This window comes from Ornithorhynchus anatinus, chromosome 4, assembly GCF_004115215.2.
Source record: "Ornithorhynchus anatinus isolate Pmale09 chromosome 4, mOrnAna1.pri.v4, whole genome shotgun sequence".
NCBI lineage: Eukaryota > Metazoa > Chordata > Mammalia > Monotremata > Ornithorhynchidae > Ornithorhynchus > Ornithorhynchus anatinus.
This window is the reverse complement of record NC_041731.1, coordinates 127,608,509-127,730,404: the sequence shown is the minus strand read 5'-3', so window position 1 is coordinate 127,730,404 and position 121,896 is coordinate 127,608,509. Positions and strand designations below refer to the sequence as shown.

Here is a 121,896-nt window from a genome sequence, read left to right as displayed (position 1 = left end):
GGAGGCCTCAGTCTGGGAAGGCCTCCTGGAGGAGGTGAGCTCTCGGTAGGGCATTGCAGGGGGGAAGAGAGCTAGTTTGGCAGCTGTGAGGAGGGAGGGCGTTCCAGGCCAGAGGTAGGACGTGGGCCAGGGGTCGACGGCGGGACAGGGAAGAACGAGGTCCGGTGAGGAGGTTATCGACAGGGTACAGTAGAACAGAGTTGGCAGACATCTTTCCCTGCCCTCAGATATATTTCTCCTTCTAAGGTCTCCAGTCTGTGGACAAGGAACATGTCACTCTTTTGGTTTGTAGGTCCCGCAGCGTGGCTCAGTGGAAAGAGCCTGGGCTTCGGGCTCAGAGGTCATGAGTTCGACTCCCGGCTCTGCCACTTGTCAGCTGTGTGACTGTGGGCAAGTCACTTCACTTCTCTGGGCCGCAGTTCCCTCATCTGTAAAATAGGGATTAAAAGTGTGTGAGCCCCACGTGGGACAACCTGATTACGCTGTATCTCCCCCAGCGCTTAGAACAGTGCTCGGCACCTAGTAAGCGCTTAACAAATACCAACATTATTATTATTAATGCAGCGCCTTGTATTCAGAGGGTGCTCAGGAAATATTTTTCTACTACTACAACTATTCCTAGATTGTGAAGCCCCTTGAGGGACAAGGTTCCTAACTAATTCCCATCTGTATCTGTATCCCATCTCTTTCCCTCCACTTAGTTCAGTGCTCAGCATAAAATAAGCACCTAATAAATACTATAACTACGACTACTATATAGCTGTCCTTTGTATCTGAAGAATACATATAACGTGCTGCTTCATATTAATATCTGTCTTCCCCTCTAGACTGTCAACTTGTTGTAGGCAGGGAACGTGTCTGCTTATTCTGTTGTTCTGTATTCTCCCAAGTGCTTGGTACAGAGCTCCGCACATAGTAGGATTTATTGAGTGCTTATTGTATGCAGAGCACAGTGCTAAGAGCTTGGTAATAATAATAATGGTATTTGTTAAGCACTTACTATGTGCCAAGCACTGTTCTAAGCATTAGAGTAGATAGAAGGTAATCAGATTGTTCCACGTGGGGCTCACAGTCTTAATCGCCATTTTACAGATGAGGGAAATGAGACCCAGAGAAGTTAAGTGACTTGCCCAAGGTCACACAGCAGACAAGTGGCGGAGCAGGGATTAGAACCCAAAGAGCAACGTAAAAGACACATCCAAGCACTCAATATTCATTATTTTATTCATTCAATCAGTCATACTTATTGAGTGCTGACTGTTTGCAACGCCCTGTACTAATCCTGGTCCTGGGAGACAGAAGGGCCTGGGTTCTAATCCCGGCTCTGTCACTTGTCTACAGTGGCACCTCAGGCAGGTCACATCACTTCTCTGTTCCTCAGTTCCTCAGTTCCCTCATCTGTAAAATGGGGATTAAAACTGTGAGTTCCATGTGGGAAATAGACTGTGTCTAACCTGATTAGCTTATATCTAGCCCAGCATTTAGGACAGTGCCTGGCGCATAGTAAGAGCTAAACAAATTCCGTAGAAAAAAGACTCAGGCCTTGAGAGTACAATGCTCTGCTCACAGTACTCAATAAATATGATCAAACGAGCAGATAATTGACCATGCCCAAGGTCACCGAGTAAGCTGGAACTCAGGTGTCCTGACTCATTCATTCAATCGTATTTATTGAGCGCTCACTGTGTGCCGAGCACTGTACTAGCGCTTGGGAAGTACAATTCGGCAATAAATAGAGACGATCCCTGCCCACAACGGGCTCACAGTCTAGAATGCCTGACTCCCAGTTCTATATTCTTTCCACTAGGCTATGCTGTTTATGTTTCAGTTATTTTCCTCTCTTCCTCCTGTCTGATCTTATAACCACAGTTTATTAAAATCAACTTTGGTTTCTGTAGTTTAGTGACCAAATTTATTACTGAATAGAAACGTAGGCAGTTTCCGATCTATGCGTTAGAATAAAAAGATCCAAATATGTATATCTTTCTGGGAAAGGGAAACTTTCCTTGGGGTGACTGCCCAAGGTAGACAAAAGTGAAAAGTTAAAAACTTAAGATTCGAAATACATAGTAATGTTGGTATAATAATGTTGGTATTTGTTAAGCGCTTACTATGTGCAGAGCACTGCTCTAAGCGCTGGGGTAGTTACAGGGTAATCAGGTTGTCCACGTGGGGCTCCCGGTCTTCATCCCCATTTTACAGATGAGGTAACTGAGGCCCAGAGAAGTGAAGCGACTCGCCCACAGTCACACAGCTGACAAGTGGCAGAGCCGGGATTCGTAACCATGATCTCTGACTCCCAAGCCCCGGCTCTTGCCACTGAGCCACGCTGCTACTCTAATACATCAAAATTCACCACTCACTCATTCACTCAATGGAATTTATCGAGCGCTTACTGAGTACAGAGCACTGTACTGAGCGTTTGGAATGAGATATACATCACCTTGATTCTATTTATCTGCTATTGTTTTAATGAGAGGTTCATCCCCTTGATTCTATTTATTGCTATTGTTTTTGTCTTTCCGTCTCCCCCGATTAGACCGTAAGCCCGTCAAAGGGCAGGGACCGTCTCTATCTGTTACCGATTTGTACATTCCAAGCGCTTAGTACAGTGCTCTGCATATAGTAAGCGCTCAATAAATACTATTGAATGAATGCAGTGTAACAGTAAACCGACACATTCCCTACCCACAACGTATCCATTCAGCACCACTGTGGTAAAGCTGACTTTTCTGTAATTGAAAATTGCATCCTGGTGCAAATCTCATTTAATAATAATGATAACTAGGTTAAGCGCTTACTGTGTGCCAGGCACTGTATATAATAAGCGTTGGAGTGGAGACAAGCAAATCGGCTTGGACACAGTCCCTGTCCCCCATGGGGCTCACACTCTCAATCCCCGTTTTACGGATGAGGGAACCGAGGCCCAGAGGAGCAAAGGGACTTGCTCAAGGTCCCACAGCAGACAAGTGGTGGAGCCGGGATTAGAACCCATGACCCTCTGACTCCCAGGCCTGTGCCCTAGCCGCTAGGCCGTGCTGCTTCTCTCTTTGGGGTTTTGCCAACATGCAACATGCATTTTGGGAAGCAGCGTGGCTCAGTGGAAAGAGCCTGGGCTTCGGAGTCAGAGGTCATGGGTTCGACTCCCGGCTCCGCCACCTGTCAGCTGTGTGACTGTGGGCAAGTCACTTGACTTCTCTGTGCCACAGTTACCTCATCTGTAAAATGGGGATTAACTGTGAGCCTCAGGTGGGACAACCTGATTTCCCTGTATCTACCCCAGCGCTTAGAACAGTGCTCTGCACATAGTAAGCGCTTAACAAATACCAACATTATTTTTTTTTTCATTCATTCAATAGCATTTATTGAGCGCTAACTATGTGCAGAGCACTGTACTAAGCGCTTGGAATGAACAAGTCGGCAACAGATAGAGACAGTCCCTGCCGTTTGACGGGCTTACGGTCTCATCGGGGGAGACGGACAGACGAGAACGATGGCAGTAAATAGAGTCGAGGGGAAGAACATCTCGTAAAAACAGTTTAAAAACATAATAATTTTTTTGTTTGTTGGGGCAGGAGGGGGGAGGTTAATGGCATAGGAAATGCACCGAGTTGCCCACCGTCCCTCCCTAGTCTACCTTGCTAAACGAAGGCCTTGTCGACTCACCCTCTCTGCAGCCCGTAAGGTGTGAGAGGGAGGAAAGAGGGGGTGTTGTGGGTGGGGAGTGGGTGACCTCTAAGAGGAGGAGTTCGGGGGGAATCTCCCTGGAGAGGAGGAGGAGGGAAGCTATGCTTCCAAATTGCTGAAGGAAAATAATAATATTAATAATGGTATTTAAGTGCTTACTATGTGCCAGGCACTGTTCTAAGCACTGGGGGAGATACAAGGCTATGAGGTTATCAGTCTTAATTCCCATTTTGCAGATGAGGTAACTGAGGCACAGAGATTTTAAGTGACTTGCCCAACGTCACACAGCTGACAAGTGGGATTAGAACCCACGCCCTCTGACTCCCAAGCCTGTGCTCTTTCCACCGAGTCACGCGGCTTCTCCAATAATAATGACATTTGTTAAACGCTTACTATGTGCCAAGCACTGTTCTAAGCGCTGAGGTAGATACAAGGATATCAGGTTGTCCCACATGGGACTCACAGTCTTCATCCCCATTTTACCAGCGAGGTAACCGAGGCACAGAGAAGTGAAGTGACTTGCTCAAAGTCACACAGCTGACAAGTGGCAGATCTGGGATTCGAACCCACTACCTCTGACTCCCAAGACCGTGATCTTGCCACTAAGCCACGCTGCTTCTTTGAAAATGCCTTAGGGTTTGGTGGTGGGCTTCTCTGGCGCAGAGGAAAATTACCAACAATAGTGAGGGGCTTCTACGGTGCAGAGGAAAACTCCCTAGGGTGGGAGTGGAGGTGGGGAGGGGGCTTCTAAGGTGCAGAAGAAAACTACCTTCGGTAGAGGTGGGCTTCTATGGGGCAGAGATAATAATAATGTTGGTATTTGTTAAGCGCTTACTATGTGCAGAGCACTGTTCTAAGCGCTGGGGTAGATACAGGGGAATCAGAGTTAATCCTCATTTTACAGTTGAGGTAACTGAGGCACAGAGAAGTTAAGTGACTTACCCACAGTCACACAGCTGACAAGTGGCAGAGCGGGGATTCGAATCCATGACCTCCGACTCCCAAGCCCGTGCTCTTTCCACTGAGCCACGCTGCTGACTAGGTGTCAAACACTGTCCTGAGCGCTGGGGTAGATACAAACTAATCAGGTTGGACAGTCCCGGTCCCACATGGAGCTCACGGTCTTAATCCCCATTTTACAGTCGAGAGAACTGAGGCGCGGAAGAGTTGACTTGCCTGAGGTCAAACAGCGGGCAAGTGGTGGAGTCAGAATTAGAATCCATGACCTTCTGACCCTCAGGACCGTGCTCTATCTAGTACACCATGCGAGCTAAACTCCTTAGGGTGGGGAGGGGGCTACTAAAGTGCAAAAGAAACTTCCTTTGATAGTGGAGGGTTTCTATACTGCAGAAGAAAACTCTCTGGGGTGGGGGGCTTCTAAGGTGCAGAGAAAAACTACTTTTGGTAGTGGTGGGCTTCTATGGTGCAGCAGAAAACTCCCTGGGGTCCGGAGGTGGGGAGGGGGCTTCTAAGGTGCAGAAAAAATCTACTTTCGGTAGTGGAGGGCTTCTGTGGTGCAGAGGAAAACTCCCTGGGGTCTGGAGGTGGGGAGGGGGCTTCTGAGGTGCAGAGGAAAACTACCTTTAGTGGTGGTGGGTTTCTATGGTGCAGAAAAAAACTTCTTGGGGTCGAGGGTGGGGAGGGGGCTTTTAATGTGCAGAAGAAAACTACCTTTGGTTGTGGAGGGCTTCTATGGGGCAGAAGAAAACTCCCTGGAGTGGGGAGGGGGCTTCTAAAGTGCAGAGGAAAACTCCCTAGGGCGGGGGGGGTGTGGAGGGGCCTTCTAAGATGCAGCGGAAAACTCCCTAGGGTGGAGGGGGGTGTGGGTGGGAAGGGGGCTTCTAAGCATCAGAGAAAAACTCCCGGGTGGAGGGGTGTCAGCTCGTTGTGGCAGGGAATTCATTCATTCGATTCTATTTAATAATAATAATAATAATGTTGGTATTTGTTAAGCGCTTACTATGTGCAGAGCACTGTTCTAAACGCTGGGGGAGATACAGGGTCATCAGGTCGTCCCACGAGAGACTCGCAGGTAATCCCCATTTTCCAGATGAGATCACTGAGGCCCAGAGAAGTGAAGTGACTCACCCACAGTCACACAGCTGACAAGTGGCAGAGCCGGGAGTCGAACTCGTGACCTCTGACTCCGAAGCCCGGGCTCTTTCCACTGAGCCGAGCTGATTTATTGAGCGCTTATTGTGTGAAAAGCGCTGTACTAGGCGCTTGGAAAGTACAATTTGGCAACGGATAGAGACCGTCCCTACCCAACGACGGGCTCACGGGCTAGAAGGGATGCGTCCGTTTATTGTCCTTGCGCACTAAGTGCTTAGTACAGTGCTCTGCGCGTAGTAAGTCCTCAGTAAATACTATAGAATGAATGGGTGCATGGATGAGTGAGGGGCGGTGGGGCAGGGGGCTTCTAAGGTACAGAGGAAAATCACCTCTGGTAGTGGGGGGCTTCTGTGGTGCAGAGAGAAACTCCCGAGGGGAGTGGGGAGGGGGCTTCTAAGATGCAGAGGAAAACTCCCTAAATTGGGGGTGAGGAGGGGGCTTCTGTGGTGCAGAGGTAAACTCCCTAGGGTTGGGGGGTGGGGAAGGAGGTCTAAGGTGCAGAGGAAAACTCCCTAGGGTGGAGGGAGGTGTGGGTGGGGAGGGGGCTTCTAAGCAACAGAGCAAAACTCCCACGGCTGGAGGGGTGTCGAGGAGGAGGCTTCTAAAGTGCAGAGCAAAAAATTCCCACGGAATTTTGGTGCCAGCTCCTTGTGGGCAAGGAATTTGTCCGTTTATTGTTGCAGTGCACTCTCCTAAGCGCTTAGTCTAGTGCTCTGCGCGCAGGAATGGATGGATGGATGGATGGATGGATGGATGGATGGATGGATGGATGGATGGATGGATGGATGGATGGATGGAGAAAGGGAGGGAAGGAGGGATGGAGGGATGGGGGAGGGGGCTTCTCAGCTGCAGAAGGGAAAGCTCTGCAGCTTCCTTCCCCGGGGGAGGGGGCGGCTGGAGAGATGCCGGCCTGATGGAGGGGGGGTGGGGAGAGGGGATGGGGAGGGGGCTCCCTAGGCGATTACTTCCGTGTCAGGAGCCCACCTCCCCCCGCCGCCCGCCTTCGCCCCGCCCCCCCAAAACTCCCCCTCCCTTCCCCCCCCCCCCACTCCAGCTGCCGCGGGGGCGCCCGGGACGAAGAAGGAGCTTTATTGGGTCGGGGGGCGTCGGGGAGGGAGGGATCCGGCCCTCCGGACTGAAAGGAAAGGGAGGGAAAAAAAGGATGAAATAAAAAGGCCCTTCGGTGGAAACCGACCGCGTTTGGCCAAAGGAGGAAAAGCCCAGAAGCCCCCGCGGCGGGAAGGACCGGGGAGGACCAGAAAGGACCGGGACGGACCGGGAAGGACCGGGAAGGACCGGGAAGGGCCGGGAAGGACCGGGAAGGGGCCTCTCTCCCGGGAGAGGGGCTTCTCGGCCAGTTTGGTGGGGACTCCGGACCCCCTCCAGGCCCTGCTCACTCCCTTCTCCCTTTGTGCATCACTTGGGGGGCGAGCTTCTTTCCTCCGGGGGGCTGGGGGCTAGGGTCGGGGGGTCTTCTCCAACCCCTTCGGGGCTCCGTTGCCCCTCTCCCCGCCTCCCGCAGCACCGCCGCATCCCCTCTCCCTCCTCCGTGCTCCTCCCACCGTGCTCCCCCCCCCCCCCCACCGTCCCGCAGTGCTCCTCCTTCTCCGGGAGCTCCCTCCCGCTTATCCATAGTGCTCCTCCTTCCCCGGCTGCTCACCTCCCGCCCTTCGACAGTGCTCCTCTTTCTCCGGGAGCTCCCTCCAGCTCATCCATAGTGCTCCTCCTGCCCGGGGTGCCCCTTCCCGCCCTTCCACGGTGCTCCTCCTTCCCCGGGTGCTCCCTCCCGCCCATCCACAGTGCTCCCGGGTCGTGCGGGTGGAGGCGTCGGTCCTCGGGGCCATGGGCGAGGGGCAGAGGCGTGGGAGGGGGCCGGGGCCGGAGGAGGTGGTCCCGGTGTACCTGGCCCGCCCGGGGCGGTGGTCGCAGACCCCCCGCCAGAAGCAGGGCGGCATGTTCGCCTCGGTGGAAGGCGCCTACGAGAACAAAACCATCGACTTCGCCGCCTACAGCGTGGGCAGGAAGGGGGCGCGGACCCCCGGGACCCCCGGGACCCCCGGGACCCCCGCCTCCCCTGCCACCCCCGGGACCCCCGCCTCCCTCCCGGACGGGCCCGGGACAGACCCCCCGGACCTCGACGGCCGCCGCCCGGCCGGGAAGGACCCGCTGCACCAACACCACAATGGCAAGGTAAAGCTTCGGGGTGGGGGGCGGGGGGCGAGTGGGGACCCCCACCCACCTTGCAGAGGAATTGGGGGAAAGGAGAAACCCCCCCCCCCACCCCCCTAGCGTGAGAGGCTCAGCCGACCGGTCCTTGCGGGTCACCTGGGGGGCTGGGGGGGGGGAGGGGCAAGGAAGAGGGGGACCCCCCCACCCCCAAACCTTGCAGAAGAATTTGGGGAAGGGATACCCCCCCCCCCCGGTGTGAGATGCTCAACCTACCGGTCCTTGCGGGTCACCTGGGGGGCTGGGGGAGGGAGAAGGGGGAAGCCCCCCACCCCCAAACCTTGCAGAAGAATTTGGGGGAAGGGAGACCACCACCCCCCGCCCCCGGCGTGAGATGCTCAACCGACCGGTCCTTGCGGGTCACCTGGGGGCTGGGGGGGGGGGGGGTGGAGGGAGAGAGGAGGGTCCCCCCCACCCCCAACCTCGCAAGAGAATTTGGGGAAGAAAGACCCTCCCCCCCCCCCCCCCAACCCGGCGTGAGATGCTCAGCCGACTGGTCCTTGTGGGCCATCTGGGGGGGGCTAGGAGGGGGGAGAGGAGGAGGGACCCCCCCCCACCCTCCTTGCAGAAGGATTTGGGGAAGAAAGACCCCCCCCCCAACCCGTCGTGAGATGCTCAGACGACCGGTCCTTGCAGGTCACCTGGGGGCCTGGGTGGGGGGAGGGGAGACAGGAGGGAGGGGACGAGGGGGGGACCCTCCCCCCCACCTTTGCAGACCAATTTGGGGAATGAGACCCCCCCGCACCGAACACCCCCCCCCCCCGGCGGGAGAGGCTCAGCCGACCGGTCCTTGCGGGTCACCTGGGAAGCTGGGGGGGGGGGAGGGGGCAAGGAGCAGGGGGGACCCCCCACCCCCAAACCTTGCAGAAGAATTTGGGGAAGGGAGGCCCCCCACCCCCCGACCCCGGCGTGAGATGCTCAACCGACCCGTCCCTGTGGGTCACCTGGGAGGGGACGAGGAGAGCCCCCCCAACCCCAACGTTGCAGACGAATTGGGGGGAAGAAAGCCCCTCCCCTCCCCCCACCCGGCCTGACATGCGCAGCCGGCCGGTCCTTGCGGGTCACCTGGGGGGGCTGGGCAGGGGAGGGGGTCCCCTCCAGGCCAACGACCCCCCTCCCCTCCCCCAAAGGGTCCGGTCCAGAGAACAGACAAGTGTGACGCTTCAGGCGAGATCAGAGGAGTTCCATCCATCCATCCAGCCGTAGTATTTATTGAGCACCTACTGTGGACAGGGCACTGTACTGAGCGCTCGGGAGAGGACGACGCGGTGCGAAAGAGCCGCTCCCCGCCCTCGGGGAGTCTGCGGTGGCCTCGTTGACCGTGGAGGGGCGGGGGGGTCCAGGAGATGGAGGTGGGGGAAGCGGGGGGCGGGGGTCTCCCTTGGAGTGGAGGGGGGGTTCACGGGTGGGAGGGCGCGGGTTGAGGTCGTCCCCAGTCCGAATCCCTGGCCAAAACCCACTGGGTCAGTCGAGCCTACTTATTGAGCGATTACTGTGCGCAGGGCACTGTACTGAGCGCTTGGGAGAGTGCCGTGCAACCCTAAACGGACACATCCCTCTCCCACATCGAGGGGGAGGCCGACATGACTAGAAATCAATAAACGACAGATCTGGACACGACTGCTTTAGGGGGTGGAGGAGGGAGAGGCCTAGTCAGGGAAGGCCTCTGGGAGGAGGTGGGCCTTCAATAAGGCTTCGAAGTTGTTTTTTGTTTGTTTCCTGGAAAGGCCAGCGTCAGGCTGAGGGCACCTCTTATTTGGGAAGCGCATTGTGCCAAGCATTGTTCTAAGAGCTGGGGAGGATAAGAAGGTCATCAGGTCGGATGCAGTCCCTCGTTGGCCCGGTGGTAGCCGATTCTGGCATCCTTCTAGACCCTGAGCCCTTTCTGGGCCGGGATTGTCTCTCTTGATTGATGAATTGTACTTTCCAAGCGCTTAGTACAGTGCTCTGCACACAGCTGTTGCCGAGTTGTCTCTGTTGCCGACTTGTACTTGCCAAGCGTTCAGTACAGTGCTCTGCACACAGCTGTTGCCGAGTTGTCTCTGTTGCCGACTTCTACTTTCCAAGCGTTCAGTACAGTGCTCTGCACACAGCTGTTGCCGAGTTGTCTCTGTTGCCGACTTCGACTTTCCAAGCGCTCAGTACAGTGCTCTGCACCCAATTGTTGTTGAGTTGTCTCTATTTCTTGCTGACTTGTACTTTCCAAGTGCTTAGTACAGTGCTCTGCACACGTAAGCGCTCAATAAATATGATAGAATGAAGGACTAACGTGCTAAGTCCGATTGAATGACTTTACTGACCGCCTCCCCTGCAGTGGGCAGGATTTTATGGCTGCGGCCTCCAGGGCCTCCAGGGCCTCGAATCCCAGCTCCAACGCTTCTCCGCTGTCCGATTTGGGGCAAGTCCCTTCACTTCTCTGTGCCTCAGTTCCCTCATCTGGAAAATGGGGTTGAAGAGTGTGAGAGCCCCAGGTGAGACCACCTGCTTAGCTTGTATCTACCTCAGCGTTTAGAACAGCGCTGGGAGCCCCTGAGACCGTTATTGGGCAGGGATTGTCTCTATCTGTTGCCAAATTGTACATATTCCAAGCGCTTAGTACAGTGCTCTGCACACAGTAAGCGCTCAATAAATACGATTGAATGAATGAATGTGGAGCAGGGACTGTGTCCGACCTGATTTGCTTGCCTCCACCCCGGCGCTTAGCACAGTGCCTGACACCTAAATGCCACAATTATTAATATCATTATTATTATTCTCGGAAGACGGCCGGCCGCGGGGAAGAACCGGTGGAAGAGTGGTTTGCTTGCCTCCACCCCAGTGCTTGGCACGGTGCTTGGCACTTAAATGCCACAATTACTATTATCATTATTATTATTCTAGGAACGGAGATGGCCACGGGGAAATAAGGGTGGGAGAGTGGTTTGCTTGCCTCCACCCCAATGTTTAGTACAGTGCTTGGTACTTAAATACCACCATTATTCTTATTTTTATTATTATTATTATTATTATGGGAACAGAGACGGGTGCGGGAAGGGAGGGTTGGACACTGACTCCCAGGGGGCTTGCGGTTGAGACTCGGTTTCCTGCCCCGCCAGGCTATCGTGCTCAGTCAATCATATTTATTGAGTGCTTACTGTGTGCAGAGCACTGTACTAAACGCTTGGGAGAGGATAATACAGCAGTAAAGAGAGACAATCCCTGCCCAGGACGAGCTCAATCTAGACATTAGGCCGGTTGGGGACTCCTGGCTTCCGACCAGTCCCGGGGGGCCGCGGTGGGGTCGGGGGAGAAATATGTGTGGGTTCCCAGGTGTCTGAGTCGGGGGGCGGGGGGAGATGAGGCGGAAATGGCTCCATGAACAGAGCCTGGGCCTGGGACTCAGGAGGTCTCGTGTTCTAATGCCGCCTCTGCCACTTGTCTGCTGTGTGACTTCGGTCAGGCCACTTAACTTCTCTGTGTCTCAGTTACCTCACCTGTAAAATGGGGCTTAAGACTGTGAGCTCCATGTGGGACAACCTGATGACCTTGTATCTACCCTAGCGCTTAGAACACTGCTTGGCACATAGGTAAGCTCTTAACAAATACCATTATTATTAGTAGTAGTATTTTAATCTCAGCTCTGCCATCTGTCTGCTGCGTGATCTTGGGAATCAGAGGTCGTGGGTTCTAATCCCCGCTCTGCCACTTTCAATGGTGTGATTCTGAGCCTGTCACTTTATTTCTCTGTGCCTCAGTTCCCTCATCTGTAAAATGAGGATTGAGACTGTGAGCCCCACGTGGGACAACCTGATGACCTTGTATCGGTCCCAGCGCTTAGAACAGTCCCTGGCACATAATAAGCGCTTAACAAATACCATTATTATTATTTCACTTTTCTCTGTCTCAGTTCCCTCATCTGGAAAAAGGGGATTAAGACCGTGAGCCCCACGTGGGAAATCCTGATGACCTTGTATCTCTCCCAGCGCTTAGAACAGTTCTTGGCCTATAGTAAGTGCTTAACAAATACCATAATTATTATTATTTCACTGTTCTGTACCTCAGTGACCTCATCTGTAAAAGGGGGATTATTATTATTATTTTAAGGGTGGGAGAAGGGGTCGGGGCCGAATCTGCAGACCAGAGGGCGCAACTCTGTAGGATGTGAGCAGGGCACGGAGCGCTCCCATTCCCAGCGGAGACGAGGCCGAGAATCAGCCCCCTCCTTTCATTCATTCATCCACTCACTCAGTCGTACTTATTGAGCGCTTACTGTGTGCAGTGCGCTGGACTAAGTGCTCGGAAAGTACAATTCAGCAATCAAGAGAGACATTCCCTGTCCACACTGGGCTCACAGTCTAGGAGAGGGGCGAGTCCGACATCAACTCAAGTAAACAGGGATGGATAGAAATGAATAGAGTCATAGATACATACACATCAAAACAATAAACATCTTCTCTTCCCAGCCCTCCTCCTCCTTCCTCCTTCTTTCTCCTCCTCCTTCTTTCTCCTCTTCCTTCCTCCTCCTTTCTCCTCCAATTCCCTCCCCCTCCATCCATCCCGGCCTTCCCTGGAACGGCAGCAAACAATGGCCAACTGCCCCTGGACCCCTCCGCGGTGGCCCCTAAGAAGGGACGCTTGGGTCCCACGACCGGGGCGTCAACGGGAGGGGTGAAGGGGGGTGGCTGGATGCAGCCCCCCCAACCCCCAGCCGACCCCCATTCATCCCCTCCCCTGCCCACCTCCCCTGCAGAAGCCACCCCGGGGGTCCGGTCGGGGAGGGAGGAACCGGTCCCGCCAGATCCTCCCAACGTGGGTACAGAGGTGGAAAGGCAAACCCCTGCCGAGGTCGCTCCCTCCCCTACCCCCGCAGATCCCAGGCCGGAGGGGGGTTCCAGGGGAGGGGGCGAGCCAGGGAGAGAAGGAGGGGGACCCTTAGAAAGGAGGGAGAGAAGGAGGAGGGCCCTTGGAAAAGATGGACAGAAGGAGGGGACCCTTGGAAAAGAGGGAGAGAAGGAGGAGGGCCCTTGGAAAAGAGGGAGAGGAGGGGGGCCCTTGGAAAAGAGGGAGAGGAGGGAGGCCCTAGGAAAAGAGGGAGAGAAGTAGGGGGGCCCTTGGAAAGGAGGGAAGGAAGGAGGGGGGAACCCTTGGAAAAGAGGGAGAGAAGGAGGGCGGGCCATTGGAAAAGAGGGAGAGTAGGGGGGAACCCTCGGAAAAGAGGGAGATAAGGAGGGGGAACCCTTGGAAAAGAAGGAGGGAAGGAGGGGCGACACTTGCAAAAGAGGGAGAGAAGGAGGGGGCCCTTGGAAAAGAGGGAGAGTAAAAGGAAGGCCCTCGGAAAGGAGGGAGAGAAGGGCGGGGGGCTTGGAAAAGAGGAAGAGAAGGAGGGGACCCTTGGAAAGGAGGGAGAGGAGGAGGGGATCCTTGGGAACGAGAGAGAGAAGGAGGGGCGACCCTTGGAAAAGAGGGAGAGAAGGAGGGGGACCCTTGGAAAGGAAGCGCTTCCTGGGTTGCGCTGGGCTGGGCCAGGGCTCCACGCCCCCCTCGCCCCCCGCCCCCCGGCCCCCTCCCCCTGCTCCGGGAACACCCGGCCCCGCTTTTATTGCAGCCGAAAAAAAAGGGGGCAGCTGGCCCAGCGCTCTCCCGCCCAAACTTGGGCTCCTGCCCCCGGCGCGCATCTTTTTCCAGACCCTTCTCCTTTTCGGGGCGGGGGGCCCGGCGGAGGGAGGAGGGGTGCGCCCCGGAGCCCGCCCGACCGACGGGAAAGCGGAGGAGGAGGAGGAGGAGGAGGAGGGGAACCCATCATGTCTTATCAGGGCAAGAAGAGCATTCCTCACATCACGGTAAGGCCGGCCCGGGGGCCCGGACACAGGGACCCCCGCCACGCATAATGCCCCCGGGCGGTGCGCTGAGGAGGGAGGGAGGGAGGGAGGGAGGAAGGGATGACTGGGTGGATGGAGGGATGGACGGACGGACGGACGGACTGATGAATGGTTGGATGGGTGGGTGGATGGATGGATAGATGGAAGGATGGATGGATGGATGGGTGGGTAGGTGGATGGATGGAGGGGTGGATGGATGGGTGGGTAGGTGGATGGATGGAAGGATGGGTGGGTGGGTGGGTGGGTGAGGGGTTTGTGAGGATGGGGAGGGGGATGGATGGGGGTTGGGGGACGTGTGGATGGTTGGCTGGGCTGGGCTGGGGCGGGGGGGAGATGGAGGCAGGTGGCTGGGGGATGGGAGAGGGAATGGAGGATAGGGCGGGGTTGTGGAGCGCGGTCATGGCGGCGGGAGCATTTTCTGGGCTCGCAGCTGACTGGGGAAGGGGCTTCCAGGGACTTGCCCTCCCCCCGCCCCCGGCCCCCGGCCCCCAATCGGGGGTGGCGTGGGGGGTGCCCAGAGACAATGAAGCAGAGACTGGGCGGAATGGAAGGACTGGAGATGGGGAGGGGGCTTTGGAAGAGGCCCGAGGCGCCCCTCCCCCGCGTCGCGCCCTCTCCAGCGGTCTGGGCGAGGCCTGAGGACCCCCGGAGCACCCCCCCACCCTCTCCCGGGCCTCGCCCAAAGCTGGGCAGGGGGAGGGGAGAGGATGGACGGGGACTGATGGAACAGAACAAAAGAGGGAGGGGGAGGGGAGCTCCACCAAGCGCAGGGGTCCTACGGCTCCCTTCCCCTCCTCCTCCTCCTCCTCCTCCTCCCATCCCCCTCCCACCAGCAGAAGAGCCCCCCAAGGCAGGAGGCCAGTGGGAGGGGCCGGAGAGAAGGGATGGGTGTGTGTGTGTTGGGGGGCGGGATACAGCAATGAGCGACCCCAGGACAGAGAGCATGTCTTGGGGAGGGGGGAGAGGGGAGAGGGGAACAGGGAGGGATCGGACAGCCAAGAGTTAAGCAGTACCGGGCTGAAGGCCCGTCCACCCATCCATCCATCCATCCATCCATCCATCCATCCATCCATCCATCCGTCCGTCCGTCCATCCATCCATCCATCCGTCCATCCATCTGTTCATCCGTCCGTCCGTCCATCCGCCCAGACAAAGAGAAGCCGCATTCGGTGCAGAAAGAGCCCCACGGTTGTGCTGTTTCCTCCCATCCTTGAGGCAGAGGGGTGTAGGGGAAAGGGCAGTCCTCCTTCCCCCGGGGCAGCACCCTACAACTACATTTTGCCCCCCATTCACCCCACGGCTCAGGTCGCGGACCAGTGGTCCGGGTCAGGCCCAGCCGCCCGGTCCCGGCGGGGACCACCGTCGGGGGAAGGAGGACCGCCGATCCAACCGTCCGGCGATCGATGGATCGGTCGATCGATCCAGCCTATTCAGTGAGAGCTTACTGTCCACAGGGCACTGTACTAAGCACTTGGGAGGCGGCGTAACAGACACATTCCCTGCCCATGGGGAATTGGGGAGAGGCTGGATTTTGAAAGAGTGGCAGCATCTGCCAGGCCCGGAAAGCCCTTAACTCAGTGCCCTGGTGCAAAACCTCTCACGGGAGAGTGAATGGAGAATCAATCAATCAATCATATTTACTGAGCGCTTATTGAGGGCAGAGCACTGTACTAAGATCTTGGGAGAGGACGATATAACAATGATCAGAAACAGTCCCCGCCCACAACGGAGCTGACAGTTTCTGTATTGTCAGAGATGTAAGTTACAGATCTGTAATTTGTTGATTTACTAATGTTAAAGTCTGCCTGTAAGCTTGTGGTGGGCAGGGAATGTGTCTGTTTATTGTTCTATTGTACTCTCCCAAGCGCTTAGTATGGTGTTTTGCACACAACGAGTGCTCAATAAGTATGACTGAATGAACGAATGTCAGTCCAGAGAGGCTTAGTTGGAGAAGCAGGTGTTTAAACTCGTGAAACACCCCAAGACGGATTTGCGTCTTCGAGGAGCAAGTGGTATTTCAATCCATGGTATTTATTGAGCGTTTACTGTGTGCAAAGCATTGTACTAAGAGCTTGGGATTTCACTGCGTGGTATTTATTGAGTGCTTACTGTGTGCAGAGCATTGTACTAAGTGCTTGGGAGAGTACCAGCGTGGCTCAGTGGAAAGAGCCCGGGCTTGGGAGTCAGAGGTCATAGATTCGAATCCCTGCTCTGCCACTTGTCAGCTGTGTGACTGTGGGCAAGTCACTTCACTTCTCTGTGCCTCAGTTACCTCATCTGTAAAATGGGGATGAAGACTGTGAGCCTCACGTGGGACAACCTGAGTACCCTGTATCTACCCCACCGCTTAGAACAGTGCTCTGCACATAGTAAGCGCTTAACAGATACCAACATTATTATTACCAGCGGGGCTCAGTGGAAAGAGCCCGGGCTTGGGAGTCAGAGGTCATGGGTTCGAATGCCGGCTCTGCCACTTGTCAGCTGTGTGACTGTGGGCAAGTCACTTAACTTCTTTGTGCCTCAGTTCCCGCATCTGTAAAATGGGCATTACAGAACCTCACGTAGGACAACCTGATGACCCTGTATCTATCTCAGCGCTTAGAACAGTGCTCTGCACATAGTAAGTGCTTAACAAATACCAACATTATTATTATTATTACCAGACAATAGAGTTGGAAGGCCCGTTCCCTGCTCGGTTAATCTGTAAAACACACAGAAGCTTCAGAAATACAAGATTAGCTTTGTAAGATTCTTCAAATCCTTATACACCTTGTTTATTGATAGAGTTGAATTGTACCGTCATTTCATTTAAAAATCCATTAGTGGAAATACCTATTCTGCTCAAGGCCAAGTCTCGATGCCAAATTCTTTACTAATGGAATGGATTTTATTCTCTAGAGTAGAAGATATAGTTAGTCACTGTGAGATATTCCAGTAGCAGCAAAGGGGTATGGTAATTATAAAGTATTCCTATGTCTTGTGCTTTGACATAATGAGCAGAGATCTTCTATTGTTCACAACTGGCATTATGTGAATGTGACATCTTTGGGAAATAAATACTGTTTTACCCCCCAATATTTAACCCACATTTTCTCCTCATGTTGATTTTTTCATTAGAGCCAACTTCCTAGCACAGTTCTGGGCTAATAGGACATCATGTTTGCAGTGCAAAAGAGAGTATGACTGGGAAGACTTTAAACCCAGAATTACAAAGATTATTAAACAGGTGTTCAAAATATTCCCAATGTTATTGAAAAGCACTCCGAACTACCCGCATTCCAGGGTTTATATTGGTATCTCCTATCGTCCGTGCGGCACAAATCCTCTAGACTCAGGGAAGCAGCGTGGCTCAGTGGAAAGAGCCCGGGCTTGGGAGTCAGAGGTCATGGGTTTGAATCCCGGCTCTGCCACTTGTCAGCTGTGTGACTGTGGGCGAGTCACTTCACTTCTCTGTGCCTCAGTTACCTCATCTGTAAAATGGAGATTAACTGTGAGCCTCACATGGGACAACCTGATGACCCTGTATCTCCCCCAGCGCTTAGAACGGTGCTCGGCACCTAGTAAGCGCTTAACAAATACCAACATTATTATTAAATACTATTGAATGAATGAATGCGAGGCTCCCAGCAGGCTCAGATAATAGCTGTCAACCCTGTGCATTACTGGATCCACCAGTTTGTAAAATCCTTGAGGGCATGTAAACTCCTTGAGAGCACTCAGTCTGTCAGTTGTACTCACTGAGCCCTTACTGGGTGCAGAACACTGTATTAAGTGCTTGGGAGAGTGTAATATAACAGTAGAACAGACTCATTCCCTGCCCACAATGAACTGACGGTCTAGACAGTGGAGACAGACATTTTCTCATGCCGTCGAGTCGTCTCCGACCCATAGCGATGTCATGGACGCATCTCTCCCAGATTGCCCCACTCTCCATCTGTCATCGTTCTGGTGGTGGATCCAGAGCGTTTTCCTGGTCAAAATCCAAAGTGGTTTACCATGGCCTCCTTCCGCAAAGTAAACTTGAGTCTCCATCCTCAATTCTCTCCCCTGCCGCTGCTGCCCAGCACAGGGGGGTTTTGACTTGTAGCCGATGGCCTGCCGCTCGCTACCCTCCGGCCAAGCTAGGAATGGAACGGACAGGCCTCTGCTTCAACTCTCCCTCCTGTAGCCGAGACTGGTAGAGGACTGGCAACTCTCCAGGTGCCGTTCTGAGAGGGGAGACAGACATTAATAGAAATAAATTACAGATGGGGACGTAAGGCGGTCATCATGTCTTCCACCTCTACTCTGCCAAGCTTTCCCTGAAGAGGTTCTCCACAAAGAGGAGCTCACCAAATGGTGTCGATTGATCAGCAGGAGACCCATCCCTCGTAACCCAGGCCCGTTGTCTTCTTTCCTTTAAACCGACCTTCCGTGGATCAGAGGGAACTGGGTTAATGCAAAATGTAAATGTTCTACTTGCATATCGACTGACTTCTCCGTGGCCAGGGATCGCACCGATCCACTCCATCGTATTGTACTTCCCCGAGCGCTCACTACAGTGCTCTGCATACAAAGAGCTCAAAAAATACCACTGATTGATTCATTCGTTCACACTGCTCACTAGGTTAGAAACAATCAGTCAGTCAGTGGTATTTATCGAGTGCTGACTATGTGCCGAGCACTGTTCAGTGGAAAGAGCACGGGCTTTGGAGTCAGAGGTCATGGGTTCGAATCCCGGCTCCGCCACTTGTCAGCTGTGTGACTGTGGGCAAGTTACTTCTCTTCTCTGTGCCTCAGTTACCTCATCTGTAAAATGGGGATTAAGACTGTGAGCCCCACATGGGACAACCTGATTCCCCTGTGTCTACCCCAGCGCTTAGAACAGTGCTCTGCACATAGTAAGCGCTTAACAAATACCAACATCATCATCATCATCACTGTTATAAGCTCTTGGGAGAGTAAGATTTCAAGAGAAATTAAGAGACATGTTCCCCTTCTATAACGAGCTTACATAGAGATACCAGGCCTTTGAATGAAAATCAATTTCTTGGGTCCATTTAGTTTTAGCTTTTTCATTTGCCTTGTACAGACATGATACTTAGATCATGATCATCAGGGGTATTTATACTGAGTGCCTACTATGTGCAGAGCACTGTTCTAAGTGCTTGGGAGAGTACAGTAATGATAATAATGATGATAATAATGATGGTATTTGTTAAGCGCTTACTATATGTGACAGGTATTGTACTAAACGCTGGGGTGAATACAAGAAAATTGGGTTGGACACAGTCCTTGTCCCACATGAGGCTCACAGTCTCAATCCCCATTGGACAGATGAGGAGACTGAGGCACAGAGAATTGAAGTGACTGGCCCAAGGTCACACAACAGGCACGTGGAGGAGCCGGTATTAGAACTCATGACCTTTTGACTCCTAGGCCAGCTTGTTGGATGGAGTCATTGCTCCTATATTGGAAGAAAACCCAGACATGGCTTTCCTTCCCTAATTCAATCAATCAATCAGTCAATTGTATTTATTGAGCTCTTCCTATTGGTAGAGCACTGTACTAAACGCTCGGGAGAGTACAGTACAACAGGATCAGCAGAAACGTTCCCTGTCCATAATGAGGTCATTGAAGGAATGGTAAACTGATTTCTTTCATCCTTTCTTTACCAATAGTGGTAACGTGAGGTGAAAGAAGAGAAGAAAATGAGTGAAACTCAAAAATAAAGCACATTTAAAGATGCTCTATCGCTAAAGACCACATCCAACCACCTCATCCATTAAATTCCTCCTCAGATTTTCTGTTTATAGTAAAAGCATTCTTCACCCACCTTGTTTTCAGTCATCACCGCTCTGAAGCACAGTCATAGTATCATCTCCATATTTTGCTTGACTAATATTCGCCTTTGTTGAAATTTCACGTCTTCAGAAAGCTGGCGGGCCTAATCAGGGATGTGGAAGGGATTCTGTTGTAGCAAGCAAAGCGTAAACGTTACAGAAGGGAAAAAATTGGTCATCGTCCATCTTCCATCGACCGCAACTGGCTATTCAGTCTAGGATGATGATCCCTTTGTTTTAAAGTAGTGGCGGGGCTGGTGGGGGGTGGTAATAATAATTGGGTGTACTGAGCACCTCCCGGGTGCAGCGCACTGGACTAAGTTCTTGGCAAGTACAAAACAAGCCATCTAGACCGTAAGCTCATTGTGGGCGGGGAATGTGTCTGTTTGTCATTTTAATATACTCTCCCAAGCGCTCAGTACGTGCTCCGCACACAGTAAGTGCTCAGTAAATACAACTGACTGACTGACTCAAGGCGCTTACACTTGAATGGAAAAAGCTTAATGGATGGAGTCATTGCACCTGTAGTGGAAGAAAACCCAGACATGGCTTTCCTTCCCTATTTCAATCAATCAATCAATCAATCAGTTCTATTTATTGAGCTCTTCCTTTTTGCAGAGCACTGTACTAGCTGCTTGGGAGAGTACAGTACAACAGGATTAGCAGACACGTTCCCTGCTCTTAATGAGCCTACAGTCTAGAGGAGGAGATGGACGTGAATATGAATAAATAATTTATAATATAGAATTTAAAGATACATACATAGGTGCTGTGGGGTTGGGGCGATTACCAAAGGTCCGAAGATTGAAGCGCAACGACGACGCAGAAGCGAGAGCGAGCCGGGGAAAAGAGGGCTTCATCGGGGAAGGCCTCTTGGAGGAGGTGTGAACTTAGTAAGGTTTGAAGGTGGAGAGAGCGGTGGTTTGGCCTATGTGGAAGGGGAGGGAGTTCCAGGGTAGGGGGAGAAAGCGGGAAAGGGGTCGGTGACGTGACAGACGAGATCGGGGCCCAGTGAGGAAGCTGGCACTAGAGGAGGGGAGTCTGCGGGCTGGGCTGGCGGAGGAATATTTATTTCTACCTCTAGGAAACAAGGGCTGCTTTAGTCATAACCTCGGCAGTTTCACCTCTCAAAAATAAAACTGGAAACCATCGTGTCATCAGGGGACATTTGGTTCGGGGATATACTGGGGAAACAAGAATCGTTTTTAATTTCCATGAAAACTGGCCCCGGGTATGTGAATTTGTACTTGGATGTGTGCCCTTTCTGTGGCATTTAAGGGCTTACTATGTGGCAGGCACTTTCTAAGCAATGGGTTAGATATGAGATAATCAGCTTTGGGACAGTTTACATCCCACATGGGGCTCACACTCTTAATCCCCATTTTACAGATGAAGTAACTGAGGCACAGAGAAAAGAAGCGACTCAATCAAGGTCACACAGCAGACCGTGGCAGAGCCGGGACTAGAACGCAGGTCTTTCTGACTCTCAGGCCACTAGGCCACGCTGCTTCATTCATTCATTCGATTGTATTTATTGAGCGCTTACTGTGTGCAGAGCACTGTACTAAGTGCTGGGAAAGTACAATTTGTCAACAGATAGAGACAATCCCTACCCAACAGGCTGACAGTCTAGAAGGGGAAGACAGACAACAAGACAAAACAAGTAGACAGGCATCAGCAGCATCAGAATGGATAAATGGAATTATAGATGCATACACATCATTAATAAAATTAAAAGACTAATAAATATGTACAAATATGCACAAGTGTTGTGGGGTGGGGAAGGGGGGAGAGCAGAGGGAGGGAGTAGGGCGATGAGAGGAGGAGGAGCAGAGGAAAAGGCACGGGGAGAGCTTCTCCGCTTCTTGTGATTGCCTCTACAGAATTCTTTTAAGAGAGGTTCATTCATTCCATCGTATTTATTGAGCGCAGTATTTTAAGAAAATTTATTGTGTGCTCCTTCCCATACTGCAAGATCATCCCCGATTAGACTGTAAGCCCGTCAGAGAGCAGAAACTGTCTCTCTTGCCGATTTGTCCATTCCAAGTGCTTAGTACAGTGCTCTGCATATAGTAAGCGCTCAATAAATACTATTGAATGAATCTAATTTAGGTAGACACAGTTTAATAGTACCTATAATGCATCAACCAAGAAAGTGATTGGGATCTCAGAGGATGCCCAATAAAATTAAGTAAAATGAAATGTAACAAAAGAAGAGAAAGGCCTTGGTGGATTGCAGCAAAACAGTGTTTATTAGACTTTGGATAGCTCCCGGGAGTTTTGGAAACCCAGCATGACTCATATCTGTCTGCTCTGTTACAGAAATACTTCACTCTAGGAAAGGGGGAATCAGTGTGTCTTAAAGTAGTATTCACCCTCATCTGACTCTTTATTGCTCTGCCTTCTCTAGTCACGTAATGTAGCGTTGCTCTGAACCAAAGGGGATCCTAATTTTCAGATAAGCAGGGGAAGCTGCGTGGCCTAGTGGAAAAAGCTCAGACCTGGGAGTCAGAGGAGCTGGGTTCTGATCCCATTCTGCCATTTTATTAATGATGTGTATGTATCTATGATTCTATTTGTCTTGATGGTATTGATGCCTGACTACTTCTTTTGTTTTGTTGTCTGTCTCCCCCTTTAAGACTGTGAGCCCGTTGTTGGGCAGGGATTGTCTCTATCTTTTCATTCATTCAATAGTATTTATTGAGCGCTTACTATGTGCAGAGCACTGTACTAAGCGCTTGGAATGTACAAATGGTTAACAGAGACAGTCCCTGCCCTTTGACGGGCTTACGGTCTAATCGGGGGAGACGGACAGACAAGAACAATAGCAACAAATAGAATCGAGGGGATGAACATCTCATTAAAACAATAGCAAATAAATGGAATCAAGGCGATGTACATTTCATTAACAAAATAAATAAGGTAATGAAAATATATACGGTTGAGCGGACTAATACGGTGCTGAGGGGATGGGACAGGAGAAGGGGAGGGGCAGAGGGAAATGGGGGAAAAGAGGGCATTCCAAGCGCATAGTCCGGTGCTCTGCACACAGTACGTACTCGATAAATGCCACTGAATGAATGAATGCTGTGTGACCTTGGAGAAGTCACTTCACTTCTCTGGGCTCAGTTACCTCATCTGGAAAATGGGGATTAAGAATGTGAGCCCCATGTGGGACAGGGATCGTGTCCGACCTGATTACCTTATATTTACCCCAGTGCTTGGAACAGTGCTTGTCACATGGTAAGTGCTTAACAAATACTATTATCATTGTTATTGTTGTTGTTCTTATTCTAATCTCGGCTCTGACGCTTGTCTACTGTGTGACCTTGGGCAAGTCACTTCACTTCTCTGTGCCTCAGTTTCTGCATCTGTAAAATGAAGATTAAATACTCCTCCCTCTTACTTAGACTGTGAGCCTCATAGAGGTCAGGGACCGAGTCCAACCTGATTATCTTGTATCTACCCCAGGATATAATACAGTGACTGGCACATAGTAAACATTTAACAAGTACCACTTAAAAACAAATACCATCCTTTAGAATGGTAAATGATTTTACAATTTAAAGCATACCAAAAGTTTAAAACGTTCAATATGAGTGGAAGCTCCTGGTAGGCAGAAAAAACTTTTCTTGGGCTCCTGTAGACTTTCTCCAAGTTCTCTGATACATACATTGCACTCATTAAACATTCATCTCACTTGCTGAATTGTACTTTCCAAGAGTAAATGCTTAATAAATATGATTGAATGAATAGGTATTAAGTGCTTATTCTATGCTGAGACACAGAATTAATTCGAAATTCTAAATTATAATCAGATCTCCATCACCTTGCTCCCTCCTACCTCACCTCCCTTCTCTTCTTCTCCATCTCAGCCCGGATACTCCGCTCCTCTGGTGCCACTAACGTCCTCATTGGGCTTCATTCCCCTCTGTCCCGCCGTCGACCCCTGGGCCACGTCCTCCCGCTGTCCCGGAAGGCCCTCCCTCCTCATCTCCGCCAAACTAACTCTCTTCCCCTCTTCAAAGCCCTCCTGAGAGCTCACCTCCTCCAGGAGGCCTTCCCAGACTGAGCCCTTCCTTTCCCTCTGCTCCTCTTCCCCTCCCCACAGCACTTCTGTATATTTGTATATATTATTTATTACTCTATTTTATTAATGATGTGCATAGATCTATAATTCTATTTATTTATATTGATGTTATTGATGGCTGTTTACTTGTTTTGACGTCTGTTTTCCCCCTTCTAGGCTGTGAGCCCATTGTTGGATAGGGATTTGTTGCTGAATTGTACTTTTCAAGCACTTAGTCCAGTGCTCTGTACACAGTAAGCACTCAATATGTATGATTGAATGAATGAATAAATGAATACAGGCCCTGTCCCACATAGGGCTCCACTACCAATCTCACTCCTATTTTACAGAGGAGGAAACTGAGGCCCAGCCAGGTTAGGACTATTACTGCTATACTTCCAAGGTAGTGAAGAGAACAATGTAGTATCTGTGTAGGAAGTGATGGTCAAGTTTAAGCCTTTAAACCTTTAAACCTCAGTCCCCTCATCTGTAAAATGGGGATTAAGACTGTGAGCCCCATGTGGAACAGGGACTCGACCCAACCTGATTGGCTGGTATCTATCCCACTGCTTAGTACGGTGCCTGGCACATAGTAAATGCTTAACAGATGCCACTAGAAAAAAGACGACTTATTAGCATCTTCCTAATTTGATCACCATTTACTGCAGTTATCCACCTACATTGCTCTCTGCTACTGGTTTTTTGGGGGGTTTTTTGCTACTCATTAAGTGTTTACTCTGTGCCAGTCGCTGCACTTAGTGCTGGGATAGATACCAGAATATCGGGTTAGAGAAGCAGCATGGCTTAGTGGAAAGAGCCCGGGCTTGGGAGACAGAGGTCATGGGTTCTAATCCCGGCTCTGCCACTTGTCAGCTCTGTGACTTTGGGCAAGTCACTTCACTTCTCTGTGCCTCAGTTCCCTCATCTGGAAAATGGGGATTAATAATAATAATAATAATGTTGGTATTTGTTAAGCTAAAAAAAAATAGAAGAATTGCCTAGTGGTTAGAGCATGGGCCTGGGAGTCAGAAGGGCCTGGATTATAATCCCGGTTCTGCCTCTTGTTTGCTGTGTAATCTAGAGAAAGTCACTTCATTTCTCTGTGCCTCAGTTACTTCATCTGTAAAATGGGGATTTATACAGTGAGCCCCAAGTGGGACAGGGACTGTGTCTAACCTGAGTAGCTTGAATCTACCAGGGTGCGTAATACAGAGCCTACTTAAGCTTACAATACCAACTTAAGCATAGTAAGTGCTTAACAAGTGCCATAAAAAAAAAATCATCAGTCTCTCTCCTTTGTAGCTGAATGGAAGAATTCTTCCAATCTGATAGGTATTTTTGAGGGCCTGGTCTATTCATTTTAGTTTTAACTTAGCCCACATTCTCTCTTATCCAGGGATTCTCTCAATACCCTAGGAGAGTGAGACTCAAAGCTGCCTTGAGTTCTTTCGCAGCTTGTAAAAGCAAGGGCCCGAGAGTCAGAGAACACGGGCGATAATCCCAGCTCTACAGCTAGTCTACTGTGTGACCTTGGGCAAGTCATGTCACTTCTCTGTGTCTCAGTTTCCTCAAAATGGGGATCTAGTGGGAGATATAGGGGGAGCATAGGGTGGGAGGATAATAATAATAATTTGAGGCATTTATTAAGTGCTTACCATGTAGTAAGTGCTCACTCTGGAAAATGCTGAGGGAGGCACAAGTCCTTTCATTCATTCACTTGTATTTATTGAGCAGTTACTGTGTGCAGAGCACTGTACTAAGCACTTGGGAGAGTACAATGCAACGGTAAACAGACACATTCCCTGGCCACAACGAGCTCAAATAAGACACAGTCCCTGGCCCATACAAGACTCACTATCTCATCCCCATTTTTCATATGAAGAAACTGAGACCCAGACAGGTGAAGTGACTTGCCCAAGGTCACCCAGCAGGCCAGTGGTGGAACTGAGATTTGTGCTCAAGACTCCTGACTTCCGGTCTTGTTTGCTTTCCAGAAATTAATGATGGAAGGCTTCCTGGAGGTGATGATTTCAGAAGAGTTTCAAAGATGCAGAGGCTTGTAACTCCCTCTTGACCACTTGCCCAGGAAACTGTCCAGTAGCTGGCCTGTACAAGTTGTATCTGTCAATCAGTCAATCATTATTGAGCCCTTATTGTATATAGAGCACTGTACTAAGGACTTGAGAGAGCACAATATAACAGAGTTGAAAGACACATTCCCTGCCCACAGGGTAGGGAAATCAAGAAGCAGCGTGGCTCAGTGGAAAAGAGCCCGGGCTTGGGAGTCAGAGGTCATGGGTTCTAATCCCGGCTCCGCCGCTTGCCGGCTGTGTGACTTTGGGCAAGTCACTTAACTTCTCTGGGCCTCAGTGACCTCATCTGAAAAATGGGGATTAAAATTGTGAGCCCCATGTGGGACAACCTGATGACCTTGTATCCCCCCCCCCCAGCGCTTAGAACAGTTCTTTGCACATAGTAAGCGCTTAAATACCACCATTATTATTATTATTACTCACATCTCCTCCTACCTTCAGGACATCTCCACCTGGAAGTACGCCCACCACCTAAAACTCGACATGTCCAAGACAGAGCTCCTTATCTTCCCTCCCAAAACCTGTCCTCTCCTGATCTTTCCTGTCACTGTAGACGGCACCACCATCCTTCCCGCCTCACAGGTCCATATCCTTGGTGTCATTCTTGACTCCACTCTCTCAGTCAACTCACATATCCAATCCCCCACCGAATCCTGTCAGTCTCACCTTCACAACATCACCAAGATCTGCCCTTTCCTCTCCATTCAAATTGCTATCACATTAGTACAGTTACTCATCCTATCCCCACTGGATTAATAATATTGTAATAATGTTGGTATTTGTTAAGCACTTACTATGTGCAGAGCACAATTCTAAACGCTGGGGTAGATACAGGGTAATCAAGTTGTCCCACATGAGACTCACAGTCTTCATCCCCATTTTACAGGTGAGGGAACTGAGGCACATAGAAGTGAAGTGACTTGCCCACAGTCACACAGCTCCAGCCTCCTTTCTGACCTCCCAACTTCCTTCCTTTTCCCACTTAAATCCATACTGCACTCTGCTGCCTGCATTATCTTTCTACAGAAAAGTTGAAGGCGTGTCACCCCCCCCCCAACAATCTCCAGTGGTCCACCTCCATATCGAACAAAAACTCCTCACTATTGGCTTCAAAAGAAGCCAATAGTGAGAAGCAGCGTGGCTCAGGGAAAGAGCACGGGCTTAGGAGTCAGAGGTCGGGGGTTCTAATCCCAGCTCCGCCACCTGTCAGCTGTGTGACTTTGGGCAAGTCACTTAACTTCTCGGTGCCGTGGGGATTAAGACTTTGAGCCTCACGTGGGACAAACTGATTACCCTGTATCTACCCCAGAGCTTAGAACAGTGCTTGGCACATAGTAAGCGCTTAACAAATACCAACAATATTATTATTATTATTCAAAGCTGTCCATCCCCTTGCCCCTTTCCTACCTCACCTCCCTTCTCTCCTTCTCCATCCCAGCCCACACACTCCGCTCCTCTGGTGCCGCTAACCTTCTCACGGTGCCTCTATCTCTCTTATCACACTGCCGACCCCTGGCCCACGTCCTCCCTCTGGCCTGGAACTTCCTCCCTCCTCAAATCCACCAAACATTAATTCTTCCCCCCTTCAAAACCTTAAAACAGGGTGCTTAAAACTGGGCCTGTCACATAGTAAGCATTTAATAAATACAACAATTAGTATTATTAATACCTGTGATTAATTGATTAATCGACAGGCATCCCCTGAACTTGTGATGTATCCATTTTTCTTTTATAAGGTCTTTGGTATTGACTGTTTGTCAACACCTCCTGTTAATCCCATCATGAATTCCTTCTTCCCCATCTCTAGTCACATCCATTTGCTTTGACACATTTCAACACATCTGTAAAAGTGACATGTTTGGGAAAGAAGTGCTCTGTTTTGTTAAATTAGAAACAAAAAAATCTATCTGGTATTTCAGTGACCAAATGTAACAAACGGCTCTCAGAGCTTAAATGCCTGCATCACATCCAAGAGGGAGTCTTTCTGAGGTTTCTTTTCTAATTAATATCACTTTATCTCCAGGGCTGGCTTGTGGGCCAATGTTATCACTGCTGGAGTTGGGAGTCAAGAGTCCTGGTTCTCGAGCTCCTCCATCTCGGCTTCCTTGGAAAAAGGTAGCTTGGCAAGCATCATGGCCTAGTGGATTGAGCACAGGCCTGGGAGTCAGAAGTGCCTGGGTTCTAATCCCGGCCCTGCCACTTGTCACTGTGTTGCCTTGGGCAAGTCACCACACTTCTCGGTGCCTCATTTTCCTCATTTGTAAAATGTGGATCAAGACTGTGAGCCCAGGTGGGACAAGGACTGTGTCCAACCTATCTTCTTTCTTTCCCAGTGCTTAGTACAGTGCCTGGCACACAATATGCGCCTAACAAATACCATTTAAAAAAAAGAAAAGAAACCTTCGCAGAATGAGAATTTATCTCCTGAGGGCAAGGCCTTTCCAGGAGAGAGAGAGAGAGAGAGTGTGTGTTGTGTAGAAAGAAAGACAGAGATAGAGAGTTGTCTGCATTTAGAGATGCTACTGATGATGAGATTAGCCTAAGAGTGTGTGTGTGACTGAAAGTGCCACAAAAAGGTTGTCTACACTGGGCATAGAAAAAGATGTTTTTTTTGTGCTTACTGTGCTTAATGTTTGCAGCACCTGGTGCTGGGATTTATTGTTGTTGTTGCTGTTGTTGTTGGCTTCCTTATGTCCCCTTCATTATGAAGCTTTAGGTCAAAAAGAGCCCGTCCTTTTTTGACAGCAGTATATGCTGCGTTGTTCTCTCCTCAGTCATTGGTTGTCTCAGGTTTTGTTCCATCGTGTCCTTAACACACTTCCCTTGCCCACCTGGCTTTTGGTTTCCTAGTGGGTAGAGCATGGGCCTGAATGTCGGAAGGATCTGGGTTCGAATCCCAACTCCACCACCTGTCTGCTGTGCGACCTTGGGCAAATCATTTCACTTCTCTGGGCCTTGGTTACCTCATCTAGAAAATGGGGATTAAGACTTGTGAGACCCATATGGGACAGGGATTGTATCCGACCCAATTTCCTTGGATCTACCCCAGTGCTTAGTACAGTGCCTGGCACATAGTAAGCTCTTAACAAAACACCACAAGGATTATTCAGGTGTCCATCCGGCAGTTGTTTGGGTCTCCTGCTTTTGCCCATCCTCCTCATGATCCCAGTAATGTAACAACAATAATAATAATAATAATTCTGGTATTAGTTAAGCACTTACTGTATACCAGGGACTGTTCTAAGCACTGGGAATTAGATACAAGTTAATCAGGTTGGACACAGTCTTTGTCCCTCATGGGGCTCATAGTCTTAGTCCCCATTTTATGGATGAGAAAATTGATGCCCAGAGAAGTGAAGTGACTTGCCCAAGGTCACATAGCAGACAAGTGGCAGAACTGGAATTAGAACCCAGAGCTTCTGACTCCCAGGTCCATGCTCTAATCACTAGGCCATGCCGCTTCCTGTGTAACCCTGGTGACTTGCTTCCAGGATGTGGTTCCGTGGTTTGCCTCAGTCCAGCTGGGCCAATTCTGTGCTAGTGATGCCTTTCTCACTTCCCCATGGGACACCCTTCAGGAGCAGATGGGCTTCGCGCTGGTTCGGACAACTCCTTCTGGCAGCTGAGGGCCTTTTCCCTTCCGGGCTTGACCTCCTTGTCCCGTGGAGAATCGGAAATGTATTTCTGTCAGCCGAGGCGAGGGCAGTGATTTTCAGTGTCCTACGGAGATCAGTCCCTCTAGGGTCGCAACTGGAGAGTTTCCAGGCCTCCACCAGTCTCGACTATGGGAGGGAGAGTCAGGCAGAGGCCTGTCCTTTCCATTCCTAGCTTGGGCAGTGGCTAGCGAGCGGCAGGCCACCGGCTACAGGTCAAAACTCCCCTGAGCTGGGCAGCAGCGGCACGGCAGAGAGTCGAGGGTGGAGACTCAAGTTGACTGCGCGGAAGGAACCCATGGTAAACCACTTCTGAATTTTGACCAAGAAAACTCTCTGGATCCACTACCAGAACGATTGCAGATGGAGAGCGGGGCCTTCTGGGAGAGATGTGTCCATGGTGTCACTATGCGTTGGAAACGGACTCAACGGCATAAGACAAGGCAGAGAGCAGCACTCTAGGGAACAAGACAAAAAGAGATAGCCATTGGCTACCCTCTCCACTGTCTGGGACTGCTTTGTGTCCCCCTTTCGATGACATGATACTGTGACAAGTGAGGGGAAAATTGTCTCCTTACCTCCTGGGGTGAAATGGCAAGAGCTTTAAAATGTTTTTATGAATAAACATGAAAGAACCATTATTTGTGGGGGGGAATCAATTATGGCATCCCTAAAAGCAATGAAATCCCTCAGTGGTGAATGATGTCGTGAAGCAGGAATCATTCTTAAACGAACAAGCGTGGCCTAGTGGGTAGAACCCCGGTCTGGGAGTCAGAACGACCTGGATTCTAATCCCAGCTCCGCCACTTGTCTCGTGGGTGACCTTGGGAAAGTCACTTCACTTTTCTGTGCCTCAGTTACCTCATTGTTAAAATGGGGATTCAAGCTGTGAGTCATTCATTCATTCATTCATTCATTCATTCATTCAAGTCAGTTGTAATGCAGGGCCACATTCCCTGCCCACAAGGAGGTTACAATCTAGAGGAAGTTTACAGTCTAGAAGGTTCTAATCCTGGCTCCGCCACTCATGTGTTGTGTGAACTTGGGCAAGTCACTTAACTTCTCTGTGCCTCAGTTACCTCACCTGTAAAATGGGGGTTAAATGGGGCTTATTATCATTTTATCTACTGGAATCTTCTGTTTTCTTTCACCTTCCTGACAACACCCAACTTTCTTCTCCTTCTTCCTTTTCTTCTTTCTTCTTTCCTCCTCCTCCTCCTCCTTCTTCTTCTTCTTCTTCTTCTTCTTCTTCTTCTTCTTCTTCTTTCTTCCTTCTTCCTTCTTCCTTCTTTCTTCTTCCTCCTCTTCTTCTTCCTCATCTTCTTCTTCCTATTCTTCTTCTTCCTCTTCTTCCTCTTCCTCCTCCTCATCTTCTTCTTCTGCTTCTGCTTCTACTTCTTTCTTCCTTCTTCCTTCCTTCTTCCTTCTTTCTTCTTCTTCTTCTTTCTTCTTCTTCTTTCTTCCTCTTCTTCCTCTTCCTCTTCTTCCTCTTCTTTTTCCTCTTCTTCTTCTTCTTCTTCTTCTTCTTCCTCCTCTTCTTCTTCTTCTTCTTCTTCTTCTATTTGTTAAGCGTTTGCTCTGTGCCAGGCCCTGTACTAAGCATTTGGGTGGATACAAACAAGTCAGGCTGAACACAATCCCTGTCCCACATGGGCTCACATTCTCAAACCCCACTTAACATCTGTGGTAACTGAGACACAGAGATGTGAAATGACTGGGCCAAGGTCACAAAGCAGACAAATGGCAGAGCCAGGATTAGAACCCATTACCTGCTGACTCCCAGGCCCGGGCTCTATCCATTATGCCATGCTGCTTGGCATGGCAATCATCATATTGGTATTTGTTAAACACTTACAATGTGCCAGCCACTGGGGTAGATACAGAGTAGATACAGACCCTCTCCCTGATGGGGTTCATTGTTTGAGGGGATGGCAAAGCAGGTATTGAATCCCCATTTTACAGATGAGGGAACTGAGGCCCCCAAAAAGCTAAATGGACTGCCCAAGGTCTTGCAGCAATCCAGGGGTGGAGCCAAGATTAGAACCCCGGTCTCTTGCCACCCAGTTGTATGTAATACTACTACAACCCACCCCCGACACTTTGCTCTTCTAATGCTAAACTTCTAAGTGTACCTCGATCTCTCTGCCGACCTCTCACCCACATCCTCCCTCTGGCCTGGAATGCTCTCTCTCCTCATGTCTGACAGACAGTGACTCTCTCCCCTGCCTTCAAAGCCTTATTGAAGGCCCATCTCCTCCAAGAGGCCTTCCCTGACTAAGCCCTCCTCTCCTCTTCTCCCTGCACTGCCCTGACCTGCTCCCTTTACTCATTCATTCATTCAATAGTATTTATTGAGCACTTACTATGTGCAGAGCACTGTACTAAGCGCTTGGAATGGACAAATCGGTAACAGATAGAGACAGTCCCTGATCTTTGACGGGCTTACGGTCTAATCGGGGGAGTCGGACAGACGAGAACGATGGCAATAAATAGAATCGAGGGGAAGAACATCTCATTAAAACAATAGCAGATAAATAGAATCAAGGTGATGTACATCTCATTAACAAAATAAACAGGGTAATGAAAATATATACAGTTGAGCGGACGAGCACAGTGCTGAGGGGAGGGGATGGGAGAGGGGGAGGAGCAGAGGGAAATGGGGGAGAAGAGGGTTTAGCTGCGGAGAGGTGAAGGGGGGGTAGAGGGAGCAGAGGGAAAAGGGGAGCTCAGTATGGGAAGGCCTCTTGGAGGAGGTGAGCTTTAAGTAGGGTTTTGAAGAGGGGAAAAGAATGAGTTTGACAGAGGTGAGGAGGGAGGGCGTTCCGGGACCACGGGAGGACGTGGCCCGGGGGTCGACGGTGGGATAGGCGAGAACGGGGGACGGTCAGGAGGTGGGCAGCAGAGGAGCGGAGCGTGCGGGGTGGGCGGTGGAAAGAGAGAAGGGAGGAGAGGTAGGAAGGGGCAAGGGGATGGACAGCCTCGAAGCCCAGAGTGAGAAGTTTTTGTTTCATGCGGAGGTCGATAGGCAACCACTGGAGGTTTTTAAGAAGGGGAGTGACAGGCCCAGAGCGTTTCTGCAGGAAGATGAGCCGGGCAGCGGAGTGAAGAATAGACCAGAGCAGGGAGAGACAGGAGGAAGGGAGATTGGAGAGAAGGCTGACACGGTAATCTAGCCGGGATATTACGAGAGCCTGTAGCAGTAAGATAGCCGTTTGGATGGAGAGGAAAGGGTGGATCTTGGCAACATTATAAAGGTGAGACCGGCAAGTTTTGGTGACAGATCGGATGTGTGGAGTGAACGAGAGAGCTGAGTCAAAGATAACACCGAAGTTGCGGGCCTGAGAGACGGGAAGGATGGTCATACCATCCACGGTGATAGGGAAGTCAGGGAGAGGACAGGGCATTCCCCCTTCAGCCCCACGACACTTATGTACATTTCTGTAGTTTCTTCATTTGTATGAATGCCTGTCTCGCTCTCTAAGCTGTGAGCTCGTTATGTCAAATAATTTGTCTGTTTATTGTTATAATAATATAACATGTTATAATACTATACCAAACATTATAACATAATATAACATAATATAACAAGCAGCGTGGCTCAGTGGAAAGAGCCTGGGCTTCGGAGTCAGAGGTCATGAGTTTGACTCCAGGCTCTGCCACTTGTCAGCTGTGGGGCTGTGGGCAAGTCACTTAACTTCTCTGTGCCTCAGTTCCCTCATCTGTAAAATGGGGATTAAAAGTGTGTGAGCCCCACGTGGGACAACCTGATTACCCTGTATCTCCCCCAGTGCTTAGAACAGTGCTCGGCACCTAGTAAGCGCTTAACAGATACCAACATCATTATTATTATTATTATTAATATAACTATATATAACTGATATATATAACTGTACTCTCCTGAGCAATTAGTGCAATGGTCTGCACACAGTCAGTGCTCAATAAATAGACTGACTGCTTACTATCCACACTGGCTGGCCTCTGTGTCTTGCTCTACACCAGATTGTTGATTTAAAAGAACGATCAACAGTGGCTGTTTCTGTCCTGTCTTTTCGATGACCAAACCCTTCTCAATCATTCAGTCAACCAATGGCATTTACTAACTGTTTACTGTTTGCAGAGCAGTGTACTAAGTACTGGGGAGAGTATAGTAAAACAACATAAAGTCTTCATTCCCTGCCCACAACGATCTTACAGACAAGAGGGGAGAGACCGAGAATGTGCAGCCAGAGAGATGGAGGAGAACCAGGAGAGGACAGTATCAGTGAAGCCAATGTTGGATAATGTTTCTAGGAGAAATAGGTGGTCCACAGGGTCGAAGATAGCCGAGAGATCAAGGAGGATAAAGGTGGAGTAGAGGTCACTGAATGTGGGAAGAAGGAAATCACTGGTGATGGTTTGAGAGGGTGGTTTCTGTGGAGTGAAGGAGGAAGCCAGATTGGAAGGGGTCAAGGGGAGAATTCCCCACATAATTGTAATTTTTATTTTTCCCTTATTGTCTTACCGTGCCCTTGCTCCTGCTAAGGCTTATCTGTCATTTTTCCACCCAATTAATTCCTTTACAAGCATGCCAGTCTCTATCAATCAATCAGTGGTATTTAATGAGCACTTTCTATGTGCCGAGCACTATATGAAGTGCTTGGTAGAGTATGCTACAACAGAATTGGTAGACACATCCCCTGCCCACAACAAGCTTACAGCCTAGAAGGGGAGACAGACATTAACAGAAAACAATAAATTACGGATAAGGCTGTGAGTGCTGTGGGGTTGAGGGAGGGGTAAATTAGGGAGCAAATCCACGTTTCCTCCATTTAACCCCCTTACTGTCTTTCCTTGATTTCATTCTACCGAGCCTTCAGAACCGTCTCGCATATTCCTCTGCCCTCCCACAGATTTTTATCCAGGCGCTGGGGGAAAATACCCACACTTCGCTAGACTCCACATCATCTACGCATGCCTCCTCGTCTGTCTTTCATGTTTCCTCCCCTTCCGCTTTCTCTCTTCCCCCTCCTTCTCCTTGCTCCCTGACACTCTCCTCCTCGCTCCCTGACACTCTCCTCGTCCTCTTCCTCTCTCCTTCCAGCCGCTTTGTCTGTCTTTTGGTTCCAGAACTCCAGTTAAATGGGTCGAGGCTCATTCCTGTAGAGGACAGAGCTGGGTGAGAAGGGAAGCTAATCCCGGCCCCACCACTTGTCTGCTGTGTCACCTTGGGCAAGTCCCTGCACTTCTCTGTGCCTCAGTTACTTCATTTGTAAATTGTGAATTGAGACTGTGAGACCCACGTATGACAGGAACTGGCTTCAACCCGATTTGCTTGAATCCACCGAGGTGCTTAGTACAGTGCCTGGGGCCTAGTAAGTGCTTAACAAATACCATTATTATTATTATTACTATTATAAAGCTACTATGAGGGACAGGATGTATTTGGGTGGGAATCTGACTCCTTGTAGGACCTACATAGAGACAGAGAAGCAGCATGGCCTGGTGGATAAAGCCTGGGCCTGGGAGACAGAAGGACCTGGGTTCTAATCCCTGTTCCACCACTCTTCTGCCATGTGATCATGGGCAAGTCGCTTCACTTCTCTGTGCCTCACCTCATCTGTAAAGTGAGGATTGACACTGTGAACCCCACGTGGGACAGGGACTATGTCCAACCTGATTTGCTTGTATCCACCCCAATGCTTAGAACAGTGCTTGGCACATAATGAGTGCTCAACAAATATCACAATTATCATCATCATCATTATTATTATTATAAAGGTTAATCAGGTGAGATGTGGTAACTGTCCCACAAGGGGCTCACAGTCTAAGGGGGAGGGGAACAAATATTGAACCCCAATTTACAGATAAGGTAACTGAGACACAAGAAAATTAAGTGACTTGCCGCAGGACACACAACAGGGAAGCAACAGAGCTGGGTTTAGAATCCATATCATCTGATTTAATTGTGGTATTTGTTAAGCGCTTATTATGTGCCAAGCACTGTAGTAAGCGCTGAGGCAGATGCAAGCAAATCGGGTTGGACACAGTCCCTGTCCCACATGGGCCTTACAGTCTTACTCCCCATTTTACAGATGAGGTAACTGAGGCTCAGAGAAGTGAAGTGATTTGCTGTAGGCCACACAGCAGGCAAGTAAGAGAGCCAGGATTAGAACCCATGACCTTCTGACTCCCAAACCTGAGTCCTATCCACTACAACATACTGCTTCCCTGGCCTATGTTCTTTCCACTAGCCACACTGCTTCCCAACCAGAATGGATTTGCACTTTTATTTAGTGTTGACATATAGTCAAAACTCATCATGTCTCATCTCACTTCTGCCTCTGAGCCATTTGTGGTGGTTTGGAAAGATCAGTGGGGATTCAATCAATCAATCAATCAATCAGTGATATTTATTTAGTGCTTACTGAATGCAGAGCACTGTACTGAGCACTTGGGAGAGTACAACAGAGTAGGTAGACATGTTCCTCCAAAACAGGAGATTCGTTCCTAGTGTAGCTTAGTACCCTGCACTTAATAGGTGCTCAATAAATACCCTTGCTATTACTTCCAGGAGTCATTCTTGGAGATCCGTGTGAAAGGGTTTTGAGGGTGGGCGTCAGCACCCTGGAGAAAGGAGGTAAGATGAGGTATCTAGAAAGGATAGATTGATTGATTGATTGATTGATTGATTGATTGATTGATTGATTGATAAAGTTTGGACTAAGAGCATCTGCACCTTTCCTCTTCTCCGGAGGATTTAATAATACTCTTCAGTCAGTCAGACAGTCAGTCATTCCTCTTTATTGAGTGTTTACTGTATGCAGAGCACTGTACTAAACACTTGAGGGAGTACAAGATACCAATATGACAGACACATTCCCTGCCCATAACGGCTTAAATATAGAGAGGGAGAATTAGTATTATTATCATTATCATTATTATTGTTCATCAAATCCCCGTTTATCACACAGCAGTGAATAAGGTTCAGCTCCTCCTAGAAGAAAGCCTGCCAACTTCTTTTCAAAAATAAAATCTTCCTCCAGCCTGAAGGAGTGATTTTTAACTCAGATTTAGCATAAGATCACATTTATTAAAAGAAAAAAAAATTCCTGCCAGCAGTTTCTTCTTCCCTGGGGATCAATTCAGGGCCAATCATGACCATGTTAGGGATAATTATAGTGTTTGGGCGCAGGGAAGAGCTTCCTTCCTGTCTTGTCTGCCCTTTGAAATGAGCACAATACGTCACAGAAAGAGCAATCGTGACAGGCTCGGGAAGAAAGCTCAGGGTTTCTGGCTCAAGCAGACTCTACAGCTCCAAGAATATTGAACTCCCACATTGGGGCTAGGGATGCAGATCCCCAGTGGATAGATAGAGCACGGACCAGGGATTCAGAGGGTCTTGGGTTCTGATCCTGGCTCTGCTACGTCTGTGTTGTGTGGCCTAGGGCAAGTCATTTTACTTCTCTGGGCCTCAGTTCCCACATCTGTAAAATGGGGATTAAGACTGGGAGCCCTATGTGGGTCAGGGACTGTATCCAACTTGATTAACTTTTATCTACCCCAGTGCTTAGCACAGTTCCTGGCATATAGTAAGAGCTTAACAAATACTTATTGTTATTATTATTACAGTGTCTAGTAAACCCAACTATCTCACACTTACCTCATCGGTGAGACTTGGATGACTGCATCAGCCTCCTTTCTCACCTCCCAACCTCCTGCCTCTCCCCACTTCAGTCCATACTTCACGCTGCTGCCCGGATTTTCTTTCTACAGAAACGTTCAGGGCATGTCTCCCCCCTCCTCAAAAATCTCCAGTGGTTGCCTATCAACCTCCGTATCAACTCCTCACTCTTGGCTTCAAAGCCCTCTATCACCTTGCCCCCTCCTACCTCCCTCCCTTCTCTCCTTCTCCAGCCCAGCCCGCACACTCCACTCTCTGGTGCCGCTCACCTCCTCAAAGTGCCTCATTCTCACCTGTCCCACCGTCGACCCCTGGCCTACGTCCTACCTCTGGCCTGGAATGCCCTCCCTCCTCACAGCCACTGAACAATCATTCTTCCCCTCTTCAAAGCCCTACTCAAGGCTCACCTCCTCCAAGAGGCCTTCCCAGACTAAGCCCCCCTCCCTTTTCCTCAGCTCCCCCTCCCTTCTAATAATAATAATGATGGTATCTGTTAAGCACTCGCTATGTGCAAAGCACTGTTCTAAGCGCTGGGGGCGATACAAGGTGATCAGCTTGTCCCACGTGGGGCTCACAGTTTTAATCCCCATTTTACAGATGAGGGAACTGAGGCACAGAGAAGTGAAGTGACTTGCCCAAAGTCACACAGCTGACGAGCGGCGGAGCCAGGATTCGAACCCATGACCTCTGACTCCCAAGCCCAGGCTCTTTCCGCTGAGCCACGCTGCCCATCATCTTGACTCACTGCCTTTGCTCTACCCCACCTGCCCCACAGCACTTATGTATATATGTATATATCTATAATTCTGTTTATTTATATTGATGCGTTTATTTCTATTGATGTCTGATTCACCCCTTCTGGACTGTAAGCCCAGTGTGAGCAGGAATTGTCTCTGTTTATTGCTATATTGTACTTTCCAAGCACTTACTACAGTGCTCTGAACACAGTAAGCGCTCAGTAAATATGAATGAATGAGACTGGGAGCCCCACGTGGGACAGGAAGTCTGTCCAACCCAATTTGCTTGTATCCCCTCTACCCTCTTCCACCGCTACCCCTCTTCCCCCGCTACCCCTCTTCCCCCTCCCCCTACTCTTCCCCCCACCAAACCCCCTCTTCACCCCCTCCCCCCTTCTCTCTTCCCCACCCATGCCCCATCCCAGTCCTCTTGTCCCACCGCCACCCCTCATCCCCCTCTCCCCGTCCAGGGCCCCGCCACCTCCTTCCCATCCAAACCCTCCCCTCCCCCCGCCCTTCCCCCCCTCCTCCCCTTGCACCCACAGCTACTTTCAAGTGTGGCCTCTGGAACCCCCGCTCTATTACAGGCAAGCCACCTTTCATCCATGACCTTTTCCTCTCCCGCTCTCTCCTCCTCCTCGCCCTTTCGGAAACGTGGCTCTCTCCCGAAGACACGGTCTCCGCCGCCGCTCTCTCCGGCGGAGGCCTCTCCTTCTCCCACTCCCCCAGACTCACCGGTAAGGGAGGAGGCGTCGGCTTCCTCCTCTCGCCCCGATGCCGCTTCCGCACTATCCCTCCTCCCCCCTCCCTCTCCTTCCCCTCCTTCGAAGCCCATATCGTTCGCCTCTACCACCCACTCCAGTTACTTGTCGCCGTCATCTACCGCCCTCCCGGTCCCACCTCCGACTTCTTCGACCACCTTGACCCCTTTCTCGCCTTCCTTCTCTCCTTCTCTCTGCCCACTCTGATCCTCGGAGACTTCGACATCCATACGGATGTACCCGACGACTCCTCTGCCGCCCGCCTGCTATCCCTCCTCGACTCTGCCGACCTCCTCCTCCACCGTACCGCGCCCACTCACCGACTCGGTCACACCCTCGATCTCGTCATCTCCTACCGCTGCACTATCTCCTCCCTCACCGACTCTGAAATCCCTCTCTCTGACCATAACCTTCTCACCTGCCTCATCTCTCACACTCCCTCCCCCTGCAGATCTTCGCTACTGCCCCACAGAGACCTCCGCTCTCTCGATCCCATCCGTCTTTCCAATAGCATCTCGCCTCACCTTGCCGCCCTGTCCTCTCTTCCCACTCTCGACGAGCGGGTCTCCGCTCTCAACTCCACCCTCTCTACTCATCTCGACTCTCTCGCCCCCCTTTCCCTCCGCCGCTCTCGCTCCACTAACCCACAGCCCCGGATCACCTCCTCCGTCCGCCTCCTACGCTCCTATGCTCGAGCTGCCGAGCGCTGCTGGCGAAAGTCCAAGCACCGAGCCGACCTCACACACTTCAAATTTATCCTTTCCTGCCTTAACTCTGCCCTCTCCTCCGCCAGGCAAAGCTTCTTCTCCTCCCTCATCGACACCCATGCCCGTCACCCCCGCCGATTGTTCCGGACCTTTAACTCTCTCCTTAGGCCCCCTGTTCCTCCCCTTCCCCCATCTCTCACCCCCAATGATCTGGCCACCTATTTCCTCACGAAAATCAACACGATCAGGTCTGAGCTCCCCAAAGTCACCCCTCCGCCTCTCCCCTCCCCCCCAACAACCCCCTCCCCTACTTTCCCATCCTTCCCTACAGTATCCTCAGAGGAGATCTCCTCCCTCCTCGCAAGTGCCACCCCCTCCACCTGCGCCTCGGACCCCATTCCCTCTCACCTTCTTAAAACCATCGCCCCTGCCCTCCTCCCTTCCTTAACGTCTATTTTTAACCACTCAATCTCCAAGGGCTCCTTCCCCTCTGCCTTCAGACATGCCCACGTCTCCCCCATCCTAAAAAAACCCGCTCTTGACCCCACTTCCCCCTCCAGTTATCGTCCTATCTCCCTACTACCCTTCCTTTCCAAAATCCTAGAACGGGTCGTCTACAGTCGATGCCTAGAATTCCTTAACTCCCATTCTCTCCTAGACCCCCTCCGATCTGGCTTCCGTCCCCTCCACTCTACCGAGACCGCTCTCTCTAAGGTCACCCGTGACCTCCTTCTTGCCAAATCCAATGGCTCCTACTCCATTCTGATCCTCCTTGACCTCTCTGCTGCCTTTGACACTGTCGACCATCCCCTCCTCCTCCATACCTTATCTCACCTCGGCTTCACGGACTCTGTCCTCTCCCGGTTCTCCTCTCACCTCTCTGGCCGATCATTCTCGGTCTCCTACGCTGGAGCCTCCTCCCCCTCCCATCCTTTAACAGTTGGAGTTCCTCAAGGGTCAGTTCTCGGCCCTCTTCTGTTCTCCATTTACACTCACTCCCTCGGTGAACTCATCCGCTCTCACGGCTTTGACTACCATCTCTACGCAGATGACACGCAGATCTACATCTCCGCCCCTGTCCTCTCCCCCTCCCTTCGGGCTCGCGTCTCCTCCCGCCTCCGGGACGTCTCCACCTGGATGTCGGCCCGCCACCTAAAACTCAACGTGAGCGAGACTGAGCTCCTCATCTTCCCTCCCAAACCCGGTCCGCTCCCAGACTTCTCTATCACCGTGGATGGCACGACCATCCTTCCCGTCCCGCAGGCCCGCAATCTCGGTGTCATCCTTGACTCGTCCCTCTCGTTCACCCCACGCATCCTATCCATTACCGAGACCTGCCGGTTTCACCTCTACAATATCGCCAAGATCCGCCCTTTCCTCTCCACCCAAACGGCTACCTTACTATTACGGGCTCTCGTTATATCCCGGCTAGACTACTGTGTCAGCCTTCTCTCTGACCTCCCTTCCTCCTCTCTCGCCCCGCTCCGGTCTATTCTTCACTCCGCTGCCCGGCTCATCTTCCCGCAGAGACGATCTGGGCCTGTCACTCCCCTTCTTAAACAACTCCAGTGGTTGCCTATCGACCTCCGCTCCAAACAAAAACTCCTCACTCTAGGCTTCGAGGCTCTCCATCACCTTGCCCCTTCCTACCTCTCCTCCCTTCTCTCTTTCCACCGCCCACCCCGCACGCTCCGCTCCTCCGCCGCCCACCTCCTCGCCGTCCCTCGGTCTCGCCCATCCCGCCGTCGACCCCCGGGTCACGTCCTCCCGCGGTCCCGGAACGCCCTCCCTCCTCACCTCCGCCAAACCGATTCTCTTTCCCTCTTCAAAACCTTACTTAAAAATCACCTCCTCCAAGAGGCGTTCCCAGACTGAGCTCCTCTTCCCCCTCTACTCCCTCTACCATCCCCCCTTTACCTCTCCGCAGCTAAAGCCTCATTTTCCCCTTTTCCCTCTGCTCCTCCACCTCTCCCTTCCCATCCCCACAGCACTGTACTCGTCCGCTCGACTGTATATATTTTCGTTACCCTATTTATTTTGTTAATGAATTGTACATCGCCTCGATTCTATTTAGTCGCCATTGTTTTTACGAGATGTTCTTCCCCTCGACTCTATTTATTGCCATTGTTCTTGTCCGTCCATCTCCCCCGATTAGACCGTGAGCCCGTCAAATGGCAGGGACCGTCTCTATCTGTTGCCGACTTGTTCATCCCAAGCGCTTAGTACAGTGCTCTGCACATAGTAAGCGCTCAATAAATACTATTGAATGAATATCCACCCTGGAGCTTAGTACAGTGCCTGGCACATAGTAAGCGTTTAATGAATGCCACAGTTATTGTTATTGTTATTATTATTCTTGTCACTTGCATCTCTTATTGGGGAGAAGGGATTTCAAGGAAAAGTCAATCCATCAGTAGGATTTATTGAGCACTTTCAGTGTACAGAGCGTTGCGCTACACACTCGTGAGAGTACATGAGTTAGTGGGCATGATCTAGGTGGGTATTGAAGGTAGGGAGAGGACCAAGAGGCCGTGCGGTCTAGTGGAAAAAGTGTGGGACTCAGGGTCAGAAGGCCAAGGTTCTTGCTCCGCCATCGGGGCTGAGGTTTTTTGACCAAAGAGCCCCACGGGGTGTTTTTTCTTTTGTCGTTATTGTTGTTTTTATTGGCATTTGTTAAGCGCATACTAGGTGCCAGGCACTGTACTAAGCACTGGGGTAGATACGAGTCAAGCAGTTTGGACACAGTCCCTGTCCTGCGAGAAGCAGTGTGGTTTAGTGGAAAGAGCACCGATTTAGGAGTCAAAGGTCGTGTGTTCTAGTCCCATGAGGTCATGCGTTCTAAGTCCACCCGCGCCTGCTGTGTGACCTTGGGCAAGTCACTTCACTTCTCTGTGCCTCAATTACCTCATCTGTAAAATGGGGATTAAGACTGGAAGCCCCACGTGGGACAACCTGATTACCTTGTATCCCCCCCAGCGCTTAGAACAGTGTTTGGCACATAGTAAGCACTTAACACATACCATCATCATCATTGTCATCACTTGTCTGCTGTGTGATCTTGGGCAAGCCACTTAACTTTTCTGTGCCTCAGTTACCTCATCTGTAAAATGGGTATTAAAAGTCTGAGCCCCATGTGGGAAAGCCTGATTACCCTGTATCTACCCCATAGTAAGTGCACCTAGTAGGTGCTTAACAAATACCATAATTATTCTTATTATTATTATTAATCCCCATTTTACAGATGAGGCATGGCCCAGTGATTCAGTCATGGGCCTCAGAGACAGACGGACCTGGGTTCTAATCTTGGCTCTGACTGTGGTGTTCTGTGACCGTGGGCAAGTCACTTGACTTCTCTGGACCTCAGTTACCTCTTCTGCAAAGGGGGGATTAAGACTGTGAGCCCCATGTAAGCACTCAGTAAACACGATTGAATGAATGAAAGCATCCCAGTGTGTAGGTGGCACAGAATTTCTGAAGTTACAGAAGAGCATGGGGAAATGTGAGAAAATCAGGGAAGGTCTCTTGGAGGAGATGTAATTTTAGTAGGGCTTTGAAGATGGGGAGAGGCGTGACCAGCTGGATACGAAAAAAGGGAAGGCACAAGAAGAGATCAGTGGAGAGAGAAGAGACAAGGTGCAGTGGGTAGATTGGTTTAAGAGGAGAAAACAGGGCAAGCCAGTTTGTACTAGAGAAAATCCTGGAGAAGTAATAATAATGTTGGTATTTGTTAAGCGCTTATTATGTGCAGAGTGCTGTTCTAAGCGGTGGGATAGATACAGGGTAATCAGGTTGTCCCAGGTGAGGCTCACAGTTAATCCCCATTTTACAGATGAGGTCACTGAGGCACAGAGAAGTTGTGACTTGCCCACAGTCACACAGCTGACAAGTGGCAGATCCGGGAGTCGAACCCATGACCTCTGACTCCAAAGCCCAGGCTCTTTCCACTGAGAGCTGATTGTGAGGAGTTTTGTTTGGATGGATGGCAACGACTGGTGGTTTTTGAGGAGCGGGATGACATGCGCAGAACAGCATGGCTCCGTGGAAAGAGCATGGGCTTGGGAGTCAGATGACATGGGCTCTAATCCTGGCTCCGCCACTTGTCTGCTGTGTGACCTTGGCAAGCCGCTTAACTTCTCTGTGCCTCAGTTATCTCATCTGTAAAATGGGGATTGAAACTGTGAGCCCCACGTGAGACAACCTGATTACCTTGTATCTTCCCCGGCACTTAGAACAGTGGTCAACACATAGTAAGCGCTTAACAAATACCATAATTATTATTATCATCAGATCCGGGCAGCAGCGTGGAGTGCGGAATGAAGAGGGGCGAGATTAGAGGCAGGGAGTTCAGCGAGGGGGCTGATGCAGTAGTCTAAACTTCAGATCTGAAGAGTGTTTGGACCAGTTTGGATGGAGAGGAAAGGGCGGATTCTGGAGATGTCGAGAATAAATTGGATGACAGGATTGGGTGACTCAGAACAGTGCTCAGTGCTTAGAACAATGCTTGGCACTTCGTGAGCAGATAAAATGCGGATTTTCTGCTTGATTTTCGACTGGATGCTTTTTGGACACTAGCCTAAAAATGCTTTAGCCTCCTGTTTGAGAGGTGAAGTAACCCCCTGATTTAAGGTCTGTTGTTTAATACTAGACCGTTATTTATTAATCAATGTATGCTCGTATTTTATAGCTCAGCCCAAGCCAAATGGAGCAAGTTTTAAGCTCAAGTGGACGTGAGAAAGTCATTTTGTTGGCTTCTGTCAAAAGTAACATGCTTCCATCTCCTGTTCTTCTATTTCAGAGCGACCGACTACTTATCAAAGGTGGAAGAATTATCAACGATGACCAGTCCTTCTATGCAGACATCTACCTGGAAGATGGACTTATAAAGTTGGTTGAGCGTACCGATTGTTTAAAATAGCTCATATCTCATAATAGCGCATGAATGGAATGCCACGGTCTTTGGGAGAAGCAGCATGGCGTAGTGGATAGAACTCGGGCCTAGGAGTCAGAGAGTCATGGCTTCTAACCCCTGCTCTGCCTCTTGTCTGCTGCGTGACCTTGGGCAAGTCGTTTTACTTCTCTGTGCTTCGGTGACCTCACCAGTAAAATGGGGATTGAGACTGTGAGTCCCATGTGGGAAAGGGTCTGTGTCCAACCCGATTTGCTTGTTCCCACCCAGTGCTTAGAACAGAGAAGCAGCGTGGCTTAGGGGAAAGAGCCTGGGCTTCGGAGTCAGAGGTCATGAGTTCGACTCCCAGCTCTGCCACTTGTCAGCTGTGTGACTGTGGGCAAGTCACTTAACTTCTCTGTGCCTCAGTTCCCTCATCTGTAAAATGGGGATTAACTGTGAGCCTCACGTGGGACGACCTGATTACCCTGTATCTCCCCCAGCGCTTAGAACAGTGCTCTGCACATAGTAAGCGCTTAACAGATACCAACATTATTATTATTACATTATTGTTCCTGGCACGTAGTAAGCACTTAACAAATACAATGATTATTATAAATAATAAATATTAAATATAAATTATATAAATATTATAAATAGCTCTGACAAATATTAATCTGTTATTAAAAGATTATTATATATAAATATTATAAATATCTCTGACAAATATTAATCTGTTGTCCAGGCTGTGAGCCCTAGATCTCCAACATATTGGGACTACTCAGAACAGAAGTATAATTCTAGCTCCATTACACCATGGTGTGGTGGATAGAGCACAGGCCCCTGGGAATCAGAAGGTCATGAGTTCTAATCCCAGTTCTGCCATTTTTCTGCTATGTGACCTTGGAAAAGTCACTTCCCTTCTTTATGCCTTAGTTAGCCCATCTGCAAAATGGGGTTGAAACTCTGAGCCCCACATGGGATAGGAGCTGTGTCCAACCCGATTTGCTTGTATCCAGCTCTCAGTACGGTTCTTGGTACATAGTAAGTGCTTAACAAATGCCACAGTTATTATTATTAATAGGAACCGGGACCTTTTTGAAACATGTTTGCCTTTGGTTTGGCTCAGAGACTGTGTCCAACCAGATTTGCATGTATCCACTTCTTACTATAGTTCCTGGCACATAGTAAGCGCTTAACAAATGCCACAGTTATTATTATGAACAGGAACTGGGACCTTTTTGAAATGTGTTTGCCTTTGGTTTGGCCTGAGAGGAAAACCAAAATATGCTATTTTCCACTGTGATCTGGTGTGCATGTTTCTCATGGCCTGTTGCAAGCCCTTTATTGGAGGAAGCTAGTGGGCCTTTAATTTGGTTCTGCATCTCTCTTGGCAGTAATAAACCTTTTAGATTTCGAGAGGTTTGATGAGAGGTGGAGGCAATACAGTCCCCTGATGTTTACAGACACCCCATTCTGTTAGGGTAAGATTATGGTTTTGTCTTTTCAAACAACTTCATCTGTCCTTTCCATACTCAGATGGTTCGCTTGAAAGAAGTGTGAGATATGGAATCGTCCTCCTTTTTCAGATCCGACAGACAATGACTCTTCCCCACCTTCAAAGCCTTACTGAAGGCCCATCTCCCCGAAGAGGCCTTTCCTAAGCCCCCCTTTCCTCTTCTCCCACTCCCTTTTGCCTCACCCTGATTTGCTCCCTTTATTCACCAAGACCTGCAGGTTTCACCTTTACAATATTGCCAAGATCCACCCTTTCCTCTCCACCCAAACGGCTACCTTACTGCTACGGGCTCTTGTTATATCCCAGCTAGACTACTGTGTCAGCCTTCTCTCTGACCTCCCTTCCTCCTCTCTCGCCCCACTCCGGTCTATTCTTCACTCCGCTGCCCGGCTCATCTTCCTGCAGAAACGATCTGGGCATGTCACTCCCCTTCTTAAACAACTCCGGTGGTTGCCTATCAATCTCCTCTCCAAACAAAAACTCCTCACACTAGGCTTCGAGGCTCTACATCACCTTGCCCCTTCCTACCTCTCCTCCCTTCTCTCTTTCTACCGCCCACCCCGCACGCTCCGCTCCTCCGCCGCCCACCTCCTCGCCGTCCCTCGGTCTCGCCCATCCTGCCGTCGACCCCCGGGCCGCGTCCTCCCGCGGTCCCGGAACGCCCTCCCTCCTCCCCTCCGCCAAACTGATTCTCTTCCCCTCTTCAAAACCCTACTTAAAACTCACCTCCTCCAAGAGGCCTTCCCAGACTGAGCTCCTCTTCTCCCTCTACTCCCTCTACCACCCCCCTCCATCTCTCCGCAGCTTAACCCTCTTTTCCCCCCATTTCCCTCTGGTCCTCCCCCTCTCCCTTCCCATCCCCTCAGCACTGTACTCGTCTGCTCAACTGTATATATTTATTACCCAATTTATTTTGTTAATGAAATGTACATCGCCTCGATTCTATTTAGTCGCCATTGTTTTTACGAGATGTTCTTCCCCTCGACTCTATTTATTGCCATTGTTCTCGTCCGTCCATCTCCCCCGATTAGACTGTAAGCCCGTCAAACGGCAGGGACCGTCTCTATCTGTTGCCGACTTGTTCATTCCAAGCGCTTAGTACAGTGCTCTGCACATAGTAAGCGCTCAATAAATACTATTGAATGAATGAATGAATGAATGAATATTCACTCCCTCCCAGTCCCACACCACTCATGTCCATTTCCCTAATTCATTTATTTATATTAATGTCTTTCTCCCCATTTAGACTATAAGCTCATTGTGGGCAGGGATATGTCTGTTATCTTGTTGTTTGTCCTCTCCCAAACACGTAGTACAGTGCTCTGCACACAGTGCGTTCATTCATTCATTCAATTGTATTTATTGAGTGCTCACTGTGTGCAGAGCACTGTACTAAGTGCTTGGAAAGTACAATTCAGCAAATACGATCGATTGATTGACTGATATATGAATGTGGCATCAAAGGGAAGGCTGAAATACCATCCTTTAAGGATTTTTTTTCTAGGTTCTTAGTGTGTAAAACTCTTTGGCTATTCGTAATATAATGGATTGGGTGGTCAGATCAATCAGCCAATCAATCAATGGTATTTATGGAGCACTTGCTATGTGCAGAGCACTGTACTAAGTGCTTGGGAATGAACAGTGCAGCAGAGTTGGTAGACATCTTCCTGGCTCACAACGAGTGTACAGTCTAGAGGGGGAGACAGACATTAATATAAATAAATAATTTATGGATCTGTACAAAAGTGTTGTGAGTATGAGGGTGGGGTGTATTCCAAGTACCCGTGTAGATGACTTAGAAGGGAGAGGGAGTCGTGGAAGGAGAGTTTAATCAGGGAAGGCCACTTGGAGCAGGTGTGACTTTAATAAGGCTTTGAAGATGGGGAGAGTGATCGTCTTTTGGATATGAAAGGGGAGGGAGTTCCAGGACAGGGGCAGGATGTGGGCAAGGGATCGGGGGTCAGATAGGCGAGAGCGAGGTACGGTGAGAAGGTTGGCATTAGAGGAGGAGAAGAGAGGATGTGAGGAAGAGGTCTGCAAGGAGAGAGAGGAGTATGAGACAAGGCGGGGAGGAATGAAGTGTACAAGTTGAGGAGGCTGGTGAAGATCACTAAAGAGAGTTGAAAGAATGTTTTATAGCCAATGGGCAGGAGTTTGTGCTTAACGAAGAGAGGATTGGGCAACCATTGAGGGGTTTTGAGGAAAGAAGAGCCATGCACAGAACTGTGTTTTAGGAAATTGATTGATTGACCCATCAGTCACATCTCTAGAGCCCTTAGTGGGTGCAGAGCACTCTAAGTACTCTTTTCCTCAGCTCCCCCTCCCTTCCACATCACCTCGACTCGCTCCCTTTGCTCTTACCCCCACCCACCCCCGGCCCACAGCACTCATGTATATACGTATATATCTATCGTTGTATTTATTTGTACTGATGTCTGTTTACTTGTTTTGATGTCTGTCTCCCCCACCTCTAGACTGTAAGCCCATTGTGGGCAGGGATTGTCTCTCTTTCCAAGCACTTAATACAGTGCTCTGCACACAGTAAGTGCTCAACGAATACGACTGAATGAATGAATGAATGAATGTTCTAAACACTTGGGAGACACGTTCCCTGCCCACAACAAACTGAAGGGAGAGACAGACATTAATATCAATAAATGCATTATTCATATGGACATACATGCTGTGGAGTTGAGGGAGGGGTGAATAAAGGGAGCAAATCCAAGGGCAAAGGCTGATGCAGAAAGGAATGGGAGTGGAGAAAACAAGGGTTCTCGAGGAGTGGGGAAACATGGACCCAACGTTTTTGTTGATAAATGATCCATGCAGCAGAGTGAAGTATGGACTGGAGTTAGGGAGAGACAGGAGGCTGGGAGGTCAGCGAGGAGGCTGATGCAGTAATCAAGGCAGGATAGTGCTTGAATTAACATGGTAGCTGTTTCGATGGAGAGGAGAGAGCAGATTTTAGCTATGTTCTGAAGGCTGAATTGACAGGATTTAGCGACAGATTGAATATGTGGGTTGAATGAGAGAGAGGACTTGAGGATAACGCCAAGGTTACAGGCTTGTGAGACGGGAAGGATGGTGGTGCTGTTTCCAGGGACGAGAAAAGGTTTGAGTGGGAAGATAAGGAGTTCCATTTTGGACATGTTAAGTTTGAGGTGTCGGTGGGACATCCGAGTGGAGTCTATCTAGAGTATGGATGGAGAGGGGAGAGGCTAGAGGCAAGGAGGCTGATGCAGTAGTCAAGGTGGGATATCCCGGGATCTTGGCCCGGCCTGGGTGACAGTTTTTGGGGCGGCGAAGATGTGGAGGATGGAACCGACTGAATGAGGGGCTTGAAAGGGGAGAAGAATCGAAGGAAATGCCTAGATTACCGAGGATCATGGTGACGTTGTCAATTGTCAAGGGAAAGTTGTGTGGGGGAGAGGATTTCATTCATTCATTCAATCGTATTCATTCATTCATTCGGTCATTCATTCATTCATTCAATGTATTTATCGAGTGCATACTGTGTACAGTAAGACACCAGTCCTCGCCAACATCCTTAATAGTTACAGATGAACCCAGTCACTGAACTAAGCGCTGGGGTAGAGGCAAGCTAATCGGTCACTCTTGGGAGGAAGAGTTGAAATCTTTCACCTGTAGCTCAGATGAGGAAACTGGAATGGAAGCTTGTTTTCTATCAATCAACAGCTTGCCTTTTGCAGCCATTCGAATAATAATAATGATAGTAATAATAATAGTAGTAGTTTTAGTTAACTTACTAACTGTACTTTCCAAGTGCTTAGTACAGTGCTCTGAACACAGTAAGTGCTCAATAAATACAATTGAATGAGTACACCAAGCACTGTAAGCTCATGGTCAAGGAACGTGTCTGTTCTACTGTTATATTGTACTCTCCCAAGAGCTTAGTAGTGTTCTGCACAGAGTAAGTGCCCAATAAATATGATTGAAGGAATGAAGGAATGAATGCTCTGCACACAACAGTTGCTCAATAAATACGATGGACTGACTGACTGTAGTAAGTACTGGCATAGATGCAAAACAATGGAGTTAGCCACAGGCCCTGTCCCACATGAGGCTCACGGACTAAGTGGGCCAGAGAACAGTATTGAATCGCCATTTTACAGATGAGGAAGCTGAGGCCCAGAGAAGTGACTTGCCCAAGAACCAGAGCAAACAAGTGGCAGAGCTGCGATCAGAACCCAGATCCTCTGACTCCCAGGTCTGTGCTCTTTCCACTTGGCCACATTGTTTCTCTCCACTAGACTTTGTCGCTGCTTTCTGTGGGTCCATGATCTTTTGGGCCATGTGTCTCTGAGGGAAGTTAAGATCTCATTAAGGGCTTGTAATCTTGTGGCCTTTTTTTAAACATGGTATTTATTAAGCGCTTACTATGTGCCATGCACTGTGCTAAGCAGTGGGATAGGTAGAAGCAAATCGGGCTGGGCGCAGTCCCTGTCCCACGTGGGGCTCACAGTCTCAATCCCATTTCACAGATGAGGTAACTGAGGCACAGAGAAGTAAAGTGACTTGCCCAAAGTCACACAGCAGTCAAGTGGCAGAGGTGGAATTAAAACCCATGACCTTCGGACTCCCAGGCCCGGGTTCTATCCACAAAGCCATGCTGCTTCCCGAGGAAGTCATGCGGCTTCTCAAGGAATAAGGATACATCTAAGGGATGGGGCTTGGATCTGGAAATCAGTCACACTCTTCTTAACGCCGAAGTTTAGTTTCCAGCAGTTCACCCAACTTCTGATTTCTTCTGATGACCTGCGGTGGGGAAGTGGTGTGGTCTAATGGAAAGAGCAGGAGATGGGGAATCTAGAGACCTGGATTTTATTCTCAGCTCCACTGCTCTTCTGCTATCTGACATTGGGAAGGTTACTCAATTCCTCTGGGCCTCCATTTTCTCATCTGTAATATAAGGATAAAATACCCATTTTCCCTCCTTCTCAGGCTATGACCCCCATGAAGGACCAGGACAGTGACCAATCTAATTTTCTTGTAATTACTCCAGTGTTTAGCATGGTGCTTAGAAAAATAATATTAATAATAACAACAACAATAATAATAACAGGTACCAAATCTGCTATATTGTACTTTCCCAAGTGCTTAATACAATAGCCTGTACACAGTAAGCATTCAGTAAATACCATTGACGGGTTGACTGATAATATTTGTTAGATGTTACACATGTGTCAAACACTGTTCTAAGCACTAGGTTTAATCAGGCCAGACACAGTCCCTGTCCTATATGGGGCTCGCAGTCTAATTAGGAGGAAGATCAGGTATTGGATGTCCATTTTACAGAGGAGGTAATGGAGAAGTGAAGTGACATGCCCAGGGTCATACAGCAGACAAGTAACAGAACCGGGATTAGACTCCACATCCTCTGACACCTAGGCCTGTGCTCTTTCCACTAGGACTTGCCTCTTCTCTTGACGTGAAATAAGTGCTTGACAGATATCACTATTATCATTCATTTTAATGGGAATTACTGCCTAATGGGCCTGGAGGAAATTGTGGCTTCGATCTGTGGTTAATTTGCCCTTATTTTGTATTTTTTTTAACTCTAAGCTTAATTGCAAGAATTGATTCAGAACTGCAGTTGGAAGTGTTAGTGGGTGCAATTTACTGAAGGGTTGTATGTGTTCCTAGGGGAACTGTAAGAACGCATTATTAGAAATTAATATCAAAAGGCAGGATGAGGAAACCACATCCCCAGGGAGCGTTCAGTGTTTTTTTAAAATTCTATCTCCTATAATGGCACTGAACTGCCATAAATCAGTCATTATTTATATTTATTAGGTAACTATTCAGGGCACGGTACTAAGAGCATACAGCATGGCACAGTAGATAGAGCACGGGCCTGGGAATCAGAAGGTCATGGGTTCTAATCCCAGCTCTGCCACATGTCTGCTGGGTGACTTTGGGCAAGCCACTACACCTCTCTGAAGCTCAGTTCATTCATTCATTCATTCATTCATTCAATCGTATTCATTGTGCACTTACTGTGTACAGAGCACTGTACTAAGCACTCGGAAAGTACAATACAACAATAGAGACAATCCCTGCCCACAACAGGCTTACAGCCTAGAGGTGGAGGGAGACAGACATCAAGACAAGTAAATGGGCATCAATATAAATAAATGGAATTATAGATATATACGTATTTTCAGTTACCTCTTCTGTAATATGGGGATTGAGACTATTAGCCCCATGTGGGATAGGGACTGTGTCCAACTCAATTTGCTTGTAACAATAATAATAATAATAATTATGGTACTTGTTATGTGCTTACTATGTGCCATGGGTGGATACAAGCAAATTGAGTTGGACAAAATCCAGTGGAGTGCCTGGCACATAGTAAGTGCTTAACAAATACCAAAATAATAATAATAATTAGTAGAATAGTAGTCTAATAGAATTAGTAGACACAGTTCCTGCACACAAGGAACTTTCAGTTCACATACCAAATAACTATTTGTTGTTGTAATAATAATAATAACAACTGTGGTATTTGTTAAGCGCTTACTATGTGCCAGGTATTGTACTAAGTGTGCTGTACTATAGGGTACTGTGCTGAGGTGGATACCAGCAAATCGGGTTGGACACAGTCCCTGTCCCACTTTGGGCTCACAGTCTCACAATCCCATTTTACAGATGGGGTAACTGAGGCCCAGAGAAGTGAAATGACTTACCCAAGGTCACACAGCAGACAAGTACTGGAGGTGGGATTAGAACCCAGATCCTTCTGAATCCCAGTCCCGTGCTCTATCCACTGGGCCACACTGCTTCTCAAGTTACAAGTTAGGTTGGGCACAATCCACATCCCATATGGGGCTCACAGTTTCAATCCCCCTATTGCCCGATGAGATACTTGAAGCAGAAAGAAGTGACTTGTCTAAGGTTGCCCAGAAGACAAGTGGCAGAGCCGGGATTAGAACCTAGGTCCTTCTGACTCCCAGGCCTGGGCTCTCTCCACTAGACCACACTGCTTCTCACCTGCCTTTAAGCAGCAGATCAATGATCCTCTCCCAAAGGTTAGGTTTTAGAATCTGTGGCCACGTACCCTATACTGTCTGAGAGGAGAAGCCCTGATAATTCCCTTCTAGACCCGTAAAATCCCCATGGGCAGGGAACGTGTCTACCAATGGAGAGCAGTATGGCCTCGTGGAAAGAGAACGGGCTGGGAATCAGAGGACCGGAGTTCTAAACCGGGCTCCACCACTTGCCTGCTCTGTGATCTTGGGCAACTCACTTAACTTCTCTGTGCCTTAGTTACCTTATTTGTAAAATGGGGATTAAGACCGCGAGCCCTGTGTAGGTCATGGAATGTATCCAATCTGATTATCTTGCATATATCCCAGCACTTACTACAGTACCTGGCACATGGTAAGTGCTAAACAGAATGTGTCTCTTTGTTGTTGTATTGTACTCTCCCAAGTGCTTAGTACGGTGCTTTGCACACAGTAAGCAGTCAATAAATACAATTGAATGAATGAAATACCATAAAAAACTCTGTCGCTCTGCCCAGATGCTAAGTACAATACTCCGCACCCAGAAAATATTCAATAAATCCCATCGATTGATTGATGATTGACATATTCAAAATAAGGGAAGCAGACTCCTTTAACTCTCACGAGAAGAGGCTGGTTGGTTGAATATTTTATACCTTTGAGAGATAATAATAATTTGGAATTATTATTATGGTACTTGTTAAGCAATTACCAAGTGCTGTTTTAAGCACTGGGTAGATACAAATTAATCATGTTAGACAGAGTCCCTGTCCCTCATGAAGTTTTCATTCTTAATCCCATTTTCCAGATGAGGTAATAACAATAATAATGATAATAATAATGATGATGGTATCTGTTAAGCACTTATGTTCCAAGCACTGTTCTAAGCACTGGGGTAGATACAAGTTGTCAAGTTGTCCCACATGGGGCTCACGGTCTTAATCCCCATTTTCCAGATGAGGTAATCATGAAGGGATTGTCTCTATCTATCGCCGAATTGTACTTTCCAGGTGCTTAGTGCAGTGCTGTGCACACAGTAAGAGCTCAATAAATATGATTGAACGATTGAATAATAGTAATGATGGTATTTGCCAAGCGCTTACTATATGCCAAGCACTGTTCTAAGCTCTGGGGTAGATACAAGGTAATGAGGTTTTCCCACGTGGGGCTCACCGCCTTAATCCCCATTTCCTAGATGAGGTCACTGAGGCCCAGAGAAGTGAAGTGACTTGCCCAAAGTCACACAGCTGACCTGTGGCAGAGCAGGGATTAGAACCCAGGCCTTCTGACTCCCAAGCCTGTGCTCTACCCCCTGGGCCGCGCTGCTTCTCAAGCAATCTGTGTTCTGCTGTTTAGACAAATAGGCGAGAATCTAATCGTTCCGGGCGGAGTGAAGACAATCGAAGCCAACGGCCGGATGGTCATTCCGGGGGGGATCGACGTCAACACCTACCTCCAGAAGCCCTCCCAGGGCGTGATGACCATCGACGATTTCTACCAGGGCACCAAAGCAGCCCTGGCTGGAGGCACAACCATGATCAGTAAGTATTGCTACTTCCCCTTCACTGCTCAAGCTGCCAAATGGGTTTGTTTTGAGTTGTTTTTATTTCGAACTATTTGCCAAACGCTTACTACCTACCAGACACTATGCTGAGCGCTGAGGTTGACACAGATCAATCAGGTTGGATGCAGTCTGTGTCCCCCATGGGGCTCACAGACCTAATCCCCATTTTCCAGATGAGGAAACAGAGGCACAGTGGATAGAGCCCTGGCCTGGAATCACAAAGCCCGTCAAAGGGCAGGGACTGTCTCTATCTGTTGCCGATTTGTACATTCCAAGCACTTAGTACAGTGCTCTGCACATAGTAAGCGCTCAATAAATACTATTGAATGAATGAATGAACAAGGTTGTGAGTTCTAATCCCGGCTCTGCCACCTGTCTGCTGTGTGACCTCGGGCAAGTCGCTTCACTTCTCTGGTCTCAGTTCCCTCATCTGTAAAATGGGGATTAATAATAATAGTAATGATGGCATGTGTTAAGCGCTTACTATGTGTCAAGCATTGTTCTAAGCAATGGGGGGGAGACAGGGTAATCAGGTTGTCCCACGTGGGGCTCACAGTCTTAGTCGCCATTTTACAGATGAGGGAACTGAGGTGCAGAGAAGTGAAGTGACTTGCCCAAAGTCACACGGCTAACAAATGGCAGAACGAGGATTTGAATCCACACCTTCTGACTCTCAAGCCACTGCTCTTTCCGCTAAGCCATGCTACTTCTCATATTAAGATTCAGACTGTGCTTTCTTTGTGGAACAGGGACAGTGTCCAACCTGATTTGCTTCTATCTCCCCCAGTGCTTAGTACAGTGCCTGACACATAGTAAGCTCTTAACAAATACCACAATTATTATTTTTATTATTACTACTGCTCTCCGTATCCCAGTGGGAACTCAGCTGGCAATCATTCATTCATTCAATCATGTTTATTGAACGCTTACTGTGTGCAAAGCACTGTACTAATTGCTTGGGAGAGTTCAATACAACAATAAATAAACATATTCCCTATCCACAGTGAGCTTACATTTTGTCAGGGAGCAGGGGGGTGGGTCGGAGGAAAGAAGCTGAAGAGTTAAACAGAAACTCCTTACTGTCAATCTGCTTGCCCCCTTCTACCTTACCTCCCTGATTTCCTTCTACCGACCAATCGTATTTTATCAATCAATCATATTTATTGAGCATTCACTGCGTCAGTCATTCGTATTTAATGATAATAATTTAATAATTTTGGTATTAAGCGCTTACTATGTGCCAAGCACTGTTCTAAGCACTGGGTAGATACAAGGTAAACAGGTTGTCCCGCGTGGGGCTTACAGTTTTTTTGAACTCTGTGTGCAGAGCACTGTACTAAGCACTTGGTAGAGTACAATATAACGGAAAACAGACACATCCCCTGCCCACCACAAGCTTACAGTCAAGAAGGGGAGACAGACTATGTACAGAGCACTGTGCTAAGCTTACACTTGGGAGAGTAAAATATAAAAATATAAAAATATATGTATATTTTAAATATAAAATATAACTTGAGAGTTGGTGGAGAGGTTCCCTGCCCGCAGTGAGCTTACTACTTCATCCCAGCCCGTTCGTGTCGCTCCTCTAATGCCAACCTTCTCAATGTTCCTCGATCTCATCTAGCTCATTGCCAACCTCTTGCCCACATCCTGCCTCTCGCTAGAATACGTTCCTTTGACGTACTCGACGGACGATCCCTCTCCCCTCCTTCGAAGGCTTAGGGGCTGTGTCCAAGCTGACTACCTTGTATCAACCCCAGAGCTTGGAACAGTGTTTGGCACATAGTAAGCACTTAACAAGTACCATAATTATTATTTTTATCCCCCCCTCTAGAGTCTACCAACTCTTATCTAGTACTCAATCAAACATTTAGTACTCTACTTCTTCTCTTGCACACTTCCATGTTTCACCCCCCCTCATCCCCACAGCACTTATGTCCATATCCGTAATTTCTTTATTTCTATTACTGCCTATCTCCCCCTCTAGATTGAAAGCTCCCTGTGGGCAGGGAACGTGTCAACCAACTCTGTTATGTTGTACTCTCCCAAGCACCTAATACAGTGCTCTGCTCACAGTTAGCGCCCAATAAATACGATGGATTAATCGGAGACACTCTTCCAGAACCTATAGAAGAACGAGGTGTGGTGATAAAGCCATGTTCTGGAAGGGGGTTTAATGCAAAGCTTTTACACGCTCCAATTTGTTAATTATCCTTAGCTGAAATCTCGTTTTTTTGTCTTTGTATATACGTATGCAGAAAGAAGGCAGAGGTCCTTCCCCTGTCGATCAATCAATCATATTTACTGTGTGCTTACTGTGTGTAGAGCACTGTACGACTGCGATCTAACAGAGTTGGTAGACGTGTTCCCTGTCCACGATGAGCTTACTAGAGTTACTCATTTCTTATCTCTGGAGTTACTGTCTCCTTGTGGAGAGCAATCTACTTTCCTTTTTCTGTTAAAATGGTTGAGCTGTAGGAGTGTTTTCTGAACACTCTTAGGCTTCGGTCCTCTAATGTAACCTCCTCACTCTGCCTCCATCTCACCTATCTTGCTGCCTGGAACGCCCTCCCTCCTCAAATGCTCCAGACAATGACTCTCCCTCCCTTCGAAGCCTTATTGAAGGCCCATCTCCTCCAAGAGGCCTTCCCTGACTAAGCATCCATCTGCTTCTCCCACTCCCTTCTGTGTCACTCTGACTTGCGCCCTTTATTCTTCCCCCTCTCCCAGCCCCACACAGCACTTACATCCATATCTTTCATTTATTTATTTGTATCAGTGTCTGTATCCCCCGGTTCTAGCCTGTAAGTTCATTGTGGGCAGGGAATGTGTCTGTTTATTGTTCTATTGTACTCTCCCAAATGTTTAGTTTAGTGCTCTGCACAAGTAAGTGCTCAATAAATACGATTGAATGAATGAATGAATGAACTATTCCAACCTGCTTAAGTTGGAATAAAAGTATAAGGGAAGTATAAAGGAGTTTCCCACCAAAACCTAGACTGCGGGCATCTGCTGCACAGATTGCTTGCTTTGGCTCAATAATAATAATAATAATAATAATAACAATGATAGTATTTGTCAAGCGCTTACTATGTGATAAGCACTGTTCTAAGCCCTGGGGTAGATACAAACTAGACTGTGAGCCCGTTGTTAGGTAGGGATTGTCTCTATTTGTTGCTGAATTGTACTTTCCAAGCGCTTAGTACAGTGCTCTGCACAGATTTAAGTGCTTAGTACATATGAATGAATGAATGAATGAATGAATGAATGAATGAATGAATGAGCAGGTTGGACACAGTCCCTGTCCCACATGGGGCTCACAGTTTTAATCCCCATTTTACAGATGAGATAACTGAGGCCCAGTGAAGTTAAGCGACTTGCCCAAAGTCACACAGAAGACAAGTGGTGGAACTGGGATTAGAACTCAGATCCTTCTGAGTCACTCTCACTCTCAGAAAGTGGGGGGAAAGGGCTAACCTCCCTCCTCTTTGTTTTAAAGGAACAAGCATATTTCTTAGTCTAAAGTCAATCAAATAAATCAAGTCCTTAGTACAATGTTCTGCACATAGTAAGTGCTTAATAAATACTACTGATTGAGTGATCAAGTTGCAACCAATTTGCTGAAGCAACAATGCCCAGTTTCAACTTCATTAATTGTGATCTTGATGTTGCTATCACTATCTGTTGGAAGAGGGCTGGCACTGAAAAACATTTCCTTTTCCTGCTTTGCGTAAGTCAAGAGGAGAGTAATGGGGCTAATTATTCTCCTGTTAAATGTAATTACTTTTAGAAAAGAGGTTTCCAAATAGGTGATTTTCACGTTTGCACATATGTTGATTCACAGTGTGGTAGAGCTGCCGCTCCAAATTAATCCCTCTGAATGAAAAGCGCTGGGGAGAGTTGGGATTTCAAGAAGAATAGAATTTGCTTTGGGTTGTGACACAGTGGGGGTTTGAAAACGTGAATTCAGAGCAGTCAATTACACAAATTCTAAACCTACTTTCTCTTTTTAAGAGGTCCCTTATTTGTGATTTGATTTCTCAATGACAGAATATTGAGGAAAAAAATTTCTTTGACATTATTGGAAATCCACTGAGCTGGATTCTCCTAGCTTTGGAAGGGAGGGTAAATCGACATGATTATAGGGGAGTTGAGAAGCGAGGGATTATTATCATTATTATTCTTATGAATAATAAGAATAATAATACGAAGAAGAATGATGATAATAGTATTTAAGTGCTTACAATGTGTAAAACACTGTTCTAATTGCTGGGGTAGATCCGAGTTAATCAGGCGGGACCCAGTCCCTGTTCCACGTGAGGCTCACAGTCCAAATAGGAGGGAGGACAGGTATTGAATACCCGTTTCACAGAGAGGAAACTGAGGTGTAGAGAAGAAACGTGACTTGCCCAGGTTCATACAGCAGGCAAATGGCGGAGCTGCGATTAGAACCCAGGTCCTCTGCCTCCCAGGCCCATGCCCTTCTCACTAGGCCACACTATTTCCAACTGTGGTGCTCAATGGTGATGGTGGATTAATACCTATGGCCTTTGAAACCCCTTGGGTCTGAGTTGACAGAACGTTTGCAATTCCGCTCTAATTCTTCATTCATTCAATAGTATTTATTGAGCGCATGCTATGTGCAGAGCACTGTACTAAGTGCTTGGAATGTACAAATCGGTAACAGATAGGGACAGTCCCTGCCCTTTGACAGGCTTACAGTCTAATACGGTAGGCTGAATTAAAGCTGAATTGCATTAGAGATGAGCATTGATTGACTGTGTATTAAAGGGAAAAGGGATGCTGAATCAGTCATATTTATTGAGCACTTACCTTGCTCAGAGCACTGTACTAAGAGCTTGGGAGAGTACAGTCAGGAGAGTTGATAGGCATATTTCCTGTCCACAAGCAGCTTACAGTGTAGAGGGAGCCAAATTTCCCACCAAGACTGAATGACTGACCCTCTTTGATAGAAATTCCCACATTACTTTCCACCAAGTGACAATATGCTCACCTTTGCAATTTTAATGTATAAAATAGATCAATCCATCAAAGGTGTTCACTGAGCACTTACTTGGATCAGAGCACTGTACTAAGCTCTTAGGGGAGTATTATACAATTATACAATACAATAGTAAGCACCATCCCTGCCCTCAAGGAGCTAACAATCTAGTGGAGGAGGCAGATATTAAAATGATTAAATGATATTGAAATAAATTACCAAAGAGGAAGCTGCATAAATGGACATAAATGCTGGGGGGCTGAGGGCAAGGGGGAGTAAGGGCTCAGGGGTACATTCCCAAGTGTCAGGAAAGAGAGGGTGAATAGGGTGAGGAAATTCCAGAAATCGAGGAAGTGTCCCTTGGAGGAAATACGATTTTAGTAAGGGCTTTTGAGATGGGGAGAGCCGGGCGTGAAGGACGAGGGAGTTTCAGGCTGAAGGAAAGACGTGAGCAAGAGACCCACAGTCAGAGAGATGAGAGTGAGCGTAGTGAATAGATTGCTTGGGAGAAGCAAAGCGTGTGTGCCAGGCTGGAGCAGAGATAAATGGGTGAAGAGGAACAGTGTAGCCTCGTGGTTAGAGCCCGGGCCTGGGAGTAAGAGGTTCTAATCCCCGCTCTGCCATTTGTCTGCTGTGTGACCTTGGAAAAGTCACTTCACTCCTCCGTGCCTCTGTTACCTCATTTGTAAAATGGGCATTGAGACCGTGAGCCCCATGTGGGGTAGGGACTGTGTCCAATCTGATTAGCATGTATCTATCCCAGTGCTTAAGAACACTTAACAAATACTCTTAACTAATACCTCAGTTATCATTATTATTGTTCATTTGTATATATTTTTTGTATTTTGTATATTTTTTTATATTTTGTTAATGAGGTGTGCATACCCTTGATTCTATTTATTGTGATTATGTTGTCTTGTTTTTGTCTGTCTCCCCCGATTAATAATGTTGGTATTTGTTAAGCGCTTACTATGTGCAGAGCACAGTTCTAAGCGCTGGGGTAGACACAAGGGAATCAGGTTGTCCCACATGGGGCTCACAGTTTTAATCCCCATTTTACAGATGAGGTAGCTGAGGCACAGAGAAGTTAAGTGACTTGCCCACAGTCACACAGCCGACAAGTGGCGGAGCTGGGATTCGAACCCATGACCTCTGACTCCAAAGCCCGTGCTCTTCCCACTGAGCCACGATGCTTCTGAGCCCATCCTTGGGCAGGAATGGTCTCTATCTGTTGCCGAATTGTCCATTCCAAGCGCTTAGTAAAGTGCTCTGCACATAGTAAGCGCTCAATAAATACTATTATTATGGGTGGGCTTTGGAGAGTTTTGAGGAGTGCATGCACAGAACTATTTTTTAGAAAGATAATCAGGGTATCAGGGTGAAAGACAGGAGGGGGCCGAGGCTGGAGGAAAGGAGGACGAGGCAGGTGCAGTAGTTAAGGCGGAATATGAGAAGTGCTTGTGGTAACAGTTTGTGTGGAGAAGGAATGGATTCTAGAAACGTTGCCAAGGTAGAACTGATAGGATTTGGAGGCAGAGTGAATCTGCGGGTTGAATGAATGAGATGAGTCGGGGATACTGCCGAGGTCACGGGCTTGGGGGAGAGGAACGATGGTAATGTTGTATACAATGATGGGAAAGTTGGGGAGAGAGGGAGGATTTGGCTGGAAAGACGAGGAGCTGCGTTTTGGGCATGTTAGGTTTGAGGTGTCAGGAGGACATCCAAGTAGACATGTAGGCCTTGTACTGAAGGAAGGAGGAAATGTGGAACTGCAGAAAAGGAGAGGGGTTGGGGTTGGAGATGCGAAGCAGCGTGGCTCAGTGGAAAGAGCACGGGCTTTGGAGTCAGAGGTCATGGGTTCAAATCCCAGCTCTGCCACTTGTCAGCTGTGTGACTGTGGGCAAGTCACTTAACTTCTCTGTGCCTCCGTTACCTCATCTGTAAAATGGGGATTGAGACTGTTAGCCCCACGTGGGACAACCTGATTCCCCTGTGTCTACCCTAGCGCTTAGAACAGTGCTCTGCACATAGTAAGCGCTTAACAAATACCAACATTATTAATCATCCGTGTAGTGATGGTAATAATAATGATGGTATTTGTTAAGCGCTTACTATGTGCCAGGGACTGTTCTGAGCAGTGGAGTAAATGCAGGGTTATAAGGTTGTCCCACGTGAGGCTCAAGGTCTTAAACCCCATTTTACAGATGAGGTTACTGAGGCCCAGAAGGGAAGTGGCTTGCCCAAAGTCACACAGCTGACAAGTGGCGGAGCCGGAATTAGAACCCAGGTCCTCTGACTCCTAAGCCTGTGCTCTTTCCACTAAGCCACACTGCTTCTCTATGGTAGTTGAAGCCATGGGAATGAATATGTTCTTCAAGGGTGGAAAATAATAATTCTAGTATTTAAGCACTTACTATGTGCCAGGCACTGTACTAAGCGCTGGGGTGAATACAAGCAAATCAGGTCGGACACAGTCCCTGTCCCACATGGGGCTCACAGTCTCAATCCCCATTTTACAGATGAGGTAACTGAGGCTCAGAGAAGTGAAGTGACTAGCCCAAGGTCACACAGCAAACAAGTGGCAGAGCCAGGATTAGAACCCCCAACTTTCTGACTCCCAGGTCTTTGTTTTATATGCTATGCCATGAGGCTTCTCTATAATAATAAAATAGAGAAAATAGAAGGAGGCCCAGAGCAATGAGCACCTGTGTGGTCTAGTGTATAAAGAAAAGCATGGGTCTGGCAGACTGAAGATCTGGGTTCCAATTCTGCTCTGCCACTTGCCTCCTGTGTGACCCTGGGTGAGTCACTTCCCTTTTCTGTGGCTGAGTAACCTCATTTTCAATCGTTTCCTGCCCCAGATTAGATTGTGATCCCCAGGTGGGCCAGTGACTATGTCAAATCTGATCAGCCCTTAGAATACTGCCTGCACATAGTAAGCACGAAATAAATACCACAATTATTACTATTATTATTATTAAACTTCTTATGGGCAAGGATTGCAACCCTCAAATCTACTGTATTGTACTCTCCCAAGTGCTTAGTACAGAGCTCCGTGCATGCAGAAAGCGCTCAATAAATGAATAATGATAATAAAAATAAAAATGGTATTGAAGTGCTTACTATTCATTCATTTTTATTCGATAGTATTTATTGAGCGCTTATTATGTGCAGATCACTGCACTAAGCTCTTGGAGTGGACAATTCTGCAACAGACAGAGATAATCCCTGCCCAATGATGGCTCACAGTCTAAGTGGGGGAGACAGACGGCAGAGCAAAACAGAACAAAACATAAACAAGACACCATCATCGAAATAAATAGAATTGGGGATGTACAGCTCATTAACAAAATGAATAGGGTAATAAATAATATATACCAATGAGCACAGTGCTGAGGGGAGGGGAAGGAGGAAGAGCATAAAGGGGAGGGGAAGGGGAGCAGAGGGAAAGGGGGGACTCGGTCTGGGAAGGCCTCCTGGAGGAGGTGAGCTCTCAGTAGGGCTTTGAAGAGGGGAAGAGAGTTAGTATGGTGGAGATGAGGAGGGAGGGCGTTCCGGGACAGCGGGAGGACGTGGCCCGGGGGTCGACGGCTGGAGAGGCGAGACCGAGGGACGGCGAGGAGGTGGGCGGCAGAGGAACGGAGTGTGCGGGGTGGGCAGGAGAAAGAGAGAAGGGAGGAGAGGTAGGAGGGGGCAAGGGGATGGACAGCCTCGAAGCCCAGAGTGAGAAGTTTTTATTTCGTGCGGAGGTTGATAGGCAACCATTGGAGGTTTTTAAGGAGGGGAATGACAGGCCCAGAGCGTTTCTGCAGGAAGATGAGCCGGGCAGCGGAGTGAAGAATAGACCGGAGCGGGGAGAGACAGGAGGGAGGGAGATCAGAGAGGAGGCTGACAGTAATCCAGTCGGGATATTAGGAGAGTTAACTATGTGCCAAGCACCGTTCTAAGCACTGGGGTAGATACAAGGTAATCAGGTTGTCCCACGTGGGGCTCACAGTATTCATCCCCATTTTACAGAAGAGGTAACTGAGGCACGGAGAAGTTAAGTGACTTACCCGAAGTGACACAGCTAATAAGTGGTGGAACCAGGATTAGAACCCATGACCTCTGACTCCCAAGCCCGTGCTCTTTCCACTAAGCCAAGCTGCTTCATGGTGCCCTAGTGGATTAGAGCACAGGCCTGGGGGTCAGAATGATCTGGGTTCTAATTGCCAGCTCTGCCACTTGTCTGCTATGTGACCTTGGGCAAGTCACTTCACATCCTGAACCTCCGTTCCCTCATCTGTAAAATGGGAATTAAAACTGTGAGACCCATAGGGGACAGGGACTGTGTCCAACCTGATGACCTTGTATCTACCCTAGCACTTAGAACAGTGCCTGGCACATAGTAAGCGCTTGGCAAGTACCTTTAAAAAATAAGAAGGCTGTTGGTTATTCAGAAAGAGAGAACTGAGCTGTTGCTAACCTCACTGTGGCTCCGTCTTGCCTTTCTTACCGCCAACACCGGCCCACATCCTGTCTCAGGCCTGGAACGCCCTCCCTCTTCAAATCCAACAGACATTTCCTCTCCCCCACTTCAAAGCCTTTTTGAAGGCCCATCTCCTCCAGGAGGCCTTCCCTGACTAACCTCTCCTTTCCTCTTTTCCCTCTCCCTTCTGCATCGCTCTGCCTTGCTCCCCTTGCTCTTCCCCCCATCCCAGTCTCACAGCACTCATGTTCATATAGCTTGTATCCACCCCAGCTCAGCCTGTCAGCTCATCGTGGGAGGGGAATTTATCTGTTATAGTGCTCTGTTTTACTCTCCCAAGTTCTTAGTCCCGTGCTCTGCACACAGTAATCGCTCAATAAGTACCCTTGACTGACTGACGCCTACCGAGCCCTTAAGTGCCACCGTTAGTACTAATAATAATAATTAATCATTGTTGTATTTATTAAGGAATTACTATATGCCAGGCACTGTACTAAGCACTGGGGTAGATGTAAGCAAATCGGGTCAGACACAGTCCCTCTCCCATTTGGGGCTCACAGTCTCAATCTCCATTTTCCAGATGAGGGAACTGAGGCCCAGAGTAGTAAAATGACTTACCCAAGGTCACACAGCAGACAGGTGGCGGGGGCAGGATTAGAACCCATGACCTTCTAACTCCCAAGTCCGTGCTCTTTCCACTACCCCCTGCCATTATTGTTTTTATCATCATTATTCTTATTACTGTAGTACAGTGCTCTGCACACAATAAGCATATGAATGAAGGAAGAAGGAAAGGAATGATTATTTTTATTATCTAGTGAGCATTGAACCAAAGGCCCGGGTCTAAAGAGGCGTGCGATCCTCTCTTGCAGTCGATCACGTCTTTCCGGAACCTGGCTCCAGCTTGCTGGCCTGCTTTGAGAAGTGGCGCGAGGCGGCCGACAACAAGTCCTGCTGCGATTACTCCCTCCACGTGGACATCACCCAGTGGTACGACGGGATCCGCGAGGAACTGGACGTGTTGGTCCAGGATAAAGGTCAGTCCAGTCATTCACTCATTCACTCAATCGCATTTATTGAGCACTTACTGTGTGCAGAGCACTGTACTAAGCACTTGGAATGTACAATTCGGCCACAGATAGAAACAATCCCTGCCCAACGAAGGGCTCACAGTCTAGTAGGGGGATACAGACGACAAAACCAAACAAGTAGTTAAGCATTAAGATAAATTAGAATCATAGATATATATACATCATTTAAAAAATAGAGTAATAAATAATATATACAAATATACACAAGTGCTGTGGGGAGGGAAAGAGGGTAGAGCAGAGGGAGGGAGTCGGGGCAATAGGGAGAGGTCGAGGGGCAGAGGGAAAGGGAGGGCTCCTGGAGGAGGTGAGCTCTCAGTAGGGCTTTGAAGAGGGGAAGAGAGTTGGTTTGGCGGATGTGAGGAGAGAGGGCATTCCGGGACAGCGGGAGGACGTGGGCCGGGGTCGACGACGGGATAGGCGAGAACGGGGGACGGTGAGGAGGTGAGCGGCAGCAGAGGAGAGAAGCGTGCGGGCTGGGATGGAGAAGGAGAGAAGGGAGTTGAGGTAGGAGGGGGCAAGGTGATGGACAGCTTTGAAGCCAGTGTGGATGACCCGCCCCGCTCCCTTCTAGAATGATCAATGTTAATTGGGCGTTTGTTAAGCGCTTACTATGTGCCAGGCACCGTACTAAGCGCTGGGTTGGATAGAAGCAAATCGGGTTAGGCACAGTCCCTGTCCCATGTGGGGCTCATGGCCTTAATCCCCATTTGACAGATGAGTTAACTGAGGCACAGAGGAGTGAAGTGATTTACCCAAGTTCACACAGCAGACAAATGGTGGGGCTAGGATTAGAACCCACATCCTTCTGACGCTCAGTCCTGTGCTCTCACCCTCCAGGCCATGCTGCTTCCTAACCTTATTGTCTTCAACCGTAAGGATGATTATTATTACTAATTCTACTATGCACTTAAGAACACACAAAGCATGGCATAGTGGAGAAGAGGCCGGGCCTGGGAGTCAGGAGGTCATGGGTTCTAATCCTGACCCCGCTATATTTGTCCGCTGTGTGACCTCGGGCAAGTCACTTCCCTTCTCTGGGCCTCAGTTTCCTCACCCGTAAAATGCGGATTAGTTCTATGATCCACGTGGACCGTGTCCAACCTATCTTGTATCTAAGTCAGTGCTTACTACAGTGCCTGACACATAGTAGGCACTTAACAGATACCGTAAATTTTTGGTTTTTTAAAAGCTGATCTGGCTTGTGGAACTCTGAGATGGTTGCAGTGGCTTGGAACCAAGGACTGTTCTGCCTTCTCTCCTCCCCTCATCGAGGTCCACTTGAACCATGCTATTTTTTTCTCATGATGTTTTTCATGGTTCAGTGTAAAATTGTCTTCATTTTCTCTATTACATCCTTGCTGTTCTAGGCATCTCACCCAAGGTCACTCAGCAGACAAGTGGTGGAGCTGGGATTAGAACCCAGGTCCTTCTGCCTTCCAGGCCCAGAATCTAACCACTAGGCCACGCTGCTTTCCTCTCACTCTGTTGGGTGGGGCCACGGACATGTCCTAGACACCATGGACTCCAGGAGCTCGGTTGGCTTAGAGGGTCTGGGCCTCCCAGTTTTTTTCGTGGTATTTGTTAAGTGCTTCCTACATGCCAGGCACTGTACTGAGCTCTGGGGTAGACACAAGCAAGTCAGGCTGGACACAGTCTCTGTAATGATGTTGGTATTTTGTTAAGCGCTTATTATGTGCAGAGCACTGTTCTAAGCGCTGGGGGAGATACAGGGTCATCAGGTCGTCCCACGGGAGGCTCACAGTTAATCCCCATTTTACAGATGAGGTCACTGAGGCCCAGAGAAGTGAAGTGACTTGCCCACAGTCACACAGCTGACAAGTGGCAGAGCCGGGATTCAAACTCACGACCTCTGACTCCCAAGCCCAGGCTCTTTCCACTAAGCCACGCTGCCCCACAAGGGGCTCCCAGAATTAATCCCCATTTTACAGATGAGGTAACTGAGGCAAAAGAAGTGACTTGCCCAAGGTCACATCGCAGACAAGTGGCAGAGCTGGGATTAGAACCCAAGTCCTCCTGACGCCCAGGCCCGGACTCTGTCCACTTGGACATGCTGGTCATTGATTTCCATCGATCCTCTGCTCCTGCTGAGGGAGGGCTTCCCTTCTGAGGTCATTGGTGACCTCGGAGAGAGAGAGAACCACCTCAGGGGGCTGGAGGGGCCAAAAACTGGATTACAGAGGGGCAAGGAGGAGGTTGGGGGACAGATAGGTGTCTAACAAATACTTGTGGCTTAACAGATATCACAATTATTATTATCATTATTATTACAACTCACTCGAGGAGTTTGGACATAAAGGGGGCAATAGCCAGATGGTACCATGGGGTCAAGAGAATCAACCAGGGGTATTTATTGAGCACTGACTATGTGCTAAGCACTTGGGAGAGTACAGTACAACAGAATTGGCAGACACGTTCCCTGCCCACAAAGAGTTTACAGTCTAGAGGGGGAGACCAAGGTTTCTGTGGGCTAGGCATGTATGAAGGCACCATCAGCATGGCCTAGGGGCAAGAGCACAGGCTGATGAGTCAGAGGTTGTGGGTTCTAATCCCACCTCTGCCACTTGTCTGCTGGGTGGCCTTGTCTTGTCTGCGCCTCAGTTACCTCATCTCTAAAATGGGGATTAAGACTGGGAGCCCCACATGGGACAACCTCATTACCTTGTATTACCCCAGTGCTTAGAACGGTGCTCGGCACATAATAAGCGCTTAACAAATACCATGATCATTATTATTAAAATGATTATTACCCCAGCGCCTAGTACAGTGCTTGGCACGTAGTATGCGCTTAACACCTATTAGCATTATTACCGGTATGATTATTATTACGAGAGAATGGAGGAAGAGAGCAGCCATTTCCACTCACTGTCCGCAATAAAGCTCGTCCTTTAGTTTGTAGCTTATAGCTTGTCAGGGAAGGTCTCTTGGAGGAGATGCGCCTTCGATAAAGCTTTGAAGCGAGTGATCATCTGCTCATGGCCAATATTTCAAGCCACTTGGGAATGACACCAGCCATCTCGGACCTAATAATTATGGTATTTATTAAGTGCTTACAATGTGTCAAGCACTGTACTATACGCTGGGGTAGATACTCCATTTTACAGAGGAGGTGGCTGAAGGCCCAGAGAAGTGAAGTTACTTGCCCCCCGGTCACACAGCAGATAAATGGTGGAGGCGGCATTAGAACCCAGATCCTTCTGACTCCCAGGCTGGGGCTCTATCCACTGGAAATGTCGCCACACAAGTAGCGTCCTTTTTCAACCGCTTCCAGTAACATCACAGAAAAGACATTTTCCCATCAATTTATCCTGCAATTCTCTTGTGTTTTGTCCTGGAACAGGTGTTAATTCTTTCCAGGTCTACATGGCATATAAGGATCTGTACCAAATGTCTGACAGCCAGGTATTTATCCACCAGTTTGTCAATTAATCAATTCGTCGATGGTCTTTTTTGAGGGTTCACTGTATGCTGAGCACTGTACTAATAGCTTGGAAGAGTACAGTCGGATACTCACATGTTCCTCTCCCAGGATGAAATGTAACTGGGTTAGGGATCCTTTTTCCACACTGAGTTTACGAGTTTTGGTAATTGCTATCCTTGAATGACTTGTAGAGGAAAAAGGACAACCCTTAGAACAAATGGATGTGCGTCTTCCTTGTATCAGGAAGTCAGACCCCTTTAGCATGGGATATTTATGGGAATTAAAATCTCCACTTTTCTGGAAAAAGCAGAACGTGGAACGAATAATGAATTATCTAAAAGCGGGCTTCACATCTATCTGTGCTGACGCTTACTCTGTCGATGAGAAAGTGTGGTCCTTTGATTCTTTCGCTCAAACAGTGGAATTTACTGAGCACTTACTTTGTGTCCGGCACTGTACCGAGTGCTCGTTCTAAGGAACGGTCAGTGTTCCATCTTTATCTGAACCAAACGATGGCTTCCAGCGAAATGAAAGGTAGCCCCGTGCATGAAAAAAAAATCCACAGCCAGATATGAAAGGAGCGATGTGCTATTTTTATCTTGGATTCATTCCTCCTCTGTTCTTCTCACAGCTATATGAAGCCTTCACATATCTAAAGAGTCTGGGAGCAGTTATCCTGGTCCATGCTGAAAATGGAGATTTAATAGCTCAGGTGAGTGGCCCTCATGGCTTCACCCCCATTTCCTGGAGAATTTATGCCGACAGATGGAGATGAAAGCTTGTTGCTTTGTAGCCCAAGGAACCCCTACAACAGTTGGATGTTCAGAGTTCAAAGTTATTCAGTCAATTGTCTTTATGGAGTGCTTGCTGTGTGCAGTGCACTTTACTAAGTGCGTGGGAGAGGACAATGCAACAATAAAGAGATACATTCCCTGCCCACAATGGATTTACAGTCGAGAGGAGGAGGCAGACATTAATAGAAATAAATACATGACAGATATGAACATAAGTGGTGTGGGGCTGGGAGGGGGGATGAATGAAGGGAGCAAGTCGGGGGAATGAATAAACGGAGCAAGTCAGGGTGACACAGAAGGGACAGGCTCAAACCAGCCTTGTCAAAACGTGTGGGTCGGGGAGGAAAAATAGGGAATAAATCTTGTTGAAAGAAGGCTACACCTGTGGTTGCTATTTTGGGAATCGGTTGCGGTGACAAAGCGGTAACCTTCATTTTCATTGTTGAGTCTGTATTCTAGTTCATGAGCGACGCTTGTTCTCCCTCTCGCTAATAACCAGCCCCTTCCGTCTGCCTCCCCTTCCTGGGCTTTCATCCAACTGACCGGTTTTTACCGGTGCCAGCATCTCTAAATAGAGGCTAGGATTTTCTGTTGTATGCTGTTTGCATTTTTAATTATCGAGTATTGCCCGATTGTCTCCTTTCTACTGTGGGTAACTTGAAGGCCTGGAAGATGAAGTGTTATTTTTGTTATAGTAGAAATAGCCAATTTATTATGATAATCATGGTATTTGTTAGACGCTCCCTTTGTGCCAAGCACAGTGCTAAGCAGCAGGATAGAGTCAGTATAGAGAAGTGGCGTGGCTTAGTGGAAAGAGCACGGGATTGCGAGTCAGAGGTTGTGGGTTCTAATCCCGGTTCCCCCGCTCGCCAGCTGTGTGACTTTGGGCAAGTCACTTAACTTCTCTGTGCCTCAGGTACCTCATCTGTAAAATGGGGATTAAGACTGAGCAGGGGGATTGCAATCTAAGCTATGCCGGGGTCTGTTTGGATTCCAGTTATCTGGAGGACTGGAATTTAGCAATGAGGAATGTTGGATCCCAGCTGAAAACTGGGAGTAATTGGTGAGGACAACCCACCATCAAGAATGATCCTCATCGTGGTATTTGTTAAACGCTTACTTTGTGCCAAGCACTGTTCTAAGCCCTGGGGTAGATGCAAGGTAATCAGGTCAGGCACAGTCCCTGGCCCACATGGGACGCACAGTCTTCATCCCATTTTACAGATGAGGTCACTGAGATACAGAAAAGTGAAGTGACTTGCCCAAGGTCACACAGCGGACGTGTGGTGGACGGCCCGTGCTCTTCCCACTAGGCTGAGCATGGTTCTCTGTGAAAAAGCTTCTTATGGAAAGAGAGCCCAGGAAGCAGAGAGAATTCAGTGCCAGGACTTATGGACTTTAAGTACAACCATCAAATGCTGCTATTTACTGAGCGTTTACTGTGTGCCGAGCACAGTACTAGGCATTTGTAGGAAGTGAGAGACAGTGTAATGAGAGACTGCCTTTTCGTGTGTCCAGTCTGGCTGGGACTTGAGGTCTCCCATTGGCCACTTCGGTCATAAACTTCCTCATGGGGTGAAATTCAGCATCAGTGGAGTCTTCGAATATGAAGGGCAGCTATAAAGAAGGAAAACAGCGAGGCTTGAGGGCTAAAGTGGCTAAGAGCATAAATTAATGCCCATCGTCCAGCTGTGAAATGGTCATGACTCCCAGAGGAGAAGCTTAGAAGTCTCCTGACATTTTATTTCTTTTTGTAATGGTATTTCTTCATTCATTCATTCAATGAATGCAGGGCACTGTACTAAGCACTTGGGAAGTACAATTCAGCAACAAGTAGAGACAATCCCTGCCCACAATGGGGTCACAGTCTAGAAGGAGCAAGACAGACATCAAAACAAGTGCTTACTCCGTGCCAGGCACTGTACTAGCAGCGAGAAGCAGTGTGGCTCAGTGGAAAGAGCACGGGCTTTGGAGTCAGGGCTCATCCCAGCTCTGCCACTTGTCGGCTGTGTGACTGTGGGCAAGTCACTTAACTTCTCTGTGCCTCAGTTCCCTCATCTGTAAAATGGGGATTAAGACTGTGAGCCCCATGTGGGACAACCTGATTCCCCTATGTCTACCCCAGCGCTTAGAACAGTGCTCGGCACATAGTAAGCGCTTAATAAATACCAACATTACTAAGGTCTGGGGTTGAAACGGCGTGGCCTAGTGGAGAGGGCCCGGGCCTGGGAGTCAGACGGACCTGGATTCTAGTCCCAGCTCTTCTCCTTGCCTGCTGTGTGAACTTGGGCAAATCGCTTCACTTCTCTGGGCCTCAGTTCCCTCGCTGTAAAATGGGGATTGAGATCGTGAGCCCCACCTGGTTCAAGAACTGTGTCCAATCTGATTAGTTCGTATCTACCCCAGTGTTTAGTACAGTGCCTGGTACATGTAAGTGATTAACAAATACTGTTAAAAAAAAAAAGCTAATCAGTTTGAACAGAGTCGGGGCTCACACCCTTAATCTCCAGTTTAGAGATGAGGTAACTGAGGCATAGAGAAGTGAAGTGACTTGTCCGAGGTCACATACAGCAGACGAGTGGTGGAGCCGGGATTAGAACTCAGCCCTTCTGATTGTCAGGCCCTTACTCTAGCCACCAGGCCACGCCACTTCTGCTACTCTTTAGCACTTATTAAAGTGTTTGACTCAGAGTTAGTGCTTAACAAATACAATTATGAGACCCCAGGCCCTCTGACTTGAAGGCTGTGGTCTTTGTACTAGGCCACACAGAGTCTTGGAGAACATTTCCTCTTCCAAAGTCTGATCTCAAGCATGGGGATTTGGGGACATTCAGTCCGGTTTACGGGAGCCAGTAATCTTCAGAAAATACTCGCCTCATGACTGGTGGTTGGCTCTTTAGGGGTCTGGTGGTCGCTAAGAAGATGTGCCAGGTGTGGGAAAATGCGGACAATCTCTTTCAGCCCAATGGCCTCCTCAGCAACAAGCTCAGTACTGACCTCCCCTCCCCTCAATTTGCCTCCAATTTTCCTCTTTCATTTTCTGGTAGGAGTTACACGACATCCTTATTGCGATTCCTTCAGGTCGCCTCACCCTCAAAATTCAATCGTCTGTCAATTCGATCGGTATTTATCGAGCGCTTGCTGTGTGCAGAGCACTGTACTAAGCACTTGGGAGAGGACAATAGAACAATAAACAGACACATTCTCCAAATAGGAGTGGCTAAAGAGACACAGGCCCCGGAAAGGGGATTTGGCTTTGCTTTATCGACGTACGGTTCCAAGGCTCGCGGACTGGGGAAAACGACCGACATTGAGGCCGTTCTTTCCCACTTGAAACCGTCGCCGGGGTGAGAGAGGTAAGAGTCGATCGTCTTTTCTTTTTCAGGAACAGAAGCGGATCTTAGAGATGGGCATCACAGGCCCCGAGGGCCACGCTCTGAGCAGACCGGAAGAGGTAACAGGATGTCACTTTGCTCACATTGAGACCCGAACCGTTCGCGTTTTCCGTGTTCTCCTGTGATTCAGCATCTAGGCCAAACGCTCCGGACACAAATCCCTCAGAAGCCCCCCGGGATTTCTTTCTCGCTCCTTCCAATTGCTTCCAGAGTTCCCCTCATCTCCACATTCTGCATCTCATTTCCATATCTGTCCATTCTTTTTTGTTTATGGTATTTGTGAAGTGCTAAATGCCAGGCAATGTACTAAGTGCTGGGGTAGATACAAGATTAGCTGGACACAGTCCATGTCCACATGGGGCTCATAGTCTTAATCCCCGTTTTATAGATGAGGAAACTGAGGCATAGAAATGTGAACTGACTTGCCCAAGGTAGCACAGCAGATAGTTGGAGGGATTAGAGAAGCAGCGTGGTTCAGTGGAAAGAGCCCGGGCTTGGGAGTCAGAGGTCATGGGTTCGAATTCTGGCTCTGCCACTTGTCAGCTGTGTGACTGTGGACAAGTCACTTAACTTCTCTGTGCCTCAGTTCCCTCATCTGTAAAATGGGGATTAACTGTGAGCCTCATGTGGGACAACCTGATTACCCTGTATCTACCCCAGTGCTTAGAACAGTGTACGGCACATAGTAAGCGCTTAACAAATACCAACATTATTATTATTAGAACCCACATCCTTTTGACTCCCCATTTGCTCCATGCTGCTTCCCTTCTTTCTCCAGAAACTTTCTTCTGTGATCTCCTGAGTATAGACAAAGGCTGGATTCATCTCTCCTATGAATTTAATTCACCTTCAATCAATAGTAATAATAATAATAATAATGGTATTTGTTAAGCGCTTACTATGTGCAAAGCACTGTTCTAAGCTCAGGGGAAGATACAAGGTGATCAGGTTGTCCCACGTGGGGCACACAGTTTTAATCCCCATTTTACAGATGAGGGAACTGAGGCCCAGAGAAGTTAAGTGACCTGCCCAAAGTCACACAGCTGACAAGTGGCGGTGTCGGGATTAGAACCCATGCCCTCTGACTCCCAAGCCTGTGCTCTTTCCACTGAGCCATGCTGCTTCTCTACGTACTGAGTACCTGCTAGGGGCAAAGCCCTGTACTGAGCACTCCTCCCGTGTCAAATTTCCACCGCTTCACATCCGGCAGATACTGCTCTCACCATCTTCAGTGTCCTTCTATAATCACCTCACCTCCAGGAAGCCTTCCCTGACTAATCTCCTCCTCCCCTCCCATCCTTTAACTGTCGGAGTTCCTCAAGGGTCAGTTCTCGGCCCTCTTCTGTTCTCCATTTACACTCACTCCCTCGGTGAACTCATCCGCTCTCACGGCTTTGACTACCATCTCTACGCAGATGACACGCAGATCTACATCTCCGCCCCTGTCCTCTCCCCCTCCCTTCGGGCTCGCATCTCCTCCCGCCTCCGGGACGTCTCCACCTGGATGTCGGCCCGCCACCTAAAACTCAACATGAGCGAGACTGAGCTCCTCATCTTCCCTCCCAAGCCCGGTCCGCTCCCAGACTTCTCCATCACCTTGGATGGCACGACCATCCTTCCCGTCCCGCAGGCCCGCAATCTCGGTGTCATCCTTGACTCGTCCCTCTCGTTCACCCCACGCATCCTATCCGTTACCGAGACCTGCCGGTTTCACCTCTACAATATCGCCAAGATCCGCCCTTTCCTCTCCACCCAAACGGCCACCTTACTGTTACAGGCTCTCGTTCTATCCCGGCTAGACTACTTTGTCAGCCTTCTCTCTGACCTCCCTTCCTCCTCTCTCGCCCCGCTCCGGTCTATCCTTCACTCGGCTGCCCGGCTCATCTTCCTGCAGAGACGATCTGGGCCTGTCACTCCCCTTCTTAAACAACTCCAGTGGTTGCCTATCGACCTCCGCTCCAAACAAAAACTCCTCACTCTAGGCTTCGAGGCTCTCCGTCACCTCGCCCCTTCCTACCTCTCCTCCCTTCTCTCTTTCTACCGCCCACCCCGCACGCTCCGCTCCTCCGCCGCCCACCTCCTCGCCGTCCCTCGGTCTCGCCCATCCCGCCGTCGACCCCCGGGTCACGTCCTCCCGCGGTCCCGGAACGCCCTCCCTCCTCACCTCCGCCAAACTGATTCTCTTTCCCTCTTCAAAACCTTACTTAAAAATCACCTCCTCCGAGAGGCCTTCCCAGACTGAGCTCCTCGTCCCCCTCTACTCCCTCTGCCATCCCCCCTTTACCTCTCCACAGCTAAAGCCTCATTTTCCCCTTTCCCTCTGCTCCTCCACCTCTCCCTTCCCATCCCCACAGCACCGTACTCGTCCGCTCAACTGTATATATTTTCGTTACCCTATTTATTTTGTTAATGAATTGTACATCGCCTCGATTCTATTTAGTCGCCATCGGTTTTTACGAGATGTTCTTCCCCTCGACGCTGTTTAGTGCCATCGTTCTCGTCCGTCCGTCTCCCCCGATTAGACCGTAAGCCCGTCAAACGGCAGGGACCGTCTCTATCTGTTGCCGACTTGTTCATCCCAAGCGCTTAGTACAGTGCTCTGCACATAGTAAGCGCTCAATAAATACTATTGAATGAATGAATAATCTCCCATTCCTCCCACCCTTGTGTCCCCTTCAAAAGCAGTGAGGTAATCACCCCCGGCTCCCTCGCCATTTATGTACCGATCTTTCAGTTCTGTTGCTTCACCCTGCCTGTAATTCATTTTCCTGTTTCACCCTCATAAGATTATAAATTCTTCCAGGGCAAGGATCATGTCTCCTATCACTAGTGCCCTCTCCCACGGGCTCAGTACAGTGCTCTGCAAAAAATAAGTGCTCATTAAATCCTTTCCATTGACCCCAGTAGCGGTCGACGTGATCCGTGCCCTCAGGGTGCTTCTAACAAAAACAATAATAATAATAATCACAGTGGTATTTAAGTGCTTACTATGTGTCAGGCACTGGAGTAAGCGCTGGGATGGATGCGAGCAAATCAGGTTGGGCAGAGTCGCTGTTTCACACGGGCTCACGGTCTTAATCCCCATAATCCTGCTTCGCCACTTGTCTGCTGTGTGACCTTGAGCAAGTCACTTCACTTCTCTGTGTCTCAGTTTCCTCATCTGTAAAATGGGGATTGAGACTTAGGAGCCCCATGTGGGACAGGGATTGGGTCCAGTCCTATTTGCTTGTCTCCATCCAAGCGCTTAATACAGTGCCTGGCACATAATAAGCACTTAACAAATACCACAATTATTATTATTACTGAGGCACAGAGAAGTGACGAAGCTGGGATTAGAACCCAGGTCCTTCTGACTCCCAGGCCCGGGCTCTAGCCACTAGGCCACACTGCTTCTACCTTCTAGTGGGGAGCGTCATTAGACTTCATGTCATATGATGGGATGATTTAGAAGGTGATTTAAAGTTGGAGTAGAAACTGTGGTTTGCAGCAACGGGGCGTTCGTTCAAATACTACGATTGATTGATCGATTGATTGGTACACAACATTCCTATTAGTCAGTGGGAATTAATAATAATAATAATGGTATTTGTTAAGCGCTTACTATGTGCAGAGCACTGTTCTAAGCGCTGGGGTACATACATGAAGTACTGGCGTGACTCAGTGGAAAGAGAACGGGCTTGGGAGTCAGAGGTCATGAGTTTGAATCCCGGGTCTGCCACCTGTCAGCTGTGTGACTGTGGGCAAGTCACTTCACTTCTCTGTGCCTCAGTTACCTCATCTGTAAAATGGAGATTAACTGTGAGCCTCACGTGGGACAACCTGATTACCCTGTATCTACCCCAGCACTTAGAACGGTGCTCGGCACATAGTAAGCGCTTAACAAATACCAACATTATACATGGGTAATCAGGTTGTCCCAGATGGGGCTCACAGTTAATCCCCATTTTACAGATGAGGTAACTGAGGCACCGAGAAGTGAAGTGACTTGCCCACAGTCACACGGCTGACAAGTGGCAGAGCGGAGATTCTAACCCATGACCTCTGACTCCCAAGCCTGGGCTCTTTCCACTGTATGGTACTTGTTAAGCACTTACTAGGTGCCAAGCACCGTTCTAAGTGCTGGTGAACTGTGTTACACCCACACCAATTTGGCTTTCGTATTCAACTCTGTGTCCTACACCCCAAACGTAAGTAACTGTTTCTTTTGGCACCACAACTTGCTGGAGGAAGAACATCCCCGAATTGTGCCGTGGCGTTCTAGCCCAGACGTCACGAAAACACACACTACGCTAGAACCGACTGTATCAACGTCTTGTGTTTATGGGCGAAATTTCCTTCCAGAAGTTTATGCGAATGTGTGTTTCGCTATTCTTTTTCCGAACATTTCTGTCTTACTTTTTGATGGATCAGTCTGTGGTATTTATTGAGCACTTACTGTGCTCAGAGCACTGAAATAAGTGCTCAGGAGGGTACGATGCAGTCTTGACTAGAAGCGGTACTATTTGCAGAGAAGCAGCGTGGCTCAGTGGAAAGAGCCCGGGCTTGGGAGTCAGAGGTCACGGGTTCAAATCCGTATTCAGCCACTTGTCACATCACTGGGCAAGTCACTTAACTTCTTGTGCCTCAGTTACCCCGACTGTAAAATGGGGATCAAGACTGTGAGCCCCATGTGGGACAACCTGATCACCTTGTATCCTCGCCAGCGCTTAAAGCAGTGCTTTGCACATAGTAAACGCTTAACAAATGCCATCGTTATTATTACTATTTTCGAACATCGTTATTATTCTCTATTTTCTAGAGATGTGTCTCAGAGCTGTAAATTCACTGTGGACAGGGAATGCGTCTTTTATATTGCTATACTGTATTCTCCCAAGCGTTTAGTACAGTACTCTGCAAACGGTAAGCACTCAATAAATACGATTGACTGACTGATAAGCTTGATTTGCCTGTACATGGTATTTAGAGCTAATCTAAACACCGCTCACAACAAATCCAATAATTTATTCCGGCATTACGGATGTGACACCTACGGAGTTGGGATGAACTCGTCGATTGTGTCTCAGCCCTCCAACTGATTCGGTTCTCTGTCTGTTAGTCAATCGTATTTGTTGAGCTCTTACTGTGTGCAGAGCACTGTACTAAGCGCTGGGGAGGGTACACTACAACAAAATAGACACATTCCCTGCCCACGACAAGCTCGCAGTCTATATCTCATGTATGGGCAAAGCATGCTTATCAGTCAGTCAGTCATATTTATTGAGTGCTTACTGTGGGCAGAGCACCGTACTAAGCGCTTGGGAGAGTACAATATAGCAATATAAAAGGCACATTCCCTGTCCACAGTGAGTTTACAGTCTTAAAAACGATGATAACGATAGTGGCATTTAATTGCTTATCACGGGGGTAGATCAATCAATCAATCAGTGGTATTTATTGAGCGGTTACTGGAAGCAGAGCACTGTACTAAGCTCTTGGGAGAGTACAGTGTAACAGAGTTGGTAAGCACATTTCCTGCCCACAACGAGCTTACAGTGTAGATCAGTCAATCAATTTATTAGTGATATTTATTGAGCACTTACATAGTAGTTGACAACCTGCCTAGGAGTCAGAAGGCCATGGGTTCTAATCCTAGCTCTGCCACTTGTCTGCTGTGTGACCTTGGGCAAGCCTCCTTGCTTCTCTGGGTCTCAGTTCCCTCATCTGTAAAACGGGGGTGGAGACTGTGAGACGGGGACTGGCTCCAACCCAATTTGCTTGCATCCACCCCAGCACTTAGTACAGTGCCTGGCACCTAGTAAGCGCTAAACAAATACCAAAATAAGAAACCAGGCAGAGTACTGTACTCAGTGCTTGGGAGAGTACAATGGAACCGAGTGGAAGTCACGTTCTCTGCCCACGAGCTTATAGTCTAAATCAGTCAATAAATCAATGGCATTTATTGAGGGTTTACTGTGTTCAGAGCACTGTACTAAGCACTTGGGGGAGGGCAATATGACAGAATTAGCGGACACGTCCCTTGCCCAACGAGAGTTTCTGGGCTAGATTCCGATCAGATGAGGCCTAGCAGTCCAGAGACGCTTCGCACAAGTGTTTGGTTCTGAAAAGTCTGTTTACTTGTTCTGCTGTCTGTCTCCCCACCCCAACCTGTGAACCTGTTATGGGCAGGGATCTTCTCTATTGTTGTACTGTACTTTCCAAGCGCTTAGTACAGTGCTCTGCACACAGCAGGCGCTCAATAAATACGATGGAATGGATGAATGAATGAACGAACGAAGCGTGTGTGTGATTCCTCCTCAGCTGGAAGCCGAGGCAGTTTTCCGCGCCATCACCATCGCCGGCCGGATCAACTGCCCCGTCTACATCACCAAGGTCATGAGCAAGAGCGCCGCCGACATCATCGCCCAGGCGCGGAAGAAAGGTATCCCTCCCTCGCCCGCCGGTGCCGTGGCTGTGCCCGCAGGGCCGGGGCCGGGCCGGGGGCGAGGGGACCGGGGGGGGGAATCTACAACGGTTCAGGAGAACGAGATCTGCCCAGGGACATAATAATAATAATAACTGTGGTATTTGTTAAGCGCTTCCTATGTGCCACGCACTGTACTGAGCCCTGGAGTGAATCCAAGCAAATCGGGTTGGACACAGTCCCCGTCCCAGATGGGGCTCACAGTCTTCATCTCCATTTGGCAGATGAGGGGAACTGAGGTCCAGAGAAGTGAAGTGGCTTGCCCAAAGTCACACAGCAGACAAGGGGTGGAGCCGGGTTTAGAACCCATGACCTTCTGACTCCCAAGCCCAGGCTCAAATAATAATAATAATAATAATGGTATATGTTAAGCGCTTACTATGTGCAAAGCACTGTTCTAAGCCCTGGGGGGGAGTACAAGGTGATCAAGTTGTCCCACTTGGGGCTCACAGTCTTCATCCCCATTTGACAGATGAGGGAATTGAGGATCAGAGAAGTGAAGCGACTTGCCCACGGTCACACGGCTGACATGTGGGAGAGTCAGGATTCGAACCCATGACTTCTGACTCCCAAGCCCGGGCTCTTTCCACTGAGTCACGCTGCTTCTCTAGCCACTTAGGCCATGCCTCCTCTCAGGTGACCTTTAATTCACAGTCAAAGTCCGGGTCATTCTGTGGCTTTCGCTTCACGCTCCATTTCCATTAAGCCTCTTACAGTGAGCAGAATGGCCTTGTTCCCTTGCTTTGAGGGCAGTGTGGACCGGCGGTCCTGTGCTGTGTGCAGAGCACTGTACTGAGCGCTTGGGAGAGGGCAATATCATGACACATCCCCTGCCCACAATGAACTAACAGTCTAGAGGAGGAGACAGACATCAATAGAAACAAATAAATGTGAGGTATGGACATTAGTGCCGCGTGGCCGGGAAGGGGGATGAATCCGTCTCTCCCTCTTGTCTGTTAGCTCACTGTGTGCAGGGAACATGTCTCCCAGCTCTGTTATATTGTAATAAATAATAAGAATGATGGTAGTTGTTAAGCGCTTACTATGTGCCAAGCACTGTTCTAAACGCAGAAGATAATTCTATTTATGTGCCATTGTTTTTACGAGATGTTCTTCCCCTCGACTCTATTTATCGCCATCGTTCTCGTCTGCCCGTCTCCCCCAATTAGACCGGGAGCCCGTCAAAGGGCAGGGACTGTCTCTATCTGTTGCCGACTTGTACATTCCAAGCGCTTAGTACAGTGCTCCGCACATAGTAAGCGCTCAATAAATACTATTGAGTGAATGAATGAATGAATAATCAGGTTGTCCCAAATGGGACTCACGGTCTTAGTCCCCATTTTACAGATGAGGGAACTGAGGCGCAGAGAAGTGAAGTGCCTTGCCCAGCGGATACAGGATTAGAACCCATGTCCTCTGACTCCCAAGCCCATGCATTTTCCACTAAGCCACGCTGCTTCTCATTGTACTCTAGTGTACTCTCCCAAGCACTTAGTACAGTGTTCTGCACTCAGTAATCGCTCAATAAATTGATTGATTGAAGTCTCATAATTCATCGTTATATATTATGAGAGGACAGCTCCCCGTGAATAAGGTCCATTTTGAGACTAACCAAGAACCGAACGGCATGGTGTAACGGACAGAGCATGGGCCTGGGTCATGGGTTCTAATCCCGGATCCGCCACTTGTCTGCTGTGTAACCTTGGGCAAGTCACTTCACTTCTCTGGGCCCCAGTTCCCTCATCTGGAAAATGGGGATTGAGACTGTGAACCCCACATGGGACGGGGATGTGATCAACCCCGTTCGTTTGTATCCACCCCTGCGCTTAGAACAGTGCCTGGCACATAGTAAGCGCTTAACAAATACCATCATCATTATCATTATCATCATTATTAAGGTGTGACTCCAGGCAAAGCACTGGGGCTGACACAAGATCATCAGATCGGAGATCGTATATATTCCACGAGCAGGCGGGAGAGCAGATGTCCCTCAGTTGTATCCGTTGAGTGCTTACTATGTGCTGAGCACTGAACTGAGCTTTTGAAAGACTCTAACACTAAGATGGATTTATTTCCTTCCCACAATGAGCTTGCAGTCTTAGTCTTATTTTATTTATAGGGTTGGCAAGTAAGGAACAGAGGAGGTTACGTATTTTTCCCCTTGGCCACTCAGCGGGCCAGTGACTCCCCTGCCATAAGAATCGGGGGCTCATAAAAATCAAGTTCCGTCCTGTTTCCAGTAGGTCAAGGCTGCCTCTCAATTATCTGGCCTTTAAATAATAATAATAACAATAATGATGGTATCCGGCACTCAACACAGTACTTGGCGCATAGTACGTTCTTCCCAAATGCCATCGTTGCCGAAATGTACATTCCAAGTGCTTGATACAGTGCTCTGTACATAGTAAGCGCTCAATAAATACAACTGAATGAATGAACAAATACCATTATTATCGTCATCATTATTATTTGTTAAGGGCTTACTACGGGTCAAGCACTGTTCTAAGCGCTGGCGATAGATACGAGCTAATCAGGTTGGACACAGTCCCTGTCCCGTAAGGGGTTCACAGTCTTAAACCCATTTTCCAGTTGAGGTAACCGAGGCCCGGAGAAGTGAGGTGACTTGCCCAAGGTCACACAGCAGACGTGGGAGGGAGCTGGGATTAGAAGGCCACGTCCTTCTGACTCCCTATCCGTGCTGTATACGCTAATAATAATCTCAATGTTTGTTTAAGCGCTTACTATGTACCAGCCACTGTACTAAGGGCTGGGGTGGATACAAGCTGATCAGGTTGGACACAGTCCCGGTCTCACGTGGAGCCCACAGTCATTCACTCATTCATTCAATAGTATTGATTGAGCGCTTACTCTGTGCAGAGCACTGTACTAAGCGCTTGGAATGGACAAATCGGCACCAGACAGAGACGGTCCCTGCCCTTTGACGGGCTCACGGTCTAATCGGGGGCGACGGACAGACGAGAACAATAGCAGTGAATAGAAATAAATAGAATCAAGATCTCCATTTTACCGATGAGGGAACTGAGGCCCGGAAAAGCGAAGTGACTCATCCAGGGTCACCCAGCGGACAAGGGGCGGAGCCGGGATTAGAACCCACGACCCTCTGACTCCCAGGCTCGGGCTCTATCCGCTAGGACACGCTGCTTCTCACTGGCTACGTTCTCTCTAACTGTACCCTTCTATAGGCCCATGCTCTATCCATTCATTCATTCAATCGTATTTATTGAGTGCTTACTGTGTGCAAAGCACTGTTCTAAGCGCTCGGGAGAGGACGGCACAACAGTGAACAGATACATTCCCTGCCCACAACGAGCTCACAGTTTCTATAAGCCACGCTCCTCGGGGGCAGGCTTGCTGGAGAACATGTGCTCATTGACATTTTCAGAATCTGGACGACACTAATATTAATAATAATAATGGCATTTATTAAGCGCTTACTATGTGCAAAGCACCGTTCTAAGGGCTGGGGGGATACAAGGTGTTCGGGTTGTCCCACGTGGGGCTCACGGTCTTCATCCCCATTTTACAGATGAGGTAACGGAGGCCCGGAGAAGTGAAGTGACTCGCCCAAAGTCACACAGCTGACAAGCGGCGGAGCCGGAATTAGAACCCATGACCTCCGACTCCCAAGCCGGGGCTCTTTCCACCGAGCCACGCTGCTTCCCCTAACATTAACACCGTTCGCTCTGAAACAGCACGGCCCAGTGGGTAGAGCGCAGTCCTGGGAGTCAGAAGATCGTGGGTTCTAATCCCGGCTCCACCGCTTGACCGCCGCGTGACCTCGGGCGCGTCGCTTCCCTCCTCCGGGCCTCAGTCCCCTCATCCGTCAAATGGGGGATCGAGACGGCGAGCCCCACGTGGGACGGGGGCTGCGTCCGCCCCGACTTGCCCGAATCCGCCCCGGCGCTCGGTACAGCGCCTGGCACGTGGTAAGCGCCCAGGAAACACGGCGATTATTATCGTGCTTCTCCTTCGGGTTGCAGAGAGGGCGTGCGGCAGCCCCTCCGTCCCGCCCGGGCCGGCGGCCGGAGCCCCAGAGGAGGCGAGGGGAAGGGACCTGACTAAGCGTGTTCTCCTCTCTCCCTCCGAGGCCCCGTGGTTTTTGGGGAACCCATCGCCGCCAGCCTGGGAACAGACGGGACGCATTACTGGAGCAAAAACTGGGCCAAGGCAGCTGCTTTCGTCACCTCTCCCCCGCTGAGCCCCGACCCTACCACGCCCGACCACCTCAACTCTCTCTTAGCCTGGTAAGAGACCTACTGAGCCAACAAAAAATGCGGCGTCTCGTTCGGCGCTTACTCTGCGCCGGGCGCTGTGGGAAGCGCTGGGGTGGATACGAGCAAACGGGGTGGCCGTCCCGCGTGAGGCTCGCAGTGGAAAAGAGCCTGGGCTTCGGAGTCAGAGGCCATGAGTTCGACTCCCGGCTCTGCCGCTTGTCAGCTGTGTGACTGTGGGCGAGTCGCTTCACTTCTCTGGGCCTCAGTGACCTCATCCGTAAAATGGGGATGAAGACCGTGAGCCCCACGTGGGACGACCCGATTCCCCTGTGTCTCCCCCAGCGCTTAGAACGGCGCTCGGCACATAGTAAGCACTTAACGTTATTATTATCATGATTAATCCCCGCTTTACAGAGGAGGGAACTGAGGTACAGAGAATAATAATGAGAATTGTGGTATTTATTAAGCACTTACTGTGTGCCGGACAGTGTACTAAGCGCCGGGGTGGATACAAGCAAATGGGGTTGCTGTCCCACATGGGGCTGTCATCTTAATCCCCATTGTACAGAGGAGGGAGCCGAGGCACAGAGAATAATAAATGTGGTGTTTGGTAAGCGCTTGCTGTGTGCCAGGCACTGTACTAAGCGCCGGGGTGGATACAAGCCAATGGGGCTGCTGTCCCGCATGGGGCTCTCATCTTAATCCCCATTGTACAGAGGAGGGAACCGAGGCACAGAGAATCATAAATGTGGTGTTTGGTAAGCGCTTACTGTGTGCCAGGCACTGTACTAAGCGCTGGGGTGGATAAAAGCAAATCGGGTTGGACTCGGTCCCTGTCCCACAGAGGGTTCACGGTCTCGCTCCCCATTTTACAGACAAGGGAACTGAGGCCCAGAGAAGGGAAGTGTCTTGCCCAAAGTCACACAGCAGACAAGAGGTGGAGCCGGGAGTAGAACCCAGACCCTTCTGACTCCCAGGCCTGGGTTCTAGCCACCAGACCACGCTGCTTCTCCAAAAGTCCTCTAGATTGTAAACTCATCTCTAGACTGGCAGCTTGTTGTGGGGAGGGATTGTGTCCATTCTATCCCGACTCTGCCCCTTGTCAGCTGTGTGACTGTGGGCAAGTCACTTCACTTCTCTGTGCCTCCGTTCCCTCCTCTGTAAAATGGGGGCGAAGACTGTGAGCCCCACATGGGACAACCTCATTCCCCTGTATCTCCCCCAGCGCTTAGAACGGTGCTCTGCACGTAGTAAGCGCTTGACAAATACCAACATTATTATTGTTCTACTGTCCTCTCCCAAGCACTTGGTACAGTGCTCTGCACCCAGGAAACACTCAATAAATGCAGTTGACTGACTGAAAATAAGTGATAAAACATGGGTTTGGGGAGCAGCAGCGTGGCCTGGTTGGAAAGAGCACAGGAAGATGAAACAGGAGATCCGGGTTCTGGTTCCGCCACTTGTCTGCTGTGTGATCGCGGGGAAGTCACTTAACTTCTCTGTGCCTCAGTTACCTCATCTGGAAAATGGAGATTCGATGCCCGTTCTCCCTCCCCAAAGACTGTGATCCCCATGTGGGTTGGGGACTGGGTTGCACACAGTAAGCGCTTAGAAATTGATAATAATAATAATGATGATGGTATTTGTTAAGCGCTTATTATGTGCCAAGCTCTGTTCTAAGTGCTGGGGTAGATACAAGGTCATCACTTGTCCCATGTGGGGCTCACAGTCTTCATCCCCATTTTCCAGATGAGGGAACTGAGGCACAGAGAAGCGAAGTGATTTGCCCAAGTGGCAGAGCCGGGATTAGAACCCATGATCTCTGACTCCCAAGCCCGGCTCTTTCCACTCAGCCAAGCAGCGGGGCTGGACTGAGTGAAGGATGTTTTTAGTTGAGTAGGAGTGGTGCAGGCTCTGAAAAGAAATATTATGGTACAGGTAAGATAAAAAATAATCAGGGAAGTAAACTCGTTAGACTGTAAACTTATTGTGGGCGGGGAACTGAGGTACAGAGAATAATAATGATAATTGCGGTGTTTGTTAAGCACTTACTGTGTGCCAGGTATTGTGCTAAGCGCTGGGGTGGTTACAAGCAAATCAGGTTGCTGGCCCCCATGGGGCTCGCAGTCTTAATCCCCGCTTTACAGAGGAGGGAACTGATGCACAGAGAATAATAATAATAATAATGATAAATGTGGTATTTGGTAAGCGCTTACTGTGTGCCAGGTACTGTACTAAACGCTGGGGTGGATACAGTAATAATAATGTTGGTATTTGTTAAGCGCTTACTATGTGCAGAGCACTGTTCTAAGCGCCGGGATAGATACAGGGTAATCAGGTTATCCCACGTGAGGCTCACAGTCTTAATTCCCATTTTCCAGAGGAGGTCACTGAGGCCCAGAGAAGCGAAGTGACTCGCCCACAGTCACACAGCTGACAAGTGGCAGAGCCGGGATTCAAACCCATGACCTCTGACTCCCAAGCCGGGCTCTTTCCACTGAGCCATGCTGCTTCTCTACAAGCAAATCGGGTTGCTGTATATGGTTATAGTGTACTCTCCCGAGCGCCTAGTACAGTGCTCTGCACACAGTACCTGCTCAATAAATATGACTGATTGATAAAAAGGATGCGGAGGTGACGTTTCATCATTAAGCAATTAAAAAAATACAAGAATCCAATCCTTGAGAGTGAGGCGATTGTCCCTACACCTAGGTAGTTGCTACCCAGGTGATTGGGATGTTGGGAAATGGATTCAAACCATCAGTATTATTTATTTAGCCCCTACTGAGCACTAAGCACTGTACTAAGCACTAGGAGAGGACCATGGAAGCAGCGTGGCTCAGTGGAAAAGAGCCTGGGCTTCGGAGTCGGAGGTCATGAGTTCGACTCCCGGCTCTGCCACTTGTCAGCTGTGTGACTGTGGGCGAGTCACTTCACTTCTCTGGGCCTCAGTTTCCTCATCTGTAAAATAGGGATTAACCGTGAGCCTCACGTGGGACAACCTGATGACCCTGTATCTCCCCCAGCGCTTAGAACAGTGCTCTGCACATAGTAAGCGCTTAACAAATACCAACATTATTATGGAAGGAAGACATAGGTTCCGTGTCTACGAGGATCTGATACCTCTAAGGGGGATGATGGATAGACAAAGCAGCATGGCGTAGTGGAGAGAGCCCGGGCCTGGGAGTCAGAAGGTCATGGGTTCTAATCCCGGCTCCGCCACTCGTCTGCTGCGTGACCTTGGGCAAGTCACTTCTCTGGGCCTCAGTTGCCTCATCTGGAAAATGAGGATCGAGACTGTGAGCCCCACGTGAGACTGGGACTGTGTCCTACCTGATTAGCTCGTATCTGACCCGGTGCTTAGAACGGCGCTTGACACATGATGAGGGTATTTGTTAAGCGCTTACTATGTGGCACATAGTAAGTAAGTATGCGCTTAGCACAAAGTAAGTGCTTAATGACTACCATTAAAAAATGTTTGAAAGCGAGAAAGCATGGAAGTACCTTTGGGCTTCATTAAATTCTATTGAATAATAATATTAATAGTAAAAATTGTGGTATTGGTTAAGCACTTACTATGTGCCAAGCACTGTTCTGAATGCTGGGGCAGATCCAAGCTAATCAGGTTGGACACAGTCCCTGTCTCCCATGGAGCTCACAGTCTTCATCCCCATTTTACAGATGAGGTAACGGATCACTGAGGTGCTAAACACCGGGGTTGATAACAGAATATCGGGTCCCGTAAAGAGAAAAAGCAAGTATTTTGCTTTAGAGGGGGTTTTTTTTGTCGTTTCTGTTGTTGTTCCAATAAGATTCCCCTTCTTCTTGGTTCTTCTCTTTGAGTCAAGGGGGGAAAATAAACAGCGAAACTTAGAAACAACCTAGACCCTTGAGTGTAACACTTGAGTGAGGTGCCTGATACCTAAGATTATTGACACTCTCCTGGAGTCACTGCTCTAAAGAGCCCTTGGTTCCCAAGCGGGTGGACATCTCAGATAAGGTAGTTGTCGAGAGAGTGTGGGAAGAGTGGAGTGTTTGTTGTGTACAAGTGTCAGACGAGAGCAAGTCAAAATAATCCTCTGCCAAAGGGAGATTTCTCTTGCGTCAGTTTGATTGCCTCCTTAAAGATCAGGTACTGAATCGACTGCAAGCCAACTCTAACCAAGTCTGTTGAATTGTACTCTCCCAAGCGCTTAGTACGGTCCTCTACACACAGGAAGCATTCCAAAAAGATCACTGATTGACTGACTGCCGTGGGATGCCTTGGAAAAAGACCGTAAATTCATTCTGGGCAGGGAAGGTGTCTGCTGATTCTGTTGTAGCTTACTCTCTCAAGCGCTTAGTATAAGGCCCCGCACATAGTGAGTGCTCCATAAATCACTGCTTGATCGATTGATTGAACAAGGTTCCCATGAAAAGAAACTGTCTGGTGCCTTTTTGCGCCGGCAAAAGTGAAGATTTAAAGAGGTTTACAAATTACGTTTCAGAGTTTTCCTTTGAAAATAAAAGCGTGAAAGCTGTTAGCTATTTTTTTTTTAATGGCATTTGTTACTTTGTGCCAAGCAGTGTAAGTTGGATGCGGTCCCTGTCCCACATGGGGCTCACGGTCCTATTTCCATTTCACAGATAATAATAATAATAATTGTGGTCTTTGTTAAGCACTTACTTACCTCATCTGTAAAATGGGGATTAAGACTGTGAGCCTCACGTGGGACCACCTGATTCCCCTGTATCTATCCCAGCGCTTAGAACAGTGCTCTGCACCTAGTAAGCACTTAACAGATACCAACATTATTATTATTATTATGTCCCAGGCACCGTACTAAACCCTGGGGACGATACAAGAAAATCAGGTTGGACACAGTCCCCGTCCCGCATAGAGCTCACAGTCTTAATCCCCATTTTACAGATGAGGGAAATGAAGCCGAGGGAAGTGAAGTGATTTGCCCAAGGCCGCACAGCAGCAAGTGGTGGAACCGGGATTAGAACCCATATTTGTTTGTTTATTTGTCAGTATTTGTTAAGCGCTTACTATGTGCAGAGCACTGTTCTAAGCACTGGCATAGATACAAGGTAATCAGGTTGTCCCACATGAGGTTTACAGAGTTAGTCCGCATTTTACAGATGAGGTATCTGAGGCACAGAGAAGTTAAGTGGCTTGCCCACAGTCACCCAGCTGACAAGTGGCAGAGCCGGGATTCGAACCCATGGCCTCTGACTCCCAAGCCCGGGCTCTTTCCACGGAGTCTCGCTGCTTCTCTCTCCTTCTGACTCCCAGGCCCGTGCTCTATCCACTAGGCCAAGCTGCCTCTCTGCCACGCTATGTTGTAGCCAGGCAGAAAATTCAGAAATTCGGGCCAAGCGTGTTGTCGCTCTGATCTTCAAACTCAGATCAGCATTCCTGACAAATTGTAAAAATGGGAAATTAAGGTTTTACCTCCTCTCCCTTCTCCTGTCCACCTCGGAGAATATGCCCAGACTGTGAGCTCGCTGTGGGCAGGGAATGTCACTCTTGTTTGCCGAATTGTACTTTCCCAAGCGTTTCGTACAGTGCTCTGCACACGATAAGCGCTCGATCAATATGATTGAATGAATGAATGAATCAATCGTATTTATTGAGCGCTCACCGTGTGCAGAGCACTGTACGAAGGGCTTGGGAGAGTACAGTACACCAGACTTGGTAGACATGTTCCCTGCCCACGGTGAAGCTTATGGTCCAATGTGAAAGTACTGAAAAGATAGGAAGGAGAAAGAAGAAAAATAATGGCTTAGGGGGTCATAGTCCCAGACTGGATGACTAGGGTCCGCTGGAATTAAAAGTTGATGGTCACTTGTCTCCTGTGCGACCTCGGACAAGTCACTTCACTTCTCCGGGCCTCAGTTACCTCATCTGTAAAATGCGGTTGGAGATCGTGAATCCCACGTGAGACAGGGTCCGCGTCCAACCCGATTTGCTCGGATCCACCCCGGCGCTTAGCACAGTGCCCGGCGCATTGTAAGCTCTCAACAAATACCACAATTATTATTATGTAACATATCGCAACAGTAGATCGAGCAAGCATTAAATCAGTGGTATTTCTTGAGCACTTACTTTGTTCATTCATTCAGTTCAATTGTATTTATTGAGCACTTACTGTGTGCGGAGCACTGTACTAAGCGCTTGGGAAGTACAACTTGGCAACGGATTGAGACAATCCCTACCCAACAACTGGCTCACGGTCTAGAAGAGGGAGACGGACAACGAAACATTCATTCGATCATATTTATCGAGCGCTTACTGTGCGCAGAGCACCGTACTAAGCGCTTGGGAGAGCACAATACAAGGGAACTCGCCGACACGTTCCCCGCCCACGACGAGCTTCCGGTCCAGAGAAGCGGGAGCCCAACTGGGGCGTGGAATATTCGCCTGCATTTCTCCCGGGCCGGCTTCGGTTAAAGTTTGCTTTGGGACGGCGAGGCGGGTCGGGCCGCGTGAAATCACAGCAGGTGTTGGTTCTTCTCAGCGGAGACCTGCAGGTGACGGGGAGCGGACACTGTCCGTACAGCACTGCCCAGAAGGCTGTCGGGAAGGACAATTTCACGATGATTCCCGAAGGAGTCAATGGGATCGAGGAGAGAATGACTGTGGTCTGGGACAAGACTGTGGTAAGCGATGGCTCCCTTTAAGTCGAAACGCGGACGGTTACCTGGGGGCGGTGCGGTCTGGTGGAAAGGACATGGTAGGAGCAATCGCATCTGTGAAGCGCTCGCTGTGTGCAGAGCACTGTACTAAGCGCTGGGAAAGAGCTTCAAGGCTCTCCATCCCCGCGCCCCCTCCTACCTCACCTCCCTTCTCTCTTTCCACCGCCCACCCCGCACGCTCCGCTCCTCCGCCGCCCACCTCCTCACCGGCCCCCGTCTCGCCTATCCCTCTGTTGACCCCCCCGGGCCACGTCCTCCCGCGGTCCCGGAACGCCCTCCCTCCACACCTCCGCCAAACTGATTCTCTTCCCCTCTTCAAAGCCCTACTGAGAGCTCACCTCCTCCAAGAGGCCTTCCCACACGGAGCTTCCCCTTTTCCCTCTGCTCCCCCTCTACCCCCCGCCTTCACCTCCCCTTGGCTAAAGCCCTCTTTTTCCCCCCTTTCCCTACGTTCCTCCCCCTCTCCCTTCCGCTCCTCTCAGCACTGAGCTCGTCCGCTCAACTGTATATATAATGAGATCTACATCACCTTGATTCTATTTATCTGCTATTGTTTTAATGAGATGTTCATCCCCTCGATTCTATTTATTGCTATTGTTCTCGTCTGTCCGTCTCCCCCGATTAGACGGTAAGCCCGTCAGAGGGCAGGGACCGTCCCTTTCGGTTGCCGACTTGTACATTCCAAGCGCTTAGTACAGTGCTCTATAAATACTATTGAATGAATGAATGAATATGCAAGTGGGAGTTAGTCAAGGCCCCTGTCCCTTGTGGGGCTCACATTCTAAGATCATTATCTCCATACCTACGTGCACTCTGAATTTTTGGTATCAGAAAGAAGCCAAAATATACAAGTCCAAGTCCACAAGGGAAGGACCGGTGTAACGGGGGGGGGGAGATGTATATTTATCCAGCTTTCTCCCCCTCGACGCCCACCAGCTCTTAGATTCACAAACCTTCCCCGGTTAGATCGTAAACTCCCAGAGGGCAGGGATGGAGTCCCACCCTTCTGGTAATAATAATGATAATGATAATAATAATAGTGGCATTTGTTAAGTGCTCACTGAGTGTTAGGCGCTTTTCTAAGCATCGGGGTGGATACAATCAAAACGGGTTGGACACAGTCCCTGTCCCACATGGGGCTCAAAATCTTAGTACGGGCCTGGGAGTCATGAGGTCATGGCTTCTAATCCCAGCTCTGCCACTTGTCTGCCGTGTGACCTTGGACAAGTCACTTTACATCTCTGGGCCTCAGTTCCCGCATCTGTAAAATGGGGATTGAGACCGTGAGCCCCACGTGGGACAGGGACTGTGTCCAACCCGATTTACTTGCATCCACCCTAGTGCTTGAGTAAAGTCCCTGGCACATACTAAGCACTTAACAAATACCATAATCATTATTATAGTGTCTGGCAGATAGTAAACACTTAACAAATACCACAATTATTATTATTATTATTATTCCCCATTTTACAGCTGAGGGAACTGAGGCACAGGGAAGTGAAGTGACTTGCCCAAGATCACACAGTAGATAAGTGGCAGAGCCGGAATTAGAACCCACGAACTTCTGACTCCCAGGTCCTTGCTCTATTCACTAGTCCACATTACTTCTGCTAGAGACAATATGGTCTAGTGGAAAGAACACAGAATTGGGAGACTTAGAGTCTAGTTCCAGCTCTGCCAACGGCCCGCTGCGTCACCTTGGGCAAGTCACTTAACCCCTCCGGGCCTCAGTATCCTCATCTAAGATCGTGACCCCTGTGTGAGGGCAAATCAATCGATTAATCATTCAATCAGTCGTATTTATTGAGATGCTTACTGTGTGCAGAACACTGCAACTAAGCACTTGGGGGAGTACAGTGTAACAGAGGTAGAGATTCATTCATTCAATAGTATTTATTGAGCGCTTACTATGTGCAGAGCACTGTACTAAGCGCTTGGAATGGACAAATCGGTAACAGATAGAGACGGTCCCTGCCCTTTGATGGGCTTACAGTATAGCTCCATACCCACGGACAGCTTACAGTCTAGAGGGGGAGACAGGTAAAAGATGAAATTACGAACATGTATATGATTGGTGTGGGGTGAACAAAGGGTACAAGTCCCATGTTCATTCATTCATTCATTCAGTAGTATCTATTGAGCGCTTACTATGTGCAGAGCACTGAACTAAGCACTTGGAATGGACAATTCGGCAACAGATAGAGACAATCCCTGCCCATTGACGGGCATTCAGTCTAATCGCGCAAGGGGGTCTCAGGATGGAAACATCAGGTCTGATTATTCTTTCATTCCATCGTATTTATTGAACACTTACTGTGCATAGAGCACTGAACTAAGCGGTTGGGAGAGTACGATACAAGAATAAACGGACACAGTCCCTGCCCACAATGAGTTTACAGTCTGGGGGGGGCGGGGGGGGAGGCAGATATTAATATAAAGGATTATGATGTCCTATCTGCCCCAGAAATACTGGGTTTCATAAGAATTACGAAGACTTGTACTTTCCTGATTGTTGCCCCCTTATTGTATCCAACTGAAGTAATATTCAGTAGTATTTATTGAGCGCTTACTATGTGCAGAGCACTGTACTAAGCGCTTGGAATGTACAAATCGGCAACAGATAGATACGGTCCCTGCCCTTTGACGGGCTCACGGTCTAATTGGGGGAGACGGGCAGACGAGAACAATGGCAATAAATAGAGTCAAGGGGAAGAACATCTCATTAAAGCAATAGCAAATAAATAGAATCAGGGTGATGTACATCTCATTAAATAAAATAAATAGGGTGATGAAGATCTGTACAGTTGAGCGGACGAGTACGGTGCTGAGGGGGTGGGGACAGGAGAGGGGGAGGAGCAGAGGGAAAGGGGGGAAAAGGGGGCTTAGCTGAGGAGAGGCGAAGGGGGGGTTAGAGGGAGCAGAGGGAAAAGGGGAGCTCAGTGTGGGAAGGCCTCTTGGAGGAGGTGAGCTGTAAGTAGAGATTTGAAGAGGGGAAGAGAATTAGATTGTCGGCGGTGAGGAGGGAGGGCGTTCCGGGACCGTGGGAGGACTTGGCCCATAATAATGATGATAATAATCGTGGTATTTGTTAAGCGCTTACTGTGGGCCAAGCACTCTTCTAAGCGCTGGGGTGAGATAGAAGGTAATCAGTCCCTAGCCCACATGAGGCTCACAGTCTTACTCCCCATTTTACAGATGAGGTCACTGAGGCCCAGAGAAGTGAAGTGACTAGCCCGAGGTCACACAGGTGACAGTGGCAGAGACAGGATTAGAACTCAGGCCCTTCTGACTCCCAGGCTCTTTCCACTAGACCGTGCTGCTTCCCTGAGTCAGCTGCCCATGCAAACGGAAAATTATTCCCTCCGAAGAGTGGAAGCTCGCACACTCCACTCCTCTGGTGCCGCTAACCTCCTCACTGTGCCTCGTTCACGCCTGTCCCGCCGTCGACCCCAGGCCCACGTCCTCCCGCTGTCCCGGAATGCCCTCCTCCTCACCTCCGCCAAACTCTCTTCCCCTCTTCAAAGCTCTACTGAGAGCTCACCTCCTCCAGGAGGCCTTCCCACACCGAACCTCGCTTTTCCTCAGCCCCCCCTCCCCTCCCCATCGCCCCGACTCTCTCCCTTTGCTCTACCCCCTTCCATGCCCCACAGCATCGGTGCATATATGTACATATCTATAATTCTATTCATTTTATATTGATGCCTGTTAACTTCTTTTGGTGTGTATATACCTATAATTCTATTTATATTGATGCTATTGATGCCTCTTGTTTTGATGTCTGTCTCCCCCTTTCTAGACTGTAAACCCGGTGTGGGCAGGGATTGTCTCTCTTTATTGCTGAATTGTACTTTCCGAGGACTTAGTACAGTGCTCTGCACACAGTAAGCGCTCGATAAGTACAATTGAATGAATGAAAGATCTACCCAGTGACTCGCACTGAGAACCCACTGTGTGAGACCCCATGCCTTAGGGCTGACTCATTCATTCATTTGTATTCATTGAGCACTTCCTGTGCTGCAGAACACTGTACTAAGCGGTCGGGAGAGTCCAGTAGAGCCATGAACAGACACCTTCCCTGCCCACAGCGAGCTTCCAGTCTAGAGCGAAACAAACCATTCCGAAAATTGATGCGCCCGTCCGAGCTTCATGGCTTTCGAGTAATTCCCGAGGAAAATCGGTCCAGCGGATTGGATCGGGGGATTCCTCGGTTAGTTGGGAATGGCGTATTTCCCGGGCTGTGGTTTGGCAGATCGTCCCCGTTCTCGTTTTCGGAACGTACTTCTCACGAGACGAATGGGTTTCAGGCCACCGGCAAGATGGACGAGAACCAGTTCGTGGCCGTCACCAGCACCAACGCCGCCAAAATCTTCAACCTTTACCCGAGGAAGGGACGCATCGCCGTGGGCTCCGACGCCGACGTTGTTATCTGGGGTCCCGACAGGGTCAAGACCATCACCGCCAAAAATCACAAATCCGTGAGTCTCGGGCGCAAGCACCCCCGCCTCGGGATAGCCGTCCCTCCCTCATCGATCGCTCGGTCGATCGGTGGCATTTATTGAGCGCTTATTATGTGCGGAGAGCACTGCACTAACCGCTTGGAAGAGTACATTATGACAGAGTTAGCCGACGCATTCCCTGCCCATCACGAGCTTACAGTCAATCCATCGGTGGTATTTATTGAGCGGGCATTTAAGTCAGTGCAGAGCACTGTTCTAAACACATAGGAGAGTACAATATAACAGAATTGAAAGCCGTGTTCCCTGCCCATGAGGAATGCACAGTCTAGAGGGAGGAAACTGAGGTATAAAGAAGTTAAGTGACTTTAGCCTACTGTTTGCAGGGAACACGTCTACCAGCTCTGTTATACTGGGCTCTCGCAAGTGCTTAGCAGAGCGTTCTGCACACAGTCTAGAGCGGGAGAGACTGAAACACTTTGGTTGGCAAAACCACCCCCAGAACCAAGCAGCGGTCCACAATTTTTCAAGCCCTTTTTTTATGGTATTGGTTAAGCTCTTACTAGGTGCCGGGCACCGTATTAAGTGCTGGGGCAGATACAAGGTAACGAGGATGGACACAGTCCCTGCCCCACATGGGGCTCACAGCCTTTATCCTCATTTTACAGATGTGGGAACTGAGGCACAGAGAAGTGAAGTGACTTGCCCAAGGTCACATGGCAGACAAGGGCCAGAGCTGGGGGAAGAAACCAGGTCCTTCTGACTCCCAGCCCTGTGTTCTGTCCACTAGGCCATTTCTCCTTGTGCCTTTCCGTTTCCCGCAGTGCTCTGCACACAGTACGCGCTCGACAAATGTGATCGATCGATCGATCGCTGAGTGGCCAACAGTCCAAAGGGTTGGGTGTTTCTTTTTCCAGGGACCAGTGTTGGCTTCTCCAGGTAGGCTTCTAGTTTGTTTCCGGGGGCGGGATTTGTTCAGCGCTTACTACGTATCAAACTCTGTCCTAAGCGCTGGGGTCTCCTCTCATGCCGTCGAGTCGTTTCCGACCCATAGCGACACCACGGAGACATCTCTCCCAGATCGCCCAGCTTTCCATCTGCAATTGTTCTGGCAATAATAATAATAATAATAACAATGTTGGTATTTGTTAAGCGCTTACTATGTGCAGAGCACTTTCTAAGCGCTGGGGTAGATACGGGGTAATCAGGTTGTCCCACGTGAGGCTCCCAGTTAATCCCCATTTTCCAGATGAGGGAACTGAGGCCCAGAGAAGTGAAGCGACTTGCCCACAGTCACACAGCTGACAAGTGGCAGAGCCGGGATTTGAACCCATGACCTCTGACTCCCAAGCCCGGGCTCTTTCCACGGAGCCACGCTGCTTCTCCAGCGCTGGGGTAGATGCAAGTTAATCAGGAACGCCGTTGATTGTTCCGGTGACTGTAAATGGTTGCGATTACAAACGATTGTAAATCTCCTTGCCAAATCAGCCTGGCATAAAGTGGATGGGCTGGCATGTGAAGGTAGAGGCGCCGTGTTGGGGTCATTTCACAGGTTGGGGTCTCTAATAATAATAATAATGGTATTTATTAAGTGCTTACTATGTGCCAAGAACTGTACTAAGCACTGGGGTGAATACAAGTAAGTCGGGTTGGACACGGTCCCTGTCCCACGTGGGGCTCACAGTCTCAATCCCCATTTTCCAGATGAGGGAACTGAGGCCCAGAGAAGTGAAGTGACTTGCCCAAGGTCGCACGGCAGACAGGTGGCAGGGCTGGGATCAGAACCCACGATCTTCAGACTCCCGTTCTCTTGCTCTACCCGCTATGCCGTGCTGTCTCTAGGTCCGAGTGAATCAGGGAAGGCTTCCTGGGTTGTGTCTTCAAAAATGGGAGGGGCAGGAGAGGAGGAGGAGGAAGAGGAAGGGGAGGACAAGGGGGGAGAAGAGGAGAAGGAGGGAAGGGGAGGGACCAGCAGTGCGGCCTAGTGGAAAGAGCACGGACTTGGGAGTCGGAGGTTGCGGGTTCTAATCCAAGCTCCCAACACTTATCAGCTGTATGACCTTGGGCAAGTCACTTAACTGCAGTGTGGCTCAGTGGAAAGAGGCCGGGCTTGGCAGTCAGAGGTCGTGGGTTCTAATCCCAGCTCTGCCACTTGCCGGCTGTGTGCCTTTGGGCAAGTCACTTAACTTCTCTGCACCTCAGTTACCTCATCTGTAAAATGGGGATTAAGACTGTGAGCCCCTCGTGGGACAACCTGATCACCTTGCATCCCCAGCGCTTAGAACAGTGCTTGGCATATTGTAAGCACTTAACAAATGCCACCATTTATTTATTTTTTTATTTCTCTGTGCCTCAGTTACCTCATCTGTAAAATTGGGGATGAAGACTGTGAGCCCCACGTGGGACAACCCGATTACCTTGTACCACCCCCCCCCAGCGCTTAGAACAGTGCTTAGCCCATAGTAAGCACTTAACAAATGCCATCATTATTATCATTATTATCAGCTGTTACCTTGGGCAAGTAACTTCACTTCTCGGTGCCTCACTGACCTCATCTGTAAAATGGGGATTAAATCCGTGAGCTCCACGTGGGACAACCCGATTGCCTTGTATCTACTCCAGTGCTTACAACTGTGCTGGGCACATAGTAAGGGCTTAACAAATACCATTATTATTATTATGGAGGAAGAGGAATAGGAGGAAGGAAGGGGAGAGGAGGAGAAGGAGGGGGAGGAGGAAGAGGAGAAATAGGCAAGGGAAAGGAGGAGGAGGAAGAGGAAGGGAGGGGGAGGAGGGGTGGTGTCTAGGTCGGAGTGAATCAGAGAAAGCTTCCTGTGATGCATTTTAAAAAATGGGATGGACACGAGGGGAGGAAGAGGTGGTAGAGAGGGAGGAGAAAGATAGCAGGAGGAGGAGGAGGAGGAGAAAGATAGCAGCAGGAGGAGGAGGAAGAGAAAGGGAGCAGGAGGAGGAGGAAGCTGGCACAGGTGTGACTCTGGCCCAGCCCGGGGCCCCAGCGGCTGACTTTCCCTAGGACACTTTCCCTTTGGCTCCAAGTTTGGAGTTTGGAGTGGGAGCTGGTTTTCCGGTTGTTTCCCCAGGCCGTGGAGTACAACATCTTCGAAGGGATGGAATGCCACGGCTCCCCCTTGGTGGTCATCAGCCAGGGGAAGATCGTGTTCGAGGACGGAAATCTCCAGGTCAACAAGGGCATGGGCCGCTTCATTCCTCGCAAGCCTTTTCCGGAGTACCTCTACCAGCGGGTCAAAATCAGAAATCAGGTGAGTTGAGATGGTGGAGCTGCCGGACGGAGGGCAGGGGAGGGGAGAGGAGAGGAGGGGGCTTTTTAACCGCTACCCTACTTCTCTTTCTCTGTTCTCCCACGCGCTTAGTACGGTGCTCTGCACACAGTGAGCACTCCATAAACACCACTGTCTGATGGATTCTCTTCCAAGTGCTGAGTGCTGTGCTCTCTGTACGCAGAAGCAGAGCGGCCTTGCTCCGCCGCTTGTCTGCTGTGTGATTTGGGGCTAGTCACGTCACTCCTCTGGGCCTCAATCACCTCGTCTGTAAAATGGGGATTGCAACTGTGACCCCCGACGTGTGATAGGGACCCTATCTAACCCGATTTGCTTGCACCCACCTAGTGCTTAGGACGGTGCCAGGCACGTAGAGAGCGCTCACCGAATACCACGATTATTACTGTTAGCGGATAGAGCACTGGCCTGGGATTCAGAGGGAGCCGGGTTCTAATCCCGACTCCGCCACTTCTCCGCTGCATGACCTTGGGCAAGTCGCTTCACTTCTCTGTGCCTCAGTTACCCCTTCTGTAAAATGAGGATTAAGACTGTTACTTAAGAGCTCCACGTGGGACAGGAACTGTGTCCTACCTGATTAGCTTTTATCTACCCGATGCTTAGTACAGTACACATAGTAAGTGCTTAACAAATACCATTAAAATCTATGCAGATATATGTGTGTGTATATATATGTATATATCTCCTTTAATTTGCATAAACAAGACCTGTAATTAATTAGCTGTGGTATTTATTAAGTGCTTACTTTGTGCCAAGCATTATAGTAAGCTCTGGAGTACATACAAGAAAATCAGGTCCCACATGGGGCTCACAGTCAATGGAGGCGAGAGAACGGATAGTGAATCTTTATTTTGCAGATGAGGGAACTGAGGCCCAGAGAATAATAATGTTGGTATTTGTTAAGCGCTTACTATGGGCCAAGCACTGTTCTAAGCGCTGGGGTAGATACAGGGTCATCAGGTTGTCCCGCGTGAGGCTCACGGTCTTAATCCCCATTTTACAGATGAGGTAACTGAGGCACCGAGAAGTGAAGTGACTTGCCCAAAGTCACACAACTGACAGGTGGCAAAGTCAGAATTAGAACCCATTACCTCTGACTCTTAAGCCCGGGCTCTTTCCACTGAGCCACGCTGCTTCTCTGCCAAGTCACTAGCCCAAGGGCACACAGCAAGAAAGTGGCAGAGGCAGGATTAGAACCAGGCCCTCTGACTCCCAGGCCCGGGCTCTTTCCAATAGGCCACACTGTTTCTGTCGCAGTGATCTCTGGTATCTCGTGTGTGCACTGGGTTCTCAATTGACTATTTGGGGAACTTGCTGAACCTCAAAAAATATCGAAAAAGAACATGCATTTTCTGCCTTTCGTTGTGCTTTCTGCAAAAAGGGCTGGGTGTTCAGTACTATTCCAAAATTCATCCGATGTAATGAATAAGTAAATTAAAGTGGATGGCTGAGGCTTCCGCTTTATGCTGAGTGAAATAATAGTAATAATTGTGGTATTTCTTAAGTGCTTACTATGTGTCAAGCACTGATCTTAGAGCTGGAGTACAATTTTGTTACCGAATTGTACATCCCAAGTGCATAGTACAGTGCTCTGTTCATAGTAAGTGCTCAATAAATACTGTTGAATGAACGAATGAGTAGATACAAGGTAATCAGTCGGACACAGTCCATGAACCACATGGGCTCACAGTCTTAATCCCCCTTTTACAGATGAGGTAACTGAGGCCCAGAGAGTGAAATGACTTGCCTAAAGTCACACAGCAGACAGATGGCAGAGTCAGGATTAGGACCCAGGTCCTCTGATTCCCGGGCCCAAGCTCTTTCCACTAGGCCTTTCCTCCAAACTCTTTCCACTGAGAAGCAGCGTGGCTCAGTGGGAAGAGCCCGGGCTTGGGAGTCAGAGGTCATGGGTTCGAATTCAGGCTCCGCGACTTGTCATCTGTGTCAGAGAAGTCACTTCACTTCTCTGCACCTCAGTTACCTCATCTGTAAAATGGGGATTGACTGTAAGCCTCACGTGGGACAACCTGATTACCCTGTATCTATACCCCAGCGCTTAGAACAGCGCTCTGCGCATAGTAAGCACTTAAATACCAACATTATTATTATTATTTAGGTCACACTGCTGTCCTATGGAAATGGGTGACTGTGAAAGGTTTTTGAGAATGGGGAGATGTGTGCAGAATGCAGTTAGCGCTCCATAAATATGATGGAATGAATGAATTTGTCCCCCAACCTTGCCTCTCTTTCTCTTCTTTCTCTTCTCTTCCCTTTCTCTCTCTCCCTCCCTTTCACTCTCTATCTCCCTCCCTCTCTCTCTCTCTTTCTTTCCCTCCTCCCACCCCAGATTGTAAGCTTGTTGTGTTATGTTGTACTCTCCCAAGCACTTAGTACAGTGGTCTGCATACAGTAAGTGCTCACTTGATACCATTGACTGACTCTGTCTCTGTCTCTCCTTTCTCTCTTTCTCCCACAAATGGTTTCGATCGAACACGTGCTGTGGGCACAGCACTGTACTGAGTGGTAGACTACAATACCAGAGTTCATTCATTCATTCAATAGTATTTATTGAGCGCTTACTATTCATTCAATAGTATTTATTGAGCGCTTACTATGTGCAGAGCACTGTACCAAGCGCTTGGATTGTACAATTCGGCAACAGATAGAGACAATCCCTGCCCAATGGCGGGCTCACGGTCTAATCGGGGGAGACAGAGTTGGTAGGCACGTTCCCTGCCCACCACAAGCTTAGTCTAGAGGGGGGAGACGGACGTTAATATAAAGAAATAAATTATGGATTAGTACATAAGTGCTGTGGGGCTGATGGTGGGGTGAATATTAATAATAATAATAATGTTGGTATTTGTTAAGCGCTTACTATGTGCCGAGCACTATTCTAAGCGCTGGGGTAGACATAGGGGAATCAGGTTGTCCCACGTGGGGCTCACAGTCTTAATCCCCATTTTACAGATGAGGGAACTGAGGCACAGAGAAGTTAAGTGACTCGCCCACAGTCACACAGCCGACAAGTGGCAGAGCTGGGATTCGAACTCATGAGCCCTGACTCCAAAGCCCGTGCTCTTTCCACTGCGCCACGCTGCTGCTCTGACCAAATGACCAAATGGTCATGACCAAATGACCATTAAATGACCATTTAAATGACCAAAGGGTACAGATCCAAGTGCGAAGATGACGCAGAAGGGAAAGGGAGTCAAGGAAAAGAGGGCTTAATCAGGGAAGGCCTCTTGGACGAGGCGTGACCTTAATAAGGACGCTAGGGGTTCTAAACCTTCAGAGTTTCACCTCGGATTTGAAATTCGGCTTCAAGGCTCTCCATCCCCTTGCCCCTTCCTACCTCTCCTCCCTCCTCTCTTTCCAACGCCCAGCCCGCACGCTCCGCTCCTCCGCCGCCCACCTCCTCGCCGTCCCCCGTTCTCGCCTGTCCCGTCGTCGACCCCCGGGCCGCGTCCTCCCGGGGTCCCGGAACGCCCTCCCTCCTCACCTCCGCCAAACTCATTCTCTTCCCCTCTTCAAAACCCTACTTAAAGCTCACCTCCTCCAAGAGGCCTTCCCACACTGAGCTCCCCTTCTCCCTCTGCTCCCTCTACCTCCCCCTTCACCTCTCCGCAGCTAAACCCTCTTCTCCCCCCTTTCCCTCTGCTCCTCCCCCTCTCCCGTCCCATCCCCTCGGCACTGTACTTGTCCACCCAACTGAACGTATCTTCATCACCCTATTTATTTTGTTAATGAGATGTACATCGCCTCGATTCTATTTATTTGCTATTGTTTCAATGAGATGTTCTTCCCCTCGATTCTATTTATTGCCGTCGTTCCTGTCTGTCCGTTTCCCCCGATTAGACCGTAAGCCCGTCAAAGGGCAGGGACCGTCTCTATCTGTTACCGATTTGTCCATTTCGAGCGCTTAGTACAGTGCTCTGCACATAGTAAACACTCAGTAAATGCGACTGAATGAAAATTCATTCAATCGTATTTATTGTTTACTATGTGCAGAGCACTGTACTAAGCGCTTAGAAATGAAAAGCTGTCACATTTATCTTCAGGCATTCAGCACATAGTTTGCTCAACATGTCACAGATCCCACCGTTCTAATAGCCACTAGTTGGAGCGCAGTCTGATGTTAACCCTGGCATCCTGGGCCATTTGAAATTGTGAGAAGGAGCGTGGCTTAGTGGAAAGAGCCCGGGCTTGGGAGTCAGAGGTTGTGGGTTCTAATCCTGGCTCCGCCACAGTTCAGCTATGTGACTTTGAGCAAATCACTTCACTTCTCTGGGCCTCAGTTCCCTTATCTGTAAAATGGGGATTAAGCCTGTGACTCCCACGTGGGACAACCTGATCACCTTGTATCTACCCCAGTGCTGCGAACGGTGCTTGGCACATAGTAAGCGCTTAACAAATATTAATATTATTATTATTATTATTGTACTTAAGTGCTTACTATATGCCAAGCACTGCTGTAAGTGCTGGAGTAGATACAAGTTAATCAGCTAGGATACAGTCCCTGACTCCCACCTGGGGCTCATAGTCTAAGTAGGAGAAAGCAGGATTGAATCCCCATTTTACGGGTGAAGTGACTTGCCCAAGGTCACCCAGCAAACATGTAGCAGAGCCAGGATTAAAACCCAGGTCCTCTGGCTCCCAGGGCCGTGTTGTTTCCACTAGAGCATGCTGCTAGATGGTAATACTAATAATGTTGGAATTTAAGCGCTTACTATGTGCCGAGCGCTGTTCTAAGCGCTGGGGTAGATACGAGGGAATCAGGTTGTCCCACGTGGGGCTCACGGTCTTAATCCCCATTTTACAGATGAGGTAACCGAGGCACCGAGAAGCGAAGTGACTTGCCCGAAGTGACGCAGCTGACAGGTGGCGGAGCCGGGATTAGAACCCGCGATCTCTGACTCCTAAGTCCGTGCTCTTTCCACTGAGCCACGCTGCTTCTCATTATGGGCAGGGAACGGGTCTGTTTATTGTGGTACTGTACTCTCCCAAGCGCTTTTAGTGCAGTGCTCTGCACAAAGTGAGTGTTGAGGAAATACGATCGAATGAATGAATGCAATGAGCTCTTTTACTGCGAGGGAGGGTGGGAGGGGTGGAATGGAGGAAAGCAACCCTCTGACCTCTGACCTCCTCTGGTTTCAGGTAGCTGGATTTCAAGGGGTTTCTAGAGGAATGTACGACGGTCCGGTGTTCGAAATTCCGGCCACGCCGAAATACGCGACGCCTGCTCCCTCCGCCAAATCCTCCCCTTCCAAACACCAGCCTCCACCCATCAGAAATCTGCATCAGTCTAATTTCAGTTTATCGGGTAAGAACCGACCCAGTCGCCGTCCAGGAGGCGGATGTCCTCGGGAAGTGAAGTGACTTGCCCGAGGTCACCCAGCAGACACGCACGGGTCCTCTGACTCCCAGATGTCCTCGGGACCTCTCGGTCCCGTCTCCCCCGTCTTTCTCGCTCCCTCTCTTCGAATGTGCTCGGGAGCACAAGGACTAGGAAGGAGGAGGAAAGAACAAACGACCCAGAAATTCTTATTTTTTATTATTACGGTACTTGTTAAGCGTTTACTCGGTGCCCGGCGCCATTCTAAGCTCTGGGGTACATAGAGAAGCATCGTGACTCAGTGGAAAGAGCCCGGGCTTGGGGGTCAGCGGTCGTGCGTTCTAATCCCGCTCCGCCGCTTGTCAGCTGGGTGACCTTGGGCAAGTCACTTCACTTCTCTGTGCCTCAGTGACCTCATCTGTAAAATGGGGATGAAGACTGGGAGCCCTACTGCAACAACCTGATTACCTTGTATCTACCCCAGCGCTTAGAACAGTGCTTGGCACATAGTAAGCGCTTAACAAATACCAACAGTATTATTATTATTATATACGTTAATAAGGTTGGACATAATCCCTGTCCCACATGGGGCCCACACTCTTAATTTACAGATGAGGTAACTGAGGCCCAGAGAAGTTAAGTGACTTGCCTAAGGTCACACAGCAGACACGAAATGACTTTTAATGGTAGCCTGATTTTTCTAAGTGTAAACGACAGCTAATGCACGCAGACTTATTGAAGTGACTTTGTGCTTGGGGAGAGACACCATTCTTAGACAAAGGGCAACCATTCATTCATTCATTCGATAGTATTTATTGAGCGCTTACTATGTGCAGAGCACTGTCCTAAGCGCTCGGAATGTACAAATCGGCAACAGATAGAGACGGTCCCTGCCCTTTGACGGGCTCACGGTCTGATCGGGGGAGACGGACAGACGAGAACAGCGGCGATAAATTGAATCGAGGGGATGGATGAACATCTCATTAAAACAATAGCAAATAAATAGAATCGAGGCGACGTACCTCTCATTAACAAAATAAATAGGGTGATGAAGATCTATCCAGTCGAGCGGACGAGCACGGTGCCGAGGGGGTGGGACGGGAGAGGGGGAGGAGGAGAGGGAAAGGGGGGAGAAGAGGGTTTAGCTGCGGAGAGGTGAAGGGAGAGGTGGGTAGAGGGAGCAGAGGGAACAAAAGGGGGGAGCTCAGTGTGGGAAGGCCTCTTGGAGGAGGTGAGCTTTAAGTAGGGATTTGAAGAGGGGAAGAGAGTCCATCAGTGTTATTTATTGAGCTCTCCCCGTGTGCCGAGCACTGAAGTAAATGCCTGGGAGAGGACAATTGCAGTAGAGATGGTAGACGTGATCCCCGATCACAGGGAGCTTACTGACTAGAGGCGGGGAGACGGGAATTAAAATCGATTTCAGATGGATACGTGCCTTAAGTGCTGTGCAGGTGGGGTGAAATAATTATGGTACTTTGTTCATTCAGTAGTATTTATTGAGCGCTTACTATGTGCGGAGCACTGTACTAAGCGCTTGGAACGTACAATTCGGCAACAGATAGAGACAATCCCTGCCCAGCGACGGGCTCACGGTCTGATCGTTAAGCACTCACTGTGTGCCTAGCACTGTTCTAAGCGATGGGGTCGATACAAGGTAATCGGGTTGGACAGAGTCCCTGTCCCACGCGGGGCTCACAGTCACAGCGTGGCTCAGTGGAAAGAGCCTGGGCTTCGGAGTCAGAGGTCACGGGTTCGACTCCCGGCTCTGCCGCTCGTCAGCTGTGTGACTGTGGGCCGGTCACTTCGCTGCTCCGTGCCTCAGTGACCTCATCTGTAAAATGAGGATCAACTGTGAGCCTCATGTGGGACGACCTGATGACCCTGTATCTCCCCCAGCGCTTAGAACAGTGCTCTGCACATAGTAAGCGCTTAACAAATACTAACATTATTGTTCATCCCCATTTTAAAGATGAGGGAGCTGAAGCACAGAGGAAGTGAAATGACTTGCCCAAGGTCTCACAGCAGACGAGCCGCCGAGTCGGGACGAGAACCCACGTCCTCTCACTTCCCAAGCTTGTGCGCTCGACACTAGGCCACGCTGCTTCTCCAAAAATCCAAGCGCTTACCTGTCTGTTACATCAGCATATTTAGATGGCACGATCCATCAGTCAGTGGAATTTACTGAGCGCTTACTAGGTGCAGAGCACCGGACTATGTGCTTGGGAGAGTCCATCGCGAGAGAATCGGCAGACCCGTTCCCTGTCCCTAATGAGCGTACGGTCTAGAGGGTGAGACATACCAATGTGAATGAATAAGGGATTTATAATAAGTAATTTAAAGAGATGTGCACAAGTGGTGTGGGGTTAGAGCAAGAAGATGTTTGAATATCCAATATCTAAAGGTCACAGATCCAGGTGCAAATGAAGACTCACGTGGCAGTGGTCTGGGAGCCCGTCGTTGGGCAGGGATTATCTCTGTTACCGAACTGTATATTCCCAGAGCTTAGTACAGTGCTCTGCACACAGTAAGTTCTCAATAAATACCACTGAATGAATGAAAAGAAGCACCACAGACCCACGGCTTGAAAGGGAACAGATTTGATCCTCACCAAGCTGTTTCAGAGAAGCAGCGTGGCCCAGTGGAAAGAGCCCGGGCTTGGCAGTCGGAGGTTATAGGTTCGAATCCCAGCTCTGCCACTTGTCAGCTGTGTGACTGTGGCAAGTCACTTCACTTCTCTGTGCCTCAGTCTCCTCATCTGTAAAATGGGGATGAAGACTGCGAGCCTGACGTGGGACAACCTGATTACCCTGTCTCTACCCCAGCGCTTAGAACAGTGCCCTGCACATACTAAGCGCTTAACAAACACCAACATTGTTAGTGAGTAGAGCCCAGGCCTGGGAGTCAGAAGGACCGGGTTCTAATTCTGTCTCCACCACTCGTCTTCAGGGTGACCTTGGGAAACTCACTTCACTTCTCTGTGCCTCAGTTCCCACCTCTGTAAACTGTGGATTAAGGTGGTGGGCCCCGTGTGAGACATGGACCGTGACCAACCTGACTAGCTTCCATCTACCCCGGAGCTTAGTACAGTGCCTAGCACATAGTAAGAACTTATCAAATACCATAAAAAAAAAAATGCTGTGAGCCCCTTGAAGGACAGGGACTGAGTCCAACCTGATGACCTTATACCTTCCCCAGCACTTAGTACAGTCCTTGGCATATAATAAGATACCTTATATTTGCATATATGTATTCTATTTATTTTATTAATGATGTGGATATATATATGTATATAAAATTCTATTTATTTTGATGCTATTGATGCCTGTCTACTTGTTTTGATTTAATAATAATAATAATGATGGCATTTGTTACGTGCTTACTATGTGCAAAGCACTGTTCTAACCGCTGGGGAGGTTACAAGGTGAGCAGGTTATCCCACGTGGGGCTCACAGTCGTAATGCCCATTTTCCAGATGAGGTAGCTGAGGCAAAGAGAAGTTAAGTGACTTGCCCAAAGTCACACAGCTGACCAGCGGCGGATTCAGGATTTGAACCCATGTCCTCTGACTCCCCAGCCCGTGCTCTTTCCACTGAGCCGCGCTGCTTCTCTTCGTTGTCTGTCTCCCCCTTCTAGACCGCGAGCCCGTCGTTGGGCAGGGATTGGCTCTATCTGTTACTGAATTGTACTTCCCAAGCACTCAGTACAGTGCTCTGCACACAGTAAACGCTCAGTAAATATAACTGAATGAATGAGTGAATACCTGGGGGTTTTCCGACGCCAAGAAGCCATCCTGGTCCTTTGTTCCTTGACCCAGGCTCAATTAGTAACAGTTTTTGTGGGCAGGGATCATGTCATTTTTTTATCCTCTACTTTCCCGAGGCTCAGACCAGGGCTCTGCCCCCAGGGGGTGTTCAGTAAATGCTCTTGAGTACCACTAGTAACACCACTCATAGTATTTATTGAGTACCCACTGGTTCAAGGTGCTGGACTGAGCCCTTGGCTCTACTCCTGATCTCTGCCCCACAGCACTTGTGTATATATATGTACATAGCTCTAATTCTATTAATTTATATCGATGCCTGTCTACTTGTTGATGTGCATATATATCTATAATTCTATTTATTTATATCGATGCCAGTTTACTTGTTTTGTTGTCTGCCCGCCCCCCCCTTCTAATAATGTTGGTATTTGTTAAGCGCTTACTATGTGCAGAGCAGTATTCTAAGCGCTAGGGTTAGACACAGGGGATTCAGGTTGTCCCACGTGGGGCTCACAGTCTTCATCCCCATTTTACAGATGAGGTAACTGAGGCCCAGAGAAGTGAGGTGACTTGCCCAAAGTCACACAGCTGATAAGTGGCGGAGCTGGGATTAGAACCCATGACCTCTGACTCTCAAGCCCCTGCTCTTTCCACTGAGCCACGCTGCTTCTCCACAGTCTCTTCTAGACTGTGAATCTATTGTGGGCGGGGATCGTCTCTCTTTGTTGCTGAATTGTGCTTTCCAAGCGCTTAGTACAGTGCTCTGCACACAGTAAGCGCTCAGTAAATACGACTGACTGAATGAATGAACCTAGCCCAGCGCAGAGAACAGTTCGTGAGAAGCAGCGTGGCTTAGCGGAAAGAGCCCGGGCTTGGGAGTCAGAGGTCGTGGGTTCTAATCCGGGCTCCGCCACTTGTCGGTTGTGTGCCTGGGGGGCAAGTCACTTCACTTCTCTGGGCCTCGGTTACCTCATCTGGAAAACGGGGACGAAGACTGTGAGCCAACCTCATTACTCTGTATCCACCCCAGCGCTTAGAACAGTGCTCGGCACATAGTAAGAGCTTAACAAATACCAACACTGTCGTTATCGTCACTCTCGGCACACAGTAAGCGCTCAGCAAGTGTGATCATTGTTATCATCATTAATAATAACTGACCGGCTCTTACCGTCCGGTTTCAGGTGCCCAGATAGACGACAACAACCCCCGCCGCACGGGACATCGCATCGTGGCACCTCCGGGCGGCCGCTCCAACATCACCAGCCTGGGTTGAGCCGGGGAGACGGAGCCAGACCCGCTAGGACGAAGGACGGCGGGGGGAATCCATCCCTTCCCTCTCCGTGTGATCGATCCCACGGCCTTGTCCGGTACTAAGGAGGAACAACGACCGCAACAAAAACCCCCCCATCATGAATGGTCCTTTGTTTTATTCTAGGAAGAAGTGATGCTCGTGTGGTAAATTTGCTTGGAATGACCCCCTCCGACCCCCACCGCCACCATTCTGTGTGCTTCCGCCGATGTCACCTTAAAACGAGGGGCTCGTCACTGCCCCTCCGTGACTTCACCTCTGTCTCGTGAAGAGTCGTGGTTCCTTTGCCCCGCCCGCCCCCCCACCTGTAGCTGGACTAGGATAGTGAATTGCATGTGACTAAATTATTTATGCCAGTCTGTGAGTGAGTCTGTTAGAACACGTGGGCCAGATTAACGACGCCCCCGCCCCCCCATTTGACCCATAGAATCGTAACGACGCCGGTAACGGTATTTAAGTACCGACTGCGTGTGAAGCACTGTGCTAGACCCGAGATCGGCAGAGCAGAAGACGAATAAAAAAGCGGAAGACGGACCTTAGGAGAAAAAAGCCCGTGCTCGGACCGTTAACTGGTCCGAAAGCAAAGACGCCCCCTCTTTTCCAAGACGCCCTTTCCTCTCCTGGGTCCAAAGACACAGTTGCAGCTGTACGTACCTCACTGTGAAGTCTTCCCCGCTCTCTTCTTCTCCCAACAGCTTTGGATTTCAGGCCCAGCCAGGAATTCGTCCCCCTGGTTCCGGGCTTCCTTGCCCAACCCGAGCCCCCCCGCTAGCCGTGAGATTTTGGAGCGCTTACCAGACGATCAAAGTCGCAGTCCGATTTTTACAGTTTTTTCTACCAAGTTCTCCTTTGTAACCACCCGCATTTTTACTTCCGGTTCCGTCTCCGACCGACTCGTCGTGGCTCGATTTCTGAATTCAAAGCTTGGGAAATAAACGAAACGAAACGATCGGTAACCCACCCGGCAGCGTGTGGTCTCCTTTTAAGGGCCCTTTTCCGGGAGGGGGGGGATTTCCGTCGAGAAGGGTTCTCCGGCCTCGGAGACCCCGGGGCCGAGAACCCGCCTGAAAAATAACAGCGGTCACTATAATGATAGTGACAGTGTTGGTATTTGTTAAGGCCTTACTACGTGCAGAGCGCCGTTCTAAGCGCTGGGGTAGATACAGGGTAATCGGGTTGTCCCACGTGAGGCTCACAGTTAATCCCCGTTTGACAGATGAGATAACTGAGGCACAGAGAAGTGAAGTGACTTGCACACAGACACACAGCTGACGAGTGGCGGAGCCGGGATTCGAACCCATGATCTCTGACTCCCGAGCCCGGGCTCTTTCCACTGAGCCGCCGCTGCTTCTCTAACTGTTATTTTCATGGCATCTTTTAAGTGCTCGGTATGTGTCAGGCACTGTTCTAAGCACTGGGGTAGATTGAAGTTAATCAGGTGGGATGCAGTCCCTGTCCCACGTGAGGCTCGCAGTCTGAGTAGGAGGGAGAAGGGGCACTGAGTCCCCATTTTACAGACGAGGAGACCGAGGCACAGAGAAGCTAATCGACTTGCCCGAAGTCACCTGGCAGAGAAGCGACGGACTGGGGATTAGAACCCAGGTTCCCTGACTCCCAGTCAATCATATTTATGGAGCGCTTACCGGGTGCAGAGCGCTGTACTAAGCATTTGGGAGAGTACAATGTGACAAACGCATTCCCTGCCCTGCAGCAAACCTACAGTCTACCTGTACTCTTTCCCCTAGTCCATATCCCTCCTCCTCATGCTAATAATGACGTCGATGATGAGGTGGATGGTATTGGTTAAGCACTTAACTAGGTGCCAAGCACCGTTCTTAGCACTGGGGTAGATACAAGGTAATCGGGTTGTCCCCCGTGAGGCTCACAGTCTTCATCCCCATTTTACGGATGAGGTCACCGAGGCACAGAGCACTGAAGGGACTTGCCCAGAGTCCCACAGCTGACAAGCGGCGGAGCCGAGATTAGAACCCACGGCCTCTGACTCCCACGCCCGGGCTCTTGCACTAAAGCCCCGCTGTGAGCAGTTCGACCCCGCCGACAGGACGAGGCAGGGTGGCTCAGGGGAAAGGGCCCGGGCTGGGGAGTCGGAGGTGGTGGGTTCTAATCCCCGCTCCGCCGCTTTTCTGCTATGTGACCTTGGGCAAGTCACCTCGCTTCTCTGTATCTCGGTTACTTCCTCTGGAAAATGGGGATTAAGACTGTACCGGAATCCTCACTGTACAGATGGGGAAACAGAGCCCAGGCAGTTAAAGTGACTCCACCGAGGTGACAGAAAAGACAATCAATGGATGCATTTACTGGGCACTTACCGCATGCGTACTGTCGATAAGCAGCGTGGCTCGGTGGCAAGAGCCCGGGCTTGGGAGTCAGAGGTCGTGGGTTCGAATCCCGGCTCCGCCACCCGTCCGTCGCGCGACCTGGGGCAAGTCGCTTCACATCTCCGGGCCTCAGTTCCCTCATCTGGAAAACGGGGATCGAGACCGTGAGCCCCACGCGGGGCAGGGACTGCACCCAACTTAATTTGCTCGTATCCAGCCCAGCGCTCGGTCCGGTGCCCGGCACCTAGTAAGCGCTTAACAGATACCATCATTCTTCTTCTTCTTCTTAGCGGGAACAAGGGGCGGAGCTGGGATTGCGACGTCTGTCGCCTCCCTCCCAGGCCTCGTGCCCTTTGCATTAGAGCACACGGTTTCTCGACATCTTGATCACCTCGTATCCCCCCACCCCAGCGCTCGGAACAGTGCTTTGCACATAGTAAGCGCTCAACAAATGCCGCCACCATCAGCAGCAGAAGAAGAAAAGATCCGGGAGCTTCCAGCCGGGGCTGAAATGTCTCCAGATGGCCGCTCTCTATCCCGGTACCTCCTTGTGACTCCCCAGACGCCCCGTCTCCTCTCCAGCATCAAAATCGAAGTTAAAAGTTGTCATCTCGGCCTGCAAGAAGTTGACGATTTCCCAGAATAGGCGCGGCAGGCCTGCCATGAGGCGCCATCTGCCTATTCATTCCCAATAAAGAAAACGATATTGAACATTCCGAGAGACCGTTTTTAAGGGGCTTAAAATGCAGGCCCTTCGGAGAGAGCTGTCCGCATACGCGTGAGCGGGGAACGCGTCTACCGGCTGTGTTGTACGGAACTCGGAAGCGGCGTGACTCAGTGGGAAGAGCCCGGGCTTGGGGGTCGGAGGTCATGGGTTCGAGTCCCGCCTCTGCTCCTTGTCAGCTGCGTGACTGTGGGCAAGTCACTTCTCTGGGCCTCAGTGACCTCATCTGGAAAATGGGGATTAAGACAGGGAGCCTCATGAGGGACGACCTGATGACCCTGTATCTACCCCAGCGCTTAGAACAGTGCGCTGCACATAGTAAGCGCTTAGCAAATACCAACATTATTATTATTATTATTATTACTCTCCCAAACTTTTAGTAGTGTTCTGCACACAAGTACGTGCTTAACAAAGACTACTACGTGGCTCAGTGGAAAGAGCACGGGCCCGGGAGTCAGAGGTCACGGGTTCTAATCCCGGCTCCGCCACCCGTCGGCTGCGTGACTTTGGGCAAGTCACTTCACTTCTCGGTGCCTCAGTTACCTCATCTGTAAAATGGGGATTAAGACCGTGAGCTCCAGCGCTCTACCCCAGCGCTTAGAACGGTGCTCGGCACATAGTAAGCGCTTAACAAATTCCAACTACTAATTGATTGATTGGTCGAAGGTGAACAGCAGTTTAGTCTGGCATCTTGAACCGAGGACAACAATAAGATCCAGCTTTAGTGAGTCCAAAAGGGACAAGACCGATGTATCTTTCCCCCGAGTTCCCCCAAAATTTAACAAGTGTCTAGTTCAGTGCTTTTCCTCCACTGCTTTCAAACCTCCCCACGTGCCCCTTATCCTATTCATTCATTCATTCATTCATTCATTCAGGGGTATTTATTAAGCGCTTACTGTGTGCAGAGCGCTGTACCAAACATTTGGGAAAGTGCAGTACAAAAATAAAGAGAGACAATCCCTGCCTACAACGAGCTCGCAGTCTAGAGGGGTGGGGACCGACATCGATACATCTTCCCGGGACCCCACGGCTCCCTTTAGCTACTACTCCGTCTCCCCCCTGCCAATCCTCTCCAAAATCCTCGTGTGAGTCGTCTACAACTCCTCCTCCTCCTTCACTCTCTCTCCTCCAATTCTCTCCTGGATCCCCCAATCTGGCTTCCTTCCCCTTCGCTCCACAGATACGCCCCTCTCAAAGGTCACCCGTGACCTCCTTCTTGCCAAATCCAACGGCCTCTACTCCATCCTCATCCTCCCTGACATCTCAGCTGCCTTCGACACTGTGGACCGCCCCCTTCTCCTGGAAACGTTCTCCAACCTCAACTTCGCTGACCCTTCTCCTCTCATCTCTCCGGTCGCTCGTTCTCAGTCTCTTTCGCGGGGTCCTCCTCCGCCTCCCACCCCTAACCGGAGGGGTCCCTCCAGGTTCAGTTCAGAGGAAAGAGCCCGGGTTTGGGAGTCAGAGGGTCTGGGTTCTAATCCCAGCTCCGCCTCTTGTCAGAGGTGTGACTCTGGGCGAGTCGCTTAACTTCTCTGTGCCTCAGTGGCCTCGTCTCTAAAACAGGGATTAAGACTGTAAGCCCCACGTGGGACAACCTGATCACCCCGTATAAACCCCAGCGCTTAGAACAGTGTTTGGCACACAGTCAGTTCTGGGTCCCCTTCTCTTCTCCATCTACACCCACCTCCTCGGAGAACTCATTCTCTCCCGTGGCTTCGACCGTCGTCTCTACGCAAAAGATTCCCAAATCTACTCCTCCAGCCCCAGTCTCTCTCCTTCTCGGCAGTCTCGCGTCTCCTCCTGCCTTCGGGACATCTCAACTTGGATTCCCCACTGACACCTCAAAAAAACTCAGGCTGTTCAAAGCAGAACTCCTCATCTCCCCTCCGGAACCCCGTCCTTCCCTCGTCTTTCCCGTCACTGTAGACGTCACCTCCATCCATCCTACCACGCAAATCGATCGATCGATCGGTGGTACCCGTCGAGTGCCGACTGTACACAGAGCACTCTACTCAGCACTTGGGAAAATATAACCCGAGTCAGTAGATATATTCCCCGCTCGCAACGAGCTCACAGGTCTGCCACCAGGGCATCATCCTCGCCTCATCTTTCTCATTCAACTCACCTAGTCAACGTCACCAAATCCTGTCAGTTCTACCTTACAACCGCTGCGAAAATCCGCCCTCTCTTCTCCATCCGAACCTCTACGATACTGATCCAAGCACTTGCCCGACGCCGCCTTGACCTCTGCATCGGCCTCCTTGCCGACCTCCCTGCCTCCTGTCTCTTCCCCTATCCCGTCCATACTTCACTCTGCCGCCCAGATCTTTTTTCTGCAAAAGCGTACAGCTCCTGTCTCCCCGCTCCTCAAGAACCTCCAGCGGTTGCCCATCCACCTCCGCATCAAACAGAAACTTCTCACCATCTGCTTTAAAGTTCTCGATCACCGCATCCCCTCTTTCATTTATTCATTCAACAGTATTGAGCGCTTACTGTGTGCAGAGCACTGTACCAAGCGCTTGGAATGTACAAATCGGCAACAGATGGAGACGATCCCTGCCCAATGACGGCCCTCACGGTCTAATCGGGGGAGCCGGACGGCAGAGCAAAACAGAACGAAACAAAAACAAGACATCATCACCATAAGTAGAATGAAGGGGAGGTACACCCCATTAACAAAATAAATAGGGTAATAAATAATATATACAAATGAGCACAGTGCTGAGGGGACGGGAAGGGGAGCAGAGGGAAAGGGGGCTCAGCGGAGGGGAGGTGAAAGGGGAAGGGGGAGGAGCAGAAGGCGGAGGAGCAGAGGGAAAAGGGAGGAAGAGACTCCTCACTACGATCCGCTCTGCTCGTTTCGCTCCTCTGAGGCTGAGAAGCAGCGTGGTATAGCGGACAGAGCACAGGCCTGAGTCAGAAGGACCTGGGTTCTAGTCCCAGCTCCACCACTTGCCTGCAGTGTGACCTCGGGCAAGTCGCTTCACTCCTCTGGGCCTCGGTTACCCCATCTGTAAAATGGGGAATTAAGAATGTGAACCCCACGTGGAACAGGGACTGTGTAAATCCTGATTACCTTGTATCGACCCTGGCGATTAGAAGACCGCTTGGCACGTAATGAGTGCTTAACAAATGCCATTATTATCATCGAGCCTAAATTACACTCTCTACCTCAATCTCAACTATCCCGTCACCAAGGCCTCACTCACAACCTGCCTCCGGCCTCAATCACCACCCCCCCCTTCTCATCTGACAGACGATCATTCTCCCTTTCTTCAAAGCCTTATAGTAATAATAATAATGGTGGTATTTGTTAAGCGCTTACTACGTGCTGAGCACTGTTCTAAGCGCTGGGGTAGATACAGGGTAATCAGGTCGCCCCACGTGAGGCTCACCGTCTTAATCCCCATTTTCCAGATGAGGTCACTGAGGCACCGAGGAGTGAAGCGACGTGCGCAGCTGTGAGACAGGTGGAGGCAGGATTAGAACCCATGACCTCTGACTCCTAAATCCAAGCTCTTTCCACTGAGCCATGCTGCTTCTCATTTAAGTCCCATCTCCTCCAGCAGGCCTTTCCCAACTAGACCCTCATTTTCCCTACTCCCTCTCCCTTCTCTGTCCCCTATGCACTTGATTTTGCACCCTTTAATCACTTGACATTCACCTCACCTTCAGCCCCACTGCAATTATTTCCATCCCCATAATTTATTTTAATGTCTGTCTCCCCCTCTAGTTCATAAGCTCCTTACGGGCAGTGAACCCGTCTACCTACTCTGTGATTCTTTCCCAGGTGCTCAGTACGGTGCTGCGTAATCCCGGCTCCGCCACTCGTCAGCTGTGTGACTTTGGGCAAGTCACTTGGCTTCTCTGGGCCTCGGTTACCTCATCTGGAAAATGGGAATTTAGACGGTGAGCCCCATGTGGGACAACCTGATTATCTTGTATCAGAAGTATCTTGTATCTTGCATGAGAAGCCGCATGGCTCAGAGGGAAGAGCACGGGCTTGGGAGCCAGAGGTCGTGGGTTCGAATCTCAGCTCTGCCAGCTGTGTGACTCTGGGCAAGTCACTTTACTTCTCTGTGCCTCAGTTCCTTCATCTGTAAAATGGGGATGAAGACTGTGAGCCTCATGTGGGACGACCTGATTCCCCTGTGTCTACCCCAGCGCTTAGAACAGTGCTCTGCACATAGTGAGCGCTTAACAAATACCAACATTATTATTATTGTATTCCCCCCCCCAGCGCATAGAACAGTGCTTGGCACATAGTAGCATTTAAGAAATACCATTATTATTAGTAGTAGTAAACACTCATTAAATACCACTGATGCCTGGTAGATGGAAAGCACAAACTCCTTATTGGCTTTTAATAATGTTGATATTTGTTAAGCGCTTACTATGTGCAGAGCACTGTTCTAAGCACCGGGGGAGATACAGGGTCATCGGGCCGTCCCACGTGAGGCTCACAGTTAATCCCCATTTTACAGATGAGGTCACTGAGGCCCAGAGAAGTGAAGTGACTCGCCCACAGTCACACAGCTGACGAGTGGCAGCGCCGGGAGTCGAACTCATGACCTCTGACTCCGAAGCCCGGGCTCTTTCCACTGAGCCACGCTGCTTCTCAGCTTTTAGGCAACTCAATCTCCCACTCCAGAGTGGAAGCTAGTTGTGGGCAGGGGGTGCCTCTTATTTTGTTAGAGTGTACTCTCCCAAGCGCCTAGTACAGCTCTGCAATCGGTAAGTGCTCAATAGATATGACTGACCGACTCGATCAACTCTCTCTCCACTTAGTTGTCCTCCCAGCTGGTACACTTTGTTCTCCCCAAGCCAATTATTCACTGCACCTTGTTCTTGTCTCTCATCGTCGACATCGTGCTCACGTCCTCCCCTGAAAATCCCTCACCTTCTGCATAATAATAATAATAATAATCGTGGTATTTGTTAAGCGCTTTCTGTGTGTCAGGCACCCTATTAAGTACCGGGGTGGAGACGAGCAAATCGGGCTGGACGCAGTCCCTGTCCCACGTGGGGCTCACCGTCTCAATCCCCACTTTGCAGATGAGGTTTCTGAGGCCCAGAGAATAATAATGGTAATAATAATAATATTGGTGGAAGGATAATATAGAATGGCATTTGTTAAGCACTTATTATGTACCAAGCACTCTTCTAATTGCCAGGGTAAATACAAGGTAATCAGGTTTTACACAGTCCCTGTTCCACGTGGGGCTCACAGTCTTAATTTCCCATTTTACAGAGATGAGGTCTCTGAGGCCCAGATAATAATAATGATAACAGTAATAATGATATTGGTATTTGTTAGGCGCTTACGATGTGCCAAGCACTGTTCTAAGCACTGGGGAGGACACAAGGTAATCAGGTGGTCCCACGTGTGGTTCACAGTCTTAATTCCCATTTTACAGATGAGGCGACTGCGGCCCAGAGAAGTGACTTGCTCAAGGTCACGCAGCAGACAAGCGGTAGAGCCGGGATTAGAACCCAGACCTTCTGACTCCCAGGCCCGTGCTGCGGCCGCTACGCCGTGCTGCTTCTCACAGACCACTGTTCTCCCCATCGTCAGAGCTCTTCCCAAATCACATCTCCCCCCTGCAGCCTTCAATCGATCGACCGGTCGTATTTATTGAGGACTTACTGGGTACAGTAAGAGTGATGTTGGGAAGAGTCGCTATGAAGAGCCTGGAAAAAGTCATGCCACGTGCTGATGTAACAGTCGCCACAAAAATACAAACTGTCCCTTCTATGATGTTTCCAGTGGCAACGTATGGACCCGAAAGCCGGGCGGTGAAAAAAACGGAGAGAAAATCCATCGATTCTTTTGAAATGTGGCGTTGGGGAAGGCTTTTGTGAATACCGTGGACGGCCCGAAAGACGAACACAGGGATTTTGGAGCAAATCAAGCCCACCGGTCTCTGGAAGGCCAAATGACTCCACTTAGATTAGCATATTCTGGACAGATAATGAGGAGGACTAATTCTCTGGAGTAGACACTAATGTTAGGAAAAGTCTAGGGAAAATGTGGAAGAGGCAGACCGGTCTAGAGACTGTAACAACGATAACGGAAGACACGTTAGAAAGGTTGCGGATTATGGCGGAGGATGGGACGTTCTGGAGAAAGTCTATCCATAGAGTCGTTATGAATCGGAAACGACTTGACGGCACATTATAATCATTTCAATAATAATTTTGGTATTTGTTAAGCGCTTACTATGTGCGGAGCACTGTTCTAAGCGCTGGGGTAGATACAGGGTCATCAGGTTGTCCCACGTGAGGCTCACAGTTAATCCCCATTTGACAGATGTGGTAACTGAGACCCAGAGAAGGGAAGTGACTTGCCCACAGGCACACAGCTGAGAAGTGGCAGAGCCGGGATTAGAACCCACGACCTCTGACTCCCAAGCCCGGGCTCTTTCCGCTAAGCCACGCTGCTTCTCTAATAACTTGATAATACTACCGTGTACAGAGCACTGTAGTAAGCGCTTGGGAGAATACGACGAAACAGAGTTCATTGGATGCGATCCCTCGGTAGTCTAGAAGGAATTTAGTCTCCCTAATGGTACTTGACAAATGCTTGACAAGACACTGTTGTAAGCGCCGGGGTGACGCTTAATTCCCACATGGCGCTCGCTTTCTGATTTTTTTTTACACGAACGTCTGTCTCCTCCTCTAGATTGTAAACTCGTTGTGAGCGGGGAATGTGTCCGTTGTTTTACTGTCCTCTCCCAAGCACTTAACACAGGGCTCAGCACACAGTAAATTCTCAATAGACTGACTGACCAATTCCTACTTGGCAGACGTAACTGAGGCACAGAGAAGTTAAATGAGTTGCCCAAGGTCACCCAGCAGATCAGCGGTGGAGCTGGGATTAGAACCCAGATCCTTCTGACTCCCAGGCCCAGAATCTGGACTTCCTCGACTAACCCCTCTTCCTTCCACTCTATATCCCTTCCTACAGTCACTTGTAGACTTCCACATCAGCCCTGCGCTTGATTTCTCACTCCCTAAGCAATTGGATACGATTTGTTGCTGAACTGTACTTTCCAAGCGCTTAGTACAGCGCTCTGCACACAGTAAGCACTCAATAAATACGACTGAAAGAAGAGTACCATCCCTCACCCATAAAAACACTTACCTTCTTACCTTAAATTCCGGTCCTTGCCTGTTTTTCTCTCCTGCTGAAATATAAGCTCCTTGAGGGCTAGGAGCCTGTCTCCTAACTCTACCAAGCACTTAGTACATTCATTCGGACATATTTATTGAGTGCTTACTGTGTGCAGAGCACTGTACTAAGCGCTTGAGAGAGTACAATACAACAATAAACAGACACAGTCCCTGCCCACAACGAGCTTCCGGTCTAGAGGGACAATTCTGCACTGAAACTTGATTGATAAGATGTGTGATAATCTTCATTCGTTCATTCAATTGTATCTATTGAGCGCTTACTGTATCAAGTGCTTAATACGGTCCTCTAGACTGCAAGATCCTCCTCTAGACTGGAAGCTCACTGTGGGCAGGGAATGTTTATTGTTTTGCTGTACTCTCTCAAGCGCTTAGTAGTGTTCTGCACACAGTAAGTGCTAAGCCCGGCTCAGCCACGTGTCTGCTGTGTGACCTTGGGTGAGTCATTTCACTTCCCCCCCGTGCCTCAGTTCCTGCATCTGTAAAATGGGGATTGAGACTGGGAGCCCCACATGGGAGGGGGACTGTGTCCAACCCCATCTGCTTGTATAATAGAAATAATAATAATGATTATGTCGGTTAAGCACTTACTATGTGCCAAGCACTGTTCTGAACGCTGCGGTAGTTACAAGGTGATGAGGCGGTTCCACATGGGGCTCGCAATCTTAATCCCCATTTTCCAGATAACTGAGGCACAGAGAAGTTAATTGGCTTGCCCAAGGTCACACAGCAGACAAGTGGCAGAGCGGAATTAGAACCCACGACCTCTGACTCCCCAGCCACTTGCCACTGAGCCACGCTGCTTCTCTCGACCCCTGGGCTCTGTACAGTGGCTGGCACGTAGTAGGCGCTAACAAAAACCACAATTATCACTATTCTTATTATTCAATGAATACAATTGAACGAACGCGTGTTCCCCAAGAAGCGCCGACCAAACCGATACAGGTCCTTCTGTATGATAGACAACTGACCGTCGAGCAGCCAATTCCTTATACGCCAACACACGAAACCCTGAAAACCTACATCACTGACCCTCCCGGAGGCGCTCGGACCAAGCCTCGAAGCTGACCCTCTTTCCTTTCATTCAATTCATTCAGTCGTACTTACTGAGCGCTTACTATGTGCAGAGCACTGTACTAAGCCTTGGGAGAGGACGACAGTAAGAATGAAGAGACACGTTTCCTGCCCACAACAAGCTTTCATTAAGCACCGCCTCGATGAGGTTGGAGACGGGGAGAATCGATCTCGTCAGTGACCGAATTCCAATTTTTGAGAGACTGCCCACGGGACTTCGTGGTCGGATTTCCCTTCCGGAAAGCCGGGTGTGGTTTTCCACTGGGGCGTCTCCACCGGGAACGGGGAAAGGGGATGGGGTTGGGGCCGAGAAGTGTGGGCCTACAGGACGGAACTTGGGATTTCAGCAGGTCGGGCCCGTTTGGGATGGCTGCAATGGCTGGATCTACCGCTCTATTGTCCTCTCCCAAGCGCTTAGTACAGTGCTCTGCACACAGTAAGCGCTCAATAAATACAATTGATTGACTGGAGTCGGGTCGGTTCGCTCATTTACTGAGCGCTTACTGTATGCAGAGCTCTGTACTAAGCGTGGGGGAGGATACAACAGTAATAATAATAATGTTGGTATTTGTTAAGCACTTCCTACGTGCAGAGCACCGCTGTAAGCGCTGGGAGAGATACGGGGGAATGAAGTTGTCCCACGTGAGGCTCACAGTCTTCATCCCCATTTTACAGATGAGGGAACTGAGGCACGGAGAAGTGAAGCGACTTGCCCACAGTCACACAGCTGACAAGGGGCAGAGTCGGGATAAACAGACACATTCTATGCCCACAGCGAGCTTACATTCTAGAAGGGAATAATAACAATGATAATAATAACAATAACGATGGCATCTGTTAAGTGCTTACTATGTCCACGCGCTGTCCTAAGCGCCGGGGTAGATACAAGCTAATCATGTTGTCCCACGTGGAGCTCACAGTCTTCATCCCCATTTTACAGATGAGGTAACTGAGGCACAGAGAAGTGACTCATCTAAGGTCACCCAGCCGATATGTGGCAGAGCCGGGATTAGAACCCACATCCTCTGCCTCCCAAGCCCGTGTTTTTGCCATTAGGCCATGCAGACATGAACAGACGTGAACAGAAATCAATGAATTAGAGATAGGTGGGTCGACACATAAAGCCCGGCTCCTGCTGCTTCCCGCGGGTGGGCTCGGAGTCCCGAGGGTCTCAGCGAGCGGACAACGCAGATGCTGGGGAATCTCAGCGGGTGGGCAGAAGCAGCGTGGTTCAGTGGAAAGAGCCCGGGCTGGGGAGTCAGAGGTCATGGGTTCTCGTCCCGGCTCCGCCGCTTGTCGGCCGTTTGACTTCGGGCAAGTCACTTAACTTCCCTGTGCCTCAGTTCCCTCATCCACAAAAGGGGGGTGAAGACTGTGAGCCCCACGCGGGACAACCTGATCACCTTGTATCCCCCCCAGTGCTTAAAACAGTGCTTTGCACATAGTAAGCACTTAAATATTATTACCCCAAGGGCCCCGAGCTCCAGCCACTACCTCACGCTCCTTCTAGAACCACCCTGTCGAAACCCGGGATCGAATCGGGGACCAATCCCATTTTTCTCCTTCCTCTCTGTGAACGATTTGTGCCGATCTAGACCGTAAGCCCGGTGTGGGCAGGGATTGTTTCTCTTTATTTCCGAATTGTACTTTCCAAGGGTTTAGTACAGGGCTCTGGACACAGTAAGTGCTCAATAAATACGACTGAATGAATGAAAGGGTCTTGTGGGCAGAGATGGACGCCCCTCCCGCCCCCCAGCCCCCCGGCATGGATCCCAAAGGGTCTCGTGGGCAGAGATGAAGCCCCAGGGTCTCATGGGCGGGCATGGACTTAGCACAGGGTAAGCAGTTAATAGGTGTCAGGATAAATTAGAACTGTAAGAACGGAATAATAATAAAATAATAATAACGTTGGCATTCGTAAAGCGCTTACTATGTGCCGAGCACCGTTCTAAGCGCCGGGGGAGATACAGGGTCATCGGGTTGTCCCACGTGAGGCTCACGGTCTTCATCCCCATTTTACAGAGGAGGGAACTGAGGCACAGACAAGTGACTTGCCCGCGGTCACACGGCTGACAAGCGGCAGAGCCGGGATTAGAACCCACGACCTCTGACTCCCAAGCCCGGGCTCTTGCCACTGACCTTCTGACTCCCGGGTCTGAGCTTTAGCCATTAGGCCACGCTGCTTTCCAATACAACAGAGCTTTCCTGCCCAGAAGGAGCTGAGAGTCTAGAAGGGGAGACTGACATTAATAGAAATATATATATATATATATATAAAACAGATGCGTCCATGTAAGTGCTGTGAGACTGAGGATGGACTGAGTATTAATTGCTGAAAGGATGCAGATGGAAGTGCAAGGGCGACACAGAAGGGAGAGGGAGTAGAGGAAATGAAGGCTCAATCGGGGAAGGCTTCCCGGAGGAGATAGGATTCTAATGAGTGGAGTGTG

The 121,896-nt window shown here is 49.3% G+C and overlaps 1 protein-coding gene across 2 annotated transcripts; it reads left to right on the top strand.

The window, feature by feature from the left end:
• The first annotated feature begins 7,374 nt into the window (after positions 1–7,374).
• Positions 7,375–109,078, top strand: CRMP1 (collapsin response mediator protein 1). Of its 2 annotated transcripts, none has more exons than XM_029063968.1 (14): positions 7,375–7,989; positions 44,181–44,269; positions 54,171–54,355; positions 64,721–64,885; positions 68,298–68,359; positions 69,010–69,090; positions 72,558–72,626; positions 78,865–78,985; positions 83,136–83,292; positions 89,766–89,907; positions 94,248–94,418; positions 97,499–97,678; positions 102,872–103,037; positions 107,991–109,078. In XM_029063968.1, exons 1-14 carry the CDS (start codon positions 7,642–7,644, stop codon positions 108,080–108,082), a joined length of 2,028 nt encoding a protein of 675 aa, XP_028919801.1. In that variant the 5' UTR covers positions 7,375–7,641; the 3' UTR covers positions 108,083–109,078. The 2 variants fall into 2 exon arrangements, with proteins under 2 accessions (XP_028919801.1, XP_028919802.1); XM_029063969.1 differs by lacking the exon at positions 7,375–7,989 and adding an exon at positions 13,596–13,844.
• Positions 109,079–121,896: the final 12,818 nt, after the last annotated feature.

Bases quoted from the DNA above. Each gene is read 5' to 3' on its own strand.
- CRMP1 (XM_029063968.1), top strand. From the start codon at position 7,642: ATGGGCGAGGGGCAGAGGCGTGGGAGGGGGCCGGGGCCGGAGGAGGTG. The intron at 7,990-44,180 runs GTAAAGCTTCGG...CTTCTATTTCAG, and splicing joins ACCAACACCACAATGGCAAG to AGCGACCGACTACTTATCAA. The intron at 89,908-94,247 runs GTAAGCGATGGC...AATGGGTTTCAG, and splicing joins TGGTCTGGGACAAGACTGTG to GCCACCGGCAAGATGGACGA.